The sequence below is a fragment of the Hyperolius riggenbachi genome, chromosome 6, assembly GCF_040937935.1.
Source record: "Hyperolius riggenbachi isolate aHypRig1 chromosome 6, aHypRig1.pri, whole genome shotgun sequence".
In the NCBI taxonomy this organism is placed as follows: Eukaryota; Metazoa; Chordata; class Amphibia; order Anura; family Hyperoliidae; genus Hyperolius; species Hyperolius riggenbachi.
This window is the reverse complement of record NC_090651.1, coordinates 362,511,596-362,655,774: the sequence shown is the minus strand read 5'-3', so window position 1 is coordinate 362,655,774 and position 144,179 is coordinate 362,511,596. Positions and strand designations below refer to the sequence as shown.

Below are 144,179 nucleotides of genomic sequence, written 5' to 3'. Positions count from 1 at the left end.
TAGGGGGCTCTCTCTGACTACCAATACTAGGGTGCTCTCTCTGACTACCAATACTAGGGGGCTCTCTCTGACTACCAATACTAGGGGTCTCTCTCTGACTACCAATACTAGGGTGCTCTCTCTGACTACCAATACTAGGGGGCTCTCTCTGACTACCAATACTAGGGGGCTCTCTCTGACTACCAATACTAGGGTGCTCTCTCTGACTACCAATACTAGGGGGCTCTCTCTGACTACCAATACTAGGGGGCTCTCTCTGACTACCAATACTAGGGTGCTCTCTCTGACTACCAATACTAGGGTGGTCTTTCTGACTACCAATACTAGGTGGCTCTCTCTGACTACCAATACTAGGGGGCTCTCTCTGACTACCAATACTAGTGGGCTCTCTCTGACTACCGATACTAGGGGGCTCTCTCTGACTACCAATTCTAGGGGGCTCTCTCTGGCTACCGATACTAGGGTGCTTTCTCTGACTACCAATACTAGGGTGCTCTCTCTGACTACCAATACTAGGGGGCTCTCTCTGACTACCAATACTAGGGGGCTCTCTCTGACTACCAATACTAGGGGTCTCTCTCTGACTACCAATACTAGGGTGCTCTCTCTGACTACCTATAGCAGGGGGACCCTTTATGACTACCTATACTAGGGGACCCTCTCTGATTACTTATACTAGGGGGCTCTCTTTAGCTACTTATACTAAGGGAACCCTTTCTGGCTACCTATACTGGAAGGGAGGGGGCCCCTGTCTGGCAATCTATACTGGGTGGGCTCTTTGACTGCCTATACTGGGGGAGGGGGGAGCTTTCTGGCTACCTATACTGATTTGTCGTCTCTGTCTATTTATACTGGGGGCACCCTCCCTGGATACTTATACTGAGGGCTCTCTCTGGGTATCTATAATGGGTGGGCTCTTTGACTGCCTATACCGGGGGGTGGGGGGAAGGGGCGGCTCTCTGGCTACCTATACTGGTTTGCCATCTCTGTCTTCTTATACTGGGGGCACCCTCTCTGGCTACTTATACAGAGGCCACTCTCTGGCTATCTATACTAGGGGAAGGGTTGCTTTCTAGCTACCTCTACTGGGTGGGCTCTCTGGCTACTTATATTTATTTGCTTTCTCTGGCTACTTATACAGGGGGCACCCTCTCTGGCTACTTACACTAGAGAGGAGCAATTTCTGACTACCTATACTGAGGGTTCCTCCTCTGGCTACTTATACAGGGGGTCTCTCTGGCTACTACTGGGGCTCTTTAGGCTACCTATACTGAGGAACCACCTCTGGCTACCTAATAGTGAGGGCCTCTGTGGCTACCTATATATGGGAGGGCTACCTAATAATGTAAGGGGGGGAGGGGGGATCTCTGACACACAATAGTGTGGGAAAGTCATGGGGGAACTCACCATTAGAGCTTTTTAGCTACCTAAATTCTGAGCTAGGCCAGTGCAACTGGATAGGGACTTTGGAACGAAAATTAAACCTAATATGATGATCAGGAATATGTGGCTCAACTACTGAGTCCCCAAGCAGTACAAAAAGGATAACAGCAGTTATGATAACTAATACCATCCTTTATTACTACTCCTCATGGATGTTGGAGGATGAAAGACAGAGTCCTTAGTTACAGAATTGTCTTAAGGGGCCCATACACTGATCGATTTCAGCCATCGATCGATCAGAAATTGATTCTTTCAAATCTATCGATTGATTTGTGGCCGATTTCGATCGATTTCGATGGATTTGATCTATCTGACAGGATGGAAGATCTAGGTCGATCTGCTGCTGGTAGCAGATCCATGGCCCATAGAGTTGAATTTGGATCTAATGGTCCAATAATGCATTTAGATAGATTTCCAATAGATTTCATTCTGAAATCTATTGGAAATCTGTTCCTAGTGTGTGGCACACATCAGATAGATTCCAGTCAGATTCGACTTGACAGGCATCTGACAGAAATCTATCTGATGGTCGAATCCGCTGCAAATCTATAAGTGTATGGCCACCTTTACCTTCACTGATCTTTACATCGAAGGAGTCCAATTCTAGAGTTTGTCCACGTTCACCGAAACCACAGGAATAATGCCCAACGTCTTGAGTTTGCACTTGCACTAAGGTAATACTAATGATGCCCTTCTGCTCGTCATCCATCCAGGAGATTCTGCCGTGGTAATCAGAGTTTATCTCTCCGGAGCTGTCGATGATTTCCATGTCTCCTGCTCTGGTCACCTTGCTCAGGAATTTCCTCTCTGTGGCCATTTCAGCTTCATATTTGCACTTGAAGGTCAACGCTCCTCTCAGGTTGCTAAAGAGGACTTTAGAGTCTCTTGTGAAGACCGAACCTGTCATGGGAAATGCAAAGGACAATTTACATCACTTAAATCAGGGTTGTCCAACTCCAGTCCTCGAGGTCCATATCCATGCCAGTGTTTAGGGTGGACTTAGAAGTAGAAAAACGTGTTCTACTTGATGGACCACGCCTCCCCTGAGTCAGTTCCATCCATTCATTTGAGTTGTTCCAAAAATGTGTGAGGACCTCTGCCTTCGAGAACTGAAGTTGGACAGCACTAACTAAAATGAATCAGCCCTTGAGGATTGAATGAAAACATGCTCAGGTTATTTCGGCGCCTGTGCTGAGCCGGGTTTGGGCACCTTCATTGATGGTAATGCTCACTGTGTAATTTGAGTGCCGGCAATAGTTGGAGGGACCACTTGTAAAAATTGTAAAATTTTACATACACAACACGTACAAATAAGACGTATGTTTCTTCCAGAGTAAAATGATAGTAATTACTTTTTTCCTTAGTTTCTGTCACTTACAGTAGTTAGAAATCTGATGGAATGGACAGATTTTTGACTAGTCCATCTCTTCCTGGGGGATTCTCAGTATTTCATTTTTTTCTTTACAAAAGCACTCCTGGGAAAGGATCTATACAAAGATGCAGGGCTCTCCCCCCCAACCTGTTTGGACACTTTTCTGGCAGTTGGAATGAGCAAGTGTCATTCACGAACTGCTTTTTAAAATAAAGAACACCATGAGAATCCCTCGTGAGGAGATGGACTAGTCCAAGACCTGTCGTTTCTGTCAGATTTCTACTGCTTACTGTAAGTAACATCAGCATAGGAGAAAAGCAATTTATAGCACAATTTAGTTTGGGAGAAATGTACTTTTTATTTATGTGTTTTCAAGTATTTCGAATTACATGGTCAAAAGATGACCAAATTACCAAATTATGACCGAATTACATGGTCAAAAGAACATTTCGGCAATCACCGGGGGAATATAGTTGATATATCCCTCAAGATCGCCTAGAGCAAGGAGTGCCATATTTTGGCTTCTCCCTGCACCCATATGAACATGCTCCCTTTCCATATGTACCACTGATTCTTTTTTTCCAAGCTATGCTGCTTCCATTGGCCAACTGTCACTGATACCCATTAAAATGCATATTGTTTGGACTATCTCATATTTGAAAACTACAAAGTTTTGCACATGGAACATCTATATATATAATAGAGTAAGTGCCTCAACCTTCAAGCAAGAAGAAGAAGTAGCACCCTGCGCCCAGGGGCGGTCCTACACTTCTCGCCGAGCTGGAGGGGGTAGCGGGCAGGAAGGGGGTATTGGGCACAGCGGCGGAGAGGGGAGTCAGACCCCCCTCCCCCACCTGGGTCCCCCATCTGCGCTCCCCCTCTAGCTTAAGTTCAGCAGCAGCCACTGCTATTAGTAAGAGGCAGTGGGCGGGGATGACTCACCTCTTCCGCGTTCCACTGTCGTCACTTCCTGCAATACCGTCCACTTACAATACAGTGGGCGGCATTGCAGGAAGTGACGACAGTGGAACGCACGCTGGAACACGGAAGAGATGAGTCATCCCCGCCCACTGCCTCTTACTAATAGCAGTGGCTGCTGCTGGACTTAAACTAAAGGGGAAGCGCAGATGGGGGACCAAGGTGAGGGAGGGAGGGGTTCCCCCCCCCCTCCCCGCCGCTGTGCCCAAAACCCCCTTCCTGCCCGCTACCCCCTCCAGCTCGGCGTATGCTACGCCGCGGGTCGGCTAGTAAACCATATTTGAGTAATTCATGTTTTAATGCCGAGGACTTGAGGTGCTGGCTTCCTGGGTGAGTATTAGATATAGTCTGGTCAGAACGGTCCATGCTCCTCCCCTATCCCATCAGCATCATCCACATGAGGTAGCTGGCAGGATGGAGAGCCAGCCAGTCTTTCACTGTGTGAGCTGGCCCCACCCACCTCCTCTGTGCTGTGGCAGAGGAGCCACGCACAAACTCTACACTCACCTCTTTCATTCTCCACCCCTTTCCATGCTATCTTAAACTAGTATTTCTTAAATGAACACTATCAATTGAAATATTTTTCTCAATTGAGATAGGAATTGTTTGGGAAGTGCTGCTAAGTACTGGTGTATACATTTCACTGTTTATCTATTTGTTTACTGTTATCAAAATATATTCACACTACGCCAAAACTGACAGCAGAATAAACCATGAGAGCAGGGAGAATTCCCCTCACACTATGGGCTTGATTCACAAAGCAGTGCTAATGGATAGCACGACCGTGCTATGCATTTAGCACAAATTCGGTTTGATTCACTAAGTAAAATAGCATGCCTTATCAAAGTTAACACGCCTTATCAGAGTAGCATAGCGAGTGCTACGAACCCGCAGTAGCTCAGGGCAGGACCAGTGGAGTTGCCAATTAGCGGGCATAAGTTCATAGCGCTCACTATGCTACTCTGATAAGGCGTGATAACTTTGATAAGGCATGCTATTTGTTTTAGTAAATCAAACCCAATGTGACGCGTGTAAAGATTTACTTGTGCACGCTAATGCGGCAAAGTGCGTGCTTTACCTTCATTTGTGTGCACACGTGAATCTTTATGCGTGCAATCCTACGCACGCGTCACATTGCGTGCTAAATGCATAAGCACTGCTTTGTGAATCAAGCCGTTTGTCTGTTAAGAGTGTGTGTGTGTGGGTGTGGGGGGGGGGGGGGTGTGGTGTGTGTGTGTGTGTGTGGGGTGTGTGTGTGTGGGGGGGGGGGGGGTGTGCGTGTGTGTGTGCGGGGTGCGTGTGTGTGTGTGCGGGGTGTGTGTGTGGGGGGAGGGGTGTGTGGGGTGTTTGTGTGTGTGTGCGCGGGGTGTGTGTGGGGTGTGTGTGCGTGTGTGTGTGTGTGTGTGTGTGTGTGTGTGTGTGTGTGTGTGTGTGTGTGTGTGTGGGTGTGTGTGTGGGGTGTGTGTGGGGTGTGTGTGAGGTGTGTGTGAGGTGTGTGTGTGTGTGCGTGTGTGTGTGTGGGGTGTGTGTGTGAGGTGTATGTGAGGTTTGTGTGTGTGTGTGGGGGGGGGGACCGAAAACTCTCAGTGGTTGTGGTTGCAACTGCTGTGTCCTATGTCTCTGACTGAAGTGTCTGAAGTGAAGAGAGCAGAGGAAATGTATGGTAACTTGTTATAAACATTTGTAATTGTCTGACACCACAGCTTTTCATACTTTTTTTTTTTGCTTTCAGAGAAAAATACTCTGTAGTTTGCTTCAATACACAACCAGTGTTGCATATCAGGCACCCCTTCTGCAATTGATTTGTTCCAAATAAAGCTAAATCCTACACTCAATAAGTTAAATCTTTTGCCTCTGATATTTGGCATGAAAAGTGGAAAAATGTTTACACTGCTATTTAGACATTAGTTGTACATATCATTTTAGTACACTTGGGTATTGATAGGGTTCCTTTAAGGTTGGACTTTTTGAGATGATCTTAAATTACATTATTTCCAGTTGTGAACTGACCCCACTGTCTTAAAAAAAGTAATAGTTTGAGAATATTTTTACGAGCACTAGGGTAACATTACCTTCGACCACAGACAAGGTGACCACAGCGTTTATTCTATTTAAGTGAGTTCCAAGGCCACATAAGTAGTTGCCCTGATCGCTCTTTAGTACGTTCTGGATCGTAATGGTGAGGATGCCTTCCTCCCTGTTGTCCTCCAAGAAGATCCGTTCAGAGAACCTTATATCGAAAGTCCCGCTGTCGGATATGATCGTTTGTTTACATATTCTGGGACGACGATGATCCACCTCACAAAAATACTTCCGTTCCCTTTTGTTGGCCTTTGTAACCAGTGAGTAGAAGCATTGTATGGTGGCCGTTCCATCCAACGTCACGGTCACTTGCTTGGGACAAGCTATGTCATCAGATTCTGCAAATGGAAAAAGCAGTCAAGAAAAAAATGAATCAGTGTGTTTGAACGGAATATTTTTGTGAGAAAAACCAATGGACTAAATTAAGGGTAAGACTCTCAATAAAATGCAACGAAAAATACATTAACTACTCTAAGACCGCTCCACGCCAATGGGCATGCCCGCGGCGGCAGCCCCAGGACCGCCTAACGCCAATTAGCGTCAGGTCCTGGAGCCGGCTACTGAAGGAGATCGCGCGCAGGGTGCACGCACATCTCCTTCTCGGGGGACGGAGCTCCGCCCCGTCCTCAGTCTCCGAGCGGGAGACTGTTAGACGGCGTGATCGCTGACTATTTACATAGTACAGCGCTGCGATCAGCAGCAGTGCTGTACTAGGGACAGCCGTGTGACATGGCTGTCCCCCTGGGGGACAAGAGAGCGATCGGCTCTCATAGGCAGAAGCCTATGACAGCCGATCGCCGTGATTAGCCAGCTGGGGGGAGGGAGGGGATTAAGAAGAAAAAAAGAATTAGTAAAAAATAATAAATAAAATAACAACATAAATATATTTAAAAAAAATAACCACAAGGGGGGCAATCAGACCCCATCAACAGACAGCTCTGTTGGTGGGGAGAAAAGGGGGGGGGGGGGAGATCACTCGTGTGCTGTGTTGTGCGGCCCTGCAGCTTGGCCTTAAAGCTGCAGTGGCCAATTATGAAAAAAACAGCCTGGTCTTTTTTTTTTGGGGGGGGGGGGGGGGTTACCACTGTGGTCCTCAAGTGGTTAAAGAGACTCTGAATCCTACAAAAATACCTCTTTTTTCTACTCAGTCCTTTTCAGCATTAAGGCCATAGCTGAAACGCCGCATACCCATGACTGAATGCTCAATTAATACCCCCGAAATCCCTGGGACAAAATTTGGGGCTCCTTCCTGGTAGAGGCAGAGCTTTTTGCAGTAGCTCTGCCTCTGCTCGCATCAATCTCCGCCTCCTCCCACCCCTTTCAGTCTTCTTTCACTGAGAGGGGCGGGGAGAGGTTGGGATCCGCAGAGATTAATGCGACTGGAAGCAGAGCTACTGCGCAAAGCTCTGCCTTACCTGGGCAGCAAAATCCACTACCTGGAAAGTCGTGGATTTTTGCTCCAGGATTTGGGGGTTATTAATTGAGCATTCAGCCGCAGGGATGCAGCGTTTCAGCTATGGCCTTAAAGAGGAACACAAAGTATAACTTATTTTCCCACCCTCAGGATCAACTATGTCTGCTGATGTGTGGCTGACCAGAACTTTTCAACTTTTCTCTTTCTGACTTCACTGTGTGTGCGTGCGTGCGTGCGTGTGTGTGTGTGTGTGTGTGTGTGTGTGTGTGTGTGCGTGTCTGTGTGTGCGTGTCTGTGTCTGTGTGTAGGGGGGAGGGAGGGTGGTCGCTCAGGCTGGGGGATGGGGAGTGGGCGGTTGGCTCCTCCTTTCCTCCCCAACTTAAAGAGGAACTCTAGTAATTATAATGTGATGAAAAAAGGGCTTCCGTTTTTATGATAATTACCGGTATGTATAAATGATTTAGTCAGTGTTTGCCCACTGAAAAATCTTTCCTCTTCTTCATTTACATTCTGACATTTATCACATGGTGACATTTTTACGGCTAGCAGGTGATGTCACTGGAAGGAGATGCTGCATGCTTTTTTGGCAGTTGGAAACAGCTGTAAACAGCTTTTTCTCACAATGCAATGAGGTTCACAGACAGGAAACTGCTACGACAATGGTCCTGACATCACACTGTGGGAGGGGTTTCACCACAATATTAGCCATACAGACCCCCCTGATGATGAAAAGGAATAGATTTCTCATGGGAAAGGGGGTATCAGCTACTGATTGGGATGAAGTTCAATAATTGGTCACGGTTTCTCTTTAATGCTCAAAAGGACAGAGAAGTAAAAAGAGGTATTTTTGTAGGCTTCTCACTCTCTTTAAACTATCAATAAGCAAGTGTTATAAAACTACAATTTACACATTATGGGCCTTGATTCACTAACCGGCGCTAAGCCCGTTAGTGTGCCTTATCACTTAGTGGGCACAAACTACAGCGCTAACCTTATCTGAGGGTAGTGTGCCTTATCTGCCGTCAGTGTGCCTTATCTGAGGTTAGTGTGCCTTATCTGAGGTTAGTGTGCCTTATCTGCCGTCAGTGTGCCTTATCTGAGGTTAGTGTGCCTTATCTGAGGTTAGTGTGCCTTATCTGAGGTTAGTGTGCCTTATCTGCCGTCAGTGTGCCTTATCTGAGGTTAGTGTGCCTTATCTGAGGTTAGTGTGCCTTATCTGAGGTTAGTGTGCCTTATCTGCCGTCAGTGTGCCTTATCTGAGGTTAGTGTGCCTTATCTGAGGTTAGTGTGCCTTATCTGAGGTTAGTGTGCCTTATCTGCCGTCAGTGTGCCTTATCTGAGGTTAGTGTGCCTTATCTGAGGTTAGTGTGCCTTATCTGAGGTTAGTGTGCCTTATCTGAGGTTAGTGTGCCTTCTCTGAGGTTAGTGTGCCTTATCTGAGGTTAGTGTGCCTTCTCTGAGGTTAGTGTGCCTTATCTGAGTTAGTGTGCCTTATCTGAGGTTAGTGTGCCTTATCTGAGTTACTGTGCCTTATCTGAGGTTAGTGTGCCTTATCTGCCGTCAGTGTGCCTTATCTGCCGTCAGTGTGCCTTATCTGAGGTTAGTGTGCCTTATCTGAGGTTAGTGTGCCTTATCTGCCGTCAGTGTGCCTTATCTGAGGTTAGTGTGCCTTATCTGAGGTTAGTGTGCCTTATCTGAGGTTAGTGTGCCTTATCTGAGGGTAGTGTGCCTTATCTGAGGTTAGTGTGCCTTATCTGAGGTTAGTGTGCCTTATCTGAGGTTAGTGTGCCTTATCTGAGGTTAGTGTGCCTTATCTGAGGGTAGTGTGCCTTATCTGAGGTTAGTGTGCCTTATCTGAGGTTAGTGTGCCTTATCTGAGGTTAGTGTGCCTTATCTGAGGTTAGTGTGCCTTCTCTGAGGTTAGTGTGCCTTATTTGAGGTTAGTGTGCCTTATCTGAGGTTAGTGTGCCTTATCTGAGGGTAGTGTGCCTTATCTGAGGTTAGTGTGCCTTATCTGAGGTTAGTGTGCCTTATCTGCAGTGTGCGATGTAGCTTTGTGCATTTTTTAGTGTGCACAAAGCTACTTAAGGGGCACTAAGTTCAGATAAGGCACACTAACTCAGATAAGGCACACTAACTCAGATAAGGCACACTAACCTCAGATAAGGCACACTAACCTCAGATAAGGCACACTAACCTCAGATAAGGCACACTAACCTCAGATAAGGCACACTAACTCAGATAAGGCACACTAACGTCAGATAAGGCACACTAACTCAGATAAGGCACTCTAACCTCAGATAAGGCACACTAACTCAGATAAGGCACATTAACCTCAGATAAGGCACACTAACCTCAGATAAGGCACACTAACCTCAGATAAGGCACAGGCTTAGCGGTTAGGCTTAGCGCCGGAAAACTCTTTTTTACTCCGGCGCTAACCCTTAGCGCCGGTTAGTGAATCAAGCCCTATGTCTAAGTATTATTTAATACCTGGGTAAGCATGTTCCTACTTTCAATGAAAAAAACAAAAATCAGAGCCAAAAGCTGTACTTTGATTTCTGTAGATTTTAGCTGCATACTTTAGCAGAGGTGATTAATTTTTATTTGAAATGTAACATCACAGCCATTGCTGGTCTCTGCATCTCTTAATGCTGCCATTTAAAAAAAAAAAAAGGTCATTTTTGATATAAAATAAAAATAGCAACAGCAATCAAAATAAAGCTCTATTTGTGAGAAGAAAAGGAGGTGAAATTCATTTGGTTGCTAAGTTGTATGACTGAGCAATAAACTGTTGTGAAGTGCTGAATTGTAAAACTTGGCCTGGTCACTAGGGTTGTATAAACCTCTGGTCCTCAAAAGTTTAATTATCAGTAGCACTAAAAGTTTTTTTTCAGAAAATATACATTCACGGTTGTCCTGGAGCGGGATTACATAAACCCAAACTTGGCACTAAGCACATCTGTTTGTGAAATAATATTTTTGGTCAACAAAGAAAGTGTGTCTGCACAGAGCTTATGCTAGAGCCACACTACCGCTTGCTAACATTCCTGGACATTGGGCCATGAGAGTGTGTGCACCGCTAGAGTGGGTCCCTCAGGGAAATCAGTATGGGAAACCCGAGAGATGGAATACAACGCTCAATCAAATGGCACAGCTGAACCTCAAAGTGAGCATGTAGTAGAAGGTGAACAGAGGCGCCAAAAGGATAAAATAGGCTAAACATCACTGGCGTAACAATAGGGGATGCGACCCTTGCCGCCGTGGGGGGCCCGGGGCCCCCCTAAGGCCCGCTCAGGAACTTTTGTGGGGCAGGAGGGGTTGCAGCACAAGAGGAGAGCGTGGCTGCAGATCGGTGGGGAGGGGGGACATTCTCCCCCCCCCCCCTCACCTCGGGCTCTCCTCTCAGCGCTCCCCTCCTGCAATCATTAGTGGCAGCGGGCAGCAGCAGCAGCGGAGGCGGCAGGCTGAGCACATACCTCCTTCTTGCCGGAGGTCTTACGATCTCTAAGAGCTACATGTTACTTCCTGTTTACACAGGAAGTGACATGAAGCATTGAGATCGGAAGACCTCCGGCAAGAAGGAGGTATGTGCTCAGCCTGTTGCTGCTGCTGCCCGCTGCCAGCAATGATTACAGGAGAGGAGCGCTGAAAGGAGAGCCCGAGGTACATCCCACGATCTGCAGCCACGCTCTCCTCTTGTGCTGCGACCCCTCCTGCCCCACAAAAGTTCCTGAGCGGGCCCTAGGGAGGTGGGGGGTTGCCCAATTTTTTTTTTGCAGGGGGGCCTGGGGATTTCTAGGTACGCCCCTGCTAAACATGTTAATAAGTTTGGGAGGGGATGGTGGACTCGACCTCCCCAAACCGACACAAGAGCTGTCAATATTTAAGCAAAAACATTTTTAATTCACATTTTTTATTCACTCCGATACAACAGGCAACGCGTTTCGCAGGTATATTCTTGCTTCCTCAGGCAATAACAGACGGAGTATCACACAGCAAAGGGTCTAGTATGCCCCTGGCATCTCTGTTCACAGAGACGAAGCTGCAGTTACGGAGCTGCAGTTACTTTTAAAACACTATAATTTGGCCGCCAGCAATTGCTGAAAGCCGAATTATATCATTCCCCCACCATCCACGTGGACCTGGAGGGGAATAGTAATTAACGCCGCCGGGATTTGTGCAGCAGCAGGATAAGCCGTATATTGGCTGTACCTATCCTGCGCCCAAGTCTCCTGGCGGCGATATATGTATGCGCGGGAGGGTGCTGGTGCGCCTGCCTGAGCTGTCGACAAGCTCTTTTCCGCACTTATATGAACCTTCTCATAGAGATTCATTGCACAAGCATTTTGTGGTCGATTTTGAAAACCGCCTTCCCTTGAAAAAAGGGCAAAAATGCCCTTAGTGTGAACGAGCCCTAAGGGAGGAAATTACATCAGGATTGCTTCAGTCAGAGGCAATAAAGATGGAAAATGCCTGGAACTTTTTATCTTTTTATTTACTACTAGTAGATCAAAGCCACTTTAAAAATGGGCTCTAGGTCTCTCTTTTACCGCCGCCTGTTAGTGTGCATGCGCTTCCGTCCGCCGCGCGCGCCCTCCCGGCCCCCTGGCCCCATCCTCCTGTTCCAACAGCTGTCCGTGCGGCATGTGCGCAAACGCACGGACACACGGACAGGATTACGCAGGGACACTTAGCCTTTATTACATAGGATATATAATTCCCTGAAATCAAAACATGGACAGTACCACACATATGTAAGTAGAACTAATGTATATATAATATATATGTACATGTATATATGCCCACCGCTTTCCCTCCACTGCGCTGCTCTCCTCCTGCTACAGGCGGCTGTCAATACTGACAGCCGCCGGAAAAGGCATAAAACCGGACATCTTAATTGTCCGGTTTAGCATGCCTTTTTGCACCGGACACAGCAGCCAAAAACCGGACTGTCCGGTCTAAAACCGGACACCTGGCAACCCTAGTTTGGTAGCTAGGTGAAGGGTGAGGTGTTTTTAATTTTCTTTTTCCCATCTAGTTGACATTTTAGGGTTTTTGGTTTAGTTCCCACTAGACTGCTTATAAAAATTGGCATTTTGCATGGTAGAGTAGGACTCACCAGATTGGGGACACTTTGGCGCAGTTGGTGAGCTTAAGCGCGTTAAAGCGTAACCAAGAGCCCCTGTCACTGTTTTCCTGTTGTGTGCTGCAGCCCCTCTGTACTTATATATTTCTTATGGAGTCTGGGAACCTCCAGCGCTGCGTGCATGCTTTGCATAGAATTGCATAAAAAAATTTGGTTTGTGCTGCTCACCCCTTGGTAATATATATATATATATATATATATATATATATATATATATATATATATATATATATATATATATATACATACAGTATATATACTGTATATATGTGCTTTTTGTCCTAGGATAGTATGGCTGACCCTCGTTTGTCAAAGGGTTAAACGGTATTGTGTTTTTTTCTTTCCTTGTGTTAATGAACCAAAATAAGACATGTTCATTGCTGGAATAAAGCACAAGTTCTTTGACATTTCCTAGTGACAGCACCAATGACGGCAATTTTCCTTATGCCAAACTTGGTGTATCTTCCTCTGGCCATATTTTTGACCTATATATATATTTTTTTTTTGCTTAGTACAACCTCAATTATGACACTCTCACTTTGTTTGGTTATTTTGGCAACTTACCGACAAAAGGTATTATGAGGATGCAAAGGAGGCCAAATAAAAGCATTGTGATAGTCATCCCGTAGCGGAACAAGGAACAAACTCAACTGTGTCTTCCTCGATTCGTGATTACGATAAATCTGCTGTGAAAACAAAGGCAACATTAAATGAGAGGCATGCTGGATAGAGATCAGCGAATTTCAAGAAACAATTGGCTCATGTGAGGTGAGACGTGTAATGAAAGCTTGGGACAATGTCGCTCAACTTTCATATACAATGGCCCCGATACAACTGAATTTTTCTTTTTTTTCCATCTTCTGTTTAAAATAACTTTTCAGCACTTTGCAATTGAAAAAGTATCAACAAGTAGGTGCAAAAGTATTGTCAAAACTATTATGTGTATTTTCTTTCTTGCCGGTGAAGTATGGTCTGGTGTTGGAGAAGCAGAAATGCAGACGTCAGGCCCACACCTTCCAACTTTTAAGATAAGAGAGAGGGACACTTAAAGAGACACTGAAGCGAGAATAAATCTCGCTTCAGAGCTCATAGTTAGCAGGGGCACTGCTAAAACGACCAATTTGGTTGTTGGCTAGGAACAATAGCGGACTCATGCAGTATACTCTAATGGAACATGTGCCCTGTGAACAGCACATTGATTTTTCAGTGCTGTGAGTTAGGCCCGGTTCACACTTGCGGTGGCCCTCCGGAATCGCCGTGCCGGAGCCGCACCGCCTGCAGAACGGACGGAACGGACGCACGGCATAGCAATTAAAGCCTATGCGTCCGTTCACATGGGTCCGTTCTGCAGAACCGGAGCCGGACCGGATCCGGGCCGGATCCGGACTCCGGCCTCCGTTCCAACATGCGCTATTTTTTCATCCGGCCCCTCCGGCAGCCGTATCCGGGGCGGAGCCGGACTGCACCATCCGGCCAATACAAACAAATGGGAACCGGAGGCCGCACAACACACTGGCTGAGAAATCCGGATGTTCTACCCCACTTCCTATGCGGATTGTTGCGGCGATATTGGCTGGGGACACATGGGCAAGCATTTTGGAGTGGAGCAGCACGAGCTGGAGGTGTTGGCAGGATGTTGGCAGCATGTCGGAGGTGGAGGTGAGTGCTAAACAGCAGAGGGCCTGATTCCACAGGTCCCCCTTCTGCTGACCTCCCAGACCCCAACATTTTTTTTTTTTTTTTACGTTACTTTGCCAAACGGATCCGGATCGCATCCTGATTACCACCTGATGCAACCTGACCGGATCCGGATCGGATCCGGATCAGAACCGTACGGTTCCGATCCGGTCCGGATCCGGTCAGGTCATCCGGTCCGTTTGGCAAACAACCGCTAATGTGAACCGGGCCTTAGGCTGCTGTTCCAAGCTGCTGTAACATGAGCCTGTAACTTCCCACTATGAAAGCAGCCTTAGGGCGGGATAGGGAAATGAAGGGGAGGACCAAGGTAGTGCAGTGGGGAGAAGAAGCAGCCCCAGCATGGTTTGCAGTATCTGTTATGCGTCCTGCCGGCCTCCTTAGGAGCTTGGGAATAAAGAGGCTTGCTGTTCAGCAAGCATCAAAGTAAGAGAGATTTTTAACTTCAGTATTGCCTTTTTGGCTTCCTTCTAAACTGTTTAACACAGGAGAATAGAGGTTTAAATTAGCTTTTGCAGCCTTACAGTTACTCTTTAAAGAGAACCAGCGACGAAATAAAGAAAAGATTTTATACATACCTGGGGCTTTCTCCAGCCCCATATGCATGGATCGCTCCCACGCCAACGTCCTCCACTCCCCGCAGCTATGAGAACCGGCTCCCCGCTCTTCCGTCAGTCGGAGCCAGTCTAGCGAAGGAGAAGTGCACTCTTTGCGTATCACTCCAGCAACCACTTCTCCTGTGTAGCTGGCTCCGATGACGTCAGTGACGGGAGATGGTTCTCGTAGTTGCAGGCAGCGGAGGACGGCGACGTGGGAGCGATGCGTGCGTATGGGGCTAGAGGAAGCCCCAGGTATGTATACAAACTTTTCTTTATTTCGTCTCTGGTTCCCTTTAAGCCACACCCCTGCCACACCCCTATGCACACCCCCGACAGACCCCTAGCCTCACATACCCTAAAGACTTCATAAGAAAAATATGTTGTTTTGTAATGCAAACCACACTGGTCCATTTTCCTTCATATTAACATTTTGAAAATAATAACTTTAAAGCATGAAAATAAAGTTAAGAGTTAATTAAACACATTTTCAGTTGATAAAATTCATATATTTACACAGATCTGTACATCAGTCGTGAAAGAGGGACAACTGAGTGAGAAAGAGGGACAGACGAATTGGGTTCCCAAAAGAGGGACAGGGTAACCAAAGAGGGAGTGTTCCTCCAAAAGAGGGACAGTTGGGAGCTATTGTCAAACCAACAAGCCTTGATTCTAGTAATACCTTTAAGCACTAAGTGCACATGGTTTATTGTAAGCTTTCAAAACGTTTAAAGGAATACTTAAGCCAAAAAAAAAAAATGATATTTACTCACCCGGGGCATCCCTCAGCCCCCTGAAGCTGGATGGGGCCCTCGCAGCCCCGCGCCGATCGTCTTGTCCCCGCCGGCGGCTACTTCCGGGTTCGGCGACAGCCGCCGACAGGCTGGGAATGCGAGTGATTCTTTATACAGTTTATACGACATTCCCATCTAGTGGTACATGGGGGTTATTATCAAAAAGTTTACAGCAAAAACAGAAAACTTTATTCACAGTTTTGGAATACACCAACCACCTTCTGTCTTGCTTTTCCCCATTATCCAAAGATCTCATGTAAAATTATTCCGCTATTTACCGTTTTGAAATGTAACTTTTTGGCGCGCGGCCGAGGCTTCAATAAAACGCTATTTACCGTTTTATACCTCAAGAACGGTAGTTTTATAAATGCAAATTTCCGTTTGTAAAAGTTTATTTAAGTTTATTTAGTTTAAGTTTATTTATGTGTATGTGTATATGTATGTATGTATGTATATATATATATATATATATATATATATATATATATATATAAATATATATATATATATATATATATTTAATACATGTATATAAATGTATTTTTTTTCTTTTCATTGTTTCAAATTTAAAAAAAAAATGATGTGGGGTCCCATTTTTTGAGCGTTTTAACCACTTGTCCCCCATGCAGGCTGGAATAGCCAGAATGCGGAGCCCCGCCCCACCCTGAAATGAGTATACAAAGTACCCCTTACCCATTTCCATTAAGGGTTAAATGAATTAAAAATACAATGATGATAAAAGTCCTTTATTGTTCTAAATTAACCAGAAATACCTGCACCTCTAAAGAGACTCTGTAACAAAATTTTCAGCCTTACTTCTTCTTTGCTTTGTGCATCCCCGAATCCCAGACGGATTACAATTGGGGGAAAGAGGCACCCTGGTTGGATAAAAGCGTTTAAAAACAGCTTAAAAACGAAAAATAATATGAGGTAGCTTACCTCAATGGCGAAATCTCTGTAATTTTACAAAATATTTTTTATTTTAGCACAGGCAACGCGTTTCACGGGTCTGAGCCCGCTTCATCAGACCAATAGCAGTGCCAAAAGAATAAGATCAGTCTGGCAAAGGGAGTCTCAAAGGGAGAGGCTCCCTTTGCCAGACTGATCTTATTCTTTTGGCACTGCCATTGGCCTGAGGAAGCAGACTAAGACCCGCGAAACGCGTTGCCTGTGCTAAAATAAAAAATCCATTGTAAAATTACAGAGATTTCGTCATTGAGGTAAGCTACCTCATATTACTTTTCGTTTTTTAAGCTGTTTTTAGACACTTTTATCCAACCAGGGTGCCTCTTTCCCCAATTGTGCTTTGTATACCCCCGTATATCCTTTGTCCGAGGGGTGGCGACAGACCACTGGTGGGCTCCACCACAGTGGACACCTGTCCCCTTTTTTGCTAAGAGAGCGACCAGTTCCAAGTCCTGGTCAGGACCACCCCGAGTGGAGTCGGGTTCGTTGTCTCCACTTGCTTTCCGTGCTTGGTTGCCCCATGCAACGCTACTTTGTGAGTAATATTTCTATTCAATTACTTTCATTGTGATCATTGACATATTGCACTACCGGGCTCCCGTTCTTTTGTCTTCTGTGCCTTTTTCTACGGGGTGATCAGCCACCCCTACCACAATCCCAGACAGATGTTAGGACATTAGACTATGACTATGGTAGGATTAGATTGTGAGCTCCTCTGATGACAGTCAGTGACATGACTCTGTAAAGTGCTGCAGAAGATGTCATTGCTATATAAATACATAATAATAATAATAATATGGTGGAGAGGGCTGTTATCTGACTTTTATTATCTCAACTGTTCCTGGACTATTTACTTTTCCTCTGCTAGAGGAGAGGTCATTACTTCACAGACTGCTCTGAAAGACTCATTTTGAATGCTGAGTGTTGTGTAATCTGCACATATTAGAGAATGATGCAATGTTAGAAAAAACACTATATACCTGAAAATAAAAGTATGAGAATATTTTGTTTGCTGCTAATCTTCTAGTAATTATTCATAGTACACAACCAATTCACTTTATCATATATTTTTTTTCGCTTCTGTGTCTCTTTAAAGAGACTGTGAAGTCTCTTAAAAATCAGCTTTTTACTTAAAAAATCTGTTTCTCATCCCTGCCCTACCTAAAACGCCGCATCCTCGTGGCTGTAATCTAACTAAATGCCCCCAAACTCCCCGGGGGGCAATCCGGGCAGCGCTTCCGTGAGAGGCAGAGCTACGAGCCGCAGCTCTGCCTCTCCAAAAGTCTTTCAGCCCTGATCGCCGCTTCTCCCCCACCCCTCTCAGTCTTCCTTCACTGAGAGGGGCGGGGGAGAGGCAGAGATCCACCGCTGATAGAGGCGAATGGAGGCAAAGCTGCGGCTCATAACTCTGCCTCCAACAGCAGCACAATCCACGACGACCAAGAAAGTCATGGATTTTGCGGGGGAGAGGCAGGGGGAGTTAGGAGGGATTTAGTTAGATTACAGCCGCGGGGATGCGGCGTTTAGTTAGGGTAGGGATGAGAAACAGATTTTTGAAGTAAAAAGAGGATTTTTATGAGACTTCAGTGTCTCTTTAAGGCATGCAGTCTCTTGCTATGGCATTTTGAAGGGTAAGTCTCCACTGCTCATCTCCTATATTACTTGCTTTCTTGCTATTGGCTGTTGTCTGGCTTTATTGGTCCCTGCATACTGGTTTTACCATTTGGCAATGCATCTGGTGGATAGTTTGTTATTTTATATACTTTCTCATTTATATTTACAGGCTACCTTGGTGGTTTTTATGATTGTTTAGTCCCTAGGTTCTCAACGTGTGGTACGCGTACCCCAGGGGGTACTTCTGATGGTTCCAGGGGGTACTCGGGCTTGATATACTTAACCAAGAATAACAAATTTAGAGTTTTAGAAAATGATAAATCTTATTTAACCAGCATCAAATTAGTATTTTAGCTAGTTAAAAGCAATAGTAAATGCTTGGAAATTGTTTAGAACCAATTATCATGTACTACAATTAAATATATATTTGTCAAGGGGGAATTGTGATAATGTTTACTATGCTAGGGGGTACTTGGTGAGTACAGGGCTTTAAAAGGGGTACATACCAATAAAATGTTGAGAAACACTGGTTTAGTCGACTGGATGTTATTTTTAGATATCCTGTATTACTATTTCCTGTAGGACTGAGGGTATTCATTATACTATGTATACATTTTTAGGTGGCCTTACCTCTCTTTATGTGATGTACCTGTGATGCTGTGATGCTGTGATGCTATGTCATTATTAGTGTATACTGTACATGTATCTATTTTACTCCCCTCTGCTTCTTTCCTTTTTTAGTAATTTCCACATTTTCATGGGTATCTTGTCAGTGGCGTAGCTAAGGAGCTGTGGGACCTGATGCAAGTTTTACAATGGGCCCCCCCAAGCACTCTATACATAATAACTGATATGGCGCACCAAAACCTGCCAATGGCATTTACAGTGTCAGAGGTACAAGAAGGGGATGAGGAACAGCTTGTTAATGATTACCACTATTCAAAGTATCTATAGAAGTGATTATTACCAGCACAGGACCAATAGAGAGCTAATACTGCAGTTAAGAAAGGGCCATTCTGGGCCCCTTTGGCCCAAGGGCCCCGATGCGGTCGCTACCCCTGCAACCCCTATTGCTACGCCCCTGTATCTTGTTATTATAATTAAGCTTTTCATGCACTATCTCTCAGGAGGATCTTGGTGTGGGTGCTTTTCTATTCCTTGAATCGTATTTCCATTGGTGGGAGTTTGATCACAATTATTTTGCAATTTTCTATTGTTCATTGTATTTTAATTTTTTTTAGATGCATATTGTATTTATAAAGGCCTGAAGAAGGGTCCCAGTGATCCAGCGAGCACGTGCGCGGCCACGCAGCTGCAGTTGGATTAGATGACGATTTAGATCAGGACCGGCGGCGGGATATGGCGAATTGTTGGAGGACGGCGTGGGACATTAGTGCTGCAAGGGGCCGATAGAAGCCCCAGGTAAGTGTCCATTTTTATTTTCAATCCCCCCTCCCCCCACAAACACACACACCGAACCTCTTAAAGAGAAATTCCTAAAAAAAATAAAAAATAAAGATTAATTGCACGTTACTCTAGGCCTAGTCTTATGGTTGGATCTATTTATTGAGGATTATTCTGTATTTATGCACATTTTGGAATATTATAATAAGCTTTTTTTTCTATGCTGATTTCCTGATTTTTTCCCCCCTTGTCTACCTATTTATAGCCTTCTTTTTCAATCGTGATTATGATGGTTGAAGTGGAGCACCATTAAAGGGGCACTACAGCTAAAAACTGTAAAATGTAAAATATGTGCAAACATATACAAATAAGAAGTACATTTTTTCCAGAGTAAAATGAGCCATAAATTGCCTTTCTCCTACGTTGCTGTCGCTTACAGTAGGTAGTAGAAATCTGACAGAAGTGACAGGTTTTGGACTAGTCTATCTCTTTATAGGGGATTCTCAGGGATATATTTATTTTCAAAAGCACTTAGTGAATGGCATTTGCTCTGTCCAACTGCTCAAAAAACTGTGTAGCGAGCAGGGAAGCTGGCCAGCATCATTGTTTAAATCCTTTTTTCGGGAATATCTTTATAAAGAATAAAAAGCCTTGCTGATAATCCCCTATGAAGAGATGGACTAGTCCAAAACCTGTCACTTCTGTCAGATTTCTACTGCCTACTGTAAGCGACAGCAACATAGGAGAAAAGTAATGTATGGCTCATTTTACTCTGGAAGAAACGTACTTCTTATCTGTATATGTTTGCACATATTTTAAATTTTACAGTTTTTCGCTGTAGTGCCCCTTTAAGGATACTTTTTTGCCTTTTTCTCCCATATAATAAATTACAGAGTCCTGATCACAACAGCACCTTTCAAAGCTCTGGCCATTGAGTTGAGACGACACAACACTAGATAAGTAAAATGATAAGTTGTGTAGAACATCAAGTGGATGGCAGGTTAGTAAGTTCAAATTTGGTTGAAGACTTCTGAGTGACTTCAACTTTCAAGATCCTTGAAGAAAGGTGACCTGTAGCCACTAAACATTGAGTGAAGATACATTTGTTCCCTTTGTCCCTCTCTAGAAGTTTTTTTTTTTAATGAAGCCCAAAAGGTTCCTTAAACCTACGCATGTCTTTATGATTGATCTGCTCCATAAAACTGACCTTTGATGAGACCGAAGAGCACAAATATCAGAACTTTAATCATTAAACGGTGCAGAACATAAACAGAGCCAGCGAGTTGTGTGTTTACAGGCGGAAGCATTAGAAGGATTAATGAGCACTTCTGTCTGAATTGGGTGGCAGAGACAGCAGAATCTGAGCCAGGGAACAAGGCAAACACAGCCAAGCTCAGCAATGTTCTTCTCTCCCCTGGCCTTGGGAATCCCCGGGAGCCTGTTACTTCCTTGTGTACCGGCCAAGGATTAATCTGCGATTCTTCTGGCGTGACCTGGGTCAGTAACAGGTGAATCTGGTGGTAAACTGTTTATTGCTGAACCTACCAAGGTTATTGTTCTTTGTATTCTACACACCTTCATCTAGCTGCCTTATCTAAGGCAAGGATTGTGAGAGTGTAGGCAGAAGCCAACAGATATTGGGGCCTTGCCGAATTATAAGTTCAGTGAGAGTGAATTCGGTACTTCCGCTTGGCTACTGCACTGACAACAGGGGCGGGTCTAATATGAAGCCACCTGAGTCATGTGATTCAGGAGGCAAAATTTAGTTTGGACGAACAGTTTAGGCCACCTAGCGCATGCCTCGTCTACATTCTTCTGTCCACCTTTCTGGCACACACTACCCTCCTCATCCACGCATTCCTGAATCCCCGCCCTCATTTCACCGGTGGCACCTGCCGCCCTTCCCTACGACATGCTGCGGTAAAACTCCATCAGCGGTTAGAGATCACCATGGCCAGTCAGAGGGGAAGCTTTGTCACGCAACCAATCAGGCGATGGATGGTGCTGACACCACACCGGCCAATCACAGTCACCGGAGCCTTTTGCTAACAGGAGCAGTGGGTGGCTGTGATTGGCCTGTCTGGTGCCAGCACCCCTGCCTGATTGGTCGTATGCCAAAGCTTCCCCTCTGATTGGCCGTGATGAACTCTCACCAGCGATGGGGTTTATATGGAGGGCATATATATATATATATATATATATATATATATATATATATATATATACACACACACACACACACACACACACACACACACACACACACACACATATATATATTTATTTGTAAGGCCTCAGGAAGGGGAGGGGGGGGGGGAGTGGGCGCATCCTCCTAAGTTTACTCTAGGCAGCAGACAGTCTAGAACCGGCCTTGACTGACAGTATAGGCTGGACAGTGGCAATACTAAAGAGTATATGGTGAATTTGAAAGTTGGTACTGGCAGTGAAGTTGAAAGGAAGTCAACAAGACAAGTGGTCATCGTTCAGTGTTACAACTTAGGGTCAGAAGTTGACGGGGAAAAGGAGAGGAGGGGATCGATGGAAAAATCATAATCATGAAGGGAAAAATTGGGCACTGGCGGCACCCACTATTTCCCCTCAATACCGCTATTTCAATGGGCGCCTAAGGCGGCACCCAAACGTTTGCAGCTAGCGGGGTTCCAAATTTCCTGCTGCCAAGTGAAAGTCCTGTGCTGGACAGTGGTCATGGCAGAGATAGGCTTAATGAGAATCTGTACTCTAAAATTCTTACAATAAAAAGCATACCATTCTATTCATTATGTTCTCCTGGGCCCCTCTGTGCTGTTTCTGCCACTCTCTGCTGCAAACCTGGCTTGTAATTGCCAGTTTTAGGCAGTGTTTACAAACAAACTAACCATCTTGTGATAGGCTCACATAGGCAGAGTGTGTGAGTCATACAGAGCCTGCAGGGGGCCTGGAGAGGGTGTGTATAGCTTCTATCCAATCACAAGCAGCCCTGCACATTCCAGTCTGACTGCCTCAGCCTGACAGAGCTGACAGAGGAGAGAAGATTAGATCATATAACAGAGATAATACAGTCGCTGTGCAAGTAGAAAAGGCTGCAGTAAGCCAGACCACATTAGAACAGGCATAGGAACTTATAGGATAGAAGAAATAAGGATGAACATTTTGTTACAGAGTCTCTTTAAGTGCTGAAAGGATTTATCAGTACTGGGTTATGTTTCAGGTAGAGATGTAGGTTTGTGCTGGACAGTTGTGCACCAAGCTATAAAACAAAAGCACACCTTCTGCTGACGGCTGAGAACAGACTGTGATCTGCTTTATCGGGCAAGGTGAAATATGAGGCAAGCCTCTTACGCTGTGTTATAAAATGTTACCCAACACTCTATCAGGTACAGTGGAGACCATGTTTGTGAGCTCCCATAATGCCCTGCTGTCCTGATTCCTGAGAAGAGCAGAATATTTGTCTCGCTCTTCTTCCTGGTCACATGATGATGACTTCAGCTAATATTGACAGAGAGCGGCCAAGACGGCTTAAACAAACAGCTTTATAGTGCGTCTCTCGATGATCACAGCTCTGTCTATTAAACTAAAACGGAACATGCTATGAATTATTATGGCTTTATTAGGTAAGTATGGCGCAAATACCTCAAGGGTGCCCACCCTTCACCCCCAATACTCAGTTTAGCCCTTAAATACTCTCTGATACCGTGTACCTGAACTCCAGAATGGACAAGTCAGATCTTTGATATCACACAGATGGGCTTTTGCAGCCACCATAGTCTGCCGCAGTCACACTGAGCACAAGACAGGAATGACAGCATAGCTCCCAACTGTCCTTCTATTGGAGGGACAGTCTCTCTTTCCTCCTCATTTGTCCCTTTTTCAGGACTTTGTCCCTCTTTCTATGTAAATATATGTATTTCTCTGCAAAGAAAATGTGTTTGATTGACTCTAAATTTTATTTCCATCCTTTAAATTGATATATTGCTAATTTTAAAATGTTAATATGAAGGAAATAGAACCAGGATAGAAAGGACCAGTGTGGTTTGAAATATAACACAACATATTTTTCTTATGAAATCTTTAAGGTATGCGTGACTAGGGGTGTGATGGGGCATGCCAGGGGTGTGGTTAGGGGCATGGCAGGGGTGTGGCTTAAGTGTCCCTCTTTCTCATCTCAAAAAGTTGGGAGGCATGTGACAGTAAAAGGGGAACTTTAGCCTAATCAAACATACTGTCATTAAGTTGCATTAGTTATGTTAATGAAAATAGATAGGTAATACACTATAAGCTCTTACACACCCTGTTTTAAAAGAACAGGCAAATGTTTGTGATTTCATGGGGGCAGCCATCTTTTTTGGTTGAAGAGAGGTGGCAGGGAGCATGAGACAGTTCCAACTGCCCTGTGTCCTGATCACTCCTCCCAGCTGCGCATGCTAGGCTTCAAATCTCAAATAAATAAAAAAAAATGCACCAAAACAGCAGAACGAGAACAACAACATCAGAAATCCCATCATGCTTTGCACAGCATCAGGGGAAAAATGCCCGGGCAGATTTCTTCTGTGCAGCCAAAAATGAGGCTCGGGTAAGAGAAACAAAGTTCTGATGCTGTGAAACTGTTAAAGAAACACCAAGCCTTTTCAGTTCTGCTGAGTAGATTTTTAGTCTGGAGGTTCATATATCTAGCGATGATAGGCAGATTCGACCAAGAGACAACTCTCTCTGATTGAATCTGATTATAGAGAGATCTGTTGGCTTCCCATACACCACAGGTCGAGTCCCGATCAATTTCATGCTGAAATCTCTCTAGAATCGGCCGAGACCACCACGTCTGCCGCATTAAATTATAGAAAGCAAAGGGACTTTATTTAAACAGGTCACCCAAATTTGGAACATAAAAATCACCATTTCGATCTGTTCCCAATCGACAATGGGATTAAAACCCCCCACAAAATACGATCCCGTTATCGACTGGGAGCAGATTGAGCAAGTCGTAAATGATCGATTCATCTCACCGATCTGACAGGAAAATGCATTGCGTGTACCTAGCATTACAGTGTGACCAGAATGGCTCCCACACCTGCAACATGTATGGCCACAACAACATTTGTTGGGGGGAGGGGCCCTAGTGGGCTCTGCATCTGAAAGAGAATAGTAGACATTGGGCCCCCCTGCAGTTGCAGCTACTACACTGCAACTCACATAGCGGGCGGCTCTGGGCACCTATATATGTCTTGCTCAATGTAGCTGTTCTGGAGACCACCGCCACTGCCCAGGACCCTCTTGTAAATCAAGACAGAACTACTCTTCATGCATGAGTGCAGATGTGCTGAACAGGGTGGGATTTGTACTCTTTACAGCCCAAGGCCACTGTCACCAGCCGCCCCCCTTCAGTATAGGTAGCAAGATGACCCCTCCCCCCCCTTCCCTCTAGTATAGGTAGCTTGATGACTCCCCCTCCCCCAGTATAGGTAGCGAGATGATCCCTCCCCCCTTCCCTCCAGTATAGGGAGCCAGATGACCCCTCCCCCTTCCCTCCAGTATAGGTAGCCAGATGACCCCTCCCCCTTTCCCTCCAGTATTGGTAGCCAGATGACTCCCATAACCCCTCCTTTTCCCACCACCCTTTCAGTATAGGTAGCCAGCTCGCCTTCACACTGCAGCAGCCATCAGTGTCACTCATTTCTCCGCTCGTCTCCAGCACAGAAGCCTCCTCTTCCATTCCGTCTCCAATGCTGCCCAAGTCCATAGCCGCCGGCCATAATGCAAGCGTGCACATAGAGCAAGGCGGCTGCTGCACAGGCAGCTAGCAGCAGAGTACTGCGGTCAGGCACTCGCCTGATCTCCCTGCATTGCAGCATTTGCAAGCTTGCAAATGCTGCACCAGTTTAGCCTGCTGCTTTGGTACCCTTTCTCCTGGGCCTAGGTGGCCTTGGCCTAAATCTGGCCCTGGTGCTGAACCTGAGCAAGTATGGCCACGCCTGCGCAGTAGCGTGGAACCGGTCGTGGATAAGCAGTATGGCTGCGCTCGTGGTTGAAGAGTAGCATGGCCACGTAACATAGCAGACAATCTTTTGAGGGATATGTTCCAGGGATCTGCATACAGCGACGGTGGGGGCCAGTAGGATATGAGAACCCTCTGCAGGTAAGTATCTTGTTGTTGTAAGTTGTTTTTTCCTTGCCACAGGTACCCGTTAAAGTGAATCCGAGGTGAGAGTGATATGGAGGCTGCCATATTTATTTCCTTTTAAACAATACCAGTTGCCTGGCAGCCCTGCTGGTCTATTTGGCTGCAGTAGTGCCTGAATCACACTAAAAACAAGCATACAGCTAATCTTGTCAGATTTTACAATAATGTCAGAAAGGTAAGGTGCACACATAGCAGAAACGCAAGTGTTGTGTAAAACGCTGCAATTTGAACGCAGAAATGGGACAGAAAGAAACGCAGAGACCTGCGATAAACAGTATGCGTTTTTAGAATGCTGGGTTTGTTGCATATTATGCATGAATGCAGGTAAAATGCATCTAATGAAAGTCAATGGAAGCACAATGGTATGCGTTTTTCATGCGTTTTCCATGCACTTTCTATGCGTTTTTGCTTGAAAAAAATAGTTTTGTGATGTATTTCCGCTTCCTGTTGTCTTTCTAGTGATTTGCATAAAATGTAAAAGAAAAATGTATGAAAAACACAAATAAAACGCATATGCTTTTTTATATGCAAACCACAGACTCATTGAGGCTCCCTAATGCACACAGCAAATCTGTTTTGCAATTCCGATTTTCCCTGAATGCAATCAACAGAAAAACGGAGGAAAAAACGCAGCATGCTGTAACGATTAAAAATCGGGATCAGATGTAAAAAACAATTAAAAATTGGAATCGGAATCAAATGCAGTGTGCAGGGAGCCTTAAAGAGACTCTGAAGTCTCTAAAAAAACTCGAAAACTTTTTTTATTTAATAAATATGTTTAATACTTTATCCCTAACTAAACCGCCGCATCCCCGCCGCAGTACGCTATGTAACTCCCCCCAACTCCCTGGGGGGCAATCCGGGCAGTGTTTCCGTGTGAGGCAGAGCTATGAGCCGCAGCTCTGCCTCACACGGGTCTGTCAGCGGCGGATCTCCGCCTCTCCCCCGCCCCTCTCAGTGAAGGAAGACTGAGAGGGGCGGGGGAGAGGCGGCGATCCGGGCTGACAGACGCACTGAGAGGCAGAGCTGCAGCTCTGCCTCACACACGTCTGTCAGCGGCGGATCTCCGCCTCTAGCCAGCCCCTCTCAGTGAAGGAAGACTGAGAGGGGCGGGGGAGAGGCGGAGATCCGCCGCTGACAGACCCGTGTGAGGCAGAGCTGCAGCTCATAGCTCTGCCTCACACGGAAACACTGCCCGGATTGCCCCCCAGGGAGTTGGGGGGAGTTACATAGCGTACTGCGGCGGGGATGCGGCGGTTTAGTTAGGGATAAAGTATTAAACATATTTATGAAATAAAAACACCTTTTTTTTAGAAACTTCAGAGTCTCTTTAAGCGCATGCAAAACGCTTGAAAAACGCATGTGCTGGAAAAATCGCAAACGCATCAAAAATGCACACAACATTAACATAAAACATGATATAAAACACAGCTTTTTATGTTATGTTATGCGTGCACAAAGCCAAACACCTGATCTGCTGCATGCTTGTTCAGGGGCTATGGCTAATAGTATTAGAGGCTGAGGATCAGCAGGACAGCCAGGCAACTGGTATTGCTTAAAAGGAAATAAATATGGCAGCCTTCATATCACTCTCACCTCGGGTTCATTCAAAGCCAGATCATCCACAAGGCAAATCTAGACAGTTGCCTATCAGTGAGGATAGTAATGTGCCAATTACGATGACATGGAATTTTGCATAACATTTTGCAATCACTGCCATACGTACTTATGATTTGGTAATTCAATTAATTTCAGGCAATCCATTTGTCATTTTGTGTAATTGTGGAAAATATTGCATCATTTTGTGCCAAATTTAGCATTTAATAGCAAAGCCCCCATACAGGCTACCATTACCAGGATTGGTACACACAATAGAGACACCGAGAGCCCAATATATAGTGTAGCATGTACCAGTATGTGGATAGGACAAGTAAGTATCTATTTATACTCACAAACATGGGTTTGGTTCTCCCCCAAGCAGACACACACGGGTGTTGTGTATATTCAAAACAACAAAAATGTATTTATATACTCCAGAAAGTGCAAGTGCAATGCGTTTCGCGGGCATCTCTCGCTTCATCAGGCAATAGAAACGGAGCATAAAACTCTAATAAATCTGGTGCAAAGCTCAGAGCCTCTGTCTGGTTGTATAGGATTGGTACATAAGTTAAAGGGAATAGTGGCAACAAGTCCAAAAATAATTTCTAAAAAGCTATCCTATAGTTTCTTAGAGAATTGCTTTTAAAAATGCAAAGTAAACATGTTTTTTTTTTTAAACTCAGAAAAATTACAGTTTAAAAACCATTTTCCTTTGCATTTTTAAAATCGATTTTCTAAAAAAATGGCTTGTTGACATTATTCCCGTTAACATATACAGTATAGCAATATACAGCTTATATGGGGGGCTCTGCTATTAAAAAACACACTTAATGACCGCCTAACGCCGATAGGCGTCAGCGGGTCGTTAGTGGTTTTGCATGGAAACGGGCGCTCGTTCGAGCGGCCTTTCCATGCTAGTTCACGGAGGGTGTCTCCGTGAACAGTGTGTGAGCCGCCGATCGCGGCTCGCACACGTAATGTAAACACACGGGGAAGAAATCCCCGCTTTTTACATCATACGGCGCTGCTGCGCAGCAGCGCCGTAAGGCAGATCGGCGATCCCCGGCCTCTGATTGGCCGGGGATCGCCGCATTCTGATTCGCCGGCATCTATTCTAGGCGGGGCAGGACGGATCTCCGTCCTGCACTGCCCATAGGAGGAAGGGGAGGGACGGAAGGGGACGGAGGCGGAAAATGGCTGCGGAGGGGGGCTTTGAGCAGCCCCCCGCCGAACGAACAGAGCCGGTGGCGATCAGACCCCCTCCCCAGCAGGACATCCCCCTAGTGGGGAAAAAAGGGGGTAAGTCTGATCGCCCAGCCTCATTGCTGATCTGTGCTGTGGGCTGTAGAGCCCACTCTGCACAGATCAGCCAAATCACCCCTGGTCCTTAAGTGGTTAACTGCTAAAGTCAGCACAAAATTTCGTAAAAATTACACGGAAATTACAAGTAATTGCGAAATTACGATTCCTGATTACCGATTACAGGTGAAATCAATTAAGATTTTCCCCAAAACTTTGCATTATGATTTTGCATTGTAATTGTGATTTATGGTGAGAAATTACGATTATACGTAATCCGTGCTCATCACTATTGCCAATGGCCTGGAGAGAGTCCAGGGGCCTGGTGATTGCCCAACAAATCTAACTGAACAAAGCCAGGTGACCATCAGGTGTGGGCAAAAAGAGCTAATTGCCTAGCGCCCCATTTTGTCTTGAGGCTGAATGCACACACAGCAGAAACGCTAGCGTAGCGTAAAACGCTGCATTCTATGCAGCAATGTTAGCCTATGGGATGCTGAAGAAGCTGCGTTGCACTGCGTTTGTACAGTATGCGTTTCGCAAACGCTGGTCATGTTGCATTTTATGCAGGATGGCTGTCAAAATGCACGTAATGAAAGTCTATGGTAACGCATATGCATTGCATTTTGCATGTGTTTTTTAATGCGTTTTTGATTAAAAAATAAAGATCTCTGATGTGATTCCACTTCCTGTTGTCTTCTTAGTGATTTGCATAAATTTAAGTTAAGAAACGCATACAAAATGCATACGCGTTTCACATCAGCAAACTGCAAACGCATTCAAACGCATGCAAAACGCATGAAAAACGCATGTGCGTAAAAAAAAAGCAAATGCAAAACGCACCAAAAATGCAGCAAAAAGGCAATAGAAAATCGCAAAGCACCATCCTAAAACGCTACTTTTCACTTTATGTCCTATGTGAACCCAGACTGATCCTTTTCTGGTTAAGATAATAAAAGGTCACTGAAATACCCTCCTGCTGCCTAGACTGCCTTACAGCTGCTTCTACAGCACAAATCAATCAATGGTCTGTCATGGGGCAAACTGCAGAATCTGGACATATAGAAATGCATGATAATAATGGTGCACTCTGCATGCAGCAAATACACACACTATAAGCACAAGAGTAGCATTGCACAACTATTACTTACAGGCAGCTCTTCCCTCCACGTCTCTGCGAGTGACCCGGACTCCTCTGTCCTGTTCTAAGAAGTGAAACTGTATTGTGCCCTTATATTACTCCAGCGGCCAGCCCTGCTATCTAGGTATGCCCGCCCCCGGGTGCCAGCCACAGGTATGGCACTGCTGCCTTGTTATTACTCCTGCCATCAACTCCAATTCTATTGTTCTGTGGCCTGGAATTAAATATATCCGTAGCAAATGTTTTCTATCTATATAAGCTCCTGGTTTAGCTGTGTTCCAATAAATAGTTTTTAAAGTCCCCAGTCAGGAGCCCCTTCTGAAGTCACTTAAAGTGGACCTGAGCTCTTGTGCAGGACACAAGGGAAACAGAGAGAAATGCACTGTGTGTTTTTAGATAGAAGAGCCTGTCTAATTCCACCTCATCTTCAAGTAATCACGAGTGTAATTTGATCAATTTCAGCATGAATTCTATCCGGATCAGGCCTAGCAACAACTCCTCCGCCACTGGCCGACCCCAGATGTAAAAATTTCACCTGTCTGGCTGCCATGACTGCCGTTCTCCTCCCCCATCACCCCTGTGGCTGCTTTTACCACAAACGCCACCACGTGGGGTATGCCACAAGAGGGTTCGGGCAGAGGATGCCTGGAGTCAGCGGGGCAGGTGAGAATTTACACTGCACAGGGCCATAGGAAGGGGGGGATCTGGAGGAGGAGTCAATGGCCAGAAATTCATCGACTAAGGATGTTACAGTTCTGTACTCGGTGTGGCTGACTGTGTCTGATAGGACGTAACTGTAACGCCCTTGAAGTCTTGCCGCTCCTGACGCAATCGCACGCACCAAGGAGGGGAGATTAAGCTGTTGTATGACAGCTGACATCTCCCCTCACTGATCAGGAGACATGGCGATTGGCTCCTGATCACGTGATCACTACGATCGCCGGCTGATCATAGTGATCACTGAAGTGCAGGGGCGTCTAAGGAGGAAGAAGAGGATCCACGCACCTCTCCTGAGATTTCTCCGGCGGCCGTCGCTCCGCCTCCACTCTGCCCGGCATCCATCCTCGCTCTGCAGCTAAGCTGCGGGTCCTGGCTTTATGACGTTCATCATCATGAACTGAGTGGAAGCGCGAAGTCTGCATGTCGGGGAGAGAGGAGGCGGGGAGAGCTGCTCATCGTTGGACCCAGGAAGGTGAGTAATGCAGGCTGGGGACACGGGAGGCACCTACCTATACTGGGGACACCCATGCCTGGCAATCTAAACTGGGAACACCTACCTAAACCAGGCAAACTGCTCTGGTCCTAAAGGGTTTTTTTAATGCCGGCCCCCAAGTGGTTAAAGGGACTCCGAGCTCAGAAAAAAAAGGAAAGTTGTACTCACCAGGGGCTTTTTCCAGCCCAGTGCTGGTCGGGAGGTCCCACGCCGGCGTCCTGGCTCCTCTCCTTCTCCCCGCTCCGGAATGGCTGGCAGGCCGCAGCCCGGGCGACACTCTCCCGAGTGTCGGGCTGCTTCTTCCGCATATGACGCGGATTACGTCACACGCCGGCCGCCTCGCGTCATCACGGCGGCCGGCGTGAAAGTACTGCGCATGCGCGAACAAAGCGCGCATGCGCAGTACTTTCACGCCGGCCGCCGTGATGACGCGAGGCGGCCGGCGTGTGACGTAATCCGCGTCATATGCGGAAGAAGCAGCCCGACACTCGGGAGAGTGTCGCCCGGGCTGCGGCCTGCCAGCCATTCCGGAGCGGGGAGAAGGAGAGGAGCCAGGACGCCGGCGTGGGACCTCCCGACCAGCACTGGGCTGGAAAAAGCCCCTGGTGAATACAACTTTCCTTTTTTTTCTGAGCTCGGAGTCCCTTTAAATAAAGCAGAGCTTCTAAATGCATTTTGTCAATAGTTACCTAATTGCAAACATTATGTCTCCATGTGTTTCTCTAGCTGTGGAGAACACATTCTATGCACAGGTGCGTTCTGCTGAATATACCTGTCTGCAATTCCTGATCACCTGACTGAGAGGAAACAGAAACACCATGCCAGTGCATTGCCCAATATAATGACAATGTGCAATGTGAGTGAGAGGAGGGAGAGAGGAGAGAGAGATGGGCGAAAGAGGAGAGAGAGTGAGGGGAGGAAGGAGAGGACAGAGAGAGATGTGGTGAGGGGAGAGGTTGAGGGGAGACATACCGAGGGCATTTCACACCAAGTGCTGGATATTAAATGACACCACAGCGGGTATTGCCATGTGTAGGTGTCCTCAGTATAGGTAGCCCGGAATAATTCCTGCCATGTATTGGTAGCCTGGAATAGTTGCCCCAGTATAGATAGCCTGGATTAGTTGTCCCCAGTATAGGTAGCCTGGAATAGTTGCCCCAGTATAGATAGCCTGGATTAGTTGTCCCCAGTATAGGTAGCCTAGAATAGTTGCCCCCAGTATAGGTAGCCTGGAATAGTTGCCCCAGTATAGGTAGCCTAGAATAGTTGCCCCCAGTATAGGTAGCCTGGATTAGTTGTCCCCAGTATAGGTAGCCTGGAATAGTTGCCCCAGTATAGATAGCCTGGAATAGTTGCCCCCAGTATAGGTAGCCTGGATTAGTTGTCCCCAGTATAAGTAGCCTGGAATAGCTGCCACCTGTATAGGTAACCTGGAATAGTTGCACCAGTATAGGTAGCCTGGATTAGTTGTCCCCAGTATAGGTAGCCTGGAATAGTTGCCCCAGTATAGGTAGCCTGGAATAGTTGCCTCCAGTATAGGTAGCCTGGAATAGTTGCCTGTAATGATCCGCTCAGCTGGATGCACTGGCAGACAGCTGTTTGACCATTCCTCTAGTCTGTGGGCTGCAGGTCTCTGCAGGAGAGACCTGTCTTTCCATTACAAGTTTCTGGTCTGTTCTGCTGCTGAGGACTTTGCATACACTCGTTATGCAAATCTCCTACCTGCCTCCTTTGATGACTGGCAGTATAAAGAGCTATGTTTCCCAGAGTCCTTGGCTGGTCATAAGAGTTAGTTCCTGTGTAACACTCGCATGGAGTGTCAGCCTTGCTCTTTGTTTGAAGATTAGCCTAGAGTAATTCCTGGAACTGCACTAGGCAGATTCCCTAGTGCAGTTAGGATTGCATATCTGTTTTGTTTGTCTGTTGTGATTGTTCTGTCCCAGCGGTGGTCGACAGGAAGTCATTCTGATCTTTGTTCTTGGAGTATAGCTGGAGCAGCGGTTGCTACCAGCTATCTCCTCTATCTGTCTTGCCTGGATCACACTCGCCTTGCGCTAGTGCTGTGGATCCTATCTCTCGTTTATTCCTGTTTTCGTGTATCTGTCTTGTCTGCTACGAACGCTTGCTGGAGGCTCGGTGAGGTAACCGTTAAGCAAGCGCTCGGGTCCTCTGTTTCATGTTTGTCTGTCCGTGGTTAGTTAGGCGTGCTTGTCTCTGTTGTGCTTATCACGCGGGGACCGCGCATAAACGTGTGCACTGTTGCGAATGAGTGTGGTGTTCGCGTTTAGCTAGCGTTTGTTATTTTCCTTATCTTCTCATTGTATGATTTGCTGTGCCTTTGCTACTCTCGTGCTCTGCCTTGCTGTAGCCTTGTGTCACCTCTGGCAATCGCCTCTCTCGCGATTGCGTTCCTACTTCATATCTGCGGTTGTGTATGCACCGTCGCGGGTTGGCGACTAGTTTGGTGCACACACATACAATCTGTCCCTGTGCTCATCCTCTTCCGCAATCGCTTCTCTTGCGATTGCTTTCTCACTTGGTTCTTCTGTTGTGTGTCCACCGTCGCAGGTTGGCGGCTAGATTGGTGGACATACATACATTCCTCATCTGTGCTTATTAGGTCTTGTGTCGCTGTTAGCAATCGCCATCTCTGGCGATTGCCTTCTCACTTTGTCTTCCTGGTTGTGTGTTCATCGTCGCAGGGTGGCGACTAGTTTGGTGGACGCACATACCCTCTGTCGCTTTGATCTCTCTCTTTCAGGGCTATCTTGCCCTGCGTTTCTTCCCTTCATACAATTCCTGTCTGGCGTGTGTGGCAGGGCAGAGGAGCTGTTCCTCTGCACTCCACAGCTCCACCTGTCGACAGGAATTTCCCTCTACAGGTGCATTGCACCTTTTGCTGGGTTCCCTCAAATTACACGCTTGTGGAGGATTTCCGCAGTGTCAGCGCACGTCTTGTGCGCTGATCACCGAGAGAATTCCACAATCGTTACATTGCCCCAGTATAGGTAGCCTGGAATAGTTGCCCCCAGTATAGGTAGCCTGGGATAGTTGCCCCCACTATAGGTAGCCTAGAATAGTTGCCCCCACTATAGGTAGCCTAGAATAGTTGCCCACACTATAGGTAGCCTAGAATAGTTGCCTCCAGTATTGGTAGCCTGGAATAGTTGCCCCCAGTATAGGTAGCCTGGAATAGTTGCCCCCACTATAGGTAGCCTGCAATAGTTGCCCCCACTATAGGTAGCCTAGAATAGTTGCCTCCAGTATTGGTAGCCTGGAATAGTCGTCCTCAGTATAGGTAGCCTGGAATAGTTGCCCCCAGTATAGGTAGCCTGGAATAGTTGTTCCCAGCATAGGTTGCTGTCATGATATAGCAGCTAGTTATGATGTTGGGGATAATACAGAAGCCATATTTTCACATTTTCTGTCTGCTGTGTATTATGTCAGATGTGTATGTATGCCAGTCTGACAGCTGGCTTCATGGAGGCTGCTAATGTGAGTTCTGTATGTAAATGTAAATTAAATCTGCATTCAGTGTCCAGCAGGAAAGCTACCATTGTCTGCAATGAATAAATCAATCACGTTGGATAGGCACAGGAACCTAGACATTCAATTAACCTCCTTAGCGGTAACCCCGAGCTGAGCTCGGGGTAAGCCGCCTCGGAGGATATCTCAGCCCCTGGTGGGGCAATTTAAATTTGGTAAAGTGCTGTACGCGCAGCTAGCAGTTTGCTAGCCACGCGTACAGCTTGATAGGCGCCGCCGCGCGGCGATCAGCCGCATGCAGCGGCGGAAGAGGGCCCTGCGCTGCCCGGACCAATCACTCCCGGTCAGCGCAAAGGGCTGGATCCAGTGCGCCTGACGTCAGGACGTCGGCTGACGTCCATGACGTCATTCCGATCGTCGCCATGGCAACAGGAGAAGCCAAACAGGAAATCGCGTTCTATACGCGATCTCCTGTTTGCTGTTGTTGCCGGCGGCGATCGGACTAGAGGAACACATGCTCCCTCTAGTGGTGTTTCATGTAGCTACCACTCGGGTAGCTACATGAAACAGAAAAAAAAAATACAAAAAATGTGTAATGCAGCCTCCTTGGCGAAAAAATTGAACCGCCAAGGAGGTTAAGAAATGTCTACCTAGCCTCTAATTAGGAAACACTTAATCAGACAGTTGCCAACCACTTTGAAGCCTATACAGTTGATCAGCACCTGTTGGTCTGATTTAGTGTAGAGTGAACACCGCTGCATCCCACCAAACTCCACAACAGTGCAGGACCTGGTCAGCAAATCCAGAAATCACAGGTGAAAAAGAGAAGGTCCGCACATGTCAATGAAGATTTCCTTTAGTGCTTTGATTAAGGAAAGTTAGTCCGAAACATGTCAGCTACCTGATGTTTGCCCTGGATGTTTTGGATATGTCCAACAATAAAGGAAATCTTCATTGACATGTGCGGACCTTCTCTTTTTCACCTGTTGGTCTGAATAGGAGAGCAGGAAATGCTAAATTGGTTTGCTAGCCTCTGGCAAGGAGATGGCTGATTAGGCCAATTGCCAGCCATGTCCTTACCTTTGATCTGCTATGAAATACTGTCGCAGATGTGTATTTTGCGTAGGCAATTGTCACCTGTCACCTGGAGTAGGGAAGTCTTTTTGATGTGTGTGCTAAAATACAATGTTACCTGTGGAAATTAGATCTATGGGGAGATGGGAAATGTCTGAAAAGTTCAAAGTGGGACAGGAAAAGCCTTGACATTTGCATTTCACAGCTAGCCGTGATGTGACAGGGGAGTCAGCAGACGGTGATGTCAAACTTTGGGGAAATTGCATTAGATTGTGGGACTGAACATCCATTGCCCCGGGCAACAAATCGGCCTATAGGAGCCAGCAGAAGACCTTCACAAATCATCTTCTCTTGGAGGTAGCGCATAGCTAGAGATGATCTCGATCGAATCGGAAATTTGTGCCCTCCCACAACCAAGTTAGACATGGAACTGGTAATGTTTTTCCCGTTTTATTTTATGCCAGCTGTCTTGTGTATCTTTGTAATTTTTACTTTGTTTTTTGTAAATCTGTTGTATATATTCTTGTCTGCACTGTTCCACTTTTTGGAATATTAAATATTTATTTAACCACTTTGTCCTCCTTGACGTATTTATACGTCAAGGAGGACATGCACGCTCCCGCGGCCGATCGCTCGCGTGCACGCGCGCTACCGGCCGCGGATTCGGTAGCCCAGAAATCAATGAATAGGGCTATGGTGCCCGATCACTGATTCCTCTCCCCTGCAGAAAAAGTGACAGCTTCTCTCGGAAGCTTCGCATTTTCTGAATCCTATGTCCCTCTAAGTGTACATTGTACGCTTAAAGTGACGCAATGTAAACAAACTCAAGGTTGCCATCTTGTGGCCAAAAAGTAAAACTACAACTGAAAGTTAAAAAAAATTAAAATATATATATAGTTCCCCAAATCAAACACCATTTACATCCCACCCTCCCAAAAATACACACATAAAATGTCTAATAAAACAAAACAAAACATTACAATGAAAAAAATAAAAAACACATAAATATTTACCTAAGGGTCTAAACTTTTTAAATATCTATGTAAAGATGAAATATTTCTATTTTTTTTTTTTTTTATAAGCTTGTAAATAGTGATGGATGCAAAACGGAAAAAATGCTCTTTTATTTCCAAATAAAATATTGTCGCCATACATTGTGATAGGGACATAATTTAAACGGTAAAATAACCGGGACAGATGGGCAAATACAATACATGGGTTTTAATTATGGAGGCATGTATTATTTTAAAACTATAATGGCCGAAAACTAAGAAATAATGATTTTTTTTCCATTTTTTTCTTATTCTTCCCGTTAAAATGCATTTACAGTAAAGTGGCTCTTAGCAAAATGTACCCCCCCAAAGAAAGCCTAATTGGTGGCGGAAAAAACAAGATATAGATCAGTTCATTGTGATAAGTAGTGATAAAGTTATAGGCGAATGAATGGGAGGTGAACATTGCTAGGATGCGTAAAGTGAAAACGACTGAGGGCTTAAGTGGTTTATTTATTTATTTGTTGTATTTATAAAGCGCCAACATATTACGCAGCGCTGGACATTAACCACTTTACCCCCGCGCGTACTTATTTCTCCGCCCCTTTTTCCATCCTTTAAAAACCAGGGACGGAGAAACACGTACTTTCCGCGTTCCCGACGCTGCCCGCGTTCCCGCTCGTAAACACGCCGCCCGCCGCTAGTAAAACCGCCGCCCGCCCGCTCGCCCAGAGATCAATGAACGGGAAAATCCATTCCCGTTCGTTGATCTAAGCCCCGCAATGATCAGCTGCTCTCCTATGGGCAGCGCGATCATTGTGAGAAAAAACTCACGTGTCCAGCCTCCTTATTCTTCCTCCAAGCTTCCGGAAGGAAGCTTGGAGGTCGCATTAAAACAAAAAGTTACTGTGGCCATCTTGTGGCCAAATAGTAAACTACACCCTACACATTTTTCACATACAAATAAATGACTTTTACACATAAAATTAACTCATTACCTCCCACACTCCCCATTTTTTTTTTTTGTAATTAAAAAAAAATTAAAAAATTTACAATTAAAAAAAATACATAAATAGTTACCTTAGGGACTGAACTTTTTAAATATTTATGTCAAGAGGGTATAACACTGTTACTTTATAAACTATGGGCTTGTAATTAGGGATGGACGCAAAACTGAAAAAAATGCACCTTTATTTCCAAATAAAATATTGGCGCCAAACATTGTGATAGGGACATAATTTAAATGGTTTTATAACCGGGACAAAAGGGCAAATACGTTTCATGGGTTTTAATTACAGTAGCATGCATTATTTAAAAACTATAATGGCCGAAAACTGAAAAATAATTATTTTTTTCCCCACATTTTTCCTATTTTCCCATTAAAACACATTTAGAAAAAAATAATTCTTGGCATAATGTCCCACCTAAAGAAAGCCTAATTGGTGGCGAAAAAAACAAGATATAGTTCATTTCATTGCGATAAGTAATAATAAAGTTATAGACGAATGAATGGAAGGGGCGCTGAAAGGTGAAAATTGCTCTGGTGCTCAGGGGGTAAAACCCCTCAGTGGTGAAGTGGTTAATTTAGGTTACAGACAATATTTAGGGGTGACAAACAGCAATATGACAATACAGGAATACAAGAAAACCAGATCACACAGCACAGTATGAGTACAAGGTAATGCTTAGTCAGTCACTGGATGGGAGCATGGAGTTAGGCAAGTTAGGTTCACTCAAATGCATAGCATGGGTGCACAGTAATAGAGGTGCATGATCAGGTAGGACACAAAAGGAGTGAGGACCCTGCCCAAAGGCTTACAATCTAGAGGGAGAGGTAGGGACACGAGAGGTAGGGGACCAGAGTTCGGCTGGGTTTAGAGCAATTGTGAGGGGAGGTAGGCAAGAGTGAAAAGGTGAGTTTTGAGGGCCTTCTTGAAGGTGTTGAAGGAGGGGGCTGCCCTAATGGGTGGAGGTAGGGAGTTCCATAGTGTTGGAGCGGCTCTTGAGAAGTCTTGGAGGCGTGCATGGGACTGGGTGATGCGGGGGGCGGTCAGGCGAAGTTCATTGGAGGAGCGGAGTGAGCGGCTTGGTGTGTATCTCTGAGTAAGATCAGAAATGTAGGTTGGACAGGTTTTGTGGATGGATTTGTAGGTCAGACACAATATCTTGAATCTGATTCTGGACTGGATAGGAAGCCAGTGGAGGGATTCACGGAGGGGAGTCGCCCTGGTGGAGCGATGGGAGGAGTGGATAATTCTGGCAGCTGCATTCATGATGGACTGCAGTGGGGCTATTCGGGTCTTAGGGAGTCCAGACAGAAGGGCATTGCAGTAGTCGAGGCGGGAAATTATGAGGGCATGGATGAGGAGTTTGGTGGTGGCAGGGGTCAGGAAAGGGCGAATCTTACAGATGTTACGAAGGTGGAAGTTGCAGGACTTAGTGAGGTTTTGGATGTGGGGAGTGAAGGAGAGTGCGGAGTCCAGGGTGACACCCAGACAGCGGGCTTGAGAGGTAGGGTGAATAGTAGTGTGGTTAACAGTGACCTGCACATCTGGGAGGTCCAGGGATGACCGGGGTGGGAAGATCATAAATTCCGTTTTGTCTAGATTTAGTTTTAGGAACCTAGCGGACATCCAGGAGGAGATGGCAGATAGGCAGGAGGAGACCTTGTCCATGGTAGTGGTGGATATGTCAGGGGTGTGGAGATAGATTTGGGTGTCATCTGCATACAGATGATAGTTAAAACCCATGGAGGAGATAACCTTGCCAATGGAGGATGTGTATAGGGAGAACAGTAGGGGGCCAAGGACCGAGCCTTTAGGGACTCCCACTGAGAGGTGGTTGGGGGTGGACGAGGACTCATTGAAGGAGGTCGTGAAGGAGCGGTTGGAGAGGTAGGATGAAAGCCAGGTCAGGGCGAGATCGTGAATGCCCATGGATTGGAGGGACTGGAGGAGTAGGGGATGATCTACTGTATCAAAAGCTGCTGAAAGGTCAAGGAGGAGGAGAATGGTGTATTTACCTTCAGCTTTAGCTAAGGCAAGGTCATTGACCACTTTGGTGAGAGCCGTTTCGGTTGAGTGGGCAGGCCGAAATCCAGATTGCAGTGGGTCTAGTAGTGAGTTGGCATTGAGGTACTGGGTCAGGCGTTTGTGAACCAGACGCTCAAGGAGTCTTGAGGCGAAGGGGAGGAGGGAGATCGGGCGGTAGTTGGAGGGTAGCGAGGGGTCGAGGGAGGGTTTCTTGAGCAGAGGCAGTACAGTGGCCTGCTTGAAGTCTGAGGGGAAGGTGCCTGTGGATAGGGAGAGGTTAAACATGGTAGTGAGGACTGGAGCCAGATCCGTGAAGTGAGGCTGAAGTAGATCAGAAGGGATAGGGTCAAGGGGGGAGGTAGTGGTATGGGAAGTCTGCAGTAGGTGGTTGACCTCCTCAGTGGTAGTAGGAGTGAAGGAGGTGAGGGGAGGATAGCAGGGGCGTAGCAATAGGGGTTGCAGAGGTAGCGACCGCATCGGGGCCCTTGGGCCAGAGGGGCCCCAAAGGGCCCTCCCCCAAATACAGTATTAGCTCTCTATTGATCCTGTGCCCATAATAATGACTTCTATAGATACTTTGAATAGTGGTAATCATTAAGAAACTGTTTCCCATGCTTTTCTTGCACCTCTGACACTGTAGTTGCCATTGGCAGGTTTTGGTGTGCCGTATCAATTGTTATGTATAGAGTGCTTTGGGGGGCCCCATAGTCAAACTTGCACCGGGGCCCACAGCTCCTTAGCTACGCCACTGGAGGATAGGGTGGAGAAGGAGTAGGTTGTGAGCAGGTGGGAGGTGAAGATTAAAGATTGGATATTTCCTGACGGATGGAGACTATTTTGTTGGTGAAGTGGGTGGCTAAATCTGTGGCAGAGAGGGAGGAAACAGAAGGTGGGGGGGTGGGTTTAAGCAGGGAGTTGAAGGTGCTAAAAAGACGCCGGGGATTGGAAGCTTGTGCTCCGATGAGCTTGGTAAAGTATTCCTGCTTCGCATGAGCAAGGGCAGTGTGGAACTGCTGAGTTAATAAGTTTGACTTCTGCTGTACTAAGCCAAAGCTCATAGCCTAGAGAAAGAGACTGCAGTGTAATTTGCGGTACAAGTTCAGTCCCTTGCTACTGTGTGATTGTATTGTGTGTGTAGTGTTCCTGTATTTGGCCTAAAGCGCAAAAGCTGACCCAAATACGAAAGCGCCGGACTGCGTGCAGATCACTCGACAGCAGAGTGGGAAGTGTTGAAGTGTCTAGCAGCAGCTAGTGGTGGCAGTGAGAAGTGTTTTGAGGGGTGACAGCCTTGTGGTAGCTTGAATAAGGCTGCTCCCCCTCTCGATCTGGTCAATCCCGCAGTCGGGAACCGTATCTGCAGGCGTGTCGCGGGGCCGGTTCCTGACAGTTGCCCCCAGTGTAGGTAGCCTGGAATAGTTGCCCACAGTATAAGTAGACTGGCATAGTTGCCACCAGTAAAGGTAGCCTGAAATAGTTGCCCCCCAGTATAGGTAGCCTGAAATAGCTGCCCCCAGTATAGGTAGCCTGGAATAGTTGCCCCCAATATAAGTAGACTGGTATAGTTGCCATCAGTGTAGGTAGCCTGGAATAGTTGCCCCCCCCCCCCCAGTATAGGTAGCCTGGAATAGTTGCCCTCAGTATAGGTAGCCTGGAATAGTTGCCCCCAGTATAGGTAGCCTGGAATAGTTGCCCCCAGTATAGGTAGCCTGGAATAGTTGCCCCCAGTATAGGTAGCCTGGAACAGTTGCCCTCAGTATAGGTAACCTGGAATAGTTGCCCCCAGTATAGGTAGCCTGGAATAGTTGCCCCCAGTATAGGTAGCTAGGTATAGTTGCCCCCAGTATAAGTAGCCCAGAATATTTGCCTCCAGTATATGTTGTCTGGAATAGTTGCCCTGCCCCCAGAATAAGTGTTGCAGAGTATTGCTAGAAGAAGGAAGCTGCAATGTCATTAACTCACCTGCTACACTGCTGTAGTCCACAATGGGTATCATTCATAAAGGAGCTGTCGGTATGGGGAATCAGTGCGGGAAAACACCGCTGCCGGTGTTTTAGACTTCTGGGTGGGCATTCATAAAAAACCATCCAGGTGCGGTGGCAGTGCGGAGATTCCCCGAACTAGGCAGGCGGAGACACGGAAGCTGCCGAGTTGATACATTTCTCCGTATTCCGCTCTGCTGCAGCTGCCTGGGAGGTCTGTGTGTCTCCATTCACTTGCATTGGTATCGCCACATCAGAGGGAGCGGTACTTCCCGACCTCTCACCGCTTGCGGTGATCTTTATGAATAAACATTTTGCTACATTTGTTCCGATAATCACCGCACAAGGTGGTGATTTATCACTCTGCTCGGTAGTGTCATTTTTTTATGCGGAAAGAGCCTTTATGAATGCTGACTTTGCCGAGTGGTCGGTAAAGTCAGCTGTTTTTAGCATTTCCGCATGCGGAAATGCTTTATGAATGATACCCATAGTGTCCTCCTGTCACCGTTCAGCTCTCCCCCTAGCTCCCAGCGTGTTTTCCTGGGTCACGTGATTACACTCATGCAGGAAGCCATGCCAGCACTAGGGGGAGAGCTGAGCACTGAGAGGAGGTTGGACACCGCTAGACTCCAACGGTGTAGCAGGGGAGTTAATTGCTCACAGCGGCTTCCTTCAGCTGGCAATACTCTGCATTCGGGTGGCTGCAGGTAGTCTCCGTTGTCAGCCCGCCGCCATGGCGACACCTGGAGCGGATCGCACCTGCTGCCAGCCCATACATACGCCACTGGGAAGGAGGTAGATGGAAGAGGGAGATGGTGGGGGAGGGGGTGAGGTCGAGGGGAGTAAGGAGAGGGAGATGGTGAGGGGAAGGGGGGATGAGGGGAGGAAGAGAGAAGAGGGAGATGGTGGGGGAGGGGAATAGGGAGTGGGGGAGGAGAAGTTCTCCCATGATAGGATTCCTTCTTGGAATGTGAAGCGGAGGGAGCTTTTTGAAGGATTGTGACACCCCCATCAGGTACGGAAGAAAATTATATTTAAAATATTATTTTTTTATTCCAACCAGGGGTGCTCGGATACCCCTTTTCAAAATCTGAATTGATCCGGATCCGGATACCCAGATATCCGCATCCGAATCAGATATCCGCATCCGAACGTTCTGCGATCCACGTTCATGCGGATATCCGAATGCATTATCCGACCTATTCGGATATCCGCAAACCGGAAGTGGCCTCTAAATTGCTTTTAAAATGTTTCTTAGGGTAAATGATGCATGTATCCTCATGTTTTATTAAAGAGAAACACTAATTGATTATGTGGGGAGTTAAAATACACACAAAAAAGGCTGTCATTTAAAGTGAACCTTAAGTCAAATGGAAAAAATGAGATTTACTCACCTGGGGCTTCCCTCAGCCCCCAGCAGCCGATCGGTGCCCTCGCAGCTCCGCTCCGATGTCCCAGGACCCGCCGGCGAGCACTTCCGGTTTGGCCGTCACCGGCCGACAGGCATGGGAACGCGAGTGATTGTTCGCGTTCCCAGCCTGTATATCGCCCCCTATGCTGCTATTGCGACCTCCTGGCCGATAACGATAACGTTTCCGCGTGCAAATGCAAATTTTCGTGCGAAATTGATATCGGTTTTGCGTGAAAATTCTTGTTTGCGCGCGAAAACGATATCGTTGCGCGAAAAATATCGCGATCGCGCGCAATGCGGAAATTCGCGCTAAAACGCCCGTGCTAACAGTTAGCACTCTTTTGTGAATCAAGCCCTATTTGTCTAACTGTCACACTGACACTCCTCAGCACAGCAGCACTGCAGTAAATCTGTAGTAAGCTAACACAGTATTACTACTAACTGCAGAACTAGTAGTGACTATACAATAACACAGTAATCCTATTCCCTAACCTACTGTCCTGCTGGCCTGCACAGCACACACAGACACAGGACCTAACTAGCAGGCTGCTGCAGCACAGGAGACTGACAATTACAAGCTAGCTAGCTAAAAGAACAATAGAACAATAGTGTAGTGAAGGTGTTTAGCACTGAAAAGCTTTAGGTTTATCACTGTATACAGGCTAGCACCTGCTAGGCCCACCAGCACTGGAGCATGTCTCTCAGTTAGCCTTCAGCAAGCTAGGGCGATCTGTCTCATCATGGCAGCCCTCCTTATTATACAGGTGGGGCTGGCCAGGGTTCCTTTCTGTGATTGGGTGCCAGGGTTTAGGCTGGGAGGCCTCTGATTGGCTCAATGAGGTCAGGTGGGGCTGGCCAGGGTTCCCCTCTGTGATTGGTTGCTAGGGCTTCTGCTGGGAGTCCTCTGATTGGCTCTAGGACGTCATCACCTTAGTTACAGTATTTCGGATCCGGATATCCGGCATGCGACCAAATATCCGCAGATAGCTATCTGGATTTGGGCCCAACTATCTGGAATCCGAATCCGATCCGGATCGCGTAAAAAAGTTTGGATATCCGGGTTACCCGGATATCCGGAATCCGGATGAGCATCCCTGATTTCCACAAATAAAGCACTTAGCCACAAAAAAAAAAACAAAAAACTCTACGGGGTATTTCCTCCTGATTCCTTATAGATGTAACTTATGAGAACGCTATGAACAGGTGAAACTCAAAATATTATATCGTGCAAAAGTCCATTTAGTTCAGTAATTCAACTTAACCTTCTGCCGCCCGCGTCGCGCCAATGGGCGTGGCCGCGGCGGCAGCCCCAGGGCCGCGTAAAGTCCTGGGGCTCTGTTTTGCAGCAGATCGCGCACAGGCTGTGCGCGCATCTCCTGCTTGGGGGCGGAGCTCCGCCCCGCCTTCAGTCTATGAGCGGCTATTGGCGCTCGGGAGACTGTTAGACAGCGTGATCGCTGTCTATTTACACTGTGCGGTGCTGCGATCAGCAGCAGCGCTGCACTGGGGACAGCCGTGTGACACGGCTGTCCCCCTGGGGGACAAGAGAGCGATCGGCTCTCATAGGCAGAAGCCTATGACAGCCGATCGCCGTAATTGGCTGGCTGTGGGGAGGGAGGGGACATAATTAAAGAAACACTTTAAAAAAAAAACACTGACAATAATATTTATTTAAAAAAAAGGAAACATGGGGGGAGCGATCAGACACGACCAACAGAGAGCTCTGTTAGTGGGGAGAAAAGGGGGGGGGGTCACTTGTGTGCTGTGTGTGGCCCTGCAGCTTAGCCTAAAAGCTGCAGTGGCCAATTTTACTAAAAATGGCCTGATCACTAGGGGGGTTTAGCCCTGCAGTCCTCAAGAGGTTAAAAGGTGAGACTGCATGTAATGAGTCTATTCCATATATTAGTTTCACCTTTTAGGTTGAATGCCTGAAATAAATAGACTTTTGCACGATATTCTAATTTTTCGAGTTTCATCTAAGTGATATTGTCATGGTTATTGTATCTGCAATCTCATTATTTCAATAAAAAATAAATAGAATAAAGAAAATCACCGATAAAAAAATTACTAAAAATAAGTTGATCCTGATAAATTTACAGAGAACCTGAAGTGAGAGAAATATGGAGGCTTCCATCTTAACCACTTCACCCAACAGGCAATTTTACCCTTACTGCCAAGAGCCATTTTCACTTGTCAGCACCCCTCTCATTCATCTATCACCGCTTCTCACACCTGAATGTTTTATATCTTGTTTATTTTGCCACAAATTAGGCTTTTTATGGGCAATACTTGTTTTCCGTAACTGCTTTATTTTCTATGCATTTAAAAGGGAAAAACAAGGAAAAAAATGAAAACATACTTTATTTCTCCAATTCCATCCCCTATAGTGTTAAAATAAGCAATGCTACTATAAATAAAACCTATCCATATTATTTCCCCGTTAGTCCCGGCTATCACAACATTTACATTTTGTTCCTAGTACAATATATGGCGACAATATATTATTTGGAAATAAAGGTGTATTTTTTCTGTTTTTTTTTTTTTTTTTAAACGGTCAATAATTACAAGTCCTTATTTACTAAAATAACAATAATATTCTCTCATGACATACATATTAATCACTTCCCCACCACAGTTTATTTCCCCTTAAAAATCAGGGCAATTTTCACCCATCACACTCCTCCCATTCATAACCAATAACTTTATCACCACTTATGACATCAAAATGATCTATGAGGAGACTAAGGCTCTTGATCACGGTTTGGGCTTTTACCCCACCAATCCTCTGGATTTCCTCCTCATGGAACAAGAATGTTATCGCTTCATACGTAACATTAAATTGAAGGCCTTCTTCTCTCTAAACTATTTTCCATCTCGACCCAGGATGGAAAGGGGAAGGACTCTTTTCATTAAGGGACTATCAGCTGACGAACAAGAGCTCCTTTGTTCCACCTAGCCATCCCTCTATTGATTTATTTGCATCAAAATTGATGAATGGAATTAAGGAAATAGAACAGGATTTTGTACGGTTGAAGATTAAATCTAACCAGTCCCGTTCTGAAAGGGATGCTCTTTCTTCAATACAGAGGAACTCTGAGATCACTGTTCGTGCTGCAGATAAAGGGGGAGCAGTGGTGGTCATGGACACTACCTATTATAGGGAGGAGATCCTGTTGCAACTTGATCAGACCGCAGTTTATTAAAAAACTTAATGGTGACCCTATCCGCAGGATTTGTTTGCAGATTAAGCTTACCCTTGATGGTGCATATAGTAGGGGTATCATCGATGAGGAATTGAGGAAATATCTGTACTGTGACCACCCTGCGACCCCTAAATTATATACCCTGCCTAAGATTCATAAGAACCTACTCCGGCCACCGGGGTGACCCATTGTGGCCAGGGTGGGTTTGGTTTTTGTTCCGCTGGCAACATTTTTGGACAAGCTTTTACAGCCTTTTGTTACATCCTTGGATTTTTATCTGAAAGATACAACTATGTTTTTGGAGAAGCTTAGGGGCCTTAAGGTTGATTGCATGGACCTCTCACTGGTCACTCTCGATGTCAAGAGCCTCTACACTTCCATCCCACATGATGGGGGTGTAGAGGCGATCGCCCACATGATGGGGGTGTAGAGGCAATCGCCCACATGATGGGGGTGTAGAGGCGATCGACTGGTACCTCTTGTCCCAGTCTGACCTTACTGTGGAGCAGAGGAACTTTGTTGTTTCAATACTCAAAATTATCTTGGAGGAAAACTATTTTGAGTTTGACGGTGTGTTTTATCAGCAATTATGGGGGGACGGCAATGGGCTCTAATATGGCCCCCTCCTTCGCAAACCTCTTTATGGGCCTCTATGAGGAGGCATTTGTATATACAAGTCTGTACTTCCGCCGACATGTAGTTTGTTGATGGAGGTACATTGACAATGTGTTTTGCGTGTGGAGGGGGCCACAGTCCTCCCTTAATCTCTTCATTGAAGAACTTTTTGGTAAATTCATTCCTTGATACTCAGGTCCTTTTATGGCCTACGGGCTTCCAGACTGATTTATTTGTTAAGCCCACCAACAGAAACTCTGTTTTGGAGTTCTCTAGCTTCCACCCTAGGGCCACCAGGGAACATATTCCTGGAGGACAATTACAGCGGGTAACTAGGATCATTTCAGATCCTGACCGATGCGAGGTCCGTGCTAATGAGATGAGGGAGAAGTTCAGACGTAGTGGGTATCCGGAGTATATCTTGGGATCTGACAGGTCTACGAGGAAGTGTCATGGAGGGGTGAGACTCCCCTTTGTTTCCAAGTACAATGCCTGCAGCCAGAAGCTGGGGTCCATTGTGCGGCAACATTGGGGCCTCTTACAGAGTGCCTTTCCATAGGTTCCTGAGTTTAAATATCCACCTATGTTATCTTTCAAGAGAGCCCCCACTGTTAGGGACAAGATTTGGTCCTGTTCTTCACGTGCTGTGGGGCAGAGTGCCCGAAAGGGGACTTTTCCTTGTTTAGGATGTCATATGTGTAGCTTAATTTTGAATGGGGATAAGTTCAGGCAGCCATCAAAGGGAACAGAATTTTGTATACGTGGTTTGTATACGAGTGAGTTTTCCTTTGTAGCGTATCCACTTGAATGCCCTTGCGGGCTGTTATATGTTGGAGAGACCAAACAACGTCTGCGTGAACGGATCTCCTCACATAAGTCTGCTATTAGGTCAAAAAATATGTTGCAATCTGTCTCGGCTCACTTTACACAGTTCTGCCACTCTATCCCACAGCTTCGTGTTCAGGTCATTGGTATTGTGTCCGTTCACTTCAGGGGCAACAGAGAAAAGGAACTACTTAGACGTGAGGCAGGTTGGATCAGGAAATTTGGAACCCGGGTTGGGGGCGGTCTCAGCCGTGACTATGATATGTCTTTTAGAGATGTAGCGAACGGTTCGCCGGCGAACGGTTCCAGGCAAACTTTGGTGGTTCACGTTCGCCTGGACCAGGCGAACTTTTGCGTTATGAGGGTCAACTTTGACCCTCTGCATCACAGTCAGCAGGCACATTGTAGCCATTCAGGCTACACTAAGCCCTGGAGACCCACACCCCCCCCCCCCCCCCCCCCCTTATATAAGGCAGGCTCGCTGGCCATGACACTCACTCGTGTGCCTGCTGCAAATAGACAGACTAGGGAGATCTGCTGCAGATTTTTTCTCTTAGGGAAAGATTAGTTAGGCTTTTGGGCTGCTCCTGGCTGATTGTTATTGCTAAAATAGCACCCCTCAACAGCTCTTTTGAGAGCTAATGTTTTCCTGATGTGTTTTTTTTTGTGTGTGTTGCTCACTGACATTATGCAGCCCTATCTGTTGCAGCTGGACCTTGGTAATTGTTATTACTGTGCCAGCCAGGCCCTGCCTAACTATCTATACTGGGACACCTACCTATGCCTACCTACTGGGGCACCTACTTACCTATACGGGGACACCTACCTATACTAGGGGACCTACCTATGCCTACCTACCTATACTGGGACTCCTACCTATGCCTAGCTAACTACTGGGGCACCTACCTATGCCTACCTACCTATACTGGGTCTCCTACCTATGCCTAGCTAACTACTGAGGCACCTACCTATGCCTACCTACCTATACTGGGACTCCTACCTATGCCTACCTACCTATACTGGGACTCCTACCTATGCCTAGCTAACTACTGAGGCACCTACCTATGCCTACCTACCTATACTGGGTCTCCTACGTATGCCTAGCTAACTACTGAGGCAACTACCTATGCCTACCTACCTATACTGGGACTCCTACCTATGCCTACCTACCTATACTGGGACTCCTACCTATGCCTAGTTAACTACTGAGGCACCTACCTATGCCTACCTACCTATACTGGGACTCCTACCTATGCCTAGCTAACTACTGGGACACCTACCTATGCCTACCTACCTATACTGGGTCTCCTACCTATGCCTAGCTAACTACTGAAGCACCTACCTATGCCTACCTACCTATACTGGGACTCCTACCTATGCTTAGCTAACTACTGGGACACCTACCTATGCCTACCTACCTATACTGGGTCTCCTACCTATGCCTAGCTAACTACTGAGGCACCTACCTATGCCTACCTACCTATACTGGGACTCCTACCTATGCCTAGCTAACTACTGAGGCACCTACCTATGCCTACATACCTATACTGGGACTCCTACCTATGCCTACCTACATATAAGAAGATAATAAGGTCGTTGCTTCATTGTGGACAGACCAAATTTGTTCAGCTGGACAGTCACTGTTGTTCTATCATTGAGCTACCACAGCCCGGCGACCATATGGGCTGGAAAACTGCCACGGCTTGCACTCTGGCCATGTTGCGCATCAGTCCAGCACGGCGTCACTACGCAAACAGCTGTTTGTGGTGCGTTACACAGTGAGTTTGGTGTGTCAGTGTGAAGCAGTACTCTAATTACACTCCCTGATTGATGTATACACATGCAAGATGTTTGAAAGCACTTTAGGCCTGCAATTTAGCATTCAATGTGATTTCTGCCTTTAACGCTGCTTTGCGTCACATCCAGATTTTTTCCCGGGACTTTGGGCATGTATCCCACTTCGCCATGCCCCCCTCCAGGTGTTAGACCCCTTGAAACATGTTTTCCATCACTTTTGTGGCCAGCATAATTTTTTCTATTTTTCAAAGTTCGCCTCCCCATTGAAGTCTATTGCGGTTCGCGAACTTTTCCGCGAACCGAACCTTCCGCGAAGGTTCGCAAACGGGGTTCGCGAATCGAAACTCGGAGGTTCGCGACATCACTAATGTCTTTCTGCATTTAATTAGATTGGAGTTATTTTCATGGCTAGGACCTTGGGCGGTCATGTGCCACAAGTCATACCGGGTTGGTGATAGGATGTCCGCCTAATCCAGTTGAGTGTGTTTCCCTCTACGGATTGCACTATTAGTATGCTGGGGATTGCTGTTTTGGTGATTTATTTTTCTTTATTGTTTTTGTATTTTTTGTAATACCAATTCCAACGCTGAATAATGTTTGGTTTTGAGCTCCATCACAGTGTTTTCGTGGCCTGCCTCTCTCTTACAGGCCGTGTCTTTTTCTGCCTCATAGCTTGTCGGTTTTGATCACTCGGTAGCTGACAGGATGTTGTTTCCCGTCGGGGTATTCTGGTTTGTTTGTTTGTTTTTTTGCTGGTTTTTTGGGGCTTTTTGCATTGTTCTACTTGTTGTCTTGACGACAATACGCATTGGCAAGGCACATTATAATTTGCCCTAGTTGTTTTCGCTTCTGCTTTGCGGATTCCTTTTGCGGATATCACGTTTTGCGGATTTCCGAGTTTTATGCGGATTTCCTTGTTTTTGCGGAAATCCGCATTAGCATGCAGAAATGCATCCAACGTTATGATGTCATTCTGATGCCGACGGTGACAGCGTTTTTGTTGTTGTTTGATGCTGTGCTGCTCCCATTGCCCTCTGGGAGATTGGGAGGGGCAGGGAGACTGTGATGCAGTTCCCCATCAGGTCCTCTCTGGCTGGTGAGTGCTGATTGGCCAGTTTGGGTGTGATGTTTTTCAAATTTTACTGTGCTAACTGCTGGTGATTTACATACCTGTTTCCCATCAGGTCCTCTCATTATTCTTTGCTTTGCGATTGGATGTTGATATTTACACTTGTTTGATTGGTACATGTGACCTTATTGGGATGGTATATAAATGCCTGTGTGTTCGTTTTTCCTTTTGAGTGAGCCTATACAGCTTGAGGAAGGAGTTCTCTCCGAAACAGCGTCTGTCGCTGTCCCTGGGCCTCATCTCTTTTATGCAATAAAGAGATTTTAAATACATCTATGTGGTGCTGCTGATCTCTGCTTTTATCGAAATGATCTATATATCATTTTTTTTTGCCACAAATTAGGTTTTCTTAGGATACATATTTTATTTTAGCTGCATTTTAAAGGGAATAATAAGAAAAAAATGAAACAAAATTATTATTATTTCTCAGTTTTCAGCCATTATAGTTTTAAAATAAAATGTGCTTTGATAACTGACACGTTTTATTGGCCCATTTGTCCTGGTTATTATAACATTAACATTATAACATAAATTATGTCCCCCCTAGTACAGTGTATTGTGACAATATTTTATTTAGAAATAAAGGTGTATTTTTTCCATTTGCACTTCTTTATACTAGATCAATAATTACAAGCCCTAATTTTCAAAAGTAATAGTGATATACCCTAATGACATACATATAAAAAAAAAAAAAAGCTGAGTTCCTAAGGTAACAATTTATGATTTTTTTATTCTGTCACTTACTTTCATAAAAAAAAAAAAAATAAATAAACAAAAAAACACAAGGTAACTATAGTTATATAGATAGGAGAGGGAAATAAGGGGTTAACATTTGAGTTTTTGGTTTGTTTGCTTTTTAAACATTTGTAGTTGTATTTTTACTTTTGGCCACTAGAGGTCCCTATACTATCCTGTGTACTGAACAGTACACTGGAAGTAGTGAAGAGCTGTGAATGACGATATGCATCTCATTGATGCCAGATGATCAATCACTACTGGCACTGTGATCAGTGAATGGAAACACATGTTCCTTTTCACTGATCAGTACTTTGCCACAGCGGATGGGGTTGTGGGAGCCGCATCAATGTAAACCACGGGATAGGTGTATATACGCCCCTGGTGCTGAAGTGAAGTCCACAGGGGGATAATAGATACACTGTACTAGTTAAATAAAGATGAGTCCTTAAAGCGGTATAAAACCCTGACATAATATTCAATAAAAACATGTTTTCAAACTTTTTATATGCCATACGGTTATCATATTTGCATTTGTGCAAGTATTATTATTCATTTAGAAATTACAAGTTCCCAAAAGTACAGTGTTTTGCTTTGAGAGCTGCCTTTGCATTTCAGTGTCTGTCTGTGTCCAGGAGCTTCTCCACAGTCAGGGAATGTGTCACATTCCTCACTTGATACAATTAAGTAAACACAAGATAACATTATCTTCACTTCGGATGCGTCCAGATTTCTCTGCACTGAACTTTCAAGCTTTATTTTCAACTAATTGAATGCTGTTCTAGTAAAAAAAAAAATGGTTGTATTATATAATATGCTGTGAATAATTTTTTAGAGTAAAGAAGAAATGCTGGGTTTCATTCCACTTTAAGGCAACTATTTATGTATTTTACAAGTGTTTGTTTGGTAACTGGAGGGCTTTGGAAGGGATTCGTTTTATTAATCTTTAATTAAAAATGTATGCCTGCTGTAATTTTACTTTTTTTGCCACAACATCGTGCTACAAAGACTGTAGTTACCAGGAAGTGTTCATTTTTCCCCACTATTCCACTTCTGTTATTATGAATGGACATGGCCCTTGATCGGAGTCATATCCATTTATTCCAGGCACTGTGATTGGCTCAGGGAACACTTGTTACCCTTTACCCATCGCTGCCACGTAAATGCCACTAGGACTGAGCAGCAGGCATGCGCACTCACCACAGCAACACTGGACGCATATGCTGCTCTCTGGTGGTTAATTAAGTGGTTAATTTCCTTGCAAACAATGCCTTACAAACAAAGCCTCCATATTCCTCTTGCTTCAGGTTCCCATTTAGTTCAAAATTACTTTCCTCAGCTTACTTTTTGCATATTATAGGTTGCTTAAAAAGAGTTTATATAGAAAAGTTGAATAATGAGTAATTCCTGAGATGCATTTTGTAAATCAGCCCCCCCCCCCCCCCACACACACACACACACACACATATATGTCTATCTGCTGTTCCAATAAATCTCGAAACTTTCTGTCGTCGTTTATTGAAAATCTAAGTTACAAACTATGGGTAGAAAATATTAACGTATAGACTTTATATAGAAAAATATCATCTGCGAGGGAAGGCTCTGGTTGTGGTGATAGGTACAGATGTCGTCCTCCATAGCTTCCAATGTCAGAGTTCTGCAAAAATAATAAATATATGTGTAAGTTCTCTTTTATCCAACTCATATTACGCCCAAAGAAAACAGAGGTGGCTTCAAGCTGAGGCTTTCTACTTTATCTTCCAAAACGTTTCACCTCCAGGAATAAAGTGGCTGATTTGTATTTTACCAAGATATTCAAAAAAACATTCATATTTTATTAAAAGATCTTGGCTGTCCTGCAAGCCAACTACTGTCTATGTTGTGGTCCTATGACAGGGAGAGGAGTAACGTGAGGGGAGCAGCCCATCTATCACAGAGGGGTCCAACGCTATAGGGGCCCCCAAACTTCCCTTCCTCAGATACAGGGGACTATACTTCAGATCAGGTGGTTTTGTGGCTACACTTGTTATGGGTGTGAAGATCAACGATGGCCACACTTGTTTTATGCCCCTCGTGAGATGGGCACCAAGGCCGTCAAGGGCACCAAAGGGAGGGGTGTGTACATTGGGAAGTCCCGTGAATTATAGTTACGCCACTTCAGCCACTCAACATTTTTTACTTTTTTGTACTGTCACAACAATAGGTGACGGTCTTCGGAGATAAACAAAATCTTGGATTGGCTACCTTGACTCCATCAAAGCCACTGATTGCCCAGGGCTTCCTGGACAATCATTGGTATTGGTGTCAACTCGGTGGCCAGTCAGAGGCTTGTATACCTCTGAAGGCCCACCTAAGGAATGCGGAGAGCTGCTTATTGGTGCAAACTGGTGAAACCAACTGGTGGCAGGCAAGGGGAAACTGCTGTGGGCACAGGATATGCGACCTCTCACCCCCACTTCACGCACCCAATTGTTGTGTGAGACAGCAAATGCATCATTATAAGAACTTTGGTTTGCCCTGATTTGGCCCATGTCATTACTATGCTGTACAAGGCTTCACAATAAAGTACCATCCGATTGAATTCTGATTGAGGAAAATCGAATTCGCTTGGAAAATAATTCCCTAATCAACCCGTATGTGTTTGTTTAAAGGAGAGGTCCAAGCTAAAAGAAAAATCAAAATCCACTTACCTGGGGCTTCCTCCAGCCCCTGGCAGCCGTCCTGTGCCCTCGCCGCAGCACCGGTGGCTTCCGGTGTACTTCGCTGCAGAAGCTGACCTCGCCAGGTCTTCTTCCGGGTCGGCTTCTTGTGCGCTCCACGGCGTGGGTCACGTGGTCTAGCCGACGTCATCAGGTCTGTGGTATACAGGCGCAGTACATACCTGATGACGTTGGCTAGACTACGTGACCCGCGAAGAAGAAGCCGACCCAGAACCCAACCTGGCGAGGTCGGCTTCTGCAGCAAAGGACACCGGGAGCCACCGGAGCTGCGGCGAGGGTACAGGACGGCTGCCAGGGGCTGGAGGAAGTCCCAGGTAAGTGGATTTTGATCTTTTAGTCTGGATGTACCCTTTAAAGAGGAACATTAACCCAGGATTGCACCTCATCCCAATCAGTAGCCAATATCTCTGTCCCACAATAAATCTTCACCTTTTCTCAAACAGATCATCAGGGGGCTCTGTGTGGCTGATATTGGGGTAAAACCCCTCCCATGGCCCTGGCAGTTTTCTGTCTGTGAACCTCATTGCATTGTGGGAAATAATGCTCTGTTTAATATATACAATATGTGTATATATTAGTCTATCACATTGTTAGTGGGTGTGTCTATAGATGAGGGTAGTTGGTGCTGTCAGTTTTTATTCATGCCTGCCAGCAGTAAAGATGCTGACCTGCAGGCTCACAGCCATTCAAACCACATGAACAAATTGCACAGCGAGTCATTTATTAAACTATCTTGTATTTCTTAACGTCTCATTTTGCAATGTTGAGATTTATTTTTTAGCCTTTATTTCTACCTCTCAATATATTTCCTCCTAAAGGTGCCCATACATAAGAACGAATATGGGCAGATTCGACCAAGAGACAAATTTGTCTCTAATCGAATCTGCTCATACACTACAGGCCGATTCCCGTCCGATTTCACCATGAAATCATCAGGGAATCGGCTGAGCCGCCGCGTCCCCCTCGCTGCTGCCCCCAACTGTATAAATGTATGCAGCGTGTAGTGTATTTATACATTACCTGTCCTGTAGCAGCTCGCCGGGTCCATCTGTCCATCTCGCTGGGTAAGTCGCATACACGCTAGCGGCGCATAGCGTCTGACGTCAGCCACTATGCGCCTTCGTGACATCAGACATAGTGCCGCCGGCGTGTATGCGGAACCCGGCAAGATGGACGGAAACCGTGTGGAAGCTGACACCGGACAGGTAATGTATAAATGCACTACACACTACATACATTTATACATTGCGGCGGCAGCGGCGGGGGCTTCGTCGTCTCGTCGCTCGTTCACCATTCGGCCGCAGTACCGCCGCGCACCCGACCAATCAACCTCGGCCCAACATTTTCCAACATGCGCGATTGACCATGCGGCCATTTTCTGACCCAAAATTGGTTGCTTTGTTGGTCGGGCATGCACTTGGCAGCACCAATTTTCATCCAATTCGATTATAATAATCGAATTAGATGGTCAATTGGTTTGTTGGTCAGCTAGTTTATGGTTCCCTTTAATAGCTTCTTTATGACTTCTTTCAGTTAAGTTCCTCCTTCACAGCTTCTATATCTCTTTGGAAGGTGACCTTCATCAGGATCCCCACGGCGCAACCAACAGAAAAAAGTATAACATGGAACAATAAGGCATAAAATACAAACAAACAACGCAAACCAAGCTGAATAAACAATGGCAGAAAACGATGACATAAATCGTGTAGCGTCTGCCGCGGAGGCGACCTACAAACCTGTCTCCTGTAACAGATCCTCATTATTTTCCAGCGTGACTATCTCCCCATCATCCTGGCTTTCGTTTTCTCTTCTTCTTCCTCCTTCCTCCATCATTGTCGCACTTTCCATATCAATGGCTGGATTGTTGGCTAAAAAGAAAGTTAAGAAAAAAATAATCCTAAAAATCCTAAAATAATAAACAAGCAGGAAGCAGAGGTGTGATCTGTGTCCCCAACTGACACATGAGGATTAGTAGGTCAGAAACAGAAGGATGTTGGCCAACTCAATAATAATACAGTATATCCATTGTTGGTTCATTGTTGGTCTAGAGTAGATCCTCAGATCCTTTTACATTGAATTCATTGTCAGACACACTGCATCAGTAATTAGTATTCAGTAGAAAGCCAGGGCCCGCATAAGCCAGTAATACCCTTCGCCCCTAATGCGGAAGCCAGCATTCGGAAACCCCGGTAAGTATATTATACTTTATTTAACCAGTTTATTGACTATAGTTGTCCAGATAGGAGCTGCACTGGGCTTTCTTGATGCGTATACACGCCCAGCACTGCTGTGGTAGGTATGCGCACATGTACACATGCCCGCGGCTCGTTCGCGGCAAGATTTACATAGAGGCGATTGGTGAAAGAAGACATGTGTTCCCTGAGCCAATCGCAGTGCCTGGAATGAATGGACATTACTTTGATCAGGGCCATGTTCATTCATAATTAGGAAACTAAAACAATTAAAAGAAAAAATTAAATAAAATCAAACGGTTCCTGGTAACCCAGGATAGTGTTTGTGGCGAAAATGTAAAATTATACATTTTAATTAAAAATTAATAAAGTTAATCCACTTTAAACAGTTTAAAGAAAAATACATAAATTATTGCTTTAGGGGTTCAGCTATTTGACCCTTATGTCATGAGGGAATATTACTGTTATTTTAGTAAATAAAGACTTGTCATTATTGACCGGATTAAAAAAAAAAAACATAAAAAGTACACCTTTATTTCCGAATAATATTTTGCCACCATGCATTGTACTAGGAACATAATTTAAAGAGGAACTCCAGTGAAAATAATGTAATAAAAAAGTGCTTAATTTTTACAATGACATTTATGACATGGTGACATTTTTACTGTTGGCGGGTGATGTAGCAGCTATTTCCCACAATGCAACAGGGTTCACAGACAGGAAACTGCCAGAAGTACCTCGGTAGTCGGTGCTCGGAGCTTCTTCTAGGAGGGGTTTCACCACAATAAGTGGACAAAAAGGGCGCCCCATTCACTCCCATTATAAATATCGTTTAATGGGCGCCGAACAGGGAAAAAAAGGCGCCGGAGATTATTAACGTTTTAACAAAAGGCGCCCGGAGATTTTTAAGGATTTATAACTATGTTTGTAATGATTTTACTTTACAAAATGAGCCCGTGACGAATAACGTTTATAAAGATACTAAATCACTATTTCTAAAACATTTCTAAAACATTATTATCCACCCCCAAAAAATTATTTACATTTTTTTATTTACATTTTTTATTTATTAGGCACCAACAGGGGGGTCTTAGGTTTAGGCACCAACTGGGGGGTCTTAGGTTTAGGCACCAACAGGGGGGTCTTAGGTTTAGGCACCAACAGGGGGTCTAGGGGTTAGGGATAGGTACAGGGAGGGTTTTAAACAAACGTAAATATAAGTTTCAGTTTACAAACAGGGAACAGGGAAGTTTTAAGAATTGCCGATCTCATACACATTATTTAGTGATTTATAAATTCTTAAAACACTATTTGTAAACGAAATTCTACACAATATTTCTATAAACAATAATACTGTTTATCGTTTACACCATGCGCCCTTTTTTCCCGACGCCCTTTTTTGATGTACGCTAGTTACACACCAGGACGTTGCGTTTAGGGGATGTTATAGGGCACATAACGTGCCCCTAACGCAACGCTTGGTGCTCTCTGGTGTGGACGTTGGAGTGAGCCGCGTTGTGCAGCTCACTCTGGCGTCCGTGATGCGTACTCTTGGACGCAGGCGGCATCACGTGGTCCCGCCCGGCCAATCGCCGCACAGAGCGTCCGCTACAGGAAGTAAACACTGCACATCACTGAGTGCAGTGAATATTAATTAGCCATGTGCCTGGCCGCTCTCCGCTCCTCCCCAACATGACTGAGCATGTGCAAACAGTCTAACGCGGCTTAGTCGCGTAGAACGCACAGCATGCAGCACTTTGCTGCGTTACAATGTAACGCAAAGTGGGCAGTGTGAACAGCCCATTTGTGTTACATTGCTGTGTGTTGGGGGAGCATTACAGACTGCACTAACGTGCGCCTGTAACGTCTTAGGCCTCTTGCACACTGCACGCGATTCCGATTCAGATTCCGCTTTTTAATCAGTTTTTACATCAGATTCAGATTCCGATTTGCAGTGTGCAGGGAGCAAACTGCAAATCTGAATCTGAATCGGATGTAAAAACTGATTAAAAAGCGGAATCTGAATCTGAAACGCGTGCAGTGTGCAAGAGGCCTTACTGTGTGCAAGAAGCTTTAAGCTTTTAACTTTTGAAAAAGTATCTCAAAGTTGGTAAAAAAGTACTATCAAAATTATTTTGAGTATATTCTTGCTTGCTGGTTGTTTAAAAGGTATTATATGGCAAGGTGTGAACCTATCAGAAAACTCAGGAGAAAAAGTAAATTGCATATGGGTCATTGGGCACTTTTCAGACCTTATCAATAAAATGCCTTTGAAGCCACCAGCAAGCAAGAAAATACTTCGAATAACCTTGACAGTATTTTTCCACCTGCTTTTTGGTACTTTTTCATCTGCAGAATGCTGAAAATGTATTTTACACATAAGATGAAAAATGATCTCCCAGGTGAAAAGTCAGGAGAAACTACATGAGGTGTGTTTCCTACTACATGTGTGCAGCCATCCGGTACATCAAGATGTGCTCAGCTCTCTCACCTTTTTTCCTCCGAGATTTAACTATAATTGGGACCAGGATGGCCAAGGCCACAATGCAGATGAGTAACAGCACAGAGATCAGGATGATGAGCAGGTAAGGATGTCTGGAAACCTGCCTGTAACAAGAGAAAAATAACACATTTTTTTTTTTAGTGTTAAAGAGAACCCGAGGTGGGGTTCTTACATCGCAATCCCCATACAGAGGCTGGGTCTGTCTATAGAGCCCAGCCTCTGTTGCTATATAGCTTCCTCCAAAGCCCCCCCTACGCACTGCGAGACCCCATAAAACACAGCCGCGCTATGCGGCTGTGTTTACCTCACTAATGTCAGTCTCCACTCTCCCCCCGCCTCCTGAATCGCTCCGGTCCCCGCCCGCGTCCCTTCCCTCCAATCAGCGGGGAGCGAAGGGACGTGGGCGGGGACTGGAGCGATTCAGGTGGCGGGGGAGCGGCAAGACTGGCATTAGTGAGTGTCGGCAGCGCGGCTGTGATTAATGGGGTCTCGCAGCGCTCAGGGGGGGCTTTGGAGGAAGCTATATAGCAACAGAGGCTGGGCTCTATAGACAGACCCAGCCTCTGTATGGGGATTTCGATGTAAGAACCCCGCCTCGGGTTCTCTTTAAAGAGACACTGAAGCGAAAAAAAAATGATGATATTATGATTTGTATGTGTAGTACAGCTAAGAAATAAAACATTAAGATCAGATATATCAGTCTAATTGTTTCCAGTACAGGAAGAGTTAAGAAACTCTAGTGGTTATCTCTATGCAAAAAAGCCATTAATCTCTACCACTTTCAAAGTCGTGGAGAGGGCTGTTATCTGACTTTTATTATCTCAACTGTAAGTGAACTAATTACTTTTTCTCTACCAGAGGAGAGGTCATCAGTTCACAGACTGCTCTGAAAGAATCATTTTGAATGCTGAGTGTTGTGTAATCTGCACATATTAGAGAATGATGCAATGTTAGAAAAAACACCAGATACCTGAAAATAAAAGTATGAGGATATTTTCTTTGCTGCTAATCTTCTAGTAATTATTCATAGTACACAACCAATTCACTATATCATATATTTTTTTTTCGCTTCAGTGTCTCTTTAAGTAGAAAAATAGTTGAGGGAGCGATTGGAGGCTAAGAGTTGACCAGCGTGAACATAGCCTTACATTTAGGCATTTGTGTGTGTGTGTTGGAGGGGGATGGGGTGGTTGTTGCTGTTAGAGCTGTAAAGCCGTTACAAGAAAATCACCCAACTCCGACTCCCCAGTTTATGAAACCACCGACTCCAGGTACCCATAATTCCGCCTCCTTGACTCCTTAGTCTAATACTTAGAAGGGCTGTGGAGTTGATACAAAAATCATCCAACTCCGACTCCTCAGTTTATGAAACCACCGACTCCAGGTACCCAAAATTGCTCCAACTCCACTGCCCTGGTTGCAGTAATGAGGGGGGTTAATGTAAGCTTTAAGAATTGGGGAGGGGGGGGGGTACATTGTGCACAGGGGAAGAGGTGTGGGATAGGCATCGATAAGGGGGTCCAGAGTACTTTAGGTGTTATGCTTAGAAACAGTCAATAACCTTGATTTGATACAAACCGTTATGCTAATGTTATGCACCCGGAAACAGAACCAACTAATATCCAATTCAAAATTTAAAATTAAACAATCGAAGATGCATATATTTGCACAACATGACCAAGTGAAGTGTGGTCCGGTGTTAGTGGAGGAGCAGAAATGTAGACATCAAACCAACAAACCTTGATTCTGGTAATACCTTTAACTTTAATGACTAGCTGTACATGGTTTTATTGCAAGCTATCAAACTTTAAGTTTCTTCTTCAGACTTTATTTTACGGTTCTGATCCAGTTGCCTGAAGAAGGAGGAAACTTAAAGAGAAACTGTAACCAGGAATTAAACTTCATCCCAATCAGTAGCTGATACCCCCTTTTACATGAGAAATCTATTCCTTTTCACAAACTGTTCATCAGGGGGCGCTGTATGGCTGATATTGTGGTGAAATCCCTCCCACAGGAAACTGTCAGGACCATGGTTCTGGCAGTTTCCTGTCTGTGAACCTCGTTGCATTGTGGGAAATAACTGTTTACAGCTGTTTCCAACTGCCAAAAAAGCAAGCAGCAGCTACTTCCAGTGACATCACCTGCCAGCAGTAACAATGTCTCCATGTGATAAACTAAATCAGAGAGAGGAAATATTTTACAATAGGCAAACACTGACTAAATAATTTATACATCATTTTTGTAAAAATAAAGCATTTTTTTTATTACATCATTTTCACTGGAGTTCCTCTTTAAGTTTCGAAAGATTGCAATAAACCATGCACAGTTAGCCATTCAGGCCGGTATCACACTTCTAACCCGCGGTAACGGTGTGGTGCGATCTGCTGATCGCATCACAACACCAAAAAAAGCCTTTGGAGATTACTGCAGCAGTGCGCGGTAATCTCCATTCTGGCTGCAGGCCACGCAGGAAGTGAGGATCTCTGTAGTGCTCATTTCCTGTGGCCAGAGTTCGAATTGCATGGAAGTGTATTGAAAAAATAAGCTTCCACGCATGTGTACCGCAACGCTAACGTCGTACTTTGTTAAAAAAACAACCTGCATCACCATAGACTTACATGACTTCCGGTTCAACACATGTTGCCCAGCAATGCGCTGTTTCCCCAGCATCGGCCGTGCGGCAAGAATGATTATGTCACTTCCGGTGCATTGCATCGTATGAAATGCCCCACAGAATAAACGCTTGCTGGTTTGACCTATGCATAACATGACCATACAACTTGCATTGAGTCGAAATTATAAGCACCTTACTGGCAGCATAACAATAAGGGTTGCAGAAGGCTCGACTGCACCGGGGGCCCTTGGTCCAGAAGGGCCCTCCCTCAACCACAGTATTAGCTCTTTATTGGTCCTGTGCTGATAATTATCACTTCTATAGATACTTTGAATAGTGGTGCTCATTCACAAACTGATCCCCATCCCTTTTTTGCACCTCTGACACTGTGTTGTTCTTGGCAGGTTTTAGTGTGCCGTATCAGTTGTTATGTATAGAGTGCTTGGGTGGCCCAATGCAAAAGTTGCATCGGGGCCCACAGCTCATTAGTTACGCCACTGCTTACTGGCCACCACTAGCTATGAGAAGACTATTCAAATTTGCATGAGAGATCTTTACCATTTCAAACTCTCACCCAAATTATCATTACATCAGAAGTCTGCCCTAGAAGCCAGTGTACAGCTATACATGAGTATATATAAATATATAATAAAAAGTGTATAAAGCAAACCTGTCACTGTTGCCTTTGTTATTTGCTGAAACAGACAGGCTGTGGTGTGTGGAATTTCTCATCAAACCTAATAAAGAGAAAACAAAAATCCCATTGTGACATTTATATTATAATATAACATCGCAATAACAATAAAAAACCGATACTCCGGCCACATTTGCCGAGAAGCTAATTTCTCCGATATTGTACTAGCGGCTGTCCCCAGCGCTCAAGTTACTGCAGTGCTCGGTGCCACACAGACTGTGCTGTCCATTGCGCCTATAGCGGCATCCACTGTGTAATTGATAAATAGCAGTATAAGTGGCTCAGGTACCGGGGGTGGGACTGTTTAGCAGTGAAGGCGACACTGATATCACCGGATATTGCGGCAAGGAGATTGGTTACGGTTAGGCATCGGTAGAGGAAGAGTTCAAGTGAGACAAGGGTTAAGGTAGCCATACATCTAGCAACGATCTCTAATCGAATCTGATTAGAGAGAGAACCGTCGGGTGCCCATACAGCACAGGCCGATTCCCAATCAATTTCAGCATGAAATCTCGGGAATGGTCCGAGTTCGCCGCTGCCTATGTTACCCACAGCACGGTGCCCATCCGTCTAGGCATGGCGTAGCAATAGAGGTAGCGACCGCATCAGGGTCTTAGGGCCAGAGGGGACCTCCCTCAAGTGCAGTATTAGTCCTCTATTGGTTCTGTGCTCATAATAATCACTTCTATAGATACTTTGAATAGTGGTAATCATTAACAAACAGCTCCCCATCCCCTTCTTGCACCTCTGACTCTGTAGTTGCCATTGGCAGGTTTTGGTGCGCCATATCAATTGTTATATAGAGAGTGCTTGGGGGCCTCAATGTAAAACTTGTATCGGGGCCCACAGCTCCTTAGCTACGCCACTGCATGTGACATCACACACGCAACACATGCTAATAGCCAGTGGCATGCAAATCGCTAAACGGAAGAGCGGGGGGATTCCAAAGATGGATGGGCACCATGCGGTGGGCTACACAGGACAGCTAATGTAAAATACACAAACAGGGGTTCATTTATACACTAGGGGCAACAGCACTGGGGTTTTGTCGGGTTCAGTGCTCATCCTATCACCTGATTGTCCACAATGGCCCAACATTGCAGCATGTTCGATTGATACATGCGACCAATTTGGCAACCAACCAACTCGTACATGCAACTATGGTGAAATTTCGCACAAACGCGAAAATTTATATTTTTACAGTGAAAAGCTTTTTTTTACGCCCAAAAATCCTTATTTTAGTGCAAACATTTGCGAAAAACGTGAAAAGCACAAACTTATTACAAAGTGTTTTTTTGATGGCATTTTGGCTCAAAAGTCAAATTTAACATTATTTTCGCGAAAATAAATGCAAAAAGAATATTGGCATCTTTGCTCATCACTGCAGATGAGTTCAGATTGATATTTGGATCAAAGTCTACCCTGGCTTTGGTCAATTGTTATATGATTCAATGTTATTCTATTGAATTACGGTACACGTTCAATCTATCAAACATGCCTGTCTAAATATGTCTTATTTTCCTGCCCCTGCTTGAACTTATCGTAAAAACATATAAGAGGTGTTTGTCCTTATAATAACAAGTTGGTACTCATCTCAGGCAAAAACTGAACTCCTTCAACAGATCGTTATCCAATATATTCTCCTCCCAAGTGAAATTGCAACAACATAACACATTGCAGGCAGCCATATGCAAATCACAGTGCAGCTAGAAGAGAGTCATAAGCAAATGGGGACGTTTTCGTACGTATCAGGTGACGTGACAACCAGTCATGTGACCTGATCCTGGAGCTACGCAATGGGTGATGCGGTAGGATGCTGGAACATGGGTGAAAATGCTGAAGAGGGAGAGGAGCAGCTGAGCAGGTACATGACAGAGCGCACATAGCGCAACTCACATTATGTATGCAATGTGAGTGTTATTTCTATAACGCATGTCACGCAAAAATAGTGAATCAGGGTCAGAGAGAGGCAAACAGATAGATAGATAGATAGATGGAGAGCTGGTCCGCCCATAAGGCGGGGTGAGGCAGGTTCCTCAGGTGGCAAATTCGGGGGTGGCAGCACCCGCCTGGCCATGAGTGGGAGGGGGGCGCTGAGGTGGAGAGGAGTAGCGGGCAGGAAGGGGGTATTGGGCACAGCGACTGGGAGGGGGGTCGGACCCCCCTTCCTCATCTGAGTCCTGCGCTCCCTCTCCGGCTATTAAGCACAGCAGCAGCAGAGTTATATCAGGCAGCAGGGGGGGGGACTCACCTCTTCCGCGTTCCAGCGTGCGTTCCACTGTCGTCACTTCCTGCAATGCATTGCAGGAAGTGACGGAAGTGGAACGCATGCTGGAACGCGGAAGAGGTGAGTCATCCCCACCCCCTGTCTGACAATATACGCTGCTGCATTTAATAGCCAGAGGGAGAGTGCAGATCGGGGGACTCAGGTGAGGGGGAGGGTTCCGACTCCCCTCCCCGTCGCTGTGCACAATACCCCCTTCCTGCCCGCTACCCCCTTCGGTCTACCTATTTTGGGGGGGTTGGCGTTTTCTCACAAGTTTGCCTCAGGCGGCAAAAAGTCTAGAACCGTCCCTGGATAGATAGATAGATAGATAGATAGATAGATAGATAGATAGATAGAAAGATAGACAAATAGATAGATGTTCATGGCCACACCCACCTTGCTGTGTATCTGTGGTGTTTGGAGAGTTGGGGAATTCTGGGGTAAATTCGGTGCTTGGCTGCCCTCTGTTCGGCGTGGCTGGGGGTGGTGTTTCAGCATCACCTGCACACAATGGCGTCCATCAGGGTATTGTCACACTCAGCAGTAATATGACAGCGTTCTACAGGACCCCCTGACGTCACTCTGAGGAAGCCCAATTGGGCGAAACATGTAAGTGGGAGGAACCCTGGGAGGCCGGCCTCAACTACCTCCTCGATGTGTCCGCGTTGGATCCCCGCTACCTCGCTATGTTGCTGCTAGCTGGATGTGAGAAGCGGGTTGATCGCGCATGAAGCCTACCTGGAGCAGGACACTGCGTTTGTGGTTTGCTGCACTACGTACAGGCATGAGGAATACCACAGTGAGACCTGCGACCGGAGCGGAGTGAGGGGGACCCACGGGTCGGCGGGCTATCAAGGTAACCTGTACCTGTCTCTTGCTCGCTGCTGCGCAGCACAAAGACTGCTAACGCTAACGCTATGACGCTTGACAATCTGCTTGCCTGCTTACGCCTGCACTAGTTGAAAAACTGTTGGGGGACTTTGTGCAATGGCTGCACGCTATTGGAGCTGGATGCTGTGACTGGCCCTAACTGCACTAAAGAATTGAGGAATAAGCCTAGCATGTGTGCACACCCACAACAAACTTCACTACAAATCTAGCAGGCTCTGAGCTGCATAGAAACCTGCAGAACGACAGCGGAATCAGCTTTGTATGAGTGTATTTATCTGTGCTGGGGTTGCAGTGAGGCTAATTCTGCAGCGAGACGCAATTGCAGCAACTGCTCTGTGTGACTGGCAGTGTGACTGTGAGGAGGTGTGTGGGGGCGCCCCGGGGTCTCCAAAAGGTTTTAATTGCTTTTAAAAAGTTTTGCACACTGTGATTTTTGTGACCAATAAAGCATATATATTTTTGACAAGGATCATGAGGCCTCCAAAAACTTGATTTTCCTTTGTAGTTGTTTAAGCGTTCTACAGGACATTATCACATGACTAACCTCACACAGTGCAGGGACGGACCTACCATGAAGCCACCAGAATTATGTGATTCAGGCAGCAAACTTTAGGGGGTGGCGATTGGACAAACAGTTTGGGCCCCCTGGCACCTGCCTCCTCTCCGCACTCCAGTCCCCCTTGCTGGAACGCACACTACCCATCCTATCCACGCATCCCAGAATCCCCGTCCTCATTCGACTAGTCACATCTGATAGGTCACTGCTACTGATCCGAGTGCAGTGATTGGCTCAATGACAATTCCGTGGTCCCGCCCGCAAGACCATCGGCACCAGTTAGCCAAAAGAGCAGTGGACCCTTATGATTGGCTGGTCTGGTGCCAGCACCCCCGCCTGATTGGTCACGTGCCAAAGCTTCCCCTCTGAATATTAGTGTATGGGGGATGAGAGCGTTGGCATCCTCTAAAGTTTGCTGCAGGCAGCAGAAAGTCTGGAACCGGCCCTGACACAGTTACATGGGAAGGGGTGACAGAGCCGCAGTATATACGGGACAGTGACATGCTGGATCCCCCCACATACACTTCACTGCTCTCCGCAGATCCACCAAACTCTGCAACACTGTGCCATTCAGCTACCCAGAGACGACTGGCCAATCACTGCACAGAAATATGTAACATTGGTTTCTCTTATTGTTTAATTTATCAGGGCTCCCCAACGTCACATGTAACTGGAGTATAGAAGAACTAATTCAGGCTCTATTAAGGATTTTCATTTACACACATCTATCTTTAATAATCAACATACATACACATACAACTTCCATTAAAATCTCACCAACCTAGTTGTGTGGTTTGTATAGTGATTGGAGAGCTGGAAGCTGCAGTGCTGAATCCTGTGCTTGGCTGCCCCCTGCTGGACACCTTCCAGAACACCTCTGCAGTAGTATCTGTACAGAGTGGAGTCTATCAGTCTTTACATGCATCAATGTCAATTCTATACAATATATGTTTAGGTCACTAGCGTACGTACAAAAAGGGCGCCCGGACAAAAAGGGTGCGGGGTGTAAACGCTAATTAATAATTAATCATTAATAGCGTTTATAAAAATAGTGTGCTATATTTCGTTTACAAATAATGTTTTACAAAATTATAAATCATTAAATAATGTTTATGAAATCGGAAATTGTGAAAACGTTAATCTTCCCTGTTTCAAAACTGAAACTTATAATTACGTTTATTAAAAAAACGATAATATATGTTTAATTGTTATAATTGTATATTATTGTGAATAACCTTCATTTATGGTTTGTTCTTATAATAAAATTTGAAAATATTCTTTATAACGATGATATAAATATAAGTATGTTCGTAATAAGTGTTGTAAAACATTAGTAAGTATTACTAAAATTTTACTAAAACTATACCTAAGCCTACTCTCACACAGAACCCTCCCTGTACCTATCCCTAACCCCTAGACCCCCCTGGTGGTGCCTGAACCTAAGACCCCCCTGGTGGTGCCTAACCCCTAGACCCCCCCTGGTGACTGATCGCTTTATTATGTGGATAATAATGTTTTACTAATTGTGGCTGCAAAAAATATATTGCAATTTGCGTTACGTACTGATCGCTTTATTTTGTGAATAATAATGTTTTACAAACAGTAAGGGATAAAACTTTAAATAATGTTTTAATTAGTTAAATAAGATAAATATGTTTAGTATTTTTATAAATGTTATTCGGCACGGGTGCATTTTATAAACGTAAAACACCACAAGCACAGTTATAAATCATTAAAAATCTCCGGGTGCCGTTTGTAAACGTTATTTATCTCCGGCGCCCTTTTTTCCTGCCCGGCGCCCATTAAACGTTATTTCTTATGAGAGTGAATGGCGGCGCCCTTTTTGTCCACTAGCTGCCTGCGCCCTTTTTTCCCACTTCCAGGTCACTAACCTTGTAGAGCGACACTAGAGGCAGAGGGAGCAGAGGTGCTGATGCTATTGAATGGGGAGACTGTGCGTTCTGCCAACACATCTGTACTCAGGTCTTGGAGGGTACTAATATCTGCAAATACAAAAAAATTTATAGATAGATAGATAGATAGATAGATAGATAGATAGATAGGCAGATAATCTATAGTGATGGATGGATGGATGGATAGATAGATAGATAGATAGATAGATAGATAGATAGATAGATAGATAGATAGATAGATAGATAGATAGATAGACAGACAGACAGACAGACAGACAGACAGACAGACAGACAGACAGACAGACAGACAGACAGACAGATAATCTATAGTGATAGATGGATGGATGGATGGATAGATAGATAGATAGATAGAGAGAGAGAGAGAGAGAGAGAGAGAGAGAGAGAGAGAGAGAGAGAGAGAGAGAGAGAGAGAGAGAGAGAGAGAGAGAGATAGAGAGATAGAGAGATAGATAGATAGATAGATAGATACAGATAGATAGATAGATAGATAGATAGAGAGAGAGAGAGAGAGAGAGAGAGAGAGAGAGAGAGAGAGAGAGAGAGAGAGAGAGAGATAGATAGATAGATAGATAAATAGAGATAGATACAGATAGATAGATAGATAGATAGATAGATAGATAGATAGATAGATAGATACAGATAGATAGATAGATAGATAGATAGATAGATAGATACAGATAGATAGATAGATAGATAGATAGATAGATAGATAGATACAGATAGATAGATAGCTAGATAGATAGATAGATATAGATAGATAGATAGATAGATAGATAGATAGATAGATAGATAGATAGATACAGATAGACAGATTGATGTTTATGGCCACACCCACCTTGCTGTGTGTCTGTGGTGTTCTGAGAGTTGGGGAATTCTGGGGTAAATTTGGTGCTTGGCTGCCCTCTACTGGGCGTGGCTGGGGGTGGTGTTTCAGCATCACCTGCACACAATGGCGTCCATCAGGGTATTGTCACACTCAGCAGTAATATAACAGCGTTCTACAGGACATTATCACATGACTAACCTCGCACAGTGCAGGGGCGGGCCGCGGACCTACCATGAACCTACCCGAGTCATGTGATTCAGGCAGCAAAATCTAGGGGGCGGTGTTTGGACAAACAGTTCAGGCACCTTGGCACCTGCCCCCTCTCCACTCTCCAGTCCACCTTCCTGGAATGCACACTACCCATCCTATCCACGCATCCCAGAATCCCTGTCCTCATTTGACTGGTCACATCTGATAGGTCACTGATCCTGACAGAATGCAGTGATTGGCCCAATGACAATTCCGTGGTCCCACCCACGAGACCATCGGTATCAGTTGAGGGGTGGTACCATCCTCAAAACTTTGCTGCAGGCAGCAGAATGTCTGGAATTGGCCCTGACACAGTGACATGAGAAGGGGTGACAGAGCTGTAGTGTATACGGGACAGTGACATGCTGGATCCCCCCACATACACTCCGCTGCTCTCCGCAGATCCACCAAACTCTGCAACACTGTGCCATTCAGTTACCCAGAGACAGTGGCCAATCACTGCACAGAAATGTACCTGTAACACTGGTGTCTTTTACTGTTTAATGTATCAAGGCTCCCCAATGTCACATCTAATTGGAGAATAGAAGAACTAATTCAGGCTCTGTTAAGAATTTCCATTTAAACCCCTCAATTTTTAATAATCAGCCTACACATAAAACTTCCATTAAAGTCTCACCAACCTAGTTGTGTGGTGTGTATAGTGATTGGAGAGCTGGAAGCTGCAGTGCTGAATCCTGTGCTTGGCTGCCCCCTGCTGGACACCTTCCAGAACACCTCTGCAGTAGTATCTGTACAGAGTGGAATCTATTAGTCTTTACATGCACCAATATCAATTTCTATACAATATATGTTTAGGTCACTAACCTTGTAGAGCGACACTAGAGGCAGAGGGAGCAGAGGTGCTGATGTTATAGAATGGGGAGACTGTGTGTTCTACCAACATGTCTGTACTGTGGTCTTGGAGAGTACTAATATCTGCACAGGGCCGGTTTAAGCAACAATGGGGCCCCACGGCAAAATAAATCTGGGGGCCCCCCTAACAGATGCCCCGGAGCAAAAATTGGCATTAAGGGACCTTTTTTTGCAGCTGGTATAGTCAGGGTTTGAAGCCTCAATCGGTCGGAGCTCCACATTCTGGCTACCCCAGCCTGCATGGGGGACAAGGGGTTGAAAAATTTCAGGAGGGGGGACCCCACATAATTTAAAAAAAAAAAAAAAAAAAAAAAAAAAAATTCCCACACTCTAAACATAAAAAAAATTGGGAAAATAGGAAAAAAATGCCAGGGATCTTCATACAGCCATATTGCGGCTGTATAGCGATCCCTGGCCAAAGCGCTGCGGCTGCGTATAGACCCCCTGGAAACCCTGTCAGGAAATGTATTGCTCTTTCTTTTGATACATGTAAAATTACACTACCGTCAGGTACTAAAAGTGACATTTACCGCATTTAAAAGTATACTTTTTTCCTTCGAAACTTTAAAATCGATTTTCTCAAAAACTATAAGGTCTTTTTGAAAAAATGTTTTTTCCTCTTATTCCCAATGATCTCCTTAACATATCCTGCAAATTTAGGGATTTGCTATTAACCATTAAAGTCGGCTGGTTTTTAAATGTGTATTTTTTTTCCTTTGATACTTTAAAATCGATTTTCTCAAAAACTATAAGGTCGATTTGAATTTTTTTTTCCTTTTGTAGCCACTGGGGGCCCCTACAAGCTCTGGGGCCCTGGGGCAGCTGCCTCCTTTGCCTCTATGGTAGCGCCGGCCCTGTATCTGCAAATACAGATAGATTGATAGATAGATAGATAGATAGATAGATAGATAGATAGATAGATAGATAGATAGATAGATAGATAGATAGACCATGGATGATAGATAGATAGATAGATAGATAGATAGATAGATAGATAGATAGACCATGGATGAGAGATAGATAGATAGATAGATAGATAGATAGATAGATAGATAGATAGATAGATAGATAGATAGATAGATGCCTTTGCTCTCATAGGTTCTTATTCAGTTAACATTTTCTCCTGAGTTTTCTCCTGGGAGATTATTTTTCATCTGTTCTTTAAAATAAATCTTTTCATCACTTTGCAAATGAAAAAGTACAAGAAAAGGGGTAAAAAAAAGTACTATGACAATTATTCTGAGCACTTATTTGTATGCTGATGGCTTAATCAGATTTTGAATGATCGCATAGCACCTGTACATTTTCACACTCTTTATAGGTAGGTAGGTAGCCAGGTATAGGTGCCCCCAGTATAGGTACCCAGTATAGTAGCCCCAGTATAGGTAGCTAGTATAGTGGCCCCTAGTATAAGTAGCCAATATTGTTGCCTCCTGTATAGGTAGCCAGTATAGTAGCCCCAGAATAGGTAGTATAGTAGCCCCAGAATAGGTAGCTACTATAGTTCCCCCTAGTATAATGTACTCTAATTGCCCCAGTATAGGTAGCTAGTATAGTTGACTCCAGTATAGGTAGTATAGTTGCCCCAGTATAGGTAGTATAGTTGCTCCAATATAGGTAGCTAGTATAGTTACCCAAATATAGGTAGCTAGTATAATTGCCCAAATATTGGTAGCTAGTATAATTGCCCCGGTATAGGAAGTATAGTTGCCCCCAGTATTGGTAGTATACTTGCTATAGTTGACCCAGTATAGTTAGTATAGTTGCTCCAGTATAGGTAGTATCATTGCCCAATATAGGTAGCTAGTGTAAAATTGCCCAAGTTTAGGTAGTATAGTTGCCCCAGTATAGGTAGTATAGTTGCCCCAGTATAGGTAGTATAGTTGTCCCCAGTATAGTTAGTATAGTTGTCCCAGTATAGGTAGTATAGTTGCCCCAGTATAGGTAGTATAGTTGACCCAGTATAGGTAGTATAGTTGCCCCAGTATAGGTAGTATAGTTGCCCCAGTATAGGTAGTATAGTTGCCCCAGTATAGGTAGTATAGTTGCCCCAGTATAGGTAGTATAGTTGCCCCAGTATAGGTAGTATAGTTGCCCCAGTATAGGTAGTATAGTTGTCCCCAGTATAGTTAGTATAGTTGCCCCAGTATAGGTAGTATAGTTGCCCCAGTATAGGTAGTATAGTTGACCCAGTATAGGTAGTATAGTTTCCCCCAGAATAGGTAGTATCGTCGCCCTCAGTATAGGTAGCTAGTATAGTTCCCCCCAGTATAATGTAGTATAGTTGCCCCCAGTATAGGTAGCTAGTATAGTTGACCCCAGTATAGGTAATATAGTTGCCCCAATATAGGTAGCTAGTATAGTTGCCCGAGTATAGATAGCTAGTATAGTTGCTCCTAGTATCGATAGTATAGCCGCTATAGTTGACCCAGTATAGTTAGTATAGTTACCTCAGTATAAGTAGTATAGTTGCCCGAGTATAGGTAGCTAGTATAGTTGCCCCGGTTTAGGTAGTATAGTTGCCACCAGTATAGGTAGTATAATTGCCCCAGTATAGGTAGTATAGTTGCCCCAGTATAGGTAGTATACTTGCCCCCAGAATAGGTAGAATAGTTCCACCCAGTATAGGTAGTATAGTTGCCCCAGTATAGGTAGAATAGTTGCCCTAGTACAGGTAGTATACTTTCCCCAGTACAGGTAGTATACTTTCCCCAGTATAGGTAAAATAGTTGCTCTAGTATAGGTATTATAGTTTCTCCAGTATAGGTAGTATAGTTTTCCCAGTATAGGTAGTATAGTTGCCTCAGTATATATAGTAAAGTTTCCCCAGTATAGGTAGTATAGTTGCCCCAGTATGGGTAGTATAGTTGTCCCCAGTATAGGTAGTAGAGTTGACCCAGTATAGGAAGTACAGTTGACCCAGGATAGGTGCCCAAAGAATAGCTAGTACAGTTGCCCCAGTATAGGTAGTATAGTTGTCTCAGTATAGGTAGTATAATTGCCCCAGTATAGCTAGCATAATTGCCCCAGTATAGGTAGTATAGTTGCCCCAGTATAGCTAGTATAGTTGCCCCCAGTATAGGTCATATAGTTGCCCCCAGTATAGGTAGTATAGTTTCCCCAGTATAGGTAGTATAGTTGCCCCAGTATAGGTAGTATAGTTGCCCCCAGTATAGGTAGTATAGTTGCCCCCAGTATAGGTAGTATAGTTGCCCCCAGTAAAGGTAGTATAGTTGCCTGCAGTATAGGTAGTATAGTTGCCCCCAGTATAGGTAGTATAGTTGCTCCAGTATAAGTAGTATAGTTGCCCCAGTATAGGTAGTATAGTTGCCCCAGTATAGGTAGTATAGTTGCCCCAGTATAGGTAGTATAGTTGCCCCAGTATAGGTAGTATAGTTACCCCAGTTGTTCTCACCTCCCTCCCTCCCTGCAGCCACCGCTCGTCTCACCTTCCTCTCTGCTCTCCACAGATCCACCAAACATTGTGGAATTCAGCTACCCAGAGACTACTGGCCAATCGCTGCACAGGAATGTACCAGTAACATTGGGATTTCCATTTAAACCTCAATCTATCTTTAATAATCAACATACACATAAAACTTCCATAAAGTCTCACCAACCTAGTTGTGTAGTGTGTATAGTGATCGGAGATCTGGAAGCTGCAGTGCTGAATCCTGTGCTTGGCTGCCCCCTGCTGGACACCTTCCAGAACACCTCAGCAGTAGTATCTGTACAGAGTGGAGTCTATCAGTCTTTACATTCATCAATGTCAATTCCATGTAATACATTATTGAGTAACTAACCTTGTTGAGCGACACTAGAGGCAGAGGGAGCAGAGGTGCTGATGCTATAGAATGGGGAGACTGTGTGTTCTACCAACACATCTGTACTCAGGTCTTGGAGGGTACTAATATCTGCAAAATGGATGGATGGATGGAGGGGCGTAACTAGAAATCACTGGGCCCGCCTGCAAAACTTTGGATAGGGCCCCCTCCCCCTTCCCCCCAACCATGTCCCCCCGTCCCCCAGGTAAATGGAGAAACAATGTTATTCACTTGGCTAGTGTACACTTTAATGTGTTTTCCCCTTACAGATAAAAACAGACAGCAGTGAAACACTGCAGGCATTTTCTCTATAAATTACTTTAGCTTCTGTGATAAAACAAGCATGTTTTTCCACCGACTCACATGGTGTGCAGATAACGCATACAGGAAACCTGACAGATGAGTCCCAGCCTCAGCTTATACACTCACTCTGTCCTATTCTGATGGAGCGAAACCGGCTCTGCAGACTCCTTCAGCATCACTACAGTACAGAGCACTTGGGAACAGAACGTTTTTTTTCTCTGTGCCGTTAGTTGTCAGTCTCCCAGAAAAGAGAAAAGAAATGTCACCCCCCACAGGGCCACCTGGGGCTTCTGCCCCCCCCTCCCCCTGCAGCTGCATAGATAGATAGATAGATAGATAGATAGATAGATAGATAGATAGATAGATAGATAGACAAATAGATAGATGTTCATGGCCACACCCACCTTGCTGTGTGTCCGTGGTGTTTGGAGTGTTGGGGAATTCTTGGATGAATTCAGTGCTTGGCTGCCCTCTGCTGGGCGTGGATGAGGGTGGTGTTTCAGCATCACCTGCACACAATGGCGTCCATCAGGGTATTGTCACACTCAGCAGTAATATGACAGTGTTCTACAGGACATTATCACATGACTAACCTCACACAGTGACATGAGAAGGCATACCTCCCAACTTTTTGAGATGAGAAAGAGGGACACTTAAGGCATGCCTCTGCCACACCCCTAACCATGCCCCATCACACCCCTAGTCACACATACCATAACGATTTCATACGAAAAATATGTTGTTTTATAATTCAAACCACACTGGTCCTTTCTATCCTGGCTCATTTTCCTTCATATTAACATTTTAAAATTGGTAATATATCAATTTAAAGGATGGGAATAAAGGTTAGAGTCAATCAAACACATTTTTAGTAGAGAAATATATATATTTACATAGAAAGAGGGACAAAGTCCTGAAAGAGGGACAAATGAGGAGGAAAGAGGAACAGAGGGACAGGGCTCCCAAAGAGGGACTGTCCCTCCAAAACAGGGACAGTTGGGAGCTATGTGAGAAGAAATGTAAGAAACACTGCTGATAACAGTGCATGACTAAACAGTTCTTAAGGCCATTATTTTTATTGTGGGGCACCTTGCACACTTGCGCACTGTGTCGCAGTGGTGCTCAAATACCCCTTTTCAAAATTCGAGTTAGGTCGAATTCGAATAGTAAATTATTCGAGGTCAGTCGAATATTCGAGTCGAATAATTTTTACTATTCGATTCGACCTCGGAATTCGAGCTCACTATTCGAGTCGGTATTCGAGCTCATTATTCGAGCTGACTATTCGAAATGGCCTTAAATAGCTTCCAACACTTGTTTTGAGGGTGAATGATGCAAGAAACCTCTTTTTTTCCAAGTAACAACAGCAAGTGATTATGTGGGGATGTTCCTTTAAAAAAAAAAAGTTGAAAAGAGAAGTTGTGTCCAGAAATTTGTTCAGTACTGTATATACTTCTTCTATATCTTCTTCTTCTTCTTCTTCTATATCTTCTTCTATATCTTCTTCTTCTTCTTCTTCTATATCTTCTTCTTCTATATCTTCTTCTTCTTCTTCTTCTTCTATATCTTCTTCTTCTATATCTTCTTCTTCTTCTTCTTCTATATCTTCTTCTTCTATATCTTCTTCTTCTTCTTCTTCTTCTATATCTTCTTCTTCTATATCTTCTTCTTCTTCTTCTATATCTTCTTCTTCTTCTTCTTCTATATCTTCTTCTTCTATATCTTCTTCTTCTTCTTCTATATCTTCTTCTTCTTCTTCTTCTATATCTTCTTCTTCTTCTTCTTCTTCTATATCTTCTTCTTCTATATCTTCTTCTTCTTCTTCTTCTATATCTTCTTCTTCTTCTTCTATATCTTCTTCTTCTATATCTTCTTCTTCTTCTTCTATATCTTCTTCTTCTTCTTCTATATCTTCTTCTTCTTCTTCTTCTTCTATATCTTCTTCTTCTATATCTTCTTCTTCTTCTATATCTTCTTCTTCTTCTTCTTCTATATCTTCTTCTTCTTCTATATCTTCTTCTTCTTCTTCTTCTTCTTCTATATCTTCTTCTTCTTCTTCTATATCTTCTTCTTCTATATCTTCTTCTTCTTCTTCTTCTATATCTTCTTCTTCTATATCTTCTTCTTCTTCTTCTTCTATATCTTCTTCTTCTATATCTTCTTCTTCTTCTTCTTCTATATCTTCTTCTTCTTCTTCTTCTATATCTTCTTCTTCTTCTTCTTCTTCTTCTTCTTCTTCTATATCTTCTTCTTCTATATCTTCTTCTTCTTCTTCTTCTATATCTTCTTCTTCTTCTTCTTCTTCTATATCTTCTTCTTCTATATCTTCTTCTTCTTCTTCTATATCTTCTTCTTCTATATCTTCTTCTTCTTCTTCTTCTTCTATATCTTCTTCTTCTATATCTTCTTCTTCTTCTTCTATATCTTCTTCTTCTATATCTTCTTCTTCTATATCTTCTTCTTCTTCTTCTATATCTTCTTCTTCTTCTTCTATATCTTCTTCTTCTTCTATATCTTCTTCTTCTATATCTTCTTCTTCTTCTTCTATATCTTCTTCTTCTTCTTCTATATCTTCTTCTTCTTCTTCTATATCTTCTTCTTCTATATCTTCTTCTTCTTCTTCTATATCTTCTTCTTCTATATCTTCTTCTTCTTCTTCTTCTTCTATATCTTCTTCTTCTATATCTTCTTCTATATCTTCTTCTTCTATATCTTCTTCTTCTTCTTCTATATCTTCTTCTTCTATATCTTCTTCTTCTTCTTCTTATTCTATATCTTCTTCTTCTTCTTCTTCTTCTATATCTTCTTCTTCTTCTTCTTCTTCTATATCTTCTTCTTCTATATCTTCTTCTTCTTCTTCTATATCTTCTTCTTCTATATCTTCTTCTTCTATATCTTCTTCTTCTATATCTTCTTCTTCTATATCTTCTTCTTCTTCTTCTATATCTTCTTCTTCTATATCTTCTTCTTCTTCTTCTATATCTTCTTCTTCTATATCTTCTTCTTCTTCTATATCTTCTTCTTCTTCTTCTATATCTTCTTCTTCTATATCTTCTTCTTCTTCTTCTTCTTCTTCTTCTTCTTCTTCTTCTTCTTCTTCTTCTTCTTCTTCTTCATCGTCTTCTTCTTCTTCTTCTTCAATATCGTCTTCTTCTTCACTTATTTCTCTTTTCAAATTTTTTTTTTTAAAGAAATGCAGCTATTTTTGAGCGTAACAAATAGCTGGTGGCGCACGCATGTTGGACGCGCCATTGTATGTGCTCCCTGGCAGTGGAAACACACAGACAGCAGGAGGTAAATTCAGCAGCAGGAGGAGGAGGATGAGTGTGTGGCAGCAGGCAGTCAATGAGGCAGGCAGCGTGACATAATAGCCCTGGTACCTAGCGGTGATACCAGGGCTGTAAATAAACACAGCAGGCAGGAGGTCCCAGACAGCGGTCGTGCAGCCCACATTGTGTCCAATACACAACTGGGACAACACAGTTTTCAACCCGGGCACCTCAGAAAAATTAAACCTTTTTTTTTTTTGGTTTTTTTTGTTTTGTTTTTACAACAAATTACACAGATATAGCTATTTTTTGACGTAATAGCTGGTGGCAGAGTGGCAGCAGAAGGTAAATCTGTGTACCCTGGCAGTGGGAAACACAGACAGACAGACAGCAGCAGCAGCAGCAGGAGGAATGGAGGAGTAATTATGTGTGCAGCTATTGTTTGACGTAATAGCTGGTGGCAGACTGGCAGCAGAAGGTAATTCTGTGTACCCTGGCAGTGGGAAACACAGACAGACAGCAGCAGCAGGAGGAATGGAGGAGTAGTGTGAGTGTGGCAGCAGGCAGGCAGCGTGACATAATAGCCCTGGTACCTAGCGGTGATACCAGGCCGTAAATGAACACAACAGGAGGTCCCAGACAGCGGTCGTGCAGCCCACATCGTGTCCAATACACAACTGGGACAACACAGTTTTCAACCCGGGCACCTCAGAAAAATTAAACCTTTTTTTTTTGGGTTTTTTTGTTTTGTTTTTACAACCAATTACACAGATATAGCTATTTTTTGACGTAATAGCTGGTGGCAGAGTGGCAGCAGAAGGTAAATCTGTGTACCCTGGCAGTGGGAAACACAGACAGACAGCAGCAGCAGCAGGAGGAATGGAGGAGTAATGTGAGCAGCTATTGTTTGACGTAATAGCTGGTGGCAGACTGGCAGCAGAAGGTAATTCTGTGTACCCTGGCAGTGGGAAACACAGACAGACAGCAGCAGCAGGAGGAATGGAGGAGTAGTGTGAGTGTGGCAGCAGGCAGGCAGCGTGACATAATAGCCCTGGTACCTAGCGGTGATACCAGGCCGTAAATGAACACAACAGGAGGTCCCAGACAGCGGTCGTGCAGCCCACATCGTGTCCAATACACAACTGGGACAACACAGTTTTCAACCCGGGCACCTCAGAAAAATTAAACCTTTTTTTTTTTGGTTTTTTTTGTTTTGTTTTTACAACCAATTACACAGATATAGCTATTTTTTGACGTAATAGCTGGTGGCAGAGTGGCAGCAGAAGGTAAATCTGTGTACCCTGGCCAGGGCCGGGCCGAGGCATAGGCTGGAGAGGCTCCAGCCTCAGGGCGCAGTGTAGGAGGGGGCGCAGAATTCATTCGGCTGTCATTCCTAATTGTGTATGAAGCAGAAAGAAATAAGAAAAGGGGATACATAGCAGTGACTGCAAACCAGATAACTAGAGATTAAGGTGTTGGGGAGGTTGTGGGCCCTGTGGCCCTCTTAGTCTAATAGCAATCAGTGTGTGACGGCTGGGGTGACAGGGATGGGGGGCGCACTTTGGTGTCTCAGCCTTGGGTGCTGGAGGACCTTGTCCCTGCTCTGACCCTGGCAGTGGGAAACACAGACAGACAGCAGCAGCAGCAGGAGGAATGGAGGAGTAATGTGAGCAGCTATTGTTTGACGTAATAGCTGGTGGCAGAGTGGCAGCAGAAGCTAATTCTGTGTACCCTGGCAGTGGGAAACACAGACAGACAGCAGCAGCAGGAGGAATGGAGGAGTAGTGTGAGTGTGGCAGCAGGCAGGCAGCGTGACATAATAGCCCTGGTACCTAGCGGTGATACCAGGCCGTAAATGAACACAACAGGAGGTCCCAGACAGCGGTCGTGCAGCCCACATCGTGTCCAATACACAACTGGGACAACACAGTTTTCAACCCGGGCACCTCAGAAAAATTAAACCTTTTTTTGGGGGGTTTTTTTTGTTTTGTTTTTACAACCAATTACACAGATATAGCTATTTTTTGACGTAATAGCTGGTGGCAGAGTGGCAGCAGAAGGTAAATCTGTGTACCCTGGCAGTGGGAAACACAGACAGACAGCAGCAGCAGCAGGAGGAATGGAGGAGTAATGTGAGCAGCTATTGTTTGACGTAATAGCTGGTGGCAGAGTGGCAGCAGAAGCTAATTCTGTGTACCCTGGCAGTGGGAAACACAGACAGACAGCAGCATCAGCAGGAGGAATGGAGGAGTAGTGTGAGTGTGGCAGCAGGCAGGCAGCGTGACATAATAGCCCTGGTACCTAGCGGTGATACCAGGCCGTAAATGAACACAACAGGAGGTCCCAGACAGCGGTCGTGCAGCCCACATCGTGTCCAATACACAACTGGGACAACACAGTTTTCAACCCGGGCACCTCAGAAAAATTAAACCTTTTTTTTTTTGTTTTTTTTTGTTTTGTTTTTACAACCAATTACACAGATATAGCTATTTTTTGACGTAATAGCTGGTGGCAGAGTGGCAGCAGAAGGTAAATCTGTGTACCCTGGCCAGGGCCGGGCCGAGGCATAGGCTGGAGAGGCTCCAGCCTCAGGGCGCAGTGTAGGAGGGGGCGCAGAATTCATTCGGCTGTCATTCCTAATTGTGTATGAAGCAGAAAGAAATAAGAAAAGGGGATACATAGCAGTGACTGCAAACCAGATAACTAGAGATTAAGGTGTTGGGGAGGTTGTGGGCCCTGTGGCCCTCTTAGTCTAATAGCAATCAGTGTGTGATGGCTGGGGTGACAGGGATGGGGGGCGCACTTTGGTGTTTCAGCCTTGGGTGCTGGAGGACCTTGTCCCTGCTCTGACCCTGGCAGTGGGAAACACAGACAGACAGCAGCAGCAGCAGGAGGAATGGAGGAGTAATGTGAGCAGCTATTGTTTGACGTAATAGCTGGTGGCAGAGTGGCAGCAGAAGCTAATTCTGTGTACCCTGGCAGTGGGAAACACAGACAGACAGCAGCAGCAGGAGGAATGGAGGAGTAGTGTGAGTGTGGCAGCAGGCAGGCAGCGTGACATAATAGCCCTGGTACCTAGCGGTGATACCAGGCCGTAAATGAACACAACAGGAGGTCCCAGACAGCGGTCGTGCAGCCCACATCGTGTCCAATACACAACTGGGACAACACAGTTTTCAACCCGGGCACCTCAGAAAAATTAAACCTTTTTTTTTTTTGGTTTTTTTTGTTTTGTTTTTACAACCAATTACACAGATATAGCTATTTTTTGACGTAATAGCTGGTGGCAGAGTGGCAGCAGAAGGTAAATCTGTGTACCCTGGCAGTGGGAAACACAGACAGACAGACAGCAGCAGCAGGAGGAATGGAGGAGTAATGTGAGCAGCTATTGTTTGACGTAATAGCTGGTGGCAGAGTGGCAGCAGAAGCGAATTCTGTGTACCCTGGCAGTGGGAAACACAGACAGACAGCAGCATCAGCAGGAGGAATGGAGGAGTAGTGTGAGTGTGGCAGCAGGTAGGCAGCGTGACATAATAGCCCTGGTACCTAGCGGTGATACCAGGCCGTAAATGAACACAACAGGAGGTCCCAGACAGCGGTCGTGCAGCCCACATTGTGTCCAATACACAACTGGGACAACACAGTTTTCAACCCGGGCACCTCAGAAAAATTAAACCTTTTTTTTTTGGTTTTTTTTGTTTTGTTTTTACAACCAATTACACAGATATAGCTATTTTTTGACGTAATAGCTGGTGGCAGAGTGGCAGCAGAAGGTAAATCTGTGTACCCTGGCAGTGGGAAACACAGACAGACAGCAGCAGCAGCAGGAGGAATGGAGGAGTAATGTGAGCAGCTATTGTTTGACGTAATAGCTGGTGGCAGAGTGGCAGCAGAAGCTAATTCTGTGTACCCTGGCAGTGGGAAACACAGACAGACAGCAGCATCAGCAGGAGGAATGGAGGAGTAGTGTGAGTGTGGCAGCAGGTAGGCAGCGTGACATAATAGCCCTGGTACCTAGCGGTGATACCAGGCCGTAAATGAACACAACAGGAGGTCCCAGACAGCGGTCGTGCAGCCCACATTGTGTCCAATACACAACTGGGACAACACAGTTTTCAACCCGGGCACCTCAGAAAAATTAAACCTTTTTTTTGGGGGTTTTTTTTGTTTTGTTTTTACAACCAATTACACAGATATAGCTATTTTTTGACGTAATAGCTGGTGGCAGAGTGGCAGCAGAAGGTAAATCTGTGTACCCTGGCAGTGGGAAACACAGACAGACAGCAGCAGCAGCAGGAGGAATGGAGGAGTAATGTGAGCAGCTATTGTTTGACGTAATAGCTGGTGGCAGAGTGGCAGCAGAAGCTAATTCTGTGTACCCTGGCAGTGGGAAACACAGACAGACAGACAGCAGCAGCAGCAGCAGGAGGAATGGAGGAGTAATTATGTGTGCAGCTATTGTTTGACGTAATAGCTGGTGGCAGACTGGCAGCAGAAGGTAATTCTGTGTACCCTGGCAGTGGGAAACACAGACAGACAGCAGCAGCAGGAGGAATGGAGGAGTAGTGTGAGTGTGGCAGCAGGCAGGCAGCGTGACATAATAGCCCTGGTACCTAGCGGTGATACCAGGCCGTAAATGAACACAACAGGAGGTCCCAGACAGCGGTCGTGCAGCCCACATCGTGTCCAATACACAACTGGGACAACACAGTTTTCAACCCGGGCACCTCAGAAAAATTAAACCTTTTTTTTTTTTAATGGTTTTTTGGTTTTGTTTGTAAAACAAATTACACAGATATATAGCTATTGTTTGACGTAATAGCTGGTGGCAGAGTGGCAGCAGAAGGTAAATCTGTGTACCCTGGCAGTGGGAAACACAGACAGACAGCAGAAGGGCAGTACACAGCAGCCCACTGTAGGTGTAAAATGTGTGGCTGCAGGCGACGTAATAGTGAAAGTGAACCAGGCTGGCTTAGTGAGCAGGAGCCAGGAGGTGGTAAAGGGTGGTAAGGCACATTAACGATGGTTCTTAGCCAGTTCATGTCCCCCTCTCGCCGACAACAGGGGCCAGGAACTCGCCTTCCACCCACGCCTGGTTCATCTTGAGAAACGTCAGTCTGTCCACAGACTTGTGAGACAGACGTGAGCGTTTCTCGGTGACCACACCACCAGCTGCACTGAAGCAGCGCTCGGACAGCACGCTGGAAGGGGGGCAGGACAGCACTTCCAGGGCGTACTGCGCCAGCTCGCTCCAGATCTCCAGGCGCTTGACCCAATACTCCATGGGATCAACAGGGGCATCGCTATCAAGCCCGCTGTAGGACCCCATGTAGTCAGCAACCATGCGGGTCAGGCGCTGGCTGTGACCGGTGGAGGATGCTGCTGCATGCACCTCCTCTCTAGTCACTGCTGCCGGAGCCTCTACAGTCCTGTAGAGCTCATGGCTGAGAGACAGCAGGTCTGTGGGGCGCTTGCTGCTGGATGCAGGCACCTGCTGCTGCCTCTGTGCTGGCTGCTGGACAGTGGGGGTGGAAGGCTGGGGGAAGGCTTCCTCCAAGCGCTCAACAAGGGCCTGCTGCAAGCTCCTTATTTGTTGCGCTGGGTCTCCTCCTGCAGGCGGCAGGAACTGGCTCAACTTCCCCTTGAGGCGTGGGTCCAACATCATGCTGATCCAGATGTCCTCCCTCTGCTTCATCTGGATCACCCTGGGGTCTCTGCGCAGGCACGTCAGCATGTGCGCTGCCATTGGGAAGAGGCGGGCCATGTCTGCTGGCACATCGACGGCAGTGCTGCTGTCCTCATCCTCCTCCTCTGCCTCGTCAGCCTCATCCTCTCTCCACCCCCGCACCAACTCAGCTGCACTGTGCTGCTCCCCCTCATCACCAGCAAGGTCAGGGACCTCCACCAAGTCCTCCTCCTCAGAGGTGGACTGTGCAGCTGCTTGCCGCTCCTGCTGGTCCAAGGCTGCCGCTCCCTGTTCCAGCAAAGCATCGAGGGCCCTGTTCAGCAGACAAACCAGGGGCACCCACTCGCAGACCATAGCATGGTCCCTGCTCACCATGTTAGTGGCCTGCAGAAAGGGAGCCAGCACTAAGCACACCTGCTGCATGTGCCTCCAGTCATCATCGGGGACGATGGACGGGATGTTGCTGGTCTTGTCCCTTCTCTGAGCGGCGGAAACAGTGGCCAGGGCAAGGTACTGGTTGACAGCGTGCTTCTGTTCAACCAGACGCTCCAACATCGCCAGGGTGGAGTTCCAGCGAGTCGGAACGTCAAGGATCAGCCGATGGCGTGGCAGATCCAGCTCCTTTTGCACGTCTTCCAGGCTCGCACAGGCTGCAGCCGAGCGCCGGAAGTGACGCACAACGTTCCTTGCCGTTTCCAGCAGTTCGCCCATCCCCTGGTAGGTGCGCAAGAACTTCTGCACCACCAGGTTCAGCACGTGGGCAAGACAGGGGATGTGGGTCAGGTTTCCCCTGTCTATTGCGGCAACCAGATTGGCCCCATTGTCGGCCACCACCTCTCCGACTCTGAGGCCTCTGGGGGTCAGCCAAATCCTCTCCTGCTCCTGGAGTTTGGCCAACACATGGGTTGCCGTCAGCTTGGTCTTCCCAAGGCTGACCAAGTGCAGCAGCGCTTGGCAGTGGCGGGCCTTCACGCTGCTGCTGAGGCGGGGGGTTTGGCCAGGTGTGCCGGAGGATGGCAGAGGATCGGAGGAACCTGCTGCAGTTCCCCTGACCCTGCGGGGTGGCACCACCCACTGTGTTGCTGCTGCTGCTGTGCCCGCTGCTGCTCTCCCATCCTCACCCCCTTCCACCAAGCTGACCCAGTGGACAGTGAAGGACAGGTAGCGGCCTGTCCCGAAGCGGCTGCTCCAGGAGTCCATGGTGACGTGGACCCTTTCACCAACCGCGTGCTCCAGCCCTCGCTCCACATTGGCCATCACAAAGCGGTGCAGTGCAGGAATGGCCTTGCGGGAGAAAAAGTGTCTGCTGGGGAGCTGCCAGTCTGGGGCTGCGCAAGCAAGCAGCGCACGAATGTCGCTCCCCTCCTGCACGAGCGTGTACGGCAGGAGTTGGGAGCACATGGCCCGTGCCAGCAAGCCGTTCAGCTGCCGCACGCGACGGCTGCTGGGAGGCAGAGCCCTAACCACCCCCTGGAAGGACTCGCTCAAAAGGCTCTGGCGTGGCCTTTTGCTGGCACGGGAATCAGCAGACACAGCGGAGGAGGCCACTGAGGACTGGCTGCCAGAACAGGCCTCAGTGTCGGCGGCAGGAGTTGCAGAGGGGGGAGGAGCAGTGCGTTTCCGCACTCCTGCTGGTGCTGCTGGAGGAGCAGGAGGGCGGGTGGCTGCTGTTGCTGCTGCTGCTGAAGGCTGTGCAGTGATGGGTGTGGTGCCACTGCCAGCACCAGATGCCTTCAGTCTCTGGAACTCCTCATGCTGGTGGAAATGTTTCGCAGCAAGGTGGTTGATGAGCGAGCTGGTGCTGAACTTTAAGGGGTCTGCACCTCTGCTCAACTTCCGCTGACAGTGGTTGCAAGTGGCGTACTTGCTGTACACAGTGGGCATGGTGAAATATCGCCAGATTGGTGACAGAAACATCCCCCTACGGCATGGAAGCGCTGCTGCCTGTCTCCCTGTGGTGGTTGGGGGGGGGGGCTTGGGGGGCTTGGGTGCGGCTGGTGGTGGTACTGGCAGATGCTGCTGCTGCTGAGCCTGAGACACCAGCAGGCTGTGGGACCTGCCTACTGCTGCTGCCAATGCTTGCAATGATGCGCCTCCTTGCAAGGCCCACAAGAGCATCCTCCTCCTCAGAGCTGCTGAGGACGACATCCCCTGAAGGTGGTGGCACCCAGTCTCTGTCTGTCACCGGGTCATCATCATCCTCCCCCTCCTGAAACATGTCCTGCTGGGATGAGGACCCCCCAAACTCCTCTCCTGATGCATGGATGGGCTGCTTGACTGTCGCCACAGTCTTGCTGTCCAATCCCTCATCCCCCAAAGTGCCCATCAGCATCTCCTCCTCAAAATCGCCAACAACAGCAGACAATTGACTCATGATGCCTGGGGTCAAAAGACTGCTGAATGACAGGTCGCCAACTGACGGTGAACTGGCCTCCTCCCCAGGCCCTGCTGGGCGGCTGCTGCGAACAGGGGTGGTGGTGAGGGTGGAGGCCTCGGATGCAGAGCTGATGGCGGGCTGCTCATCCTCCGTCATGAGTTGCACCACAGTGTCTGCATCCTTTTCCTCAATGGGACGTTTCCGACCCGGCTGGAGGAAAATCGGAGCAGGTGCTACACGCTGCTGCTGCTGTGTCTCTGCAGCGTGAGTTGCAGATGCTCCTGCTGGGCGGCGCCCAAGGCGTCCACGGCCAGTGGCTATGGGAGGAATGTTAGCCACTGACGCTGCTGCTGCTGCTGCGGAACTGTGCATGGTGGCGCGGCCGCGGCCTGCCACAATGCTGCTCCCTCTCCTCCTGATTCCCTTGCTGCCCTTCCCCTTGCCCAAACCGCGCTGGCTGCCACTTCCAGACATCTTCGATGTTTTGGGCGTATAGACAAAAGTTTTTTAAAAGGGCGGGTGAAAAGTGGGGTACTTTAATGGAGTGGGTTGGTGGGTGAGGTGACTGAGTGAGTGTCCCTAGTACAGTAAGTAAGTAGTAACAGTCAGGAAGTACAACTAGCAGTTACAATAATCAGTAGTAATCACAAGTAAATTTAGTGTGTGTACACTACAGACAGTGAGTGCACGCACGCACGCGCAAACACGCGCAGGAGCTAGCCTATGAACAGTGACTGAGTGAGTGTCCCTAGTACAGTAAGTAAGTAAGTAGTAACAGTCAGTAAGTACAACTAACTAATTACAATAATGAATCAGTTATCAGAAGGAAATAGAGTGTGTGTAGTGTGTGTACACAGACAGTGAGTGCACACACGCAGGAGCTAGTAGCCTATGAACAGTGACTGAGTGTCCTAGACTCCTAGTACAGTAAGTAGTAACAGTAAGTACAACTAACTAATTACAATAATCAATTACAATAATCAATCAGTTATCAGAAGGAAATAGAGTGTGTGTGTAGTGTGTACACAGAAAGTGAGTGCACACACGCAGGAGCTAGTAGCCTATGAACAGTGACTGAGTGTCCTAGACTCCTAGTACAGTAAGAGTAAGTAGTAACAGTAAGTACAAACAACTAACTAATTACAATAATCAATCAGTTATCAGAAGGAAATAGAGTGTGTGTAGTGTGTGTACACAGACAGTGAGTGCACACACGCAGGAGCTAGTAGACTATGAACAGTGACTGAGTGTCCTAGACTCCTAGTACAGTAAGAGTAAGTAGTAACAGTAAGTACAACTAACTAATTACAATAAGCAATCAGTTATCAGAAGGAAATAGAGTGTGTGTAGTGTGTGTACACAGACAGTGAGTGCACACACGCAGGAGCTAGTAGCCTATGAACAGTGACTGAGTGTCCTAGACTCCTAGTACAGTAAGAGTAAGTAGTAACAGTAAGTACAAACAACTAACTAATTACAATAATCAATCAGTTATCAGAAGGAAATAGAGTGTGTGTAGTGTGTGTACACAGACAGTGAGTGCACACACGCAGGAGCTAGTAGACTATGAACAGTGACTGAGTGTCCTAGACTCCTAGTACAGTAAGAGTAAGTAGTAACAGTAAGTACAAACAACTAACTAATTACAATAATCAATCAGTTATCAGAAGGAAATAGAGTGTGTGTAGTGTGTACACAGACAGTGAGTGCACACACGCAGGAGCTAGTAGCCTATGAACAGTGACTGAGTGTCCTAGACTCCTAGTACAGTAAGTAGTAACAGTAAGTACAACTAACTAATTACAATAATCAATTACAACAATCAATCAGTTATCAGAAGGAAATAGAGTGTGTGTAGTGTGTACACAGAAAGTGAGTGCACACACGCAGGAGCTAGTAGCCTATGAACAGTGACTGAGTGTCCTAGACTCCTAGTACAGTAAGAGTAAGTAGTAACAGTAAGTACAAACAACTAACTAATTACAATAATCAATCAGTTATCAGAAGGAAATAGAGTGTGTGTAGTGTGTGTACACAGACAGTGAGTGCACACACGCAGGAGCTAGTAGCCTATGAACAGTGACTGAGTGTCCTAGACTCCTAGTACAGTAAGAGTAAGTAGTAACAGTAAGTACAACTAACTAATTACAATAAGCAATCAGTTATCAGAAGGAAATAGAGTGTGTGTAGTGTGTACACAGACAGTGAGTGCACACACGCAGGAGCTAGTAGCCTATGAACAGTGACACTGAGTGTCCTAGACTCCTAGTACAGTAAGTAGTAACAGTAAGTACAACTAACTAATTACAATAATCAATTACAATAATCAATCAGTTATCAGAAGGAAATAGAGTGTGTGTAGTGTGTACACAGAAAGTGAGTGCACACACGCAGGAGCTAGTAGCCTATGAACAGTGACTGAGTGTCCTAGACTCCTAGTACAGTAAGAGTAAGTAGTAACAGTAAGTACAAACAACTAACTAATTACAATAATCAATCAGTTATCAGAAGGAAATAGAGTGTGTGTAGTGTGTGTACACAGACAGTGAGTGCACACACGCAGGAGCTAGTAGACTATGAACAGTGACTGAGTGTCCTAGACTCCTAGTACAGTAAGAGTAAGTAGTAACAGTAAGTACAACTAACTAATTACAATAATCAATCAGTTATCAGAAGGAAATAGAGTGTGTGTAGTGTGTGTACACAGACAGTGAGTGCACACACGCAGGAGCTAGTAGCCTATGAACAGTGACTGAGTGTCCTAGACTCCTAGTACAGTAAGAGTAAGTAGTAACAGTAAGTACAAACAACTAACTAATTACAATAATCAATCAGTTATCAGAAGGAAATAGAGTGTGTGTAGTGTGTTCACAGACAGTGAGTGCACACACGCAGGAGCTAGTAGCCTATGAACAGTGACTGAGTGTCCTAGACTCCTAGTACAGTAAGTAGTAACAGTAAGTACAACTAACTAATTACAATAATCAATTACAATAATCAATCAGTTATCAGAAGGAAATAGAGTGTGTGTAGTGTGTACACAGACAGTGAGTGCACACACGCAGGAGCAGCTAGTAGCCTATGAACAGTGACAGTGAGTGTCCTAGTACAGTTACAGTATATAACTACAATACTAATACAATCAGTAGTAAAGGACAGCAGAAATATATAGAATAGAGAGAAATAAACAGAGGACAGGAGGACAGCTGCCCACACAGGCAAGGCCCTGAGGCCTAAAGCTGTAAGCCTGCAGCAGCTGGCCTGTCTCTATGTAACACAAATGCTACTAACTAAAATACAATGTCTAACTAACTAACAACAATATAGGTGTGTATAGGAGGTGTATGTGAGCAAAAACGCTAGGTAAATGACCACAATAGAGCTCTTGCTAAGCCAAAGCACAAAGGAGCAACTCTCTCTCTGTACAAGTCTCAGGCAAGCACGGAGAAACGTAACATGGCGGCCGCTATTTATAGGGTAGGGGCTGGCCAGGGTCCCCCTCTGTGATTGGCTGCCGTCAGAGGGCCTGGGAGCCCTCTGATTGGCTCTAAGGACATCAATCTGGGCTATGACGCTATTCGAGCTCGGTACCGAGCTCGAATAGCGCCGTTTGCTCGAATAGCTCGAATAGTGAATGGGCTATTCGAGTGTACGCGAATAGCCCATTCGAATAGCTACAGCTATTCGGAGCTCGAATACCGAGCTCGAATAGCTGGAAAAGAGCTCGAATATTCGAGCTACTCGAATATTCGAGCTCTGCTGAGCACCACTGCTGTGTCGTCCCGCGTTGCTCTTCCACGCCGCTCCCCCATTGCAAGAGCCGTGCAAGTGTATGGAGATGGATAGGTTTTGATGCGCTGAATTTGTGCATGTTTGTGCTATGCATGTTACAGGGCCAGAGTTAGGACACATACGACACTGGGCTACCTCTACGCAGTGTATGTGACTACGCAAGAGATTTATTCTTGTAACAAAGGTCCCAGCGTTTGTAGGGACAGCATTGATTGCTGCATGATTTTTGTGAATGCATTTGCATGAGGATTTGCATGAGTGTGCGGAAGTTCATTTTGACTTCGCTGTTTTGCTTGCCACACCCCTTCCAGCACCTCCCCATTAAATCTTCAAGTGTTTAAGGGCCGGTTCACACGGGCAGCAGGCAGCGTTGGGGCGGCCAGGAAGTTGCGTCGTCCTGTGACGTCTCGTTCGGTGGCGGCAGTACGGAGATCGTCACGGGACATGAAGCCGCGCCGGCTAGCCGTCCCTGGACGTTGCATGCGGCTTCTAGGGACGGCCGAAACGATGCGTTAAATCGGGATCAGAACGCCGCATTTATGCAATCGACGGTAAACGACGGTAACCGTGCAATGCTAAACGCTCCCATTCACTTGAATGGGAGAGTTTAGCCGATGGGTCCCGAACGCTTGACGGTAGATGCCGCCAAGCGTCCGTGTGAACCGGCCCTTAATGTCCTACCTCGAGGTGAGGAGCCGGACCACAAAGTCTGCAGGGCGTCACCACAAGATCCGCCCCTGCCATACAAATTATGCAGCAATGCAAGTCAATGGGTGACGCAGCAGGTGTGCACAAGGAGAGCGCGGTGTGATGCAGTATGCATGTACGGACCAACAGTAATCCCAGTAACCTACTTCCTGCCTAGAAGTAAGTACGACACTAGCCGGGGGGGGGGGGGGGGGGGGAGGGGGGCCTATGAATATGACCCTGTCACCACACAGTGGCGCAGGGTCATATGATGCATAATTTCTGTGGTGCAATGCGTTGCTCGCATCGTAAGCCTCAGGTTTTTAACCGGCCTTATGCAGCTGAATGAGGCAGATTTTACATCACACTGACATGGCTGCTGTTTAGAAATGTTAAAAATATAGCTGCAAAGCTAAAAATAACAGTATAATAAGACTCCTAGAACATTCTGTTTACCATTATTATCAGTGACTAGCTGATTGCCCGGCGTTGCCCGGGTATGTATTTGGCTGGTGTTGCTTCCGCCTACTTTTTCTAACCCTAACACACAATTACTCACTGACCAAGTTTGTGAGCTTTGTAGTCTTTGGTATCAATAATCTGCATTGAAATGAAACAAATCTGATTGGCTGTGTGGCTCCACCCCCTTTTCTGAATTTGAACCCCAGTCACCCAATAACCAACTGTACCAGGTTTAAGGCCTGTGCCATTAACGGTTCAAGAATGGTAGCAATTAAATATTCCCCTTGAAAAGCAACAGGTGAAGTTTGATTCACTTTTGTAGGCTCCACCCACTTTTCTGAATATTAATCCCAGTCACCCAGTGACCAACTGTGCAAAGTTTAAAAACCCTGCCATTAACAGTGTAAGAATGGCTGCAGTTTACATTTTCCCAGTGAAATTTGTATTGTCTCCATCCACTGATGACCCGGCGTTGCCCGGGTGTGTATTTGGCTGGTGTTGGCTCCACCCACTTTCTAACCCTAACACACAAACACTCAATGACCAAGTTTGTGAGCTTTGGGGCCCTTGGCATCAATAATTTGTATATTCCCATAGAAATTAAACAAATCAGATAGGCTGTTTGTGGCTCCGCCCCTCTCCAGCATTTGAACCCCAGTCACCCAATGACCAACTGTAGCAGGTTTGAGGCATCTGCTATTAACAGTGTAAAAATGGAAGGAATGTGTAAGAAGGGCTGCAGTTTACACTTTCCCAGTGAAATTTGTTTTTGGCTCCGCCCACTTTTTGTAACCTGGACACAGAGTCACTCAATGCCCAAGTTTGTGAGTTTTGGGGTCCTTGGCATCAAGAATTTGTATTTTCCCATGAAATGAAACAAATCTGATTCACTGTTTGTGGCTCTGTCCCCTTTTCTGAATTTGAACCTCAGTGACCCAATGACCAACTGTACCAGGTTTGAGGCTTGTGCCATTAACAGTGCAAGAATGGCAGCAATTTTAATATTCTCCTTGAAAAGTGACATGTGATTTTTGATTGGCATTTTTAGGCTCCACCCACTTTTCTGAATATTAATCCCAGTCACCCAGTAACCAGCTATGCTAAGTTTGAGAACCCTTCCATTAACAGCGAAGAAGGGCTGCAATTTACAATTTCCCATATAAATCTGTTTTTAACTCCACCCACTTTTTGTAAGCTTGACACACAGTCACTACTCAATGACCAAGTTTGTGAGCTTTTGGGTTCCTGACATCAAAATTGTGCTAATGGAAGCAGTTTATCAAAGAAATCTGGCTGTTTTAGCTCCGCCCCTTTACTGAATTTGAACCCCATACACTTAACGACCGACTGTAGCAGGTTTGAGGCCTCTGCTATTAACAGTGTGACAATGGCTGCAGTTTCAATATTCCCCTTGAAAATCAATAGGTGAATTTTGATTGGCTCTTGTAGGCTCCACCTACTTTTCCGAATATTAATCCTAGTCACCCAGTGACCAACTGTGTGAAGTTTGAGAACCCTGCCATTAACAGTGTAAGAAAATCTGCAGTTTACATTTCCCCATGTAAAAAGTTAGTTGTTTTTGGCTCCGCCCACTATTTCTAATCTTGACATACAGTCACTTAATGACCAAGTTTATGAGCTTTGGGGTCTTTGGCATCAATAAGTTGCATTTTACCATTGAAATTAAACAAATTTGATTGGCTGTTTTTGGTCCGCTCCCTTCAGAATTTAAACCCCAGTCTCCCAGTGACTGACTGTAGCAGATTTTAGGCCTCTGCCATTAACCTCCTTAGCGGTAACCCCGTGTGTGACACGGGGTAAGCCGCCGGAGGGTGCCGCTCAGGCCCTGCTGGGCCGATTTAAATAATTTTTTTTTTTGCTGGACACAGCTAGCACTTTGCTAGCTGCGCCAGCACCCCGATCGCCGCCGCCGCGCGCCCGATCACCGCTATCCGGTGCGGCGCGCGCCCCCCCCCCCCCCCAGACCCCTGCGCTGCCTGGCCAATCAGTGCCAGGCAGCGCCAAGGGGTGGATCGGGTCTCCCAATGACGTCCCGACGTCGGTGACGTCATCCCGCCCCGTCGCCATGGCGACGGGGGAAGCCCTCCAGGAAATCCCGTTCTTTGAACGGGATTTCCTGATCGCCTATCGCCGGAGGCGATCGGCGGGGCTGGGGGGATGCCGCTGAGCAGCGGCTATCATGTAGCGAGCCCTGGGCTCGCTACATGATTTAAAAAAAAAAAAAAAAAAACTGCTGCGCTGCCCCCTGGCGGTATTTTTCATACCGCCAAGGGGGTTAAGAGTGCATGAAAGGCTTCAATGTAAATATTCCCCTTGAAAATCAAAAGGTGAATTTTGATTGGCTGCTGTAGGCTCCACCCACTTTTCTGAATATTAGTCCCAGTCACCCAGTGGCCAACTGTGTCACGTTTGAGAACTCTGCCAATAACAGTATGGCTGAAATCAATCAAACAAATGTGATTGGCTGTTTGTGGCTCCACCCCTTTAGTGAATTTGGACCCCAGTCACCCAATGACTGACTGTATCAGGTTTGAGGCCTCTGCCACTAACAGTGTAAGAATGGTAGCAATGTGAATATTCCCCTTGAAAATCAATAGGTACATTTTGATTGGCTGTTGTAGGCTCCACCCACATTTCTGAATATTCATCCCAGTCAACCAGTGGCCAATTGTGTAACATTTGGGAACCCTGCAATGTAAAAAATTAAGTTATTGGCACCGCCCACTTTTTCTAACCTTGACATACAGTCACTCAATTATCAAGTTTATCAGCTTTGGGGTCCTTGGTATCAATACTTTGTATATTTCCAATGAAAAATAAACAAATCTGGCTGTTTGTGGCTTCGCCCCCTTCCTGAATTTGGACCCTAATCACCCAGTGACCAACGGTACCAGGTTTGAGGCATCTGCTTTTACCAGTATAAGAGAAGCAGATGAAATATTCCCTTTGAAAATCAAAAGGTGAATTTTTATTGGCTGTTGTAGGCTCCACCCACCTTCCAAAATCTTAATCTGTCACCCAATGACCAACTGTGCAAAGTTTGAGAACCCTGCCATTAACGGTGTAAGAATGGCTGCAGTTTATATTTTCCCAGTAAAAGTTGTTTTGGCTCCGCCCACTTTTTGTAACCTTGACACACAGTCACTCAATGACCAAGTTTGTGAGCTGTCAGGTTCCTGGCATCAAAAATGTGTGAATGGAAGCAGTTTATCCACCAAGGAACTCTGATTGGCTGTATGTGGCCCCACCCCTTTAGTGAATTTGGACCCCAGTCACCCAATGACCAACTGTAGCAAGTTTGAAGCCTCTGCCATTAAAAGTGTAAGAATAGCAGCAGTTTAAATATTCCCCTTGAAAATCAACAGGTGAATTTTGATTGTCTGTTGTAGGCTCCACCCATTTTCTTGAATCTTAATCACATTCATCCAGTGACCAACTGTGTCAAGTTTGAGAACTCTGTGATTAACAGTCTAAGAATGGCTGCAGTTTACATTTTCCCATTGAAAATGAACGGCTGAAATTTGATTGGCTGTTTTATGCTCCTCCCACTTTCCTGGATTTGTAACCTCGGTCACCAAGTGACCAACTTTGCCATGTGTGGGGACTCTGGCTTGATTACTGTGAGAATGGCAGCCTTTTACATTTTTTCCATTGACTTGAATGGGTGGAATCTGATTTGCTGTTTGTAGCTCCGCCCAGGTGTGCAGGGGGGACCCGAGACCCCCAGAACCTATCATCCCAGGTAGTAAGGGATCTGTGTACCAAGTTTCGTTCAAATCGGTCAAGCCGTTTTCGCGTGATCGCGGCACATACACACACACACACACACACACACACACACACACACACACACACATACATCCGATTTTATATATATAGATAAGCGAAAATGTCGATATTCTTTTTGCATACATTTTCATGAAAATAATGTTCAATTCGACTTTCAAGCAAAAGTGCCATTGAAAATAAGTTTTGTTGTGTTTCGTGCTTTTCGCAAATTTGTGGTAAAAATATAGATTTCTTGTGGTAATATTTTTGACTGTAAAAATATTACGGTTTCTCTTCAAGGCCTCTTTTCCATGGACTGTTGAGCTGTTACCCGGCAGCAGCAAGCAGTTACCAGGCAGCAGTGAGCAGTTACCAGGCAGCAGTGAGCAGTTACCAGGCAGCAACAAGCAGTTTTCGGGCAGCAGTGAGCAGTTGCGAGAGTTTGAGAGGCATTTCACTGCCTATCAACAGTCCGCGGAAAAGAGGCCTCAGACTTACCTGGAATGGCAATAAAATGACATGTAAATTAACCAGTTCAGCCTTCAGTCGTTTTCACTTTATGCATCCGAGCAATGTTCACCTCCCATTCATTAGCCTATAACTTTATCACTACTTATCACAATGAACTGATCTATATCTTGTTTTTTCCGCCACCAATTAGGCTTTCTTTGGGGGGGTACATTTTGCTAAGAGCTACCTTACTGTAAATGCATTTTAACAGTAACAATAAGAAAAAAAATGAAAACATTCGTTATTTGTCAGTTTTTGGCCATTATAGTTTTAAAATAAAACATGCCTCCATAATTAAAACCCACGTATTGTATTTGCCCATATGTCACGGTTATTTCACCCTTTAACCACCTGAGCGGTCTGGACGAGCTCAGCTCGTCCAACACCGCCGGAGGTCGCCGCTCAGGCCCTGCTGGGCCGATTTTCATCAAATAAAAAGCAGCACACGCAGCCGGCACTTTGCCAGCCGCGTGTGCTGCCTGATCGCCGCCGCTCTGCGGCGATCCGCCGCGAGCAGCGGCGAAAGAGGGTCCCCCCAGCCGCCTGAGCCCAGCGTAGCCGGAACAAAAAGTTCCGGCCAGCGCTAAGGGCTGGATCGGAGGCGGCTGACGTCAGGACGTCGGCTGACGTCGATGACGTCACTCCGCTCGTCGCTATGGCGACGATATAAGCAAAACAAGGAAGGCCGCTCATTGCGGCCTTCCTTGTTTATTCTGGGCGCCGGAGGCGATCGGAAGATCGCCTCCGGAGCGCCCTCTAGTGGGCTTTCATGCAGCCAACTTTCAGTTGGCTGCATGAAATAGTTTTTTTTTATTTAAAAAAAACCCTCCCGCAGCCACCCTGGCGATTTAATCAGAACGCCAGGGTGGTTAAATTATGTCCCTATCACAATGTATCTAGACAATATTTTATTTGGAAATAAAAGAGCATTTTTTCCGTTTTGCATCCATCACTATTTACAAGCTTATAAAAAAAAATACAGAGAAATATTTCATCTTTACATAGATATTTAAAAAGTTTAGACCCTTAGGTAAATATTTATGTTTTTTTTTTTTTTATAGTAATGTTTTGTTTTTTTTATTAAACATTTTATGTAGGCATTTTTGGGAGGGTGGGATATAAATAGTGTTTTATTTGGGGAAATATTTGTGTATTGTAATTTTTTTTACTTTTACTTGTGGTTTTACTTTTTGGCCACAAGATGGCAATCTTGAGTTTGTTTACATGACGTCACTCTAAGCGTACAATGTACGCTTAGAGGGACATAGCTTCAGAAAAAGCGTAGCTTCCGAGAGAAGCTGTCGCTTTTTCAGCGGGGGAGAGGAATCAGTGATCGGGCTCCATAGCCCGATACATTGATTCCTGGGCTACCGAATCCGCGGCCGGGAGTGCGCGTGCACAAGCGCGATCGGCCACGGGAGCGCGCAGATGCGCACGTGGCCTCCTGGACGTAGGTACTACGTCCTGGAGGCATAAATGGTTAAACGTGATAATAATCAGTGTTTCTTGCGAATTTTCGCCAGTCATGTTCGCATTGAAAATGCTTTTATGGATGTAGAGAAAATATTTGTAAAAATAACTTGCATTTTGGAGGGGTTTCTCTGAAAATGCGAAAAATTGTTATTTTTTCACAAATGGATCATCAGAGGGCTTTGTATGGCTGATATTGTGGTGAAACCCCTCCCACAGTGTGATGTCAGGACCATGGTTCGGACATCACACTATGGGAGCCTTCTTGCATTGTGGGAAATAACAGCTGTTTACAGCTGTTTCCAACTGCCAATTGCAAAAAAATCAAGCAGTATCTCCTTCCAGTGACATCACCTGCCAGCAGTAAAAATGTCACCATGTGATAAATGTCAGAATGTAAATCAGGGAAAGGAAATATTTTACAATGGGCAAACACTGACTAAATCATTTATACATAATTATTGTAAAAATTAAGCACTTTTTAGTGATAGGTGTTTGTGTCTATTCCTGAGAGATAAATAAAGCTTTGTATTTATAGAGATGATCAGAGCAGTGGTAAGACAGTCAGAACCAATCAAATTCATTTCCCTACTATTTTTGTTGGGCACATTGTAAAGCTGCATGCAGTTTGCATTCATTTTGCATGCATCAGTAGTCTCCAGTGTGATTGGTCAGTATGAAGTTAGACTTGCATATATAGTGGGTATCGGGTCGGTGGAATACTCCTTACCGCTGTGGGCTCCCATGCTGCTGGTGTATCCGAGAGATGATTGGGTGGTGGTAGCTGCAGTGATAAAAAGCACAGAAGTCGTAGTTAGTGTGGGGAAACTATAATTGCAAATGTATTGTAATGTATTGCCATGATATTACTGGTTGTAGTAGGAGCGATATTTATGAAGAGCCAACATATTATACAGACTCTTGCAGTAATTTAATTAGTAGCATAGATAACATGAGATTAACATGAAATATAGGCTACAGTAAAGAGGGGGGGGGGGGGGGGGAAGAGGGCTTGTTGTCCCATCAGGCTTACAATCTTAAAGGGCAACTGTAGTGAGAAGAATATGGAGGCTGCCATATTTATTTCCTTTTAAACAATACCATTTCCCTGGCAGCCCTGTTGATCTATTTGGCTGCTGTAGTGTTTGAACAACACCAGATGTGGGTAATCGAGTCAGATCTAACAGTAGTGTACATCTGATCTGCCTCTTGCTTGTTCAGGGTCTATGGCAAAAAGTATTTTAAGCCTGGTACACACCTTTAATTTTCACTGGCCAATGACTGGCCAAATTTATCACCTCACACAGAATGTGATAAAGTGGTAAACTTGGTGATTTGCCAATCAAAATTGAAGGTGTGTACCAGGCATAAGAGGTGGGGAAACACAGGATACAGTAGGAGGGGGATAGAATTCTGCTCCACCAGGCTTACAATCTAAGAAGTGAGGGAACACAGGATACAGTACAAGGGAAGAGGACCTGTGCCATGAGGCTTATGCTGGGCATACATTGATACAATTATGTGCCGGATCAAGGCAGCGGCTCGATGCCGACGCATCCCCGCTCGTCCGCGCATGCACGCGGATCGGTCCCCGCTCATCCCCGCCGGCACTCCTTATCAGCTGCTCGATTCCCCACTATTGTCCACCGGCGGGATCGAGCAGGAAATCTATCCGGCAGGTCATCGGACCTGTCGGATATTATCAATCGAACCATCAGGCTCGATTGATAAGGCTGCACAATTCCCGTGTATGCCCAGCGTTACAGTCTAATAGGTCAGGGAACACAGGATATAGAAGGAAGGGAAGAGGAACTGTCCACTCAGGCTTACACTCTAAAAGGTGGATGCTGTAATTGAGAAAGAACAATATAATTCTTTGTTGTGTTATGAGCATTTTAATATTTTCAGTTATTCTGTGCAAAATTACACAATTTACCATAAAGCACTGTAGGCATGTGCCTACAGGCGCCTGATGATGGTGACTCTCCTCCCAGAGCGCCTCCCTCCCTCCTTCCCTATGCAGAGTCCCGAGCAGAGGGTAAATGAGAGGTTACTCACCTGGGTCTTGGCGTTCCACTGAGGAGATCTCCATCAGAGGCACCTCTAGCTACTTAATACTGAGGTTCCTCTGGCTACCTAATACATGGGGGCACCTCTAGCTACTTAATAATGAGGTTCCTCTGGCTACCTAATACTTGGGGGCATCTCTAGCTACTTAATAATGAGGTTCCTCTAGCTCCCTAATACATGGGGGCACCTCTAGCCAGGGCCGGGCCGAGGCATAGGCTGAAGAGGCTCCAGCCTCAGGGCGCAGTGTAGGAGGGGGCGCACAATTCACTCAGCTGTCATTCCTAATTGTGTTTGAAGCAGAAAGAAGTAAGAAAAGGAGATACATGGAAGTGACTACAAGCCAGATAACTAGAGATTAAGGTGTTGGGGGCCCTGGGGTGCCTCTTAGTCTAAGAGCAATCAGTGTGTGACGGCTGGGGTGGAGGGATGGAGGGGCGCACTTTGGTGTCTCAGCCTTGGGTGCTGGAGGACCTTGTCCCGGCTCTGCCTCTAGCTACTTAATAATGAGGTTCCTCTAGCTCCCTAATACATGGGGGCACCTCTAGCTACTTAATACTGAGGTTCCTCTAGCTGCCTAATACTTAGGGGCACCTCTAGCTACTTAATAATGAGGTTCCTCTAGCTACCTAATACTTAGGGGCACCTCTAGCTACTTAATACTGAGGTTCCTCCAGCTACCTAATACTTAGGGGCACCTCTAGCTACTTAATAATGAGGTTCCTCTAGCTACCTAATACTTGGGGGCACCTCTAGCTACTTAATAATGAGGTTCCTCTAGCTACCTAATACTTGGGGGCACCTCTAGCTACTTAATAATGAGGTTCCTCTAGCTACCTACTACTTGGGGGCACCTCTAGCTACTTAATAATGAGGTTCCTCTAGCTACCTAATACTTGGGGGCACCTCTAGCTACTTAATAATGAGGTTTCTCTAGCTACCTTATACTTGGGGGCCCCTCTAGCTACTTAATACTGAGGTTCCTCTAGCTCCCTAATACTTGGGGGCACCTCTAGCTACTTAATAATGAGGTTCCTCTAGCTCCCTAATACTTGGGGGCACCTCTAGCTACTTAATAATGAGGTTCCTCTAGCTCCCTAATACTTGGGGGCACCTCTAGCTACTTAATAATGAGGTTCCTCTAGCTACCTAATACTTGGGGGCACCTCTAGCTACTTAATACTGAGGTTCCTCCAGCTACCTAATACTTGGGAGCACCTCTAGCTACTTAATAATGAGGTTCCTCTAGCTACCTAATACTTGGGGCATCTCTAGCTACTTAATACTGAGGTTCCTCTAGCTCCCTAATACTTGGGGGCAGCTCCCATTTCTTTATATTGACTGTATTTCTGGCTATCTAATACTAATGGGCACCTCTAGCTACCTATGACGGGCATGGGAAGTAAGGGAGAAGTGACACCTAAACCCTATTGACCATCTGTGGGGCATCCTCATAGGGAAGGTTGAGAAGCACAAGATCTGTAACATCCACCAGCTTTCTCACGGAGGAGTGGAAGAGGATTCCAGCAGTAACCTGTGAAGTTGAAGAAAGGAAGTGGGTCCGCTTCAATGTCTCCAAACATTTATTAGGGACTTATCCCAAAGCAGAAAGATATGCACAATGCTGACGTGTTTCGGACCTGGTGTGGTCCTTAATCGTAGCTATGTTAGCATCAATCTAGTCAGGGATATATTAGTAGATCATATAGTCAGCATGACCTTGGTCAGCAGGGTATAAATTTAAAGGGTATTAATTTTAAGGGTACTTTAGACAAACCGAATTATACCAGAATTGAGCCAGAAGGGAACAGAAGTGAACTAGCACAGAACTCTGGGCTGTTGTTCATCTGCTGATTTTCTACACCCTGCATAGAAGTACCTTCAATACCATATTGAACATACACCAGCTAAATTTAAGCACTGCACACCCACTTACCAAACTACTGATGGTTTCACCTTGCCTCACCAACCACACCACTGCTGATCTTCACTGGCTGCTCCACTGCTGAACTCCCTACCAACTGATCCATCGCCGACCTCCAGACAAGTTACGTCATTACCAACCAGACACCCCATCTACCAATCACACACAGCCAGGGGCGGCGCCAGGGGGGTGCTTGGGGGTGCTCGAGCACCCCCTAGAATTGTCCAAGCACCCCCAAAGCACCCCCTGGAGTGAACTGACTTCAGGCGTCTAAAAGACGCCAAGTCAGTTCACACAGCGGCAGCCCGGAGCAGCAGGCAGGGCTACGGTAAGATGGCCGCCCGGAGCCCTGTTCTGCAGACTTCGAGTCTGCAGTGCATGGCTTCGGGCGGCCATTTCCCCGTAGCCCTGCTCTCTGCATGCAGGCAGGAAGTCTCATTGTGACGTCGGGAAGGAAGAGGATCGTGGGCGCGCGGGCGCTGCGCGCCACAATGAGGTCGGGACTCGGGACAGGAGGTCGGGAAAGAAGGTCTTCTGGCTGTAGGTGAGTAAATGGGTTTTTCTTTTCTTTTTCAGGTGATGCTGATTGTGCATATTGGGGCCATTTCTGCTACGGATTGTGCATATTGGGGTCATTTCTGCTACGGATTGTGCATATTGGGGTCATATCTGCTACGGATTGTGCATATTGGGGTCATTTCTGCTACGGATTGTGCATATTGGGGCCATTTCTGCTACGGATTGTGCATATTGGGGTCATATCTGCTACGGATTGTGCATATTGGGGTCATTTCTGCTACGGATTGTGCATATTGGGGCCATTTCTGCTACGGATTGTGCATATTGGGGTCATGTCTGCTACGGATTGTGCATATTGGGGTCATGTCTGCTACGGATTGTGCATATTGGGGTCATGTCTGCTACGGATTGTGCATATTGGGGTCATGTCTGCTACGGATTGTGCATATTGGGGTCATGTCTGCTACGGATTGTGCATATTGGGGTCATGTCTGCTACGGATTGTGCATATTGGGGTCATGTCTGCTACGGATTGTGCATATTGGGGTCATGTCTGCTACGGATTGTGCATATTGGGGTCATTTCTGCTACCGATTGTGCATATTGGGGTCATTTCTGCTACCGATTGTGCATATTGGGGTCATTTCTGCTACCGATTGTGCATATTGGGGTCATTTCTGCTACCGATTGTGCATATTGGAGTCATATCTGCTACGGATTGTGCATATTGGGGTCATATCTGCAACGGATTGTGCATATTGGGGTCATATCTGCTACGGATTGTGCATATTGGGGTCATATCTGCTACCGATTGTGCATATTGGGGTCATATCTGCTACCGATTGTGCATATTGGGGTCATATCTGCTACCGATTGTGCATATTGGGGTCATATCTGCTACGGATTGTGCATATTGGGGTCATATCTGCTACGGATTGTGCATATTGGGGTCATATCTGCTACCGATTGTGCATATTGGGGTCATATCTGCTACCGATTGTGCATATTGGGGTCATATCTGCTACCGATTGTGCATATTGGGGTCATATCTGCTACCGATTGTGCATATTGGGGTCATATCTGCTACGGATTGTGCATATTGGGGTCATATCTGCTACGGATTGTGCATATTGGGGTCATATCTGCTACGGATTGTGCATATTGGGACCATATCTGCTACCGATTGTGCATATTGGGGCCATATCTGATAACGATTGTGCATATTGGGGCCATATCTGATAACGATTGTGCATATTGGGGCCATATCTGATAACGATTGTGCATATTGGGGCCATATCTGATAACGATTGTGCATATTGGGGCCATATCTGATAACGATTGTGCATATTGGGGCCATATCTGATAACGATTGTGCATATTGGGGCCATATCTGATAACGATTGTGCATATTGGGGCCATATCTGATAACGATTGTGCATATTGGGGCCATATCTGATAACGATTGTGCATATTGGGGCCATATCTGATAACGATTGTGCATATTGGGGCCATATCTGATAACGATTGTGCATATTGGGGCCATATCTGCTAACGATTGTGCATATTGGGGCCATATCTGCTAACGATTGTGCATATTGGGGCCATATCTGCTACCGATTGTGCATATTGGGGCCATATCTGATAACGATTGTGCATATTGGGGCCATATCTGCTACCGATTGTGCATATTGGGGCCATATCTGATAACGATTGTGCATATTGGGGCCATATCTGATAACGATTGTGCATATTGGAGCCATATCTGATAACGATTGTGCATATTGGGGTCATTGGACGTGTTTTTTGTTAAAATCTGCTCACATTACGTGTATTTTCTTGAGAAAACCTGCACAATTATGTGAATTTTCTGGGAAAAGGGTCACCAAAACTTGGGCCCTCTGTCTTTGCGTTGCACTTTTAAAGGGAACCCGAGGTGAGAATAATATTGAGGCTGCCATATTTATCTCCTTTTAAGTAATACCAGCTGCCTGGCTGCCGTGTTGGTCCTCTGCCTCTAATTCTTTCAACCATAGACCCTGAACAAGCATGCAGCAGGTCAGGGGTTTCTGACAATATTGTCAGAACTGACAAGATTAGCTGCATGCTTGTTTCTGGTGTAATTCAGTTCACTACTACAGCCAAATAGATCAGCAGGGCTGCCAGGCAACTAGAATTGTTTAAAAGGAAATAAATATGGCAGCCACCATATCACTCTCACCCTGGGTTCACTTTAAATTACAGTTAGCCCCGCCCTCATCCGGTCATGACCACGCTCATTAGGTTGTAGCCACACCCATTTTTTTGCCGCGCCGCAGGTCGTCAGCTCCCCCAGAAATTGGTCCAGCACCTGCATAGCACCCCCTAAAAAAAATTCCTGGAGCCGCCACTGCAGCTGGATTTTTTTTATTTTTTTTTTGCCATCATTGATGTTCTGCCAACTTCACTGCTGATCTCCTGTGGACTACTCCTTACCAGATTGATTACTGATGCAACTTTGCTGAACCCCTTCAGCCACATCATTGGTGACATTTATCTCATCTTGGTCTAACTGCTGTCCCCCTGTCTATGCTTCCACTCTCCACACCCCATCCTACCTTATCCCATCAGTACAAAATGTTCCCTCCTATTCACTCCCTTACCCCTCCACCATTTCCAAGCTATCTCCCTCCCCATCTCGCTCTCCCCCATCACCACATGCTCTACCTCCACCTCCTTCTACACCTTGTCCCCCTTCTGTTTCCTCGCACCCTCTCACCTTTTGTCCTTAGACTCCCTTTTGGCCCTCAACCCCATGCACCTCCCTTCCCTCCCCCCCAAACTCTACCCACACACCCCCTCGGCATAACCTTATTCCTATCCATCCTACCCCTAGGCATTCGCTCCGTGTTTCCTGTGGCCTCTGGAATGCCAGGTCCACCCGCAATAAGCTGCTCTCTGGAACTCGCTCCCTCCAGCCACCAGACTCACCCCCACCTTTAATACCTTCACACAAGCTCTCAAGACTCACCCTTTCATGCTTGCATACCCCCCTACACCAGCACCATAATATGTTCTGTTAGACACCCTCTCAACAGATACACCTATTGTCTCCACCCCCACCCTTTAGATTGTAAGCCTCTGGCAGGGCCATCACCCTTAGTGTTTCCAGCTTGATTATGCAATCTTACTGACAATCACCCCTCTTGTGGACTAGAACAGTCTCTATTTTGACCTATGACACTGTATTATCAAATAATTTGCATGATCTTGTTTTGTTGTGAGTTTCCTGTATGTCCTACCTTGTATGTTAACCCTTTTATCTATTGTGCAGCGCTGCGTAATATGTTGGCGCTATATAAATACAATAAATAATAATAATAATAATAATAATGTAAATGTTTGGAGACATTGAAGCGGACCCACTTCCTTTCTTCAGCTTGAATACTGGCCCAGGCCGCCTAGGTCCAGCTCTGTCCTTTGCCGGAGTGTAGCGGTATATCTACCTGTTCTCTAACCTGTGAAGTTCTAGTGAACTCCACGTCCAGTAGACTTAAGGCGAAGCTGGAAAATAATAGTGGACACGCTAAATATGGACACTTTGGGCAGAAATTTGTAATTCTTCACTTAAGGGTGTATTCACTTTTGTTGCCAACGGTCTAGACATTAGCGGCTAGGTTTCAGCAAGCCTTGTGTACAGAGGCGCCAGAGTAGAATAAAAACGTTTAAAAACCGTCTAAAAGAGGGGGATGTTCAGGTGGACTTACCTCCCTCAAAAATATAAAACTCAATTGAGTCACAATATATTAATACAACAATTTTTTTATTGAACTCCACTTAGTGCAACGCGTTTCGCAGGTGTGGTCCTGCTTCATCAGGCAAACAGGAGTATAACTCAATGGGTCTAGATGCAGAAGTGAGCGCCTCTGAAGATGCAGAAGTGAGGCGCTCACTTCTGCATCTAGACCCATTGAGTTATACTCCTGTTTTCCTGATGAAGCAGGACCACACCTGCGAAACGCGTTGTACTAAGTAGAGTTCAATAAAAAATTGTTGTATTGATATATTGTGACTCAATTGAGTTTTATATTTTTGAGGGAGGTAAGTCCACCTGAACATCCCCCTCTTTTAGACGGCTTTTAAACGTTTTTATTCTACTCTGGCGCCTCTGTACACCAAGCCTTGCTGAAATCTTGAGTCCACCCTCGGTGGAGGGGTGCTACCCCGTTTCCTATCTACAGAGAGCGACATCTTAAAAACCTGAGTGGGGTCAGGTTCTAATACTTCCCACCTGCACTTGAAGTGGTTGCCTATGGGTAACCCATGTTTGTGAGTATATCTAAATATTTTGCTTTTAACCACAACCAATTTAACAATACTACACCATATTGGGCTCTCGATTTCTCTTTGTTCTTCCAAGCATTAGCGGCTAGCTGTTGAGTTATTTTGATGGAACAGCAAATTTACACTGTTATATAAGCTGTACTCTGACTACCAGTGGTGTAACTACAATCCATGGGGCCCCCCAGCTAAACTTTCATAGGGCCCCACAAATTTTCCTTTTTTAGCTTATGCATGGAGGTCCTCTTTAATGTATTCACCATTAACATTCCTGTGTTCCTCCACCCTCTGACTTTGTCTCAGGGCCCATGAACTATGTGCAGTGCTGATTGCATGAGGATGTAAATTGCCCAATCAACTCATATCCATAGGGGCAGGTGGCATTGCTCAAGAGTGCCTCCATCTGAGGGCCCTGTGAAAGTTTTGCTATAGGGCCCCATGGTCTCTAGCTGTGCTACTGGTGACCATCATGATCTTCACACCAATAACAAGTCCCTATATTGGTGGTGGTGGGAGGGGGGGGGGGGGTTAGTAGATGGGGCCCCCCACAGCCCTGGGCCCCCCTGGGATCACAGGGGAATGCTCCCCTCTAGTTACACCCCTGCTGACTACTTTACATTGTAGCAAACTGTCACATCTTCAGTGATGTCCGATGAAAAGATATAAAAAGTATCTTCATAAATGTCAGCTTTTGTGAGATACTGTACTCTGTTCAAAAGATTTATCTAAGGGAAGAAATGTGAAATAACGATAGCTGGCTTCTCTAAAGAGTGACTCGAGCATTCATCATGAGATGAAAAAGCCACTTTTATATTATTTGTAAAAGATGTTTACCTAAAACCGTGACATCAACAGATAACGATTGCACTCTCGCTCCATCTGTGATAATGCACCAGTAGGATCCAGAATCTCCCACCTCTACGGAAGCCATGATCAGCGTGTAAGTCCTGTCGGTGGGATTTCCGGGAATGAGAGATATCCTGCTCGGAAATCCTTCCTGGGTGAACCCATCGGAGTCTATAAGACGGAGGCAGCCAGTCTCCTGCCATCGGCACCAGTACACCAGAGCGTCATGGCCAAAGCCTAGAGGGACCTGACACTGAGCCTGAACAGGTCCACCAGTGTAGCTGACCAATCGCTTTTGGCCTTGAGGCCTCATCGGATTCTTGCCTACAAAAAAGATGAGATAGACGGTAAGTAGAATGTCACGCAGCTCTGGACGCTCCCTGCCAATCAAGGACGTGACTACCCAAGGGAACAATGACATCAACAGTGTGTGGCTATTGCATGTCACAGGTCAGTCCCCTCCCCCACTAGTCACTACCTCGCTGCATGCAGCTTTTAAAGAGGACCTGAACTCAGAACTTCCTCTCTGCTCTAAAATATAGGAAACAGCATAATAACCTTTAAAGAAAAACATTTCTGTGTTACAGCAGATACAAATCCTGCAATAAATCTGCAGTGTGTCTACTTCCTGCTTCCATGAAAGCAGACAAAGGGTTAACATCCCGTGTTTAACAATTAGCTGCTCTGCCATGGCAGCCAGCTGACACAAAGAGAGAGATCAAATTACAGTTACAGTGAGTAGGCACAGATGAGGGGGAATAATACAGGCTGTATTTCTCTCTGTTTTCCTTCTGTTGGGTGCAAGAGTTCAGGTCCACTTTAAAGGACACCTGAAGTGAGAAGGCTGCCAAATTTCTTTCTTTCTAAACACAATACACATTGCCTGACTGTCCTGTTGATCCTCCGCCTCTAATACTTTTACCCATAGACCCTGACTGAAATCTGACTTGATTAGCTGCATGCTTGTTTAAGGTGTGTGATTGATACACTACTGATAGCCAAAAGATCAGCAGGGCATCCAGGCAATGTGCATTGTTTAAAGGGAAGGTTCAGGGAGGGTGGGTAAAAAATAAAAATCAAATTCCACTTACCCGGGGCTTCCTCCAGCCCGTGGCAGGCAGGAGGTGCCCTCGCCGCCGCTCCGCAGGCTCCCGGTGGTCTCCGGTGGCCGACCCGACCTGGCCAGGCCGGCTGCCAGGTCGGGCTCTTCTGCGCTCCAAGGCCCGGAACTTCTGCGTCCCACGCCGGCGCTCTGACGTCATCGGACGTCCTCCGGGCTCTACTGCGCAGGCGCAGAAGTACTGCGCATGCGCAGTAGAGCCCGGAGGACGTCCAATGACGTCAGCGCGCCGGCGTGGGACGCAGAAGTTCCGGGCCTTGGAGCGCAGAAGAGCCCGACCTGGCAGCCGGCCTGGCCAGGTCGGGTCGGCCACCGGAGACCACCGGGAGCCTGCGGAGCGGCGGCGAGGGCACATCCTGCCTGCCACGGGCTGGAGGAAGCCCCGGGTAAGTGGAATTTGATTTTTATTTTTTACCCACCCTCCCTGAACCTTTCCTTTAACCACTTAGCAACTTCTGCCACGCTTTTCTACGTCCTGGTTTACAAACACCTATAAACACATATAAATATTTGGTTCTGTTTTCTATTTTTAGAAAACTGAGTACGTATAGCACCATCTTGTGGTCAAAAAGTAAAACTGCTTCCAAATACACCATTATTCACTTACCATAGAAACATTAAATACATTTTCATTATTTTTGAAATTCCTTCACCCCTAACCCAAAATAAAATATTATCGCCATACTTTGTACTAGGGACACAATTTAAACATTGTAATAACCGGGACAAATGGGCAAATAAAATGTGTCTGTTTTATTTACAATAGCACATTTTATTTTTAAACTACAATGGCTGAAAGCTGAGAAATGGTGTTTTTTTTCAATTTTTCTTCTTCTTCCTTGTCAAATGCATATAAAATAATATAATTCTTAGCATAAAGTATTGCCCAAAGAAAGCCTAGTTTTTCCTGCAAAAAATAATGTATAGATCATTTCAGTGTGATAATTAGTGATAAAGTTATTACCAAATGAATGGAAAGAGCTTTTGAAGGGGAAAAAACTTGTGGTAGAGAAGTGGTTAAAAAGAAATAAATATGGCAGCCTCCATATCTATCTCTCAATGTACACTCAAAGACTCATAGGTGACATGTACAGTAGAATAGCAAAATGTTGTCACTGATCAGGTGGGAGGGGGAACTGGATAGAGCAATGTAAAGGAAGGAGGAGTGAAACCTGCCAACGCCTATAAAGGGCACTGCCAGAAAATACAGAAGCCCAGCTTCCAGATACAGATAATCAGCTCTGCCTTCCTTATATGCACTATAATGACCTTATTGTTTAGTTGTTATTCATAAAGCTGTGAGCTGTAAGTGGGCAGGACCAAAAGGAAGAACTTTTTGTTCAATTTTTTTTTTCTAAAATTCCACAGCATCGGATGGTTCTTCAATGGGCTTTACTTACCATGAATGATATGAAGGTGAACGTCTGCCCATTCTGATCCATCATCCACTGCATCAGTTCCACAACGATAGAATCCGGAATCCGTGATTTTGAGGTCGTTTACCAGAAGGCTGAAGCCGGTCATGTTTCCGTCTTGTAAGATCAGGACCCGCTGCCAAAAGCTTGGATGCACATATCCAGAATTATTTATCATGGTGTCGCAGGCTGCGGCACGCTCTTTACACCAGTACAGGCTTCTGACCGGGGAGGCCGAATGGGTGGGGCAGTGGATGAGAACGGATTCTCTGACGTGGCCAACGTATACGTCAGAAGAGGAGGGGACCTCTCTTCCTGTAAAGACAGAATCAGTATTTATTGTCATTTAAAATGGCATATTGCCATTTTTCAGTCTCAAAAACTACAATTTTAATATGTGTGTGTGGTTATTGCCTCAAAAACAAACACTATTCAACAAGTAAAACACTACTGACTTCTGATGAAGGATAGCATTTGATTCTAGTTTGCATTGAAAATTATATTATGGTGAAGGATTGCTTCAAGTATAATTGTTTGGCTGCACCTGGACTTAGATAGGGAGGGTGCAGTGCCTGGCCGAGGTAGAGGCGAGAGAGGCTCCAGCCTCAGTGCGCAGTGTAGAATGGGGCTCACAACTCATTCAGCTATACTTCCCCTATTGTGTTTGAAGCAGAGAGAAATAAGAAACGGGGATACATGGCAGTGACTGCAAGCCAGAGAACTAGAGATTAAGGTGCTGGGGGCCCTGGGGTGCCTCTTAGTCTAAGAGCAATCAGTGTGTGACGACTGGGGTGGGAGGGATGGAGGGGCGCACTTTGGTGTCTCAGCCTTGGGTGCTGGAGAACCTTGTCCCAGCTCTGGGAGGGTAAATGGGCACCCTAGAAAGAAAAAGCCCCAATAGTATGATGTGTCACAAAGACGTCAAAAATATGGCGGAAGGAAAATTGGTACTCAAGTAGGCTCAAAATTGGGCAACTAACCACAAGCAGCAGGTGGAGATGTATAAACCCGACTCCACTCAGGGGAAGAGGAAAACTGGATGTGGTCGCACTCTGCAGGTAACGTAACCCGTGGTCCTAGTGGTGGGAGGCTTAGCCCCAAAAGGACAAAGAAAGTACCCCTCCAAAGGAGAGTGAATAAGCACAAGGGAAGGAGAGGAGGCGACCAAGGGGGGAAATAAAACCTATTATGCACTTGCAATGCATTTCATGGGTCTGTGTCCAATTCCTCAGGCCGATTAAAGTGCCAAAGGGTGCTTGCAGCCAATAATTGAGCACCTCAAATGTATTTGTTATAAGAATGTGTCTTTGTTGAGGTAAGCTCCCTCATTTTTTTTCCTCCCTTCATTTTTTTTAAAGTTTTTTTTTTTTTTTTTATTTATTGTTTTTTAAATGTTGTATTACACCATTGGGCACCTCTTCTGATTCTCTATTGCTATATATTTTTTTTATTCTCTTCTTTGTGCTCTCTGCTCTGATTCCTTTATTGCATTATTTAACACAGTACAACACTGTTGCTACAAAACTGCATCCAAAATGTTGCATTGTTCTATACACTTATTATTGCGAAAAAGATTTTGGCAAGCGTGAAGCATTCTCGGCTGTTGACACGACAGGCCTAAAGAAGTAGGTATTATATCTCCACGAATTGCATTGCCAGAGTGCAAATAATAATTGTTTTTTTTTTTTTTTAATTAATTCCATGTCATTCCTGAGGCAAGCATTCTCTTGTTTCCCTTTTATTGCTTTTAACGCAGATTTGTTACCGATGGGTCTGCAATCTTTACAGCCGTGGAGGATCGGAGCTGCAACCAAATGACTTCTAGGGGCTGGAAGAAGCCGCAAGTAAATAAAGATAAATTAACCTGTTCACATTTACGCCTTTTAAACCATCATCAAGCAAGAAAATACTCAAAATTATTTTCAGAGTACTTTTTCACTAACTTTTTGGGGGGTACTTTTTCAATTTTAAAATGCTTAAAAGTTACTTTAAAGAGGATATGAAAATGATCTCCTTAGACATAACTCAGGAGAGAAAGTTATTTGCATTTGGGCCAATGTGTTTTTAATGTAGTCGGTTTACTTCAAAAAAGTACTGTAATTATTTTACACAAATCAACATGAATTTGCCTTTTCTATATTCCCTCTAAAGGGCAACTTAAAGAACAAGCGACACCCATGCTGCTTACCTAGAAATAAAAAACACATGTATAAGTAGATAAATACTACTTCTACTTACATAACAGATGTATTGTGCTATCCACCTAATGATTCCTGTGAATTTTACAAAGGAAAAGCAGAAAATCCTATTCTAGGCAGTGGCCATCTTGCCAAGCTAATGCTGACATCATATCCTCCCTGACTCTTGTTTCCCCCCCCCCCCCCTCCCTTGCTCATTGTGTATTCATTAGCTGCCCTCCTCCCAGAGTCTTCAGACACTCCCACTGAAGTGTATACTAACAACTGCACTGTCTTTTTTTATTTACACATCCAATCACTGAGTCACCTCAGCCTTTCTTGTAAACACAAGTAATCAGAGGGTGTTTCTGATAAGCAGCTGGCAGGGAAATAAATGGAAGAGGAGGAATATATCTATATATATAAAATCGTGTGTGTGTGTGTGTGTGTGTGTGTGTGTGTGTGTGTGTGTGTGTGTGTGTGTGTGTGTGTGTGTGTGTGTGTGTGTGTGTGTGTGTGTGTGTGTGTGTGTGTGTGTGTGTGTGTGTGTGTGTGTGTGGTGTGTGGGTGTGTGTATGTGCCGCGATCACTCGAAAACGGCTAGACCGATTTGAATGAAACTTGGTATACTGATCCCTTACTACCTGGGATGATAGGTTCTTGGGGTCTCGCGGCCCCCCTGCACACCTGGGTGGAGCTACAAACAGCAAATCAGATTTCACCCATTCAAGTCAATGGAAAAAATGTAAAAGGCTGCCATTCTCACAGTAATCAAGCCAGAGTCCCCACACTTGGCACAGTTGGTCACTTAGTGACCGAGGTTACAAATCCAGGAAAAGTGGGTGGAGCATAAAACAGCCAATCAAAATTCAGCCATTCATTTTAAATGGGAAAATGTAAACTGCAGCCATTCTTACACTGTTAATCGCAGGGTTCTCAAACTTGCCACACTTGGTCACTGGGTGAATACGATTACGATTTAGGAAAGTGGGTGGAGCCTACAACAGCCAATCAAAATTCACCTATTGCGTTTAAAGGGGAATATTTAAACTGCTGCCATTCTTACACTGTTTATGGCAGAGGCTTCAGACTTGCTGCAGTCGGTCTTTGGGTGACTGGGGTCAAAATTCACAAAAGGGACAGGGCCACAAACAGCCAATCAGATTTCTTTGCTGGATAAACTGCTTCTATGCACACATTTTTGATGCCAGGAACCTGAAAGCTCACAAAATTGGTCATTGAGTGACTGTGTGACAAGGTTACACAAAGTGGGCGGAGCCAAAAACAAATTTTACTGGGAAAATATAAACTGCAGCCATTCTTATACTGTTAATGGCAGGGTTGTCAAACTTTGCACAGTTGGTCATTGGGTGAATGAGATTAAGATTTTGGAAAGTGGGCGGAGCCTACAACAGCCAATCAAAATTCAACTTTTGATTTTCAAAGGGAATATTTAAACTGCTACCATTCTTATACTGTTAATAGCAGATGCCTCAACCCTGGTACAGTTGGTTACTGGGTGACTGGGGTTCAAATTCAGAAAGGGGTGGAGCCACAAATAGCCAATCAGATATACAAAGTATTGATACCAAGGACCCCAAAGCTGATAAACTTGGTAATTGAGTGACTATATGTCAAGGTTACAAAAAGTGGGCGGTGCCAGAAACTTAATTTTTTACATGACAGGGTTCCCAAACTTGACACAATTGGCCACTGAGTGCCTGGGATTATTATTCAGAAATGTGGGTGGAGCCTACAACAGCCAATCAAAATTCACCTATTGATTTTCATGGGGAATATTTACATTGCTACCATTCTTACACTGTTAATGGCAGAGGCCTTAAACCTGATACAGTCAGTAATTGGGTGACTGGGGACCAAATTCACTAAAGGGGGTGGAGGCACAAACAGCCAATCATATTTGTTAGATTGATTTCAGCCATTCTGTTATTGGTAGGGTTCTCAAACTTGACACAGTTGGCCACTGGGTGACTAGGATTAATATTCAGGAAAGTGGGTGGAGCGTACAGCAGCCAATCAAAATTCATCTTTTGATTTTCAAGGGGAATATTTACATTGCTGCCATTCTTGCACTGTTAATGGCACAGATTATTATACAGATAAGTGGGTGGAGCTTAAAAAAGCCAATCAGAATTCACCAGTTGATTTTTAAGGGGAATATTAAAATTGCTGCCATTCTTGCACTGTTAATGGCACAAGCCTCAAACATGATACAGTTGGTCATTAGGTCACTGGGGTTCAAATTCAGAAAAGGGGATAGAGCAGGCATGGGAAAACTTGGCCCTCCAGCTGTTGAGGAACTACAAGGCCCACAATGCATTGCAGGAGTCTGACAGCCACAGTCATGACTCATAAAGGCAAATGCATTGTGGCATTTGTAGTTCCTTAACAGCTGGAGGGCCAAGCTTGCCCATGCCTGGGATAGAGCCACAAACCGCCAATCAGATGTGTTTTCATTTCACTGGGAAAATACAAATTATTGATGCTAAGAACCCAAAGCTCACAAACATGGTCATTGAGTGACTGTGTGTCCAGGTTACAAAAAGTGGGTGGAGCCAAAAACAAATTTCACTGGGAAAATGTAAACTGCAGCCCTTCTTCACTGTTAATGGCAGGGATCTCAAACTTTGCCAAGATGGTCACTGAGTGACTGAGATAAATATTCAGGGAAGTGGGTGGAGCCTATCATAGCCAATCAAAATTCACCTGTTTATTTTCAAGGGGAATATTTAAATTGCTGCCATTTTTACACTGGTAATAGCAGATGCCTCAAACTTGCTATAGTTGGTCATTGGGTGACTGGGATTCAAATGCTGGAGAGGGGTGGAGCCACAAACAGCCAATCTGATTTGTTTAATTTCTATGGGAATATACAAATTATTGATGCTAAAGACCCCAAAGCTCACAAACTTGGTCATTGAGTGTTCGTGCATTAGGGTTAGAAAAAGTGGGCGGAGCCAAAACCGGTCAAATACATACACGGGCAGGCAGTTCCAGGTCATTAGTGGGCGGAGACAAATACAAATTTCACTGGGAAAATGTAAACTGCAGCCATTCTTACACTGTTAATGGCAGGGTTCTCAAACTTTGCACACTTGGTCACTGGGTGATTGGGTTTAATATTCAGAAAAGTGGGTGGAGCCTACAAAAGTGAATCAAACTTTACCTATTGCTTCTCAAGGGGAATATTTAATTGCTGCCATTCTTGCACTGTTAATGGCTCAGGCCTCAAACATGCTACAGTTGGTCATTGGGTGACTGGGGTTCAAATTCAGAAAAAGGAGTGGAGCCACAAACAGCCAATAAGATTTTTTTTCATTTCAATGCAAATTATTGATTCCAAAGACCGCAAAGCTCACAAACTTGGTCATTGAGTAATTGTGTGTTAGGGTTAGAAAAAGTGGGTGGAGCCAACACTAGCCAAATACATTCCCGGGCAACGCCGGGCAATCAGCTAGTTATAGTTAAAAAGAACTCCCAGCATTCAACTCTTTGGCACTGTTTAGCACTAGGGCCAATGCTCCAAAAGTATGTGATAACTCCAAACCATAACAGCAGAAAAAGTTTTGCAAGTTTTGAATGCAGGATTAGCATCTTTATCACTTAATACACTCAGACCAGTTGCTGTTGAAATTTGATTTTTATGGTGACAATACCGCTTTAAAGGATACCCGAGGTGACATGTGACATGATGAGACATGTGTATGTACAGTGCCAAGCACACACATAACTATACTGTGTTCCTTTTTTTGTCTCTGCCTGAAAAAGTTAAATATCAGGCATGCAAGTGACACTTTCTGTCCGGGTCAGGACCGGGTCGGGAGTCGGGACCGGGATGGACTATAGTGTAACCCTCACTGATAAGGAATTGCAGCCCCCCCAAAAAAACATTTTCCTGGCAGTAAATGGCTTCTGAGAGCAGTAAAGAGATAAAAAGGATCAACAGTTCATAGATTTTAGTTCTGGCGTACTTAAATGAACGTGTCATTGAGAAAAGACCATGATACACTAAAAATTTATAAAGTAGATTTAAATATAAAATAAAACTGTGGGATATCTAAAAAAGTCATTTTTAGAAGGAGGAGGATAGATACAATTGCAATGTCTCATTAGTTTATTTTCACCTCGGTTGTCCTTTAAGTAAAAAAAATGGCAGTTTAACTTGGGGCTTCTTGGATCTTTGTGGGGGTCGCTGCTGCTGGCCGGAGGGTCACACAAGGACGTTGCAGGCACAGGATGACTACAAGGGTCTGCAAGAAACCCCAGGTAGGTTAAGCTGCTTTTTTTCCTTGATTTAGATCTATTTTAAGATTAGTTGGGGCTTTTTAACTATCCACTTTAACATTGAGGCTTCATAAAAATTTCTGCACACATAAAATAATAATAAAACAATACCTTCCGAAACCACCAGATGAACGGCATAATAATTTCTGTTGTTATTGTCGCCGATGCCGCATCGATATGCTCCGGCATCCTGGGGCTGAAGATTTCCCATGGTAATCACAAAGTGGTCCCTGAAGTCCTCTATATGAGTTGGTTGACGTTTGATGAACGGAGTGGTAGATATGATGGTCTGACAGTAACCGGCTGTCATCTTACACCAGAACTTCCTGCTGTGGACATTGGCTGATATGGTGTCATAGTAACAAGAGACTTTTATAGTTCCTCCAAGTCCTCCGGTAACAGTACTTGGTCCAAACAGGTACCCGGATGAGACTGTGAAATGAAATCAGATTAGTGCTACATTTATCTCATTGGACAGGAACAGTCCAAGCTGTCAAACTGGACTTCTGCTTGTTCTGCCTTTTTTTTTTTTTATACAAATACATAAAGACTGAAAAATTAGGATTTTGTTTACTAACTGCAAGACAAGACAAATAACATTTATATTGCGCTTTTCTCCTGGCGGACTCAAAGTGCTTGAGCTGCAGCCACAAGGGGGCGCTCAGTAGGCTGTAGCCGGGGCAGGAAAAAAGGGCGCATGCGGTACCTGGACTAAATGGGAGTCGCCATTGGCGCCAATATAAATAGCGGTCTTTGGGCTTCTTGCTCATGGAAGGGTAAAAGTTATAAAATAGCAATAAGGAAAAGTATTAGCGCTCACAGACCTAACAAGCAATAAAGCAAAAATACACAAGGATGAACAAGTACACTCCTATTCGGTGATGCGCTACCCTGCTAAGTGTGTAATAGCAAAGTCAAAATCATATATCAAAACGGGTTGGCGCTCTAGGGTTCAGTCCTTTGAGGCAAGAAGTGACAGTCTTTCAAGCTTCAAGCGGATGTATACAAAGAGCATTCACAGCTCCCCCCAATGTGGGTAAACTCACCGGAAGATGCGGCCTGACAGGCCAATCAGCGCAGTAGGGGTATGGGCCACCCCCCAGCCACTCCAGCAGTTACAGCTGGGCTCTTGATATCTGGGCTTGATGTATGCACCTCAAAGAAAAACCCCTCCCATAGCGTAAAAGTATAGGGTATACGTCTCTCGTTTGATATATCGTTTTGATATATAAAAAGTTATAAAATTTCTGTTTTAAAATGTTAAAATCGTACTTGGCATAGCTTTTATTTTTCAATTCTGTGGCATTTGTGGGTTCATTTGGGCCATTTACAAAAGTCCAAGTGGTTCTGGGGCTCCCCAACCGAGGTTCTCAACATGCGGTATGTGTACCCCCGGAGGTACTTAATTTAGTTTTTTTGTACTGCTCTTAAAGCCAATGGGTACCGGATTAAAAAAGAAAAAGTCAGATACTCACCTAAGGAGAGGGAAGGCTCGGTCCTAATGAGCCTTCCCTCTCCTCTCCCGGTGCCCTCGGTGCTGCGCTGGCTCCCCCGTTCGCGTCCGCCGCAGGGACTTCGGAGGTCTTCGGGAGCACTCGGGCTTGCGAAGACGGGCCGCTCCATACTACGTACGCGCGAGTGCGTCATAGAGGGCGCTCGCGCATGCGTAGTATGGAGCGGCCGCGTCATCGGGAGCTCGAGTGCTCCCGCAGGCTTCCGAAAGCTCCCGAAGGCATGCAGAAGTGGCAGTATTTGACCGAACTGGTCGACTACTGCCACGGGGGATCCTGCGCGGGACCGGGCACCGGGAGAGGAGGGGGAAGGCTCATTAGGACCGAGCCTTCCCTCTCCTTAGGTGAGTATCTGACTTTTTCTTTTTTAATTCGGTAAACATTCACTTTAAACATCTCTACCTTGCAAGTCCTCCCATAGTAGACCTATACCAATTCATACTTTTAACTGATGAATGCCAAAACAGCTGTCTGTAAGGGCTGGCGCACACCAAGAGAGCTTCTGAGCACTTTTTAAAATGCTTGTTGTAAGGAAACGCGGAAAAGCCGCCATCTCTCGAGGTGAGGCAGCTGTTTCCGCGTCCAGCATGGCGTCACAACACGGAAAAAACGCCGCGTGCCGCATAGGCAGTGCGGCGGAATCCGCATCAGAGGCGGCCCCCGCACTAGATACATTGCATGACAGTACTGGTGTGGCTGGGACTGATAGTCCACCAAGATTCAGACTTACACGCGCGCGAGCAGAGAGGCAGAGTTTAAATAGCTGTTAGAAGGGTGTCGGCTGACCAGCTGGGTCAGCTGACAAATTCCACTGCTCTCATTGGACCAGCAATTAGGGAGGTCCTGGAAAGGTCCTAGAGTATATATACTGCTGGTTGTTCACTTGCTCTTTGTCTGGCGTGCGATCACATACGTGGGAGCACCCAGATCCGTAGTCAGATCCTGAAGTGTGCCGGGACCAGCTGGAGCTGTAATCCTACACTTAGCTAGATATTTGATAGCTAAAGTACTAGTTTGATTGTGATTATATGTTATGACTTTTGCCTGCCTCGACTATCCTCCTGAACTCTGACCTTGTACCTCGATATTTCTGATACTCTGTTGCCGAACCTCGGCTCGTTCCTAGACTCTGTTTCTGCCTCCTGATTTTGTACCCCGATATATCTGATACCCCGTTGCCGAACCCTGCCTGTACTTTGACTCCGCCTTTGCCTACTGTATTTGTACTTTATCTGTCCGTGTGTGTACGACCTGGCTTGTCTGACCTCGAGAACCGACCTCACGATTGGAGGCGGTTCCCAGTCCTGTTAGTGACACTTCTTCCTGAGTGTCACTCTCGGACTTTCCTTCCTACTGTCAGTCTGACTCCTCCCGTCTTGGAGAGCTCAGGTCTGCGGAAGGAATCCGTGCAGTTCTCCTTGCTGCACTGAGGCCTAGGCCTCCTAGTGTTACTGTTACACCAAAACACTACACTCTACTCAGCCGAACAGAGGTTAGTTTGTATATCGGATTATCGGTGAGACTGCAGATCACTTATAATCTGGTATATATCTGTATTTCCGGCGATACTGCAGATCACCGGTAATCAGATACTCTCTGCGCCCACCGATCGTTACAGAACGCCAGACCAAAAAATGCAAATGGACGCACACACTGACCGTCTGGGCGCACTTGCCACTTCGGTGGAAAACATCAACCAAGTGCTGGGTAGCCACAAGACTATGATTGATGTCCTATCAGGCTCTGTGCGAACCCTCCAGACGTCAGTTGATTCAGTGCGATCCCCTCCTAGTGCTGACATACGTATGCCCGTACCAGATAAATTTTCCGGCCACAAGTCTGACTTCCGGAATTTTCAGAGTAGAGTGTTATCGTACTTCGAGTTGAGACCCCGATCCTCGGGGACTGAGACCCAACGGGTCACCTTTATTAAAACTTTACTGACTGGTGACTCCCAGTCATGGGCATACAACCTGCCTCCTACCGATACTGCTCTGACCTCGGTAGAGGAATTCTTTAAGGCCATGGCCGTAATTTACGACGACCCTGATCTTGCGGCAACCTCTGAGCGGAAGCTCAAACTTTTGCGGCAAGACAGGGGTTCAGTCGAGGATTACGCGGCTGAATTTTGCAGATGGTCAGTCACGGCCAGATTTGATAATTTTGCCCTCATGGATTACTTCTTGTCTGGGTTGTCGGAGGAGGTCTCCGATTTAATGCTAACCTTGCCCGAGCCCAGGACAGTCGATGAGGCCATCACATCGGCCATTCGAGTCGACCGTCGATTACGCCATCAGAGGCAGATTCGGGGCAGTCACCGTGCCAGGGTAACATCATATGTGGCACCCTCCGCTGCACCCTTAGTAACGCCACCTCCGTCTGTCTCATCTCCTCCGGCCTTGCCTCCACCCGAACCAATGCAGATTGGTTGTTCGAAATTGACCCAGGTGGAGCGAAGGCGGAGAATGATGGATCAACTGCCCGAACAAGTCGGGGAACGAATTTGCCTAGGAGTAGTGGGGGGTGACACCCTAGGCACGCCACTTGCACCCCTTAAAGAAAAGAAATTGCTTCTCCCTTGTACAGTTACATGGGAGAAGAAATCTGTGGCCACTGAGGCTTTTATTGACTCAGGCTCAGCGGCCAATTTTATGAACTTTAAGTTTGCTCAGGAGTTGGGTATTCCGCTCACTCCTGTGACACCCCCCATTCAGGTCACGGCAGTAGACGATTCCCCTCTACAACGGAATCATGCTCTGTCACAGACCCCGGAGGTGAAGGTCACCATAGGGGCACTGCATGGGGAACAATTATCGTTTTTTGTATTGCACATGTCTACCTCAACTATTATCCTAGGCATGCCGTGGTTGCAACTTCATTCACCTCAAATAGACTGGGCCACGGGTCAGTTAACCACTTGGTCACCTCGTTGTTTTCAGCGGTGTTTGGGGAAGTTGACCTTGGGGCAAACCAGATTTCAGGTGGAAGGGGTACCAGATCAGTATTCTGAATTTTCCGATGTGTTCTGTCCCAAGGCAGCTGATAAATTGCCCCCACATCGTCCTTTCGATTGTCCCATTGATCTCCGTTCAGGTTGTGTTCCCCCCCGGGGTCACTTGTACAATCTGTCAGGGCCCGAAAAATTGGCCATGCAGGAGTACATCCGTGAAAATTTGGCCAAGGGTTTCATTCGCCCGTCCCGGTCACCTGCTGGAGCAGGGTTCTTTTTTGTCAAAAAGAAAGACGGAGGCTTGCGACCCTGCATCGATTATCGCGGTCTCAACAAGATTACTATAAAGAATCGCTATCCGTTGCCACTGATAGATGATTTGTTCACTCAGGTTACTGACGCTAAGATTTTTTCTAAGCTAGATTTGCGGGGCGCGTACAATCTGATACGTATAAGAAGGGGCGATAAGTGGAAGACGGCCTTTAATACACCAGACGGGCATTATGAGTACCTGGTGATGCCCTTCGGGTTATGTAATGCTCCGGCCGTTTTTCAGGAACTCATTAACGAGGTATTCCGGGAGGTGTTGGGGAAATTTGTACTAGTTTATCTTGATGATATTCTTATCTTCTCCAACAACCTCACTGAACATAGAAACCATGTGAGGTTTGTGTTAAATCAGTTAAGGCAGAACTCGTTATACGCAAAGCTTGAGAAGTGCATCTTCGAAGTAACATCTGTTGCGTTCTTGGGGTACATAATTTCCACCACAGGCCTGTCTATGGATCCTGCCAAGGTCTCCGCTGTTCTGGAGTGGCCACAGCCGGTTGGGTTGAAATCCCTTCAGCGCTTTCTTGGCTTCGCCAACTACTATAGACGGTTTATAAAGGGGTACTCCACTGTCATTGCTCCCCTTACCTGCCTCACTAAGAAGGGGGCGGATACCACTCACTGGTCTCCTGAGGCTTTACATGCTTTTGCCACCCTGAAGGGTCTATTCTGTTCAGCACCCATCCTCAGACATGTGGATGCCTCTTTCCCATTCATTGTGGAGGTAGATGCCTCGGAGGTTGGGGTGGGGGCTGTGCTGTCACAGCGGTCAGGCTTGCAGGGTAGAATGCACCCGTGTGCGTATTTCTCTCGCAGGTTCTCCCCTGCAGAGAGGAATTACGATATTGGAAACAGGGAGCTCTTGGCCATCAAATTGGCTTTCGAGGAATGGCGACACTGGTTAGAGGGAGCTGAACATACCATCACGGTTTACACCGATCACAAAAACCTAGAGTACATCGAGGGGGCTAAGAGGTTGAGCCCTCGCCAGGCTCGATGGTCGTTGTTCTTCTCCAGGTTTACTTTCATTATTACGTACACCCCAGGGAGCAAGAATGTTAAGGCCGATGCTCTATCCAGATGTTTTGAGTCAGAGACAGCACAGCCCTCCATTCCAGAGACCATTATTCCCCAGAAATTAATACTGGCAGCCACTGAAACTTGGGAGGATTGGAGGGAGACATTGGCTCCCTTTCAGCAAGACATTCCGGAAGGGAAGCCCGCAGGGGTCCTGTTTGTTCCTCTGCCTTTTCGCCTGCAGGTTCTTGAGATGTTTCATGCACATAAGAACGCAGGGCATCCTGGGCATCCAGGACACAGGATTTGATAGCCAGATGCGCCTGGTGGCCTTCCTTGGCAGCGGATTGTAAGGAATACGTAAAAGAGTGTTTGATATGTGCCAAGAGTAAACCCTCCCGGCTGGCACCTGTCGGTACGTTGCAGCCTTTGCCCACCCCGAATGAGCCGTGGACCCACCTGTCCATGGATTTTGTGGGCGAGCTTCCCAGGTCTGAAGGTATGGCGGTCATTTGGGTGATAGTCGACCGTTTTAGTAAGATGGCCCACTTTGTGCCTTTGAAAGGACTCCCCTCGGCTCAGGAATTGGCCGAGTTGTTTATCACTCATGTCTTCCGTTTACATGGCATTCCCGAAGACATAGTTTCAGACAGGGGAGTCCAATTCGTCTCACGGTTTTGGAAAGCTTTTTGCCACCTCATGGGCATAAAGCTATCTTTTTCATCGGGCTATCACCCACAGACCAACGGCCAGACTGAGAGAATAAATCAGTCTTTAGAGCAATTTTTAAGGTGTTATGTGGCAGAGGCGCAGGACGATTGGGTCAGATTTCTGCCCTTCGCAGAATTTGCCCAGAATAATTTAAAAAACTCGTCCTCCGGATTCTCTCCCTTTCAGGTGGTGACGGGGAGATCACCCAAATTTTCCCCATTACCTATAGCCTCCACTCCTTTCCCAGCCCTGGAGGCCTGGCAAAAGTCATTGAAGGACCTTTGGGGGACGGTTAGAAGTAACCTGGAGAAGGCCTTTTTGAGTCAGAAGGGTCAAGCTGACAAAAGACGGTCGCTGGAGTGGAAGTTCCGACCAGGAGACTTGGTCTGGGTGTCCACACGTCACTTGACCCTAAGACAACCTTCGAATAAGCTTGGTCCCAGGTTTGTGGGTCCATTCCCGGTTGTCAGGAAAGTCAATGATGTTACTTACACCGTTGATCTTCCCTCTAACATGCGGGGGGTGAGGTCTTTCCACGTGTCCCTTCTTAAGCCAGCAGTCCAGGTGGGTCCCACTCCTCCTCCTCCTGTCTTGGTAGATGCCCAACACGAATATGAGGTGGAGAAGATTCTAGATTCACGCTCTGTACAAAACTCGGTACAATACCTCGTGCACTGGAAAGGGTATGGCATTGAGGAGAGGCAATGGGTACCGGGGACGCGCATGCATGCAGACGAATTAAAAAGGGAGTTTCATGCCTTACACCCCGAGAAACCTGGTGGGAGTTGTCCGGAGTCCACTCCTCGGGGGGGGGGGTACTGTAAGGAAACGCGGAAAAGCCGCCATCTCTCGAGGTGAGGCGGCTGTTTCCGCGTCCAGCATGGCGTCACAACGCGGAAAAAATGCCGCGTGCCGCATAGGCAGTGCGGCGGAATCCGCATCAGAGGCGGCCCCCGCACTAGATACATTGCATGACAGTACTGGTGTGGCTGGGACTGATAGTCCACCAAGATTCAGACTTACACGCGCGCGAGCACAGAGGCAGAGTTTAAATAGCAGTTAGAAGGGTGTCGGCTGACCAGCTGGGTCAGCTGACAAATTCCACTGCTCTCATTGGACCAGCAATTAGGGAGGTCCTGGAAAGGTCCTAGAGTATATATACTGCTGGTTGTTCACTTGCTCTTTGTCTGGCGTGCGATCACATACGTGGGAGCACCCAGATCCGTAGTCAGATCCTGAAGTGTGCCGGGACCAGCTGGAGCTGTAATCCTACACTTAGCTAGATATTTGATAGCTAAAGTACTAGTTTGATTGTGATTATATGTTATGACTTTTGCCTGCCTCGACTATCCTCCTGAACTCTGACCTTGTACCTCGATATTTCTGATACTCTGTTGCCGAACCTCGGCTCGTTCCTAGACTCTGTTTCTGCCTCCTGATTTTGTACCCCGATATATCTGATACCCCGTTGCCGAACCCTGCCTGTACTTTCTTTAACTCCGCCTTTGCCTACTGTATTTGTACTTTATCTGTCCGTGTGTGTACGACCTGGCTTGTCTGACCTCGAGAACCGACCTCACGATTGGAGGCGGTTCCCAGTCCTGTTAGTGACACTTCTTCCTGAGTGTCACTCTCGGACTTTCCTTCCTACTGTCAGTCTGACTCCTCCCGTCTTGGAGAGCTCAGGTCTGCGGAAGGAATCCGTGCAGTTCTCCTTGCTGCACTGAGGCCTAGGCCTCCTAGTGTTACTGTTACACCAAAACACTACACTCTACTCAGCCGAACAGAGGTTAGTTTGTATATCGGATTATCGGTGAGACTGCAGATCACTTATAATCTGGTATATATCTGTATTTCCGGCGATACTGCAGATCACCGGTAATCAGATACTCTCTGCGCCCACCGATCGTTACACTTGTGCTTCAAAAAGCGCTTGGCTAATGTATATGAATGGGATGGAGCACACCAGAGCGATGTGCTTTTTTCTCAAACGCAAACGCGGGTCCTGCAGCATTTCTGCTGATTTCTGAGGTGATTCAGCCTCAATGTTAAGCATAGGAAAGTGAAAAATCACTATGAAAAGTGCTAGAACAGAGTGATTTTCGTAGCGTTTTTTTTACAGAAGCTGTTCCGTTACAGCTCTACTGTAACAAAATATAAAAAACGCTACACCAAAACGCTCCAAAAAAACGCTAGACATGCTTAGAAAATCGCTAGGCACATGCCTAGAATCTCCTTAAAAAATCACTTCAAAAAGCCTTAAAGAGACACTGAAGCAAAAAAAAAAAAAATGATATAGTGAATTGGTTGTGTACTATGAATAATTACTAGAAGATTAGCAGCAAAGAAAATATTCTCATACTTTTATTTTCAGGTATATAGTGTTTTTTCTAACATTGCATCATTCTATAATATGTGCAGATTACACAACACTCAGCATTCAAAATGAGTCTTTCAGAGCAGTCTGTGAAGTAATGACCTCTCCTCTAGCAGAGGAAAAGTAAATAGTACAGGAACAGTTGAGATAATAAAAGTCAGATAACAGCCCTCTCCACAACTAACTTAGTCAGAGAGCTTAATGGCTTGTTTGCATAGAGATAACAACTGGAGTTTCTCAACTCTTCCTGTACTGGAAACAATTACACTGATGTATCTGATCTTAATGTTTTATTTCTTAGCTGTGCTACACATACAAATCATATTATCATCATTTTTTTTCGCTTCAGTGTCTCTTTAAGCGTTTGCGATTATGCTAGCGCTTTTTGCTGTGCACTGGGCCTTAAATAGAATATAGGTGTCCAATAAACGAACAGCTCTATATTTACTCATTGTATTTACTGTATTTATAAAGCGCCAACATATACTATATATACTATATATTCATAGTTTTTCAGGGATCTCAAGGAACGATTGGCATTTTAATTTATTGTTTTGAAGAGAGGCATTCTGGGTGTTATTTCTTGCTTACTTCATTGTGTTCATTTAGAATACCTTTTGTTTTAAGAAGTACTTAACCATTAAAAACTACTTTTTAGCTCCTGGTGATCTTGCACCATTACACTGAACGTACCTTGAAAGAGAATGGAACAGAAAATAATGAACTGAGCATCTTCCGCTATCATCGCTAGGAGATTACAGCACTCTCGTGGGCCGAGAGCTAGGATTTAATATCAACTTCTTGAAGTGAAAATGATCATGACTGTTTAGGGTAGGTTGAGGAAGTGATACTGGTGTGTGGTCAGATATTGTGGACCTGCAATGGTAAAATGACAAGCGTTAGATTGCTCAGATATCAGACAGCTGCTATAATGTGTAAATGCCACAATCTTCCTCTTCTGACGGGACCATCCTTTTCCTCAAACTGATCTTGTTTCTTTTTTTTTTTTATTTCCTCTTTTCTCTGAGCTCCCAATATTGATTTTTGATTGAATAGAAGAAAGTTAGACATCGGAAACAGATGCTGACTGAGGGAGCTCAAAAGTGAATAAAGCAATTAAAAACCGTTTAAGAATGGAGTTACATGTTGGCCCGCCTTCATGGAGAAGACTCATGTATAAGTTCCATTGGAATTTTATTCAGCACAGAGGACAATGCATTTCACAGCTCAAGACATTCGTCCATCTAGTTTAACAAGGAAAAAGTATATATATATATATATATATATATATATATATATATATATATATATATATATATATATATATATATATATATATATATCTGATGGCCGGTATGTATTTGGCTGGTTTTGGCTGCACCCACTTTTCCTAACCCTAACACACAATTACTCCATTACTCAATGACTTCGTTTTTTATCTTTGTGGTCTTTGGCAGGGGCGTAGCAATAGGGGGTGCAGAGGTAGCGGCCGCATCGGGGCCCTTGGGCCAGAGGGGCCCCGAAGGGCCCTCCCTCAACTACAGTATTAGATCTCTATTGGTCCTGTGCTCATAATTATCACTATAGATACTTTGAATGGTGGTAATCACTAACAAACTGTTCCCCATCCCCTTCTTGTACCTCTGACACTGTAGTTGCCATTGGCAGGTTTTGGTGCGCAGTGGCAATTGTTATGTATAGAGTGCTTGGGGGGCCCCACTGTAAAACTTGCATCAGGGCCCACAGCACCTTAGCTACGCCACTGGTCTTTGGCATCAATAATTTGCATTGAAATGAAACAAATCTGATCTGTTTGTGGCTCCACCCCCTTTTCTGAATTTGAACTCCAGTCACCCAATGATCAACTGTACCAGGTTTGAGGCTTGTGCCATTAACAGTGCAAGAATGGCAGCAATGAAATATTCCCCTTGAAAATCAATAGGTACATTTTGATTGGCTTTTGTAGGCTCCACCCACTTTCCTGAATATTAATCCCAGTCACCCAGTGACCAACTGTGCAAAGTTTGAGAACCCTGCCATTAACAGTGTAAGAATGGCTGCAGTTTACATTTTTCAGTGAAATGTGTATTTGTCTCCGCCACCTTTTTGGTTATGGGAATAAAAAGTATCCTATACTTTATTCCAGGTAATGTACTATGTGTGTGCCAAATTTCATTCAAATCCATTCAGCCTTTGATTCGTGATTGAGTAACAAACATCCAAACCTTCGCTCTATTCACCTGGCACTATACTGTCCCGATGAAGCGGCCACTGAGCTGAGCTGTCCTCAGTGCTGAATAAAATTCTAATTCAATTTATACGTGAGTCTTCCCCACTGAGTCGTCTCCATAAAGGTAGGCCAACACTTTTAAATGGTTTTTAATTGTTTTATTTACTTCTGGGCATCCTCAGTCAGCATCTGTTTTTCAGTCTTAGTCACTGTGTTGGGATTTTTAATTTTATGATTTATCATTAAGTTTATTATTAGTAGTCCCGACAGGCCCGTCAGGACTGGCCACGCATAGCTTTTTACGCATTCCCGGCTGCAATTAGCGCTATTGCGGGCCACAACGCGTACAAAAATACGCATTGCCGCATATCTATGCGTTCGTAATGCGGCAACGCATATTTTTGTAAGCGTTACGGCCCGCAATAGCGCTAATTACAGTCGGGAATGCGGAAAAAGCTACACGTGGCCAGTCCTGACGGGCCTGTCGACAAAAACGAAACTGGCTGGCAGCGGGGGTCCAGAGGATTAGTGAGTGGCTGCGAAGGCACAGGACTGCTGCAGGGGGCTGGTAGAAGCCCCAGGTGAGTAAAACTCATTTTTTTCTGGCTTAAGTGTCCCTTTAAGGGGTTAAATAAGCTAACATAGGATTTCCAATACTCTGGAGCACCTCGGGGGGGGGGGGGTGGTAAGAAGATGCCTCAGTAATTCAATGATTATTAAACGTATTATGGAGTAAACGGTAAACTGAATCTTTTGGACCACATGAGTTGGTTGTTTTTGTGGCTATTACATTTTCTATAAAGCACATTCTTCAAAGATGGTAACAGCAAGCAAAACATTCTCCTAATGACATAATTAACCCCATATAGAAGGCGGGGGAATGGTCTAGGAAATCCAGATGACCCATCGACATTGAGGGGAAATTTGGACACCCTTGGCACCTGATAAGGGTAAGACTGGGGAGGGGGTCTTAAGAGTTAGGTGTAGAGGAAGGGGGATCTTAAGGGTTAGATGTGGGGGGTCTTAAGGGTTAGGCCTGGAAAAAATCTTAAGGGTTAGCAGTGGGGGGAGGGGGTCATAAGGGTTAGGCGTGGAGAAAAATCTTAAGGGTTAGGTGTGGGGGAGAGGGGGTCTTAAGGGTTAGGAGGTGTTGATGTTAGTGTTAGGCATTAAGAGGGAGGGTTCTGTGTGAGATTAGGTTAGGTTAGGACATAGTAAAATCACTGATTTTTTACTATGGTGAATAAGAAATTATCGGTAAAATTACCGATATTCTATTGCCGTTGTTTTAGGTAGGCCAAATTTAATCTCCATGGTGAAGCTAATTTGCATTATGTTTTTGTTAGCTGCTCTTAGGAGGTAAAAAGATAACCTAAGTCTGCATTTTTTGTTTTACCAGTAATTATTTTACAACCAGAGCATTCCTGTCTTCTTTTAGTCATCTGACCTACGGTATTTACTCACTGGTTCTATGGTCAAGACAGTCAACAGTCCAGCAAGCAAGTTCTTTCAGAACGGAGACCGCATTCTTCCAATTTTCTGTCAGTTTATTCTCCCATCAGATTTCCGAGACTTACCTTACAGAGATGATGTCTCCTCAGCTGTCATCAGTCAGTCCATCATGGTGCAGAATGGGTGGTGCTCCCGTTCAGGTTCTCCTCAGAAGGCTTCAGCAGGCTCTCCCAGACAGTAATGAAAACAGAATGTCATTAGACCTCTAGAACTTCTCTAGTGTTCGTGGAATACATCACGTGACCAAGAGACGATTACAAAATGAGTGTAAAATGAAAGTCTATCTTGTACAGTCACCACTTCTGCTTAGGCTAGTTCTCTTTTAAAATTAGGGAATCTGGGTAGACAATGTTATGTCTACAATGTTCCCTTTTATTCAGCCAATTTTATAATAATATCTTCTTTGTACAGGAAATACATGTGACTGGAATGTACGACTAATATACATTTTTTCTCAGAAGTACTTTCCAGCGAACATTAATTAAAGATTGTATTTAATAATCTCTGACTACTTTTCTCCTCTTACCTATCTGAATACCATTTCATGGTCTTTCCTCTCTCTGCATCTCCTTTTCCCATGCTCACTCTGTATTAGACAGTACCTCAAGGTTCAGTTCTTAGACTCCTTCTCTTTCCAGTCTACAACCATGGCCTGGAACAATTAACTGGTACAATTGGAATTCTCTTTCGGATTCTAGTATCAATTCTATACAGATGACACCTAAATCTTCCTCTCAGCTACTGACCACTCTACTCATCTGGTCTTGTGTTCCTGACTGTCTGTGTGCTCCATTTTCATCTCTCCATTCTTCTGGTCACTCAAACTCAACTGAAGTAAAAAATAACTTGTGTTGTTTCCACCACCTTTTTTCAAGTCTACTGCGTATACATTTTCTTACCACCATTGTATATTTGTCAGTTGTCACCTTATCCGAACGTGTATCCACATCTGCCTCTCCTTAATGCATAGGTGTTGAACTCCAGTCTAGAAGGACCTTATCCATGCCAGTGTTAAGGATTAACTGAGAAATGGAATCGTGTGTTTTACTAGATGAATTTAAGCTGTGCCAAAAATGTGTGAAAAGGCAACATGGGGGTAGTACAAGCCCCACGGTGCGATCAGGCCCCCACGGTATTAGGCTCGGCTGCTCCCAGGCAGGGGCGTAACTAGGCTCCACCGGGCCCCCCCCCTGCAGAATTTCAGAGCGGGCTCCCCCCCCCCCCCGCGCTCGTGGCAGTTTCGTGGGGGCTGGAGGGGTGGAAATTCCCCCCCTCTCCCTCACCTCGGGGCTCTCCCCTCTGCGCTCCCCTCCAGCTAGATATAGAGTGGGCAGCGGGCAGCGGCGGGCAGATACATACCTTCTTCCGTGCGTTCCATCGCAGACTCCTTGCTCTAGTGGCTGACGTCACTTTCGGAAGTGACGTCACTTCCGGAAGTGACATCAGCCGCTAGAGCGAGGACCCCCCCGCGGTAGCATGGGCTGCAGGGCCTATTGTTACACCACTGCTCCCAGGAAAGTCACTGCAAATATGAAAAAAAAAAGAAAGAGGGGCGCTCTGAGTCCCTCGTTTGGCGATTGAGTACTCCAATAGGACAGGTCTCACCTGAATTTGATGCGGCCGGCACAGCGTGCTCAGCCCGGATGCGCCTTGTCCCACTTAGCCGAGCCGGGGACTGAGCTCAGACGCGGGGTGGAAGTGACGTCACTCGCTCCAGGAACTAGCAAGTCAGTTGCCCAGTAACGCCGAGACGCTCCTTACAGAGCTACCTCCCTTCCGGAAGAAATGGCCGGACAACGGGCAAGTTACTTGCAGTTTAAAGTAACATTTAATAACAACTCCAAAAGTGCAACGCGTTTCATGGGTAACAGTCCCGCTTCTTCAGGCAAACGATTTTTGGAGGGTACACTGTCTGGTCAAGAGCTGGGTATAGCGCCCCTGTAGGGTGTGAAGCACTCTGTCTCTTCCTCCAGCCCTTGGCAGCCGTCCTGTGCTCTCACCGCACCTCCATTCCCCGCCGGTGGCCCAGAGTTCCCGCCGGTACCATGGGCCTACTTGCGTTCTAGCGTGCGGCTCATGTAGTCGCCCTGACGTCATCCGGACTGTACTGCGCAGGCGTAGTAGTTCTGCGGATGACATCAGTGAGCCGCATGGTGAAGCAAATGCCAACCTGGAGAGGTCAGCATCTGCACCGGAGGGGACCGGGAGCCACCAGAGCTGCGGCGAGGGCACAGGACGGCTGCCAGGGGCTGGAGGAAGCCCCAGGTAAATGGATTTTTACTTTTTTTTTATCCTAGACCTTCCTTTTAATCCATCTCTGGGTGTGTCCATTTCTCTGTCTTTTATTTCTCTAGCACACTCCAATATTCTTGCTTTCAGATCTCTTTTGGTTTTACCTTTATACATCATTTTGCAGGGACAATTCTATAATGTAAACAAACCTTCAGGTACTCTTAGGCCTCTTTCACAGTGCGACGTTAAAGTTGCACATTAAAACAACACGTAACTGGGAGGCTTGGTGGTGTATTCTCCACAGTCAGCATGCAACGCATGAGCTGACGTGGAGGAGGTACACACACTAGCACAAGGAAACAGGCTATCCCTAGTATAGTGGAGGGGAGGACTGACTCCGAAAGGAGATTGTGGCGCACAGAGCCGGTGCAGATCCGACAGCCACAAACAATACTTTTGCGATAACGTCTCAGCGCAAGGTAGCACTGAGCGCATAAACCAGAACTGAGGAGATCAGGACAGGTAGACAGAATGAACGCTTGCTAGCTAGCCGCTACTTAGTGACAGCAAGCGTCCACAACAAGACAGACTGGAATGAGGCAGCCAATGCGTTTGCAGCGATGGCGTGCCTCACAAAGACAGGACAGGATAGTCAGGAAATAGCAGGATCAAGATAGATGAACGTAACACAGACAAAAATACAGTAAGTATGTTTCCTAGCGTATTACAATTACAGCTGTCAATGAAACTATTTGTAACGTCTGACTAACATATGTATATATCGGCAATGAACCGATATATGACATAAGCAGGAACACTGACTTAGACTGGAGCAATACAGGGAACAGGACTCAGAAGGATTCGCTATCTCTTCGCAGAGATGAACGCAATCCACAAATGGTAACAGAACAGGATTCAGAAGGATTCGTTATCTCTTCGCAGAGATGAACGCAATCCACAAACGGTAACAGAACAGGATTCAGAAGGATTCGTTATCTCTTCGCAGAGATGAACGCAATCCACAAACGGTAACAGAACAGGATTCAGAAGGATTCGTTATCTCTTCGCAGAGATGAACGCAATCCACAAACAGAACCAGGAGCAGGGTAACTACCTCAGCACGGGTGATCACGGTACGCGCAAACTACCAAAACGTGCTGGAAAACTGTCTAACTGAACACAGGATATAAACAAAATATAGGTAAAAGGCTGCGCATCCCTGACCCAATACTGTACAATTGAATGGTTAATCGCTGTGGCGCACACCGCCCCCCCTGGACTAAAATGTACGCCCGCATCCAAACAATGCAATACTGGTCTATGGAGAAATTTTAGCTTCCATCATAGTTTTGCATGCAAAAATATAGATATACTGGACATCTGCACCAACGTTGAGGTAAATCTCCAGAGCAGATGTCCTAACACTAAACTGACCTAAGTTAAAAGCAAATGTCTTTACCCTGGCAGCTGCTATGCTAAAATGTGTAACTTACATTCAATACAGACAGCAGGAAACAAAGCAAGCGCTCACCAATATGGGCCGCATCTGAATGACTCACCACCTCATATGCACCGCTTAAATAGCTCAAATACACACTCAGCAATCAGACAGATGCAAAACATATGCAAAACTAAACTAAATACTTACCATGCAAAACAGGATAGCACAATGGGTGCTGCTAGCCTGGTAGTTACAGAACTGTGGATACAAAATATAGGTAAAAGGCTGCGCATCCCTGACCCAATACTGTATAATTGAATGGTTAATCGCTGTGGCGCACACCGCCCCCCCTGGACTAAAATGTACGCCCGCATCCAAACAATGCAATACTGGTCTATGGAGAAATTTTAGCTTCCATCATAGTTTTGCATGCAAAAATATAGATATACTGGACATCTGCACCAACGTTGAGGTAAATCTCCAGAGCAGATGTCCTAACACTAAACTGACCTAAGTTAAAAGCAAATGTCTTTACCCTGGCAGCTGCTATGCTAAAATGTGTAACTTACATTCAATACAGACAGCAGGAAACAAAGCAAGCGCTCACCAATATGGGCCGCATCTGAATGACTCACCACCTCATATGCACCGCTTAAATAGCTCAAATACACACTCAGCAATCAGACAGATGCAAAACATATGCAAAACTAAACTAAATACTTACCATGCAAAACAGGATAGCACAATGGGTGCTGCTAGGCTGGTAGTTACAGAACTGTGGATACAAAATATAGGTAAAAGGCTGCGCATCCCTGACCCAATACTGTACAATTGAATGGTTAATCGCTGTGGCGCACACCGCCCCCCCTGGACTAAAATGTACGCCCGCATCCAAACAATGCAATACTGGTCTACGTATATATCAGCGACACTGATGTATCACCGTAACACGAATACAAGGAAAATAATAAACGTGCTGGTATGCATATATATAGGCAATGAACCAATATATGATGCAAAGACCAGCAAAGTCTCTTTAGAACAAGAAACACGATCTGGGGCTGAAGCGACAGCAAGACAGGCTTAAACTGAAGCTATGAAAACCCGAGGAGTCCTGCAGGAAGCAGATCTTTATACTGAGGTCATCCAATGGGAGCAGACATGCAGATTCCCACACAGGTGAATGATAATCAGTCACAAGCTGACAGCAGGGAAAGGCAGACAAAGCCATGCAGCTTGCATGGAAATAGATCAGAACTGCCTGAGCAGCAGCACTACTACTTCCAGCAATACCGGCTGCAGCAGCGATCATGACAGTAACGCAGAATAACTCACAGCAATGAAAAATCAATGCCCCATTCACAGTGCACACGTTGCGTTGGTGTCTAACGCTGCACGTTTAGTGAAAGTGCTGCATGCAGTGCATTATACACATTATTAGCTGCGTTAGACTGTTTGCACATGCTCAGTAAGACTTGGCAACATACTCTTCATAGCCTGTATTTTCTACTGTATATGCTGTATGCATTGGTAACGCTGCAGTGTGACTGTTTGGCCGTGCTGCGTTGTTAGTATACGGTGCGACTTTAACGTCGCATCAAACCGCAACGTCCTAATGTGAAAGTAGCCTTAGGGCTCATTGACACTAGTACATGCTTTGAAATGCATTGAAATGCATGTAAAAACGCATGACAATTTGTCAGTGTGTTTTTGTGCAGTGATGAGCGAAAATGCAAAAATTCTATTCGCCGAATTTTCGCAGAAAAAAGCACATTTCTTTTCGACAGGCGAATTTTCGATCGAATATTTTCGCGTTAATTTTCGCACAATGTCCGTTATTTTTGCATTAACTTCGTAGTTCATTGCGTATGTATTTCCGCGTAGTCGTAGTACCGCTATGCGAAGCTTCGCCCGCTACGCGTAGTTGACGTATGTAATGCGAAGTCAACTACGCATGCGGTAACTGAGTCTATACGGATCATTGCGCATGCGCAGAAATATTATTGCCCTTCTATACGTATACAACTCCGCATTGGAAGGTGGAATGTACGCATATATTAGTTCACCCATGCGCATATTTAGCGGATTATTGCGGAATTTTTTCCACATAAGGGCATAAGCGTCCACATATAGCGAAGTTTCTGTAATTTTCGCTACTGGTCGAAAACGCAAATATTTCTGAAGATTTTCACGAAAATTAGCCCAATTCGAAAACGGGATTTTCGGTGCGAAAATGACTTGTGCGAAAATTCGCAAGCAACACTGTTTTTATGCATTTCATTGCGTGTTTCCATGCATCTCTATGCATTTTACTGCAATGTCAAACCGTTGTGAAGTGGCGTAGAGGAAAAGGAAACCAGCTGATTCAGCAGGGCTTATTTGCATAAGCCACGTTCTGAAACGCATGTAGCATGCATCATAATGCGCTGCAGTGGTTTAAACACTCCGCGCAGATTGGAATGCGCTGCTTAGCAACGCACTGCTGTCATGTGAATGTTAGTCTATGGACTTTCATGTTACCATGTTTATCGCATACTCTGTGCAGTACGTCAAAACTGCAACACGCATAGTGCGATTCAGCCCTTAGTAAATGCATAGTTCCCAACTGTCCCTCTTTTGGAGGGACAGTCCCTCTTTGGGAGCCCTGTCCCTCTGTCCCTCTTTCTTCATCATTTGTCCCTCTTTCAGGATTTTGTCCCTCTTTCTATCTAATTCCCAGTGGCGTAACAATAGGCCCTGCAGCCTCTGCGCCCGCGGGGGGCCCGGCTCCCCCCCTGGGGCCCGCTCGGGGCCGTTTTGTGGGGGCTGGAGGGGTGGCAGCATGAGGGGAAAGCCTTGGCCACAGTCGGCGGAGAGAGGGGAAGTTTCCCCCCTCTCCCTCACCTCGGGGCTCTCCACTCTGCGCTCCCCTCCAGCTAGTTACAGTGTGTGGGCAGCGGGCAGATACATACCTTCGTCCGTGCATTCCATCGCAGACTTCTCGCTCTAGCGGCTGACGTCATTTCCGGGGAGGGGGCTCTGAAATTCTGCAGGGGGGCCCGTTGGGGCCTAGTTACGCCCCTGCTAATTCCCATCCTTTAAATTAATATATTAGTCATTTTAAAATGTTAATATGAAGGAGAATGAACCAGGATAGAAAGGATCAGTGTGGTTTGAATTATAAAACAACATATTTTTCTTATGAAATGTGTACGGCATACATGACTAGGGGTGTGATGGGGGCGTGATCAGGGGTGTGGCTTAAGTGTCCCTCTTTCTCATATAAAGAAGTTGGGATTCAATGGTAGGTAATCGAACTTAACTCAAGTGGCTCGATCCTCAGTCGGGAGAGCTGAGTTGGGATTATCTTGATTCACAACTTCCAGTATAAAGGTGACCGCTAATGGTCCAATTTCTAGCGAAAAATTGTTCGAGCGATCAGAAATTATGATCGGATTGGGTGTAAACAATCTCAGTTGATAGGTACAATCGATTATGAACGATCATAAAAATAGTTGTCCGATAAGATTTTTTAGTCAAACCAAAATTTGGATTTTTCTTGTTGGTAGTGATAGACAGGAAGCAAAGATTGGTTTGTTGGTGGTGTAGTGAACGATTTTTCTTCCTATCAGAATTTCTGATCGCTCGAACTATTTTTCGCTAGAAGTTGGACCGTTAGTGACCCCCTAACCCAGTACTGTATAAACAAATGATAATAATAAAGCTCTTGCCTTTGTGTATGGGCTGGTTCAGACGGACATCTGCGTGGCGTCGCGTTTGGGGGCGTTGCGGCGGCGGCGCGGTCAGGCTTTCAGTAGCCTTTGCGTCGCATTCCGATGCGGTCGCGTTTATTGTTCCTCTAGAGCAGGCTTTCTCAACCAGGGTTCCCTGGAACCCCAGGGTTCCTTGAGTACTCTGCAGGGGTTGCTTGGCATTTTCCCCCATCGTGGGGGAAGTATAATAGAGCACACTATAATAGGTAGTACGGTAACAAGAAGCACTAAATTGGGCCATCAGGAGATGGTATAAAGAGTGGCAGTGTAATGGGGGTAGTGAAATAAACAGCCACACATACTTTTAAAGACCATGCCTCCTGCGAAATAAATGCAGGGGTTCCTCGAGACCAAAAAATTGTTTGCAGGGGTTCCTTGAGATCCAAAAGTTATTTGCAGGGTTCCTCCATGGTAGAAAGGTTGAGAGAGGCTGCTCTAGAGGGACATTAGCCGCTGCGGTTGGCCGCCCCCTGGAAGCTACGTGTCGCTTCCAGGGGCAGCTCGAACGTTCGCGAAAATCGGGACCCGAACGCCGTGATCGTGCAAACGCGCGCAAAAGCTCGGTGTAAACGCTCCCAATCACTTGAATGGGAGCGTTTACCGCGACGTTCCGAACGCTTGCGGTAAATGCTCCGCAAGCGTCCGTCTGAACCAGCCCTTACTCTCTTAGTTTCTTATTACCACATATAATATAAATAATGAGTAATAGATGCTGAAATCACAATAAAGTATTTACATTGCCCAGTCAAGTTATTATACACTGGCTGGACACCCGGCGTTGCTCGGGTACGTATTTGGCTGGTGTTGGCCCCGCCCCCTTTTCCTAACCCTAACACACAATTACTTAATGACAACGTTTGTGAGCTTTGCGGTCTTTGGCATCAATAATTTGCATTGAAATAAAATAAATCTGATTGGCTGTGGCTCCACCCCTTTTCTGAATTTGAACCCAAATCACCCAATGTCCAAAATCAAAATCAATAGGTGGATTTTGATTGGCTTTTGTACGCTCCACCTACCTCTCTGAATATTAATCCCAGTCACCCAGTGACCAACTGTGCAAAGTTTGAGAACCCTGCCATTAACAGTGTAATAATGGTTGCAGTTTACCTTTTCCCAATGAAATTTGTATTTTTCTCCACCCACTGATTTCCTAACATTGTTCGGGTATGTATTTGGCTGGTGTTGGCTCCGTCTACTTTTTCTAAACCTAACACACAATTACTCAATGACCAAGTTTGTGCGCTTTGCAGTCTTTGGCATCAATAATTTGCATTGAGATTAAACAAATCTGATTGGCTGTTTGTGGTCCCACCCCTTTGTCTAAATTTAAACCCCAGTCACCCAATGATCAACTGTACCAGGTTTGAGGCTTGTGCCATTAACAGTGCAAGAACGGCAGCAATGAAATATTCCCCTGAAAAATCAATAGGTAATTTTTGATTGGCTTTTGTAGGCTCCACCCACTTTTCTGAATATTAATCCCAGTCACCCAGTAACTAACTGTGCAAAGTTTGAGAAACCTACAATTAATAGTGTAAGAATGGCTGCTGTTTACATTTTCCCAGTAAAATTTGTATTTGTCTCCGCCCACTTATGACCCCGTGTTGCCTGCTTATGTATTTGGCTGGTGTTGGCTGTGCCCACTTTTCTAACCCTCACACACAATTAATCAATTACTCAATTACCAAGTTTGTGAGCTTTGCTGTGTTTGGCATCAATAATTTGCATTGGAATGAAACAAATCTAATTGGCTGTTTGTGGCTCCACCCCCCTTTCTCCAATTGAACCTCAGTCGCGCAATGATCAACTGTACCAGGTTTGAGGCTTGTGCCATTAACAGTGCAACAATGGCAGCAATGTAAATATTCCCCTTGAAAATCAATAGGTGAATTATGATTGGCTTTTGTAGGCTCCTCCCACCTTTCTGAATATTAATCCCAGTCACCCACTGACCAACTGTGCAAAGTTTGAGAACCCTGCCATTAACAGTGTAAGAATGGCTGCAGTTTACATTTTCCAGTGAAATTTGTATTTGTCTCCGCCCCCTTTTTGGTTATGGGAATAAAAAGTATCCTATACTTTATTCCAGGTAATGTACTATGTGTGTGCCAAATTTCATTCAAATCCGTTCAGCCATTTTTGCGTGATCGAGTAACAAACATCCAAATATCCAAACATCCGAACGTTCCCATTTATTATATTAGTAGGATAACACAGGGGCACAGGTTACTCTGTCCTGTTACCTCACAACCTTATTTCACAATCCTGACTCTGGGCTTTCGCACAGCAGAAGAATCGAAACTCATGTTTGTTTCATTTCTCTGGACATGAATGGCGTGATAGGAGGGTGCCTGTGTCACACGTTCCCCTTGTATCCCGGCAACAGAGCTTTCTATATGTTCCCTTCCCATGGGAGGAAGTCTGTAGAGATACAAGGTAGCTACAGCACCAGCTGCAAGCAATAACAAACACTGGTATTTGGAAAGCAAAAATGTGAGAAAGATAATAAACAAAAGTAACACTACACAACAGTTTGTGAACATTTCAGAAACAAAACAGAGTTGACTAAATGACACCGTCGTTAAAAGTAGTGTTGGGCGAACAGTGTTCGCCACTGTTCGGGTTCTGCAGAACATCACCCTGTTCGGGTGATGTTCGAGTTCGGCCGAACACCTGACGGTGCTCGGCCAAACCGTTCGGCCATATGGCCGAACTAAGAGCGCATGGCCGAACGTTCCCCGAACGTTCGGCTAGCGCTGTGATTGGCCGAACGGGTCACGTGGTTCGGACCCGAACGCGCTCTGATTGGCCGAACGGTCACGTGGTTCGGGTAAATAAATACCCGAACCACGTCATATCTCCGCCATTTGTCTGTGGGTTTAGCTTTGGGTAGGCAGGCAGGGTAGTTCGCGCTCCAGCCACGCTAGCCAGGGTCCCCCCTGTCATTGTGTCACTGCTGGGAACAGTAGTACACCGCTTGCTCAGCCACACTATATAGCATTCTGTTTACTGCCACTCTGTGTACCTCGCTCAGCCACACTATATAGCATTCTGTTTACTGCCACTCTGTGTCTGCTGGGAATAGTAGTACACCGCTTGCTCAGCCACACTATATAGCATTCTGTTTACTGCCACTCTGTGTACCTCGCTCAGCCACACTATATAGCATTCTGTTTACTGCCACTCTGTGTCTGCTGGGAATAGTGGTACACCGCTCGCTCAGCCACACTATATAGCATTCTGTTCACTGTTCTGTGTCTGCTTGGAATAGTGGTACACCGCTCGCTCAGCCACACTATATAGCATTCTGTTTACTGTTCTGTGTCTGCTGGGAATAGTGGTACACCGCTCGCTCAGCCACACTATATAGCATTCTGTTTACTGTTCTGTGTCTGCTGGGAATAGTGGTACACCGCTCGCTCAGCCACACTATATAGCATTCTGTTCACTGTTCTGTGTCTGCTGGGAATAGTGGTACACCGCTCGCTCAGCCACACTATATAGCATTCTGTTCACTGTTCTGTGTCTGCTGGGAATAGTGGTACACCGCTCGCTCAGCCACACTATATAGCATTCTGTTTACTGTTCTGTGTCTGCTGGGAATAGTGGTACACCGCTCGCTCAGCCACACTATATAGCATTCTGTTCACTGTTCTGTGTCTGCTGGGAATAGTGGTACACCGCTCGCTCAGCCACACTATATAGCATTCTGTTCACTGTTCTGTGTCTGCTGGGAATAGTGGTACACCGCTCGCTCAGCCACACTATATAGTATTCTGTTCACTGTTCTGTGTCTGCTGGGAATAGTGGTACACCGCTCGCTCAGCCACACTATATAGCATTCTGTTTACTGTTCTGTGTCTGCTGGGAATAGTGGTACACCGCTCGCTCAGCCACACTATATAGCATTCTGTTTACTGTTCTGTGTCTGCTGGGAATAGTGGTACACCGCTCGCTCAGCCACACTATATAGCATTCTGTTTACTGTTCTGTGTCTGCTGGGAACAGTAGTACACCGCTCGCTCAGCCAGAGTATATAGCATTGTGTTTACTGCCACTCTGTGTACACCGCTCAGCCAGACTATATACCATTGTTTACTGACACTCTGTGTACACCGCTCAGCCAGACTATATACCATTGTTTACTGACACTCTGTGTACACCGCTCAGCCAGACTATATACCATTGTTTACTGCCACTCTGATTCTGCTGGGAACAGTAGTACACCGCTCGCTCAGCCAGACTATATAGCATTGTGTTTACTGCCACTCTGTGTACACCGCTCAGCCAGACTATATACCATTGTTTACTGACACTCTGTGTACACCGCTCAGCCAGACTATATACCATTGTTTACTGAAACTCTGTGTACACCGCTCAGCCAGACTATATACCATTGTTTACTGCCACTCTGATTCTGCTGGGAACAGTAGTACAACGCTCGCTCAGCCAGACTATATACCATTGTTTACTGACACTATATAGCAGACTATATAGCATTGTGTGTACACCGCTCAGCCAGACTATATACCATTGTTTACTGACACTCTGTGTACACCGCTCAGCCAGACTATATACCATTGTTTACTGCCACTCTGATTCTGCTGGGAACAGTAGTACACCGCTCGCTCAGCCAGACTATATACCATTGTTTACTGACACTCTGTGTACACCGCTCAGCCAGACTATATACCATTGTTTACTGCCACTCTGATTCTGCTGGGAACAGTAGTACACCGCTCGCTCAGCCAGACTATATACCATTGTTTACTGACACTATATAGCAGACTATATAGCATTGTGTGTACACCGCTCAGCCAGACTATATACCATTGTTTACTGACACTCTGTGTACACCGCTCAGCCAGACTATATACCATTGTTTACTGCCACTCTGATTCTGCTGGGAACAGTAGTACACCGCTCGCTCAGCCAGACTATATACCATTGTTTACTGACACTCTGTGTACACCGCTCAGCCAGACTATATACCATTGTTTACTGCCACTCTGATTCTGCTGGGAACAGTAGTACACCGCTCGCTCAGCCAGACTATATAGCATTGTGTTTACTGCCACTCTGTGTACACCGCTCAGCCACACTATATAGCATTGCGTACTCTGCCAGTCAGTGTGTATATTGCTGGGATCAGTAATACTCCACTCACCGTCAACCACTATATGAGCTCAACATGAGTTCCCCAGAGACCTCCGCTGTGAGCAGCACTCCCAACAACAGCAACAGCCAACGCCCCACGCAAGCTATAACATCCACCCCAGCAGCCAGTGGTCAGCAGCAGCCCTCCCCGGAGGAGAACGTTGTGTCCATCAGTCCGTCGCCAGAGCGATTAATGAGGGCTGCCATTGAGGAGATGATGGGGCCTGATGTGGAGGAGGAGGTCTGGCTCAGGCCAGCATCCCAAGTTAATGTTGAGGACGATGAGGGGTCTGTGTCTGGGGATGTTGGGGTGGCAGAGGTGGTGGGTGGGTCAGACTCAGGAGAAGAGTTGTATGATGAGGATGATGATCGGGACCATCTGTATGTGCCTCAGAGTCCGACCCCGGAAAACATGTTGTATCGTGTGTTTAGGTACTAAAATCTGCGTTCCCTCCCAGTAGTGTTGGGCGAACAGTGTTTGCCACTGTTCGGGTTCTGCAGAACATCACCCTGTTCGGGGTGACTATATAGCAGACTATATAGCATTGTGTTTAATGCCACTCTGTGTACACGGCTCAGCCACACTATATAGCATTGTGTTTACTTCCACTCTGTGTCTGCTGGGAACAGTAGTACACCGCTCACCCGCCACTGTATAGCATTGTGCTCTGTGTCACTGCTGACAATAGTGGTACACCGCTCACCCACCACTGTATAGCATTTCTGTACTGCCACTGTACTGCTGCCAGTCAGCGTGTACTTTAAGGATAAGTGAAATGAGGAAGAAATCCGGTGAAAGAGGGAGGGGCAAGGGAAGAGGTGTTTCCCCTGACGGTTCACGTACAGGCCACAGGGGAGCACCCAAGAAAACCCACTCAATACTGCCCATGTTGTCCAGGACAACAACCCTCACAGATCCAAAAGAACAGGACCAGATAATTACTTGGATGACCTCTCAAGCGTCCAGCAGTGGGTTAAGCAGCACCAGCACATCACGCACGAGGTCCGAGTCCTCAGCCAGTTAAAGTCTGGGCTTTCTTTGAAGACTGCACTGAGGATGTTACCATGGCGATTTGCAAGGTGTGCAAGACCCGCCTGAGCAGGGGGAAAAGTATTAACAACCTCTCCACCACCAGCATGAGCCGCCACATTCTATCCAAACATCCCACTCTGTGGGCAAACGCGGCAGGACAGGGTACCACCAGCAACACTGCCTCCCTTGGGTTCACCAGACTCACCACCAGACCCGCCTCAGCAGCAGCAGTAGCCCAGCCATTGCGTGGTTCACAACATTCACAAACATCAGACGATGCTGACACTGTCACTTTCCGGACTAGTGCTCTTGAGGTCTCCCAGTGTTCATCAAACACAACAACCAACAGCCCTTCGGTGTGCAGCGCTACGGTTGAGTTGTCTGTCTCTGAGATGTTTGAGCACAAGAGGAAATTGCCAGCAAATGACCCCCGGGCCGTGGCAGTAACAGCCAGCCAGCATAGCCAAGCTTCTGGCCTGCGAAATGCTGCCATATCGAGTGGTGGAGACAAACAGCTTCAAGGGCATGATGTCAGTGGCCATCCCACGTTACGTGGTTCCCAGCCGCTACCACTTTGCGCGCTCTGCAGTGCCTGAGTTGCATGAGCACGTGGTCAGCTAAATAACCCGAAGCTTGAAGAATGCCGTTGCCTGCAAGGTTCACCTCACCACTGACACCTGGACGAGTGCGTTCGGCCAGGGTCGATACATCTCCCTTACCGCGCACTGGGTGAACCTTGTGGAGCCTGGCAGCGATTCCTCACCTGCTACGGCGCGGGTGTTGCCCACGCCGCAAACAGCTGGATAACAACAGCAGCACCTACCTCTCTGACTCCTTCTCCTCCAACGCATCTCAAAGCTGTACCTCATCCGGAAATGCTAACCCAGCACCAGCAGCAGTAGGATCGTGGAAGCAGTGCAGCACAGCTGTTGGCATGCGTCAGCAAGCGTTGCTGAAGCTGATCTGCCTTGGGGATAAGCAGCACACAGGGGAGGAAATTTGGAGGGGAATAAAGGAACAGACGGATTTGTGGCTGGCACCGCTGGACCTGAAACCGGGCATGAAGCTAGACACCTGGCACGAACTGGCAATGTACGCAATAGAGGTGCTGGCTTGCCGGGCAGCCAGCGTTATGTCGGAACGCTGTTTCAGTGCTGCCGGAGGCATCATCACAGATCGGCGTATCCGCCTCTCCACAGAAAATGCAGACCGTCTGACTCAAATTAAAATGAATCAATCCTGGATTGGAAACGACTACGCAACACTCCTGGACCCCAACCAAGTAACATGACCGATGAACATCTGGGATGGTTTAGCGTTTCCGGTCCCTGTTTATTGAACCTCTCATCTGTATTACATTTATGACTGCATGGCGGCAAAAAGCATTGCTGCTATATCCGCACGCTTTTTGTCCTCATGCAAGGCCTGGGTTGTTGTGTCTCACAAAGCGTGGCCTTCTCCTCCTGCGCCTCCTCCTGTTCCATCACGTGTGCTGCTGCTGCTGCTGCTGCTGCTGGGTTACCGTTGCCGGTCCCTGTTTATGGAACCTCTTATCTTTATTACATTTATGACTACATGGCGGTACAAAGCATGCTATCCGCACGCTTTTTGTCCTCATGCAAGGCCTGGGTTGTTGTGTCTCACAAAGCGTGGCCTTCTCCTCCTGCGCCTCCTCCTGTTCCATCACGTGTGCTGCTGCTGCTGCTGCTGGGTTACCGTTGCCGGTCCCTGTTTATGGAACCTCTTATCTTTATTACATTTATGACTACATGGCGGTACAAAGCATGCTATCCGCACGCTTTTTGTCCTCATGCAAGGCCTGGGTTGTTGTGTCTCACAAAGCGTGGCCTTCTCCTCCTGCGCCTCCTCCTGTTCCATCACGTGTGCTGCTGCTGCTGCTGCTGCTGGGTTAGCGTTGCCGCGTGGTCCCTGTTTATTGAACCTCTTATCTTTATTACATTTATGACTACATGGCGGTACAAAGCATGCTATCCGCACGCTTTTTGTCCTCATGCAAGGCCTGGGTTGTTGTGTCTCACAAAGCGTGGCCTTCTCCTCCTGCGCCTCCTCCTGTTCCATCACGTGTGCTGCTGCTGGGTTAGCGTTGCCGCGTGGTCCCTGTTTATTGAACCACTTATCTTTATTACATTTATGACTGCATGGTGGTACAAAGCATGCTATCCGCACGCTTCTTGTCCTCATGCAAGGCCTGGGTTGTTGTGTCTCAAAGCGTGGCCTTCTCCTCCTGCGCCACCCTCCTCCTGTTCCATCACGTGTGCTGCTGCTGGGTTAGCATTACCGGTCCCTTTTCCTGGAACCTCTTATATGTATTACATTTATGACTGCATGCCGACAAAAAGCATGTTACCTGTGCAAAGAAAACAGACATTTCCCGCATTTAAAAGACAGTTTTCCCTTTGAAACTTTAAAATCGATTTTCTCAAAAACTATAAGCTCTTTTTGCTAAAAAATTTTTTCCTCTTGTACCCACTCCCAAGGTGCACATACCCTGTAAATTTGGGGTATGTAGCATGTAAGGAGGCTTTACAAACCACAAAAGTTCGGGTCCCCATTGACTTCCATTATGTTCGGAGTTCGGGTCGAACACCCGAACATCGCGGCCATGTTCGGCCTGTTCGGCCCGAACCCGAACATCTAGATGTTCGCCCAACACTAGTTAAAAGTGAATCTTAACCACTTCGGGACCGGCCGCCTAACCCCCCTTAAGGACCAGGGCATTTTGCGGTGGAGGGGGGTGCGCGCGTTTGGGGGGTCGGGCGGCCGGATCCCCTCTGTGGCTGGCTGGGCAGTGTCCCCCCCCTCATGGTGGCAAGTGTCCCCCCTGTAGCTGGCAGCCATCACTTACCTTCCAGGCTCCAGCGATGAGCCGCAGTAGCCCCCTTCTTCTCCGGCCGGCATCTCCGCTCCAAATGACGCTCAGGTCGGGTCGCGGCTTGCTGACGTCATCAAGCCGGGACCTGGCGCTGACGTCAGATGGAGCGGAGATGCCGGCCAGAGAAGAGGGGGGTGCCGATCGTCGCTGGAACGGCAGGGAGGTGAGTGGATCCTCTTCTTTTCCCCCCTGCCGCCGCCGCTGTCAGAGTGATCACTATGATCCGACGGCGATCGTAGTGATCACGTGATCAGCAGCCATACGCGATGGCTGCTGATCACTAGGGGGAGATGCCAGCTGTCATATGACAGCTTAATCTCCCCCTCTCCTCCTCCGGGTGCACACGATCGCGTCGGGAGCGGTGGTTTAGCGCGGACGTTGAATGAATGTCAGAAGGGTACCACCACCTGCCGGACGTTGATTCAACCTGCGGCGGTCCCCGATAGGTTAAGGACCACTTTTGTGAAAATTGCAACATTTTAAATGCACATAAACACATACAAATCAGTAGGTTTCTTCCAAAGTAAAATGAACCATAAATTACTTTTCTCCTATGTTGCTGTCACTTACAGCAGGAAGTAAAAGTCTGACAGAACTGACAGGTGTTGGAATAGCCCATCTTCTCATGAGGCATTCTCAGG

At 45.8% G+C, this 144,179-nt stretch overlaps 2 protein-coding genes across 6 annotated transcripts in view; both read right to left on the bottom strand.

Moving 5' to 3' along the window:
• LOC137521905 (polymeric immunoglobulin receptor-like) overlaps positions 1-29,783 on the bottom strand; it is a 52,061-nt gene extending 22,278 nt beyond the window's left edge. The window contains exons 1-4 of one of the 2 annotated variants that reach the window (XM_068241779.1): positions 29,732-29,783; positions 13,003-13,124; positions 5,866-6,213; positions 2,014-2,343 (exon numbers count right to left, since the gene is read on the bottom strand). In XM_068241779.1, the coding sequence (XP_068097880.1) occupies positions 2,014-2,343; positions 5,866-6,213; positions 13,003-13,060 (736 nt within the window). In that variant the 5' untranslated portion in view covers positions 13,061-13,124; positions 29,732-29,783. The remainder of the gene's footprint in view (positions 1-2,013; positions 2,344-5,865; positions 6,214-13,002; positions 13,125-29,731) is intronic. The other variant, XM_068241780.1, reaches the window with a different exon arrangement.
• Positions 29,784-52,759: 22,976 nt separating this feature from the next.
• On the bottom strand, positions 52,760-127,174 carry LOC137521904 (polymeric immunoglobulin receptor-like). 4 transcript variants are annotated; one of them, XM_068241774.1, is made up of 17 exons: positions 127,093-127,174; positions 123,979-124,161; positions 114,501-114,821; positions 107,893-108,222; positions 105,361-105,696; positions 96,430-96,483; positions 74,062-74,166; positions 73,151-73,258; positions 69,299-69,406; positions 68,418-68,522; positions 67,541-67,651; positions 66,430-66,537; positions 64,598-64,702; positions 61,912-61,978; positions 58,616-58,731; positions 55,669-55,800; positions 52,760-52,869 (listed from the first exon to the last, which is right to left on the bottom strand). In XM_068241774.1, the coding sequence occupies exons 2-17, from the start codon at positions 124,028-124,030 to the stop codon at positions 52,862-52,864; spliced, it is 2,166 nt and encodes a 721-aa protein (XP_068097875.1). In that variant the 5' UTR covers positions 124,031-124,161; positions 127,093-127,174; the 3' UTR covers positions 52,760-52,861. The 4 variants fall into 4 exon arrangements, with proteins under 4 accessions (XP_068097875.1, XP_068097876.1, XP_068097878.1 ...); XM_068241775.1 differs by lacking the exon at positions 64,598-64,702; XM_068241777.1 differs by lacking the exons at positions 123,979-124,161; positions 127,093-127,174 and adding an exon at positions 116,631-116,691.
• Positions 127,175-144,179: the final 17,005 nt, after the last annotated feature.

What these genes read in the sequence shown, in the direction of transcription:
- LOC137521904 (XM_068241774.1), bottom strand. Translation starts at nt 124,030, where the DNA reads ATGATAGCGGAAGATGCTCAGTTCATTATTTTCTGTTCCATTCTCTTT. An exon ending in TCACCTTCATATCATTCATG is followed by an intron (nt 105,697 to 107,892) that starts GTAAGTAAAGCC and finishes TCTTTTTTGTAG; the next exon opens with GCAAGAATCCGATGAGGCCT. An exon ending in CACCACAGATACACAGCAAG is followed by an intron (nt 61,979 to 64,597) that starts GTGGGTGTGGCC and finishes TCTCTTTATTAG; the next exon opens with GTTTGATGAGAAATTCCACA.